The sequence below is a fragment of the Helianthus annuus genome, chromosome 1, assembly GCF_002127325.2.
Source record: "Helianthus annuus cultivar XRQ/B chromosome 1, HanXRQr2.0-SUNRISE, whole genome shotgun sequence".
Taxonomy (NCBI): domain Eukaryota; kingdom Viridiplantae; phylum Streptophyta; class Magnoliopsida; order Asterales; family Asteraceae; genus Helianthus; species Helianthus annuus.
The window spans coordinates 148,463,985-148,608,163 of record NC_035433.2 but is presented as its reverse complement, the minus strand read 5'-3'; the positions used below and the strand labels follow the sequence as shown (position 1 = coordinate 148,608,163).

The 144,179-nt window shown below is 34.9% G+C and overlaps 9 protein-coding genes, 6 long non-coding RNA genes and 1 pseudogene across 18 annotated transcripts in view; 8 read left to right on the top strand and 8 right to left on the bottom strand.

The window, feature by feature from the left end:
• The window catches only part of LOC110934160 (SPX domain-containing protein 2), a 1,440-nt gene extending 1,189 nt beyond the window's left edge, over positions 1-251 (top strand). Inside the window, exon 3 of the mRNA XM_022177349.2 lies at positions 1-251. This exon is cut by the window's left edge and continues 348 nt beyond it. Within this exon, the coding sequence (XP_022033041.1) occupies positions 1-26 (26 nt within the window). The 3' untranslated portion in view covers positions 27-251.
• Positions 252-13,816: 13,565 nt separating this feature from the next.
• Positions 13,817-15,053, bottom strand: LOC110934167 (uncharacterized mitochondrial protein AtMg00810-like). Its single transcript, XM_035989792.1, has 3 exons — positions 14,486-15,053; positions 13,986-14,438; positions 13,817-13,869 (listed from the first exon to the last, which is right to left on the bottom strand). The coding sequence occupies exons 1-3, from the start codon at positions 15,051-15,053 to the stop codon at positions 13,817-13,819; spliced, it is 1,074 nt and encodes a 357-aa protein (XP_035845685.1).
• Positions 15,054-15,108: 55 nt separating this feature from the next.
• LOC110934173 (SPX domain-containing protein 2) lies at positions 15,109-16,180 on the top strand. The gene is made up of 4 exons (XM_022177362.1): positions 15,109-15,120; positions 15,194-15,244; positions 15,309-15,441; positions 15,798-16,180. Exons 1-4 carry the CDS (start codon positions 15,109-15,111, stop codon positions 16,178-16,180), a joined length of 579 nt encoding a protein of 192 aa, XP_022033054.1.
• Positions 16,181-24,721: 8,541 nt separating this feature from the next.
• On the top strand, positions 24,722-28,011 carry LOC110884436 (annotated as a pseudogene).
• Positions 28,012-34,280: 6,269 nt separating this feature from the next.
• On the bottom strand, positions 34,281-35,037 carry LOC110941068. Its single transcript, XR_002593774.2, has 3 exons — positions 34,908-35,037; positions 34,610-34,643; positions 34,281-34,503 (listed from the first exon to the last, which is right to left on the bottom strand). It is a non-coding gene; the product is annotated as an uncharacterized LOC110941068 (long non-coding RNA).
• A 16,399-nt stretch (positions 35,038-51,436) lies between these two features.
• LOC110941069 lies at positions 51,437-53,383 on the top strand. Its single transcript, XR_002593795.2, has 3 exons — positions 51,437-51,631; positions 52,924-52,968; positions 53,048-53,383. It is a non-coding gene; the product is annotated as an uncharacterized LOC110941069 (long non-coding RNA).
• Positions 53,384-56,055: 2,672 nt separating this feature from the next.
• LOC110884445 (ethylene-responsive transcription factor WIN1) lies at positions 56,056-57,182 on the bottom strand. The gene is made up of 2 exons (XM_022132158.2): positions 56,994-57,182; positions 56,056-56,653 (listed from the first exon to the last, which is right to left on the bottom strand). Exons 1-2 carry the CDS (start codon positions 57,095-57,097, stop codon positions 56,158-56,160), a joined length of 600 nt encoding a protein of 199 aa, XP_021987850.1. The 5' UTR covers positions 57,098-57,182; the 3' UTR covers positions 56,056-56,157.
• A 26,588-nt stretch (positions 57,183-83,770) lies between these two features.
• On the bottom strand, positions 83,771-88,124 carry LOC110884453. Its single transcript, XR_002561185.2, has 3 exons — positions 86,430-88,124; positions 85,368-85,451; positions 83,771-83,813 (listed from the first exon to the last, which is right to left on the bottom strand). It is a non-coding gene; the product is annotated as an uncharacterized LOC110884453 (long non-coding RNA).
• Positions 88,125-89,416: 1,292 nt separating this feature from the next.
• LOC110941076 lies at positions 89,417-92,213 on the bottom strand. Its single transcript, XR_002593809.2, has 3 exons — positions 92,076-92,213; positions 91,014-91,097; positions 89,417-89,459 (listed from the first exon to the last, which is right to left on the bottom strand). It is a non-coding gene; the product is annotated as an uncharacterized LOC110941076 (long non-coding RNA).
• A 1,284-nt stretch (positions 92,214-93,497) lies between these two features.
• On the top strand, positions 93,498-98,443 carry LOC110884461. 4 transcript variants are annotated; one of them, XM_022132187.2, is made up of 6 exons: positions 93,498-93,650; positions 93,797-93,932; positions 94,708-94,952; positions 95,840-95,927; positions 96,664-96,730; positions 98,225-98,443. In XM_022132187.2, the coding sequence occupies exons 2-6, from the start codon at positions 93,877-93,879 to the stop codon at positions 98,276-98,278; spliced, it is 510 nt and encodes a 169-aa protein (XP_021987879.1). In that variant the 5' UTR covers positions 93,498-93,650; positions 93,797-93,876; the 3' UTR covers positions 98,279-98,443. The 4 variants fall into 4 exon arrangements, with proteins under 4 accessions (XP_021987879.1, XP_021987887.1, XP_021987871.1 ...); XM_022132195.2 differs by having other exon boundaries at positions 94,703-94,952; XM_022132179.1 differs by having other exon boundaries at positions 93,641-93,932.
• On the bottom strand, positions 94,828-98,278 carry LOC118481146. The gene is made up of 2 exons (XR_004864570.1): positions 98,040-98,278; positions 94,828-96,811 (listed from the first exon to the last, which is right to left on the bottom strand). It is a non-coding gene; the product is annotated as an uncharacterized LOC118481146 (long non-coding RNA).
• A 9,313-nt stretch (positions 98,444-107,756) lies between the features above and the next one.
• LOC110884479 (EIN3-binding F-box protein 1) lies at positions 107,757-111,418 on the top strand. Its single transcript, XM_022132197.2, has 2 exons — positions 107,757-108,106; positions 108,965-111,418. The coding sequence occupies exons 1-2, from the start codon at positions 108,091-108,093 to the stop codon at positions 110,824-110,826; spliced, it is 1,878 nt and encodes a 625-aa protein (XP_021987889.1). The 5' UTR covers positions 107,757-108,090; the 3' UTR covers positions 110,827-111,418.
• A 12,587-nt stretch (positions 111,419-124,005) lies between these two features.
• On the bottom strand, positions 124,006-125,369 carry LOC118481144. The gene is made up of 2 exons (XM_035976315.1): positions 124,979-125,369; positions 124,006-124,725 (listed from the first exon to the last, which is right to left on the bottom strand). Exons 1-2 carry the CDS (start codon positions 125,321-125,323, stop codon positions 124,579-124,581), a joined length of 492 nt encoding a protein of 163 aa, XP_035832208.1. The 5' UTR covers positions 125,324-125,369; the 3' UTR covers positions 124,006-124,578.
• Positions 125,370-125,545: 176 nt separating this feature from the next.
• LOC110941082 lies at positions 125,546-126,281 on the bottom strand. The gene is made up of 2 exons (XM_022182699.2): positions 125,811-126,281; positions 125,546-125,697 (listed from the first exon to the last, which is right to left on the bottom strand). Exons 1-2 carry the CDS (start codon positions 126,100-126,102, stop codon positions 125,546-125,548), a joined length of 444 nt encoding a protein of 147 aa, XP_022038391.2. The 5' UTR covers positions 126,103-126,281.
• Positions 126,282-129,000: 2,719 nt separating this feature from the next.
• LOC110934189 lies at positions 129,001-130,154 on the top strand. Its single transcript, XM_035989791.1, has 2 exons — positions 129,001-129,522; positions 130,128-130,154. The coding sequence occupies exons 1-2, from the start codon at positions 129,001-129,003 to the stop codon at positions 130,152-130,154; spliced, it is 549 nt and encodes a 182-aa protein (XP_035845684.1).
• A 6,128-nt stretch (positions 130,155-136,282) lies between these two features.
• LOC110884489 lies at positions 136,283-138,887 on the top strand. Its single transcript, XR_002561219.2, has 4 exons — positions 136,283-136,703; positions 136,768-136,982; positions 137,544-137,671; positions 138,438-138,887. It is a non-coding gene; the product is annotated as an uncharacterized LOC110884489 (long non-coding RNA).
• Positions 138,888-144,179: the final 5,292 nt, after the last annotated feature.

Genomic DNA, 144,179 nt, shown 5'->3' with positions numbered 1-144,179 from the left:
AATGTGTAAAGATGGAGGAATTGTGAAAAGAAGTTCCTGTTTTAGAAGAAGTTGCTAAGTAAACCTGTAATTAACTCAAAATCTATGCGTAGTAACCTTTTATTATTCACTAGGTTATAGACCAAGTAACACACGGATTGGGTACCAAAAATGATACTTATAATAATGAAAAATTACAATTTATATGTATTTAATGCATAATAAACAATATTTAAAAAATGATTGAATATATACGTACTTTCTAACGTCTATGGATTGATAATATTGCCTTTTAAGTTAGTTTTATTACTACTTATAAGTTAAAGAGTTATTTATTCAGTTTTACATGCAAATTGGTTAGTTGAAATTATGAATGTGTTTCTTTCTAAGAAATTATTAATTTTTATCACAACCTTTTACGAATGTGTAAGGAATTTTACACCTAACACAAAAGTATGTTAAAAATGCCATTTAATTAAGTTCACATAGAATCATTCTCTTACACTTGTTATTAAACACGTAACAAAAAAAAAAATCCCTCTATACCCACATCCAGTGTCGTCACAAAAAGAACAAGGTGATCAAAGCCGTGGACATGGAAGGGGCCGTGGATCTAGAGACAAGAGTAGCTTTAGGTACTTTGAATGTGACAAATTTGGTTGCTTTGGATATGAGTGTACCAAGTGGAAAGATAAAAGAGAACGAGCAGAAGGAAGGTAGTCTCATCTCGCACATGAAGAAGGTCCACCATTGTTTGAAGAAGCATGGACGAGTTTCAAGATTTAGTAGAAGTATTGGAAAATGTTTTAAAAACCGGTTTTTAAATCAAACTGGATTAGGCTGAAAAATGGTTTAACCGGTTGAACCAGGTTGTACCGAGCGGTTCAACCGGGTTGACTAGTTAACTCTATAATTTCTTAAATTACAACATCAATTCAAAAGTTAATTCAAAAATGAATGATTACATATTAAAAGATGATCCAAAAGTAAATTTATAATAAAAAAAATCCAAAAGATAATCGAAAATCATTTAATTTTCCAACAAGCTCTTTTAAATGAAAGTGTACGCTATATTTAAGTCATTTGAGTGTTGAATACATCAAGTTCACGATCGCATAAAAGATGAAATTCACTATTATCGCCATCCTCATCAACTAGAGGGTAACTATTTTCGTTTTATACAATACTAAATAAGAACTTTTAGTTACGAATAATCATAATATATAAAAATTACATAAAATAAGTAACATATATAATAAAGATAAATAACAACCCAAACTAAAATAACTCTCGGCCGGTGACTGGTATTACGTTTCAAACCGGTATACCGGATTTTACCGCCGGTACAAACCTTATGCCGTTTCACTTATTTACCGGGATGTTTCGTGTCGGATTTACATCTGGAAATGGTAATACCGGTATAACCGGCCGGTATTTAAAACATTGGTATTGGAAGTTAATCTTGACATAGCTCATTATTGAAAGAAAATAACAGTGTAAGGCCTCCTAATCCAAGATCTCACTCAGCTAAAGCAACCAACAGGTGTGCGGAATCCACCTGATGATCAATCACTGTAGATGAAACACAAGAATGCAAGGATTTGAGAGAGAAATCAAGAATACACTGAGTATTCTTGATGAAGATGAATGACGTCACTCACACAAAGCAGCCGCCAGACAAAACACAATGATTAGGGCACAGAAATTCACACAGAAATCGTTACCTTGTCTATTCCATATTAAAGTATATATACAAGGTGAAACCCGGACTTTCAAGACTAACTAGAAAGCCCGGACAAAACAAATAGCACAAAGCTCAGAGCTTTTGCCACAAAACTCAAACAAAAGCAACATCTATACAAAAACTCTGACTAAGTAAAAACCTTCCAAAACTTGGACAAATTGTCCCTAGGAACTTCTTGGGACTAACTTTGAGCACTTGTACAATAAAGACCCTAAATATTGGAAGACTTGCACTTATCACCAAAAGTGCATTAACAAACTCCCCCTTGATCAGTGCATGGTCTTCATTGAACTTGAGATCTTCAAACCCTCTTTGAAAAGCTGCTTCCTGCCCAGACCTTGTTCTTCACACAGAACTGGACCACCTTGATGAACTGGTCCGCAAGAACACGATCTTCTGCATTGTATTTTAGGGGCAGGCGTCGAAGCTTCTTCAAGTGTGCTTCCCTCAAGTTTGCGAGCCAAATCGGATCCAGTATCTTAGCAATCTCAACTGTCACTTTCTTTTCAGAAATCACTGCTTCCCCAGTCTTGAGATGCACGATCCAGACGCACACAGCTTCTCTAAATCTTCCATCTTGAGATAAACGATCCAGATGCACACAGCTTCTCCAAATCTTCCATCTTGAGATAAACGATCCAGACCTGAAACACTTAACCCCGGATTAAGAAACTTGACCCTGGAGACATCGGCCCAAACCTGGATCCCAAACATAAATTCCAATACCCCAGAATAAACAATTGAAATATTAAACAACCAACATTTAATAACTTATTTAAACAATTTTCACAACCCTAGAGTATTCTTAATAAGATAACTCGCACATAGAAACAAGAAAGCAAAATCTTTTTGTGATTTTTCAATTTGAACTAAATTAAGGATTAAACCTGAGAACATATTTACACTAATTTTCTTTTTGTGAAATCGGAGCAAAGGAATCATATCGGTTTTACTGTCAGTATCCAACACGAAACCATAGCATTTAGCTTTAATCTTTTAGTATGATGTTGACAGTTCAAGACGTTCAACGGTATTGTGGTCCACTTAAGTTTTAGCACGCTTTCGAACACTGTTTTCGAGATATGAAATTAAGTATATTAATAGCTGACAGTAACCATGTTTACCCACCTCAGAATATACTCCCGTATCAAGGTATGCGCGAGAGATCATCTTACTGGTGAGTATACCATTTATCATCTGTTTTTGACGTATAAGCTAATGTGAGATACTCACTTATTTGGGATTGAAAACAAGTCCTTTGTGATAGAATCACTTATTGAGGAGGAACTTGAATTTCAGATGCAAAGGGCACAGGAGCAAGTCCATTGTGATAGAATCACTTATTGAGGAGGAACTTGACTCCCGCAAAATTTGTGGGACATGTGATTGTTTATCACTTATTTGGGTCGAATGCATCAAGAATTAAGGATATTTACACGTATGTATGGTATCATGGAAGATCTAGACTTGCGTCCCCGTTATTTTCGGTAAAAGAAACAACCATGATACCCAGATGATAAACAGCATAAAGACCACGTATCTCAGAACCTCGGCAATCTATCAAACGAAATTACGGTACCAAGACCATATATCCGAGAGATGTGCCACACAAGTTACGCAGTTCATTATGTTTATATACCAAAAACAGGTTCTTATTTACGCGTAAAACCTACCGAAGCAACGTATGATGAAGCTGTCACAATTAACGGTTAATTTTATGCATATAACCATAGTCCTGCATTAGACACGACTAACCGATGTGCTATCATTTCCCTTATATCTCAACATGACTTCATTTTAGATTTTTCAAATGTTTTTGTATTTTTCCTGAAATTTATCCTACAACTAAGTAAAATATTTTTGGATTTTTCAATTTTTCGAAAGCGGTAAGAACTATACAGAAAAGATTAAATAAAGTTTCTATGCGAGTTTAGAAAGCATTTTACTCTGGGTTGATCATGCCAATCATTCGGACCAGATTTTCAAATCTAGCCCGATCGAATGTTTTCGTAAACAGGTCGGCAAGATTATCCAAGGTGTCTACCCTAACCACTTCTATTAAACCCTTCTCAGCACAGTCGCGAATAAAATGATGCCTAACATCTATGTGCTTAGTGCGTGAGTGATTTACTGGATTGTTTGTTATGGAAATGGCAGAGTTATTATCGACAAGGATAGGAGTTCGAGTAAAATTCAAACCGTAGTCCCTCATTTGCTGCTGAATCCACAAGACCTGAGCACAACAGCTTGATGCAGCAATGTACTCGGCCTCGCACGTGGATAGAGAAACGGCAACTTGCTTTTTGCATTGCCAAGAGACAAGACGATTCCCAAGAAGTTGTGCGCCGCCAGAGGTTGACTTTCTGTTCAGCCGGCACCCTCCGAAATCTGCGTCAGCATACGCCATCAAATCCAGACCACCTTCAGCTGGATACCACAATCCAAGCTTAGGCGTCCCTTTCAGATATCTGAAAATACGCTTGACAGCTTTCAAGTGCGACTCCTTCGGAGTTGATTGGTACCTAGCACACAAACAAATAGAGAACATAATATCTGGTCGTGAAGCAGTAAGATACATCAATGAACCTATCATTGCTCGATATAGAGTTGGATCCACTTCAGGATCTTTCTCATCATCGGGTGAAAGCTTGAGATTTGTCGGTAGAGGCGTGTCATAGGGTAAGCTATCTTCCAATCCAAATCTTTTGAGAATCTCGTGGACATACTTTGTCTGATGCACGTACGTCCCGGTTTTTTCTTGACTCACTTGAAGACCCAAAAAGAATGATAACTCGCCCATCGCACTCATTTCAAACTTTGACTTCATCACCGCTTCAAACTTTGACTTCATCACCGCTTCAAACTCACGACACAATTCTTCATTTGAAGAACCAAAGATTATGTCATCAACGTAAATTTGCACGATCAGAAAATCTCCCCCTTTCTTCAAAATGAACAGTGTGGAGTCAATCGCACCACGCGAGAACCCATGCTCCAAAAGATGCTTTGACAACGTCTCGTACCAAGCTCGAGGAGCCTGATGGAGACATAGAGAGCCTTGTCCAACAAATAGACTTTGTTGTCTAACCCTGGAGCTTCGAAACCCGGTGGTTGGGACACATACACAGTTTCATGCAATTTCCCGTAAAGGAAGGCGCTTTTCACATCCAACTGATAGACTTTGATACGCATGTGTGCAGCAAAGGCTAGAAACAAACGAATAGCTTCCAGTCTTGCCACCGGTGCATAAACTTCGGTATAATCAATCCCTTCCTCCTGATTGAAGCCTTGAATAACCAACCGTGCTTTGTTTCTGATAACGACACCCTTATCGTCTTTCTTGCACTTGAAAACCCATTTCGTGTTGATTGCATGTTGGCCCTTCGAAGATCGACCAAATTCCACACTTTTAACTTGTCGAACTGAGCTAACTCTTCTTGCATCGCCTCACACCAAGAATTATCCTTCAGAGCCATTTGATAGTTCTTCGGCTCTATCTGAGAGATAAAACATTCATGCAGGCTAAGATTGTAGATTTCTTCTTTCTTGATAGCAGAGAACAGACATTGCATCTCTGAAATACTCCTTCGCGTTTGCACTCCAGCGTTTGGATTCCCAATAATATTATCAACAGGATGATGAATATTTGTTCTAGGAACTGGGATTGCCGGAGCTTGAAGATTGTTTCCCAAATTCGACTGAATCTCCCCCTCAGCATTTGCATTACTACTAGAAGCTTCACCATTACCAGAAGACGCAACAACATTTGGATATGCTGAAAAGTCAACGTATAGATCACCACTTGTAGTTTGAGCAGCTGCTTTGGGGATCTGCTCAGCAACAACATCATTTACGATCGAAGAATCAGCGACTGGAACATTCGAAGACACATTAGTAGGAATACTTGCTCTCCAGCTCGCATCCACTTCATCTTTGTTCACAAGATGTGTGTATACAACCTCCGAATCTTCTTCTGAAACATCAGGAAGATCAAATGAATCAAATAATTTATCATAATCATAACCGCTTTTGGGACCGAATTCGGACGGTGGAGGATCGAAACTCAAAGGAGTTATGTCAAACACGATCTCCACTGTTCGCTTCTTGATGTTATAAACGCGTTTGTTTGGAGTTCCATTGGCATAACCCAAAAAGAACCCAATTTCACCAACTTCCCCCATTTTCGGAGTATCCTTAGTGCGTTTGATAACACACTTAATCCCAAAAGGCTGAAAACCAGATAGGTTCGGTTTCCTGTTTTCAAGCAATTCATAACACGTTTTATCTTCTCTTTTGACAGTAAGCACATGATTTAACACATAACATGCAGTGTTTAGCGCCTCGGCCCAGAAGAAAATTGGCAATTTTGATTCAGAAAGCATAGTGCTGGCCGCCTCAATCAGGGTACGATTCTTCCGTTCTGCAACTCCGTTCTGTTGAGGAACATATGGAGCGCTGAACTGATGAATTATTCCCATTTCCCGACATAACTCATCCATATACTGATTTTTAAACTCAGTGCCGTTGTCACTTCGGATTTTCTTAATAGGAAGTGAATAATTTTTCTCAAGTTGTTTGAATAAGTCTCTTAAAATACCAGTGGTTTGATCCTTTGTTTTTAAGAAAAATACCCATGAGTAACGTGAGAAATCGTCAGTGACAACTAAGCAATAAGACATCCCACCAATGCTAGCAACATGGATCGGGCCGAAAAGATCCATGTGAAGCAATTCAAGTGGTTTTTGGATCGAGTTAGCTGTTTTTGGTTTATGAGGCTTTCGTTTGATTTTTCCTTTTTCACATGATTCACATTTGTTGTGCATATTGAAACTACGTAAAGGAACCCCCAACACCAAGTTGTTTTTCACTAAGTGGTTCATTTTTCGCAGATGCACGTGGCCCATTCTCCTATGCCAGAGATACGATTGATCTTCAGTCGCCTTTGAAAGTAGACAGGTCGCTGGAGCAGACGAGTTAACCAACGGGCGCATGTCCATGACATATGTGTTGTTCACCCTTGGAGCTCTCATAACGATCCAATCTTCAGGAACAGCAAATCCCGGACGCAACACGAAGCAAGCTTTATCAGTGAACAACATCGTGTACTTGTTATCACAGATTTGAGAAACCGACATCAAGTTATGCTTCAGTTCTTCAACGTAGTTCACTTTATGCAGCGTAATCTTTCCATTTGACACAGAGCCTTCACCGGTGATGTAACCACCCTTTTCACCGGCAAAGTTCACATAACCACCACGAATTTGTTTAAAATTGTTCAATAATTCTTTATTTCCTGTCATGTGTCTGGAACAGCCACTATCGATATACCAAATATAGATAGCCCTCTTCAGCTGCTCCTACACTCCCCAACAAAAATTTAGTTAGAGTGTGGGACCCAAGCCATGATGGTCTTGGGTCGTCCTGATTCGTCAACATAAGAAAACTCTTTGAAATAACCATCATCGCCTCTGTGTCCACCATTTCCAGTTCGGAAATTGTTGGAATGAGTCCCCGTAAATCGTGGATTATACGGAGTTGACGATCTGTTGGTATAACCAGAGTTTCCATACCCTCGGCTTCCATAGTTTTGGTAACTGTAATTTTGATTCCTGGGTGACTCAAAATTCCTACCAAATCTAGGAGCATCTTCGTGTCTTGAGAATGATCGTGGATGATTATCCGAATGCGGTCTTTGATTTGGAAATCGGGGGGGTGACGCATTTCGATCATTCACGTATCTGTTCTGTGCATGAGGTCTAGCATAGTTGTTGTTCGAACCTCCAGAACGTTTGTCATTCTCAACTCCTTGAAAGGTGACATGATTTTGTCGTCTGTGAGGGGTTTTCTCACGAGTATCATGTCTTTGAGGTACATTTTCTGATCTGTCCCCACGGTTAATAACAACGGGTTTCTCCTCTTGATCCTGATTTTGTTGTGATTTAACATTTGGTTTAACATCAGGTTTTACTTCTTGTTTAATCACTTTGTTTTTCTCAACCTTTTGATTTTTACCATTTTTCTTTTCAACATTAACTGATTCATTTTGTGGCTTGTTAACAAAAGGTTTCTTTTGATCAGGATCAACAAGTGATTTACCCCTGTCATCTGGACAGTCTGCTGCTAAGTGTCCTTTCCCACGACACTTGTAGCATTTGCGAATTTTCGCAGCGTTCTTCGGACGTTCCTCATGATCGGTCGAAGATGATGAGGCGTTGGTGGAATTTTTCAAAATTTGGTTCACAAACTGAGAGTTGGAACCTGTTTCGATTTTTACTTCTTCTTTGACAAAATCCTCCCCTTTAACAAACTCAGTTTTAGGGACATTTTTCAAAGTCTTTTTAGTTTTCCCACGTGACTTAGGTTTTGACTTCTCATTTTGAACTTGATTGAAAATTTCTAAAATCTTGTTGCTTATCAAATTTTCAATGTTTTCAAGGTTCACCTCATTTATCTTTGAAATTCCACTCTTCTTCGACTGATCTGAGTCAGTGACTTCATCTGGCTCAGATTCTGACTCACTTTGTGGTTCAACTGTCAGAGGGGTTGTTGGCACAAAGTTTGCCAATTCAGGATCGATGCTTGGCATTGATGTATAATTATGGTTTACCGGTGGAGGCACCTTGTTATAACCAATGCCAAACATTCCTTCCTCAGATTCTTTGAGACGTTGGCTGTTAATACAGAAGTTCATCACTTCGGATGAATCCCTGAACTTTTCAATCTTTCGTTGCAAATCTAAAATCAGATTATCTTTTTCCAAAATGATTTTATTCTTTTCCAAAACACAATTTTGATTCATTTCAAGTTCAGATTTTAATTCCTGATTTCTAAGATTACCCACAGCCACAAGTCTCTCAAATTCAGAGATATCATTTTTCAGTGCTTTTATCTTAATTCGGTGTTCTTTATCCGAATTAGACAAAACAGCAATGAGTTCTCTGGATTTTTCTAAATCTGCAATTAAGTTTGTGTTATGAAGTGCATATCTATCAATCTTAGTCACAAACTCAACACATCTAGCACATCGCTTATCTACAGAAGATGATTTTACCTCAATTCCAGCCATGAATGCACAAGCCTCGTTTTCTACGGAGTTTTCTTCCAACCTTTTAGCTTCTGCATCCGCAAATTGCTGCATTTCAGCTGTGGAGATGTTGAATTCAAAGCGTTCACCCTTTTTTCCATCTTCTGTCTTGCTAGGCTTCTCAACAGTCTCTTCGATCGAAAGACTTTCATTCTCTGCAACATTCCCCGAATCCAATTCTTCCCCAATAACCTCAGCTACAACTGCAAGTTCCTCAATGCTAGTCTCTTCGACAACCTCTTCACACACTTCTTCGTTCACAATTTCAGCTATAAATGCTTGTGACACAATAGCTCCCGAAATGTCTTCCAAGGCACAACCCCAATCATAAGGCTCAGTCACACTCTGTAGAGGTTGAGCCACCATAGCGTTGTTTATCGAAGGTGTAAGATTTTCAGACCCACTTGAACGAGCACTTGAGTTAGAGGTACCAGCTGATGAATTGTTGTGAGGTCTTGAATTATTTCCTCGGGAATTGTTGTCAGATCTTTCCATTTTCGGCTTTCGACAATCACGTGCGAAATGCCCGTAGATACCACAGTTGTAACATTTTACTTTGGACATGTCGACTCCCATTCGAGTCTTTGTCTGACCTCCTATGAACTTCCTACCCGTCTTCAACAGAAACTTCTTCGCTCTTCGGACTAACAGTGCCATATTGAGTTGTAGATCAAGTTCTTCCATTTCATCTTGATCTATCTGATCAAAGTCCTCATCGAGACTTGACGGTTCAACAAGCTTTCCAAGACAGAAGTTCTCGTAGGCAGTCATGAAGGATGCCAACAGACTCATGTTTTCTTCAATCATCTTTAAACAGCTTGCATCTATCTTAGGAATGTTCAGGCTTGTTCCTTGAGATTTCTGAGCTCCACTAGAAGAGTACATCCCTTGATTTGAATTGTTTGTTCCACCTGAACTGTCATTGTTGCTTATGAAGGCGTGTTCACTTGCAGGACCTTCATTTTCCGAATACAAAGCAACACCGACTCCACCATTACTACCCTTATCCGTTGGTTTCGAAGCCTTATACAACTGAGGATCTTGGATCTTCTCAAAATCAGATGCTTGATCTTCCATATTCCAAGCGTAACCCCTCAGTTTCTGAACAGCTTCTTCCAATGAAAGCTCTTCGTAGAGAACACCCTCTCTGATCAAAGCGGTGTACATATTCCATTCTCTCGAAAGACAATTTAGAAACTTCTCAACCTTCTCGAATTCAGTGTAGATACCCTCTTGACTTCTATCAAGTTCGCTCAGCAGATGATAAAATCGATTCACTGTGTCATCAAATGATTCATTCTTCAAAGCCTTGAACACGACGAATTGAGTCTTCAAACGTTCGAGACGTCGTTTCTTGCACATTTCGTTTCCTTCATATCGCTGGATCATACTATCCCACAATTCCTTTGAGCTATTTCTCTTACGGAACGTATGAAGTATAGATTGTGTCATTGCCATCGTTATCATTGACATAGCTTTCTCTTCACAGTCATAAAACTTCTTCTGGTTGTCAGTGAGTGCCAAATACGTATCAATCGTCAATGTACGTACTGGAGTAGCTCCACATCCTTTGACAATACACAACCAGATTTTGATGTCTTTTGCTCGCACATACCTTTCGAAACGCTCTTTCCACTCAGGAAAATCAAGTTCGTTGATCAACAAAGGAGGTTTGTCGTTACTTCCTACCTCAGCATTGTGCTTGAGGTTTTGCACCATTGTAGTCAGATTGTTGTTTGCCATTTCAGAAAACAACAGAGAACTTCCAAGCAAAAACTGTGTCACAGAAGACTTTTTCCAAGTTCAAAGTGAAATGTCTGAGCTTTAATCAGAGTGTGAAACCCGGATCACAGAACCTGAAATAAAACACAAACAAAGCTCGGACTACACTGTTAGAACTTTAAACTCAGACACCCTAACAGATGGAAAAATTCGGACAGATTCTAAACTAAAAAGAAAGGTCGGACTCTATGAATTTAAAAGAGAAAAAAAAAAAGTCGGACTATATAAAATATTAAGGAAACTCGGACAAATGAAACTAGATACAACTCGGACTAAACTAACTATAAAAAATTCGGACACTACTAGGCACTTAATAAACAAACTCGGACTCAATGATATAAACAAAAAAACCTCGGACTCAAGGACACACAACAAAATTCGGACACTAAGATACTTAATAAACTCGGACTAATAGGACTATCATTTTAATAAAAAAACTCGGACTAAGACTCTTTTTAAAAAAAAATCGGACTTAATATCTGAATTAAAACTAAAACTCGGACTCCAGAAGTAAGCTAACAGAAATATGGACTCTCTATATATTCTAAAAGTAAAGATCGGACAAATGAAACTATATATAAAAAAAACTCGGAGACTCTATACTAAACTAAAGGTCGGACTACTAAGACTAAAGAACTCGGACTACTTAGATATAAAACTTCGGACCATATATTAAAAGAAAAACAGATTAAAATCGGACTCAAGGACTCACTCACTTGTAAAAAAACTCGGACACTATAATAATTTTTTTAAAAGTCGGACTTAAATAAATTAAATAAAACTCGGACTTAAGACCCTTTAATAAACTCGAACTTTAAATATCTAAAGAAAATCGGACAATTCTCTATAATATATAAAATTCGGAATATCTAAGGAAATTCGGACAATTCTCTATAATATATAAACTTCAGACTAAACTCACACTTGAAAATTCGGAACCTATAACTAATGAACTTCTACGGACTACTACTAAAGAACTCGGACTCTAATAAACTATAAAAGCTATAAAAAGTCGGACACTAAATACTAACAAAACTCGGACTAAGATCTATTAAAGAAGTTCGGACTATATCTAAAGGAAACCTAATTTAAAAATTCGGACACTATAGAAACTAAAATTCGGACTACCTGAGTTTAAATAGAACTCGGACAAACTACCTTTAATGGAAAAGATCGGACTAAGCTAAATCAAAAACTCAGACTGAATAACTCTAATAGGAAAATTCGGACTATGACAAAGCTCAGACTGAATGATTTGAAACTCAGACAAGTCTCAAAACTCAGAAAGAACTAATCTTCGGACTATCTCCCCAATGTGACTACACACTGGTTCAACAATACTCCGAAGACACAAACACAAAGTGTAAACCACGGACCAAGCTTTCCAAAGATCAAACTAAGAATCTTTTTCACCTTCAAACCTCTGATGAACAAGAAACAAAAACCCCTGTAAAACCCAGATGAAGAAAACACTAAAAACTCACTAAACTACTCAAAATCCATCATCAAATCACTAGAAATGAATGAAGAATCATGAATAAAACACAAAAACTCACTAAAATCTCACTAAACCCAATCAAAATATGAACTTTTCTCACCAAAACCTTCAAACTAAGAAACACCTACAGTAGTATGAGCACACTGCTCTGATACCACTTGTAAGGCCTCCTAATCCAAGATCTCACTCAGCTAAAGCAACCAACAGGTGTGCGGAATCCACCTGATGATCAACCACTGTAGATGAAACACAAGAATGCAAGGATTTGAGAGAGAAATCAAGAATACACTGAGTATTCTTGATGAAGATGAATGACGTCACTCACACAAAGCAGCCGCCAGACAAAACACAATGATTAGGGCACAGAAATTCACACAGAAATCGTTACCTTGTCTATTCCATATTAAAGTATATATACAAGGTGAAACCCGGACTTTCAAGACTAACTAGAAAGCCCGGACAAAACAAATAGCACAAAGCTCAGAGCTTTTGCCACAAAACTCAGACAAAAGCAACATCTATACAAAAACTCTGACTAAGTAAAAACCTTCCAAAACTTGGACAAATTGTCCCTAGGAACTTCTTGGGACTAACTTTGAGCACTTGTACAATAAAGACCCTAAATATTGGAAGACTTGCACTTATCACCAAAAGTGCATTAACAAACAGCTAAAGGGGAGTTTCATAAAAGTTATTTTAGTATTTAATTCAATTGTTTTGTAGGGTATTTTGAATGATAGGAAGTTGAGTAAAATAAGGAAACGTGGTTTCCAACCTAGAATAGGTTTTCTTGTTTTACAGGGGTCTTATTGTGTCAAATAGGATGTCTAAAAAACATATTATGGTGTGCATGTAATTTCCGGTTTGAATGTTATTAAAAGGGTCGATTACGTTTGATCAAATTTATTTTCTTCATCTTATTTTCTTGGTTAATTCTTGGGTTGTATCCCTGGGTTGGGGCCAAAAAACGCAGCCACACTAATTAACATGCAACACTTGTTGTCTTACTAGTGACAGTTTCTTCTCTTTAGATTCTACTTCAAAGGTATGAAGACTATCAAAAATAAATCTAATACTAAACTAGGAAACAATAGTTAGACAATTCGTAAATCAACAATGACTTACCTTTTATAAATGATCAAAACTTAAATCCAATTGTGGAATTCGATTTAACCTTCACGTGTATGTTATTGATTTTGATTGTATGGCTAACATATGGAAAGAGTACTTTGTTTAAACTTTGTTGGATGCAAAATTATATTAGAACTTCATAAAGAATACATGTATTGATTACAAATATTGGTTTAGGGGGTTCAAATTTATGTTTCTTATGTATCAAACTAATCAAATTAATGTTCTTTATGTATCAAACTAATCAATAGGCCCATGAAGTCAAGTTTTTTAATAGTAACACACACGATGCGGTACAAATGATTCAGTAAGAACTTTATGATACTTTAACCAGTGAACAAACGATGCGGTACAAATGATTCAGTAAGAACAGTCTATTGACTGTACAAGACACAAAATATCATCAACAAGATGATTAAGCACAAGAGGCTGTAGATCTCTCGAAATACGTGAGAGATTAGAGAGAGAAGAACAGGAAACTGATGTGTGTTGTAGCTTGTAAGGAATGATAGAGACTGTTGTTCTTATTCCACGCATATGCTGAAGGCTTATATAAGCCCAGTCTGCAAATCCCTTTTCCACTCCAGCCCAATGCCAGCTAATATCCAGCCCAAACTGAAGCAACGGTCAACTTTAGAGGCAGCCTCAAATCTCGCATAAATGGAAACAAGAACAAGAATAAGAATCAATAATAATGGAAATAAATAAAGTATTAAAACTGAAAATCGTTAATATCTTTAACACCCCCCCCCCCTCAGTTTTAATACCAAAAGGATTAGATAAACCTAAAGACTTACACATTTTGTTATGATCGGCTGGAAGTAATCCTTTCGTGAAAATATCAGCCAATTGATCACCAGAGCTAACACCAACAGTTTTAATTAACCCAGAAGCTATCTTTTCTCTAAGAAAGAAAAGATCAATCTCAAAGTGTTTGGTTTTGTCATGGAACACAGAATCTGCCGCGATAGATAAAGCAGCACTGCTATCGCATTTTAACATAACAGGTAAATCAATTTTAACTTGTAATTCTTGCAACACATTGATCAACCACATAATCTCACAAAGTGCAGCACACATAGATCTGTATTCTGCTTCAGCAGATGATCTAGATACCACACTCTGTTTTTTACTTTTCCAAGAAATTAAAGAATTTCCCAGAAAGATGCCAAAACCAGTGACAGATTTTCTACTATCGACACACTTTGCCCAATCTGAATCTGCAAATGCAGATAATTCGATTTTTTACTCTTTTTAAACATAAGACCAGCACCAGGAGCATTCTTCAAATACCTTAGTAATTTAAAAGCAATTTGAGAATGAGCGGCAGTGGGCTTATGCATGTGTTGAGAAAGATAATGAACAGTGTATGCTATATCAGGTCTTGTATGAGATAGATAAATTAACTTTCCAACAAGTTTCTGATATTTGCATATATCGACAAAATTTGAAGCTTCCTTTTTGCACAAGTTTGAAACAGAATAGTTTGGCTCAATAGGACAACTCACAGGCTTACAGCCACTCATGCCAAATTCATTTAGAAGATCCATACAATACTTCCTTTGAGACAAAGCAATACCTTCATCAGTTCTTATAACTTCTATTCCCAAAAAGAACTTTAACTGACCCAAGTCTTTGATTAAAAATTCTGATTTTAAAAATGTTTTGACATTATTGATTTCTTTTTCATTGTTCCCTGTCACAATTATATCATCTACATAAACAAGGAGAACAATAAACACACCATCATTATTTTTTATAAACATGGAATACTCACATTTAGATTGAACAAAACCAATATTTAGCAAAACATTAACAAGCCTCTCATTCCACATCCGAGGGGCTTGTTTCAAACCGTACAAAGACTTGTTAAGTTTGCAAACTTTATTAATGTTATCACCTGTTTTCAAACCATCAAGTAAATCCATAAATACTTCTTCTTTCAAATTTCCATATAAAAAGCATTATTGTTAAGTTCAACAACTTTGTTCTTGATAAACAAGAGTGGTATATTATCAGAATTGAGGTAATTTTTTTTATTAGATTGTATGGAGTAGATACAAATGTCTCATTTTTCTTTTGTATTGAAGGTTCTAGAAGGTAAGTTGGTTGCAGCCAAAGATTCAAACCGGGAGATAGAGTTAATGAAAGTTGGTAGAGATCTGGTAGATCTACATGAGGAGATAGTTCTCTTGTTAAATTACAGTGCTCTTAATTACACAGGTACTAATCTCTATACTTTTTCAACAAATAGTCAAGCGTCTAACAGTTTTGGGGACCAGATTAATCTAACGCGTGTGTCAGTCAGTTGGGTAAGATTTTGAAGTGGATCAAACGGGTCAAATGGACTCGCAATCATTCAAAGTGTATTCACAATGAAATAAAAAAATGACAATAGTTGTTGACGGGTCAACCCAAACACTTGACATGTATGAAAAAGTTACCTGTTTCGACCCCTAAATATGACTTGTTACCACTAATCAATACCATCACGGCATCACTTACGTGGTATGATGTCGAAAAACATGTCCACACTTCTAGTATAAACTTTGTTAACACGAGTCGTTCCATATTTGAAGGATTGGTGAAGATATTAAAGAAACACGACAAACTAAGTGGTAAACTAAGTGGTGCACTCGTTCGCTTGCCTTTCATCCAAAAAGTTCTAAACGAGTCGTTTTACAAAACCGACGTGCTAAACAATCTTGTGAAGAAATGTGAGACGATGCTTGGACAACTTTTCTCGATGAATGAACAACAATCATCCTCATTTGAATCAACAAGAAGAATAGAAGATGATGAACCCAAAGAGAAGTCTTTCATTGAAGTTCCTAAAGAACTAATCGACATCAAGAACATGGAGAACACGTACATGAAACTCACGCTTTCGGCATTAGAAATATTGAAGGAGATTCGAAGCGGGAGTTCGGTTCAACAATGTGTAAAGATGGAGGAAGTGTGAAAAGAAGTTCCTGTTTTAGAAGAAGTTGCTAAGTAAACCTGTAATTAACTCAAAATTTATGTGTAGTAACCTTTTATTATTCACTAGGTTATAGACCAAGTAACGCACGGATTGGGTACCAAAAATGATACTTATAATAAATAATTACATAGTAATGAAAATTTACAATTTATATGTATTTAATGCATAATAAACAATATTTAAAAAATGATTGAATATATACGTACTTTCTAACGTCTATGTAAAATGGTATGGTAATCATACAAAAACAAGAACAACAAAGAAATAGCGACAAAACGGCGACAAAAACTTTTATTATTTACCCAAACCAGAAAACACCCACCAGAAACCCTAGATCTCACCAATAGTGAGATCTGTAACAATACAAGAAAGAATATGATCAACTGATGTAAATCAGTTGATCTATACAAAAAAATACAACTAGATCTCACACGAGATCAAATCACAAAACCACAGATCACAAACGATCTGAAACAAACTCAAACCCTAATCGCCTGATGAGAGCTTGATGAGAGAGAAAGTGAAGATGCTTCCGGAAACTTAACAACTCAACTGTTTGCCTCTCTTATATATCAATCCAAAAAGAAACTTTCACAATTAACCTTCAAGTTCTAAACCTTTAACACTTTAACTCCAAATTTACACCTTTAGCCCCTAAACATTATATCCGGCACACAACTTACCCAAAAGAAGTTTAAACAGCCCAAACAACTTTATCAACAGAATAATGTAGCAACATGAATTACCATATTGCCATAACTTAATTTAACATGCCCCCATAATTCATGTTGCAAACATGTTACAAAGACCCAATTTTTCACAAAGAGTTTGATGTTGCTTAGCATTCAAACCCTTTGTAAAAATGTCTGCCACCTACAAATCTGTACTAACCTTTTCAGGTTCTATAACACCTGCAGCTATCTTTTCTCTCAAAAAGTGCAAATCTAATTCAAAATGCTTAGTTCTTTCATGAAACACAGGGTTTTGAGAGATTGAAATAGCTGAATTACTATCACAGTACAGTTTAACAGGTAAATGACAAGTAACTTTCAGTTCAGTCAAAACATTACCAATCCACATTATTTCACAGGTAGCTGAGCACATTGCTCTATACTCAGCTTCCGCAGTAGACCTAGATACAACACTTTGTTTCTTGCTTTTCCAAGAAACAAGTGTTCCTCCCAAAAATATACCATATCCAGTAACAGACCTTCTGGTCTTAAGGCATTTACCCCAGTCAGGATCCACAAACCCAGATATTTTCAAGTCACTAGACTTACTAAAACTAATTCCTTTTCCAGGAGATAGCTTTAAATATCTTAGCAATCTTAAGGCAATATCAAGATGAGATTGACAAGGACTATGCATATATTGACTCAAGAACTGAACAGCGTAACTAACATCAGGTCTGGTCAAAGACAAGTATAACAGTTTACCTACCAACCTTTGAAAACCATTCACATTTTCTAAGACATGTATATCTTTTCCACACTTACTAATGACCAAAAAACTTTGCTCAATTGGTGTTGTAACAGGCTTACAACCCAATAATCCAAACTCATGCAACAATTCAAGGCAATACTTTCTTTGAGACAAACATATACAACCATCAGAATATAACACTTCAATTCCTAAAAAATATCTAAGTAACCCAAGATCTTTTATTTGAAAATTCTCTCTTAAATTTCTTTTAACATTTTCAATCTCAATTTTATTATTCCCTGTAACCACTATATCATCAACATATACAAGTAATATAATAAACACATCTTGCTTAGACAACACAAACAAGGAATAGTCATAAATACTTTGCACAAAACCCATAGAAGTTAACACAGTAGTTAACTTTTCATTCCATTGCCTTGGAGCTTGCTTAAGGCCATATAAAGATTTTACCAACTTACACACCTTATTATCATTTGAACTAAAACCTTGAGGTTGTGTCATATAAACATCCTCATACAATGTTCCATACAAAAAAGCATTGTTAATGTCCATTTGATAAAGAGGCCAATTGTTATTAACAGCAAGCTTCAACACAATTCTAATAGTGGTCATTTTGACAACTGGTGAAAAAGTCTCACCAAAGTCAATCCCTTCTCTTTGATTAAAGTTTTTGGCCACTAATCTGGCCTTATACCTTTCAACTTCACCATTAGCTTTGTACTTAATCTTATACACCCATTTACACCCTATAGGTTTTCTGCCTTTAGGGAGGTCAACCAAAACCCAAGTATTATTTCTATACAAAGCCTCCATCTCACTATTCATAGCTTCTACCCATTTATTATCCCTAGCAGCTTCACTATAACAAGTTGGTTCTAAAGTTTTATTTAAAGAAGCAACAAAACATTTATTCTCATAAGACAAATTTGCATAGTTAACAACTTTTTCTATACCATATTTAACTTTACCGTCAACAACAAAATCAACAAATCTTTTAGGCATAGAAGTATTCCTGGAAGACTTCCTAACATCTATATTGCCCTCAGATTGGTTAGCATCAACATTTGATCTCATGGTGTCCTCTGCTCTCTCATTTGAACTCTATCTACTACTGCTCTTCTGTTCAGTGTGTTGAGCCATCTCAACTCTTGAATTAGGGGCTGATGTATAGGGAGACAATGGTTGCTGATCATCACCATGAGGATCTTGAGCACCATTAGTACCCTTTTCATCATTGGGCATGTTAGAAACTTCAAGTATACCAACATCAAAGAAATTTGCATGATGCAGTTGTTTATCAACTATAGACTCTTGATTATCAAAGGTTTTAATTATAAAAGGATAAACACTTTCATAGAACTTCACATCTCTTGAGAAAAAAACCTTTTAACTGTCCAAACTCCACAACTTATACCCCTTTTTAAAACTAGAATAACCAAGAAATACACATTTTTCAGCATTATATGAAAACTTGTCAGAATCATGCAAAATTGTACTAAAATATAAGCACCCAAAGTTTCTAAGGTGTGACAATGAGGGTTTAAATTCAAACATCATCTCAAAAGGACTCTTACCATTTAACACATAAGAAGGCAACCTGTTAATAAGATAAACAGTAGTCAACACACAATCTGACCAAAACCTTAAAGGTAGGCCACCCTGAAACATCAAGGCTCTAGCAGTATTCAATAAATGCCTATGTTTCCTTTCTACCACACCATTTTGATGTGGTGTATAGGAACATGAGGTTTGATGAAAAATTCCCTTAGTTTTACAGAAGTTATCCATTTGATTATTAACAAACTCTCTTCCATTATCACTTCTGATTACCTTAATTTTCCTTTTAAATTGAGTCAACACAAGTTCATAAAATATTTTAAATTTTCAAAAACTTCACTTTTGCTATACAAGAAATAACACCATACAGCTCTAGTAAAATCATCAACAATAGTTAAGAAATATTTATAACCATCATAGCTTGTCACCTTATAAGGACCCCATACATCTAAGTATATGAGATCCCCAACTGATTTTGACTTGTGTTCACTCAATGGAAAAGGTACCCTAACTTGCTTGGCCCTATGACAAACATCACAAGGACCATGTTCACTTGGCTGAATTTTAAGTCTTTCTTTTAATACTGCTAAAACCTGGTCTGAAGGGTGACCTAACCTACTATGCCAAGTAAAAGGCTTCACAGAACTATTAAAACAAGCATTAACCAAATTACCAGAATTGCCTACAAAATACAGACCACAATCTTGACTACCACTCATCAGGATTCTCTTTGAACTGGAATCCTGAAACAAACAACTTGTTTCATTAAACACAACATTCACATTATTATCTTTAGACAACCTATACATAGACAACAAGTTAACACTATACCCTGGAACATAGAAAACATCTTTTAAAATTATTTCATTAGTTAACTTTAAGTCACCTATCTTTAAAACTTTAACACTTGTTCCATTAGGATGACCAACAGTGATATTAAACTCAGAAACATCAACAACATTCATCAAGTTCTTATCAGTTCTAACCATATGTTGACTAGCTCCAGAGTCAACAATCCAACCATTCATACTAAAACTGACAGAACTAGAACAACTAACAAAATTAGACACATTGAAATCCTCACCTCCTACATTCTGATTCTGAGAATCTGATCCATTTTTCCCCCACTAAACTCAACAATTTAGCAATATGCTCAGAAGTAAAAGGTAAACCAGAATTTCCAACAGAAGAAGATGCACCATTTACAGAATTAGTTTTATTACTATTAGCTAAGTTTACTTTACTAGATTGATTTGTGCTCTTACCCCTTCTTCTGAACCCAGGAGGGTACCCAATAATTTCAAAACATCTATCAACAGTATGCCCTAGCATGTTACAGTGAGTACACTTCAAAGTAGAATTAGGACCTCTATTATTTTTCCTTCTTTGACACCTGATTTGTCTTAGAAACAAAAGACACACTCTGAGTTTTTGACCCACTACTAGACAATCTGTGTGATTCTTCTCTAGAAATTATAGAGAAGGCCACTTTTACAGTAGGTAATGGTTCCCTTGTCAATCGATTTGTTCTTACTGACTGATAAACATCATCCAGTCCCATTGAAAACTGCATCAATTTTATTAATGTTGAAAAATCGTTATAATCTTTTGCAGCTTGACAAGAACATGTTGGCTGATGAAGCATAGCATCAAACTGCTTCCACATTGTTGTAAGCTTATTATAATATTCAGCAACTGAAGTACCATTTTGAGAAACACAATTGATTTTCTTATACAAATCATAAACAATTGAACCATCCACTCTGTAAAAAGACTCTTTGAGGTCTGTCCAAACCTCTGAAGCTAACTTAGAAAAAACCTGACCTAAGAAAAGCTCCTCAGACACAGAATTTAACAACCAAGTAAGAACCACAGAATTGCATCTGTCCCACTGACTAGCCAACACAGAATCACTCTCAGAACGAACACATTTACCATCAATAAAACCATGTTTATTTTTGGCTTCTAATGCCAATTTCATAGCACTAGACCATACAGAATAATTTTCTGTACCTTTCAATTTCACACTAACAATAGTCAAAGCACTAGAGTCACTCGGATGCAAATACAACGGATCACCTATATCAAGCTTGCTAATTAATGTCTGAGAAGAACCACTAGTATCACCCATTTTTAAACAACAGATAAAACAGATCACACAACTAAGCAAGAACAGATCACTATACAGTTATCAAAAGATAACAAATAAGAAACAAGTAAAAATAACACACACGAACACCAGCGAAACTGAGTCAGTGTCAAGACTCCAGGTTCATCACTCACAGGTGCCTGGACATGTCTTAACTCAGGAGCCACAAACAACAACAAGAAGCAATAATAAGAAGAGAACACAACACACTAAAGAACAGATAACACAGAAACAAGAAAATAACAATCAACAGTGTCGGTCCTCTCTACCCCGACTTCAACTAATCAACAACAATAGTAAAAACTAAAAAAAACATAATGAAACGATCTTACAGATTTTGCGATCCAAGCAAGTATGACCTTGTAACCTTCTAGGGTTACAGATCATACAGAGATAACAAATACCAAGGTAAACACTGGTCAGTTTGCTTTGAAATCTTCTAGGATTTCAAAGACCAACACAGCCTTCGATCAACAAGATCAAGAAGATCTAAGCCTTTAACCAAGCAACTTGCAAAACCAGGAATACCAGAAACGACTAGATCTGAATGGCACACTTCCCAAGATCTTCTCTCTCCTTTGAATACCAGAGAAAAAATCTATAAGAAACCCTAACACACAACGGAACAACAGAAATCAGTAGACGAGAGCTAGATCTAGCTCTGATACCATGTAAAATGGTATGGTAATCATACACAAACAAGAACAACAAAGAAATAGCGACAAAACGGCGACAAAAACTTTTATTATTTACCCAAACCATAAAACACCCACCAGAAACCCTAGATCTCACCAATAGTGAGATCTGTAACAACACAAGAAAGAATATGATCAACTGATGTAAATCAATTGATCTATACAAAACAATACAACTAGATCTCACACGAGATCAAATCACAAAACCACAGATCACAAACGATCTGAAACAAACTCAAACCCTAATCGCCTGATGAGAGCTTGATGAGAGAGAAAGTGAAGATGCTTCCGGAAACTTAACAACTCAACTGTTTGCCTCTCTTATATATCAATCCAAAAAGAAACTTTCACAATTAACCTTCAAGTTCTAAACCTTTAACACTTTAACTCCAAATGTTACACCTTTAGCCCCTGAACATTATATCCTACACACAACTTACCCAAAAGAAGTTTAAACAACCCAAACAACTTTATCAACAGAATAATGTAGCAACATGAATTACCATATGACCATAACTTAATTTAACAGTCTATAGATTGATAAAATTGCCTTTTAATTTAGTTTCATTAACTTATAAGTTAAAGAGTTATTTATTCAGTTTTACATGAAAATTGGTTAGTTGAAATTATGAATGTGTTTCTTTCTAAGAAATTATTAGTTTTTATCACAACCTTTTACGAATGTGTAACGAATTTTATAACTAACACAAAAGTATGTTAAAAATGCCATTTAATTAAGTTCACGTAGAATCATTCTCTTACACTTATTATTAAACACATAACAAAAAAAAATCCCTCTATACCCACATCCAGTGTCGTCACAAAAAAGAACAAGGTGATCAAAGCCGTGGACATAGAACAACTTTTGGTAGAGAAGAAAAATGTCATGGAAGGGGTCGTGGATCTAGAGACAAGAGTAGCTTTAGGTACTTTGAATGTGGCGAATTTGGTCGCTTTGGATATGAGTGTACCAAGTGGAAAGATAAAGAGAACGAACAGAAGGAAGATAGTCTCATCTCGCACATGAAGAAGGTCCACCATTGTTTTAAGAAGCATGGACGAGTTTCAAGATTTAGTAGAAGTATTGGAAGTGAATCTTGAAACAGCTCATTACTGAAAGAAAATAAAAGCTAAAGTGGAGTTTCCTAAAAGTTATTTTAGGATTTCATTCAAATGCTTTGTAGGTATTTTGAATGATAGGAAGTTGAGTAAAATATGGAAACGTGGTTTCCAACCTAGAATAGGTTTTCTTGTTTTACAAGGGTCTTATTGTCTTACTAGTGACAGTTTCTTGTTGTTGTCTTACTAGTGACAGTTTATTCTCTTTAGATTCTACTTCAAAGGTATGAAGACTATCAAAAATAAATCTAATACTAAACTAGGAAACAATAGTTAGACAATTCGTAAATCAACAATGAATTACCTTTTATAAATCATCAAAACTTAACTCCAATTGTGGAATTCGATTAAACCTTCACGTGTTTGTTATTGATAGTTATAGTTGCTAGCTTCCACAATGACAACCTTGATTTTGATTGTATGGATAACATATGGAAGAGTACTTTGTTTAAACTTTGTTGGATGCAAAATTATATTAGAACTTCATAAAAAATACATGTATTGATTACAAATATTGGTTTAGGGGGTTCAAATTTATGTTTCTTATGTATCAAACTAATCAAATTAATGTTCTTTATGTATCAAACTAATCAATAGGCCCATGAAGTCAAGTTTTTTAATAGTAACACACACTTTAGGGTCACACACTATTGAAGTGTATTATTATTAGGGTTTTTTAGTCTTTCACCCCTATACCCAAGTCGGGAAAATCATTTGTATGTCAATATCGATGAAGGCCTCCACCAAAGTTTCTACTAGCTTCTCTAACGCTCAAGCATAGTTCATCATCTTTCGAGTCCCAACAGGGAAACAAACATGCTCGCACTTGAACTCTTCTCAAAAGATCCAAGGTCAGTCAGCAGTGTACCCCGCAAGGGGATTCCACCAATCCACTTCCTTGATAAAAATGATTATTTCATAACAAAATATAAAACCAATAAATAAACCAGCTAATGTAGGGCTAGGTCATTTGGTAGAGGCATATATCTTTTAGAGAGGAGGTCTAGGTTCAAACCTGGACAACAAAGAATAATTTAGTTTTATTGGTGTAATATAGTAGAAAATACCAATTGGTTGTGGTCCATTAACAAAGACAAAGCATTTAAAAACTTGATTTTGAAAAGGCGAGATCTTAGATTCAAATGCCATAGAGGACCGTGGAAGCAAGTAGGGGTGTCAATTGTGTTGGGTTGATGGGTTGACGAGTTGACGGGTTGGTGAGTTGAAATGTTTAGCGCGAAACCGACCCATATTGTTATTCAGATCAAAGATTTCAACCCTAACCCGACTCATATTCTAGGGCATGTTTGGGTAAGCTTTTTGAAACAACTTATTGACTTATTGGCTTTTTGAAAAGTCATAAGCTCTAAAATGATGTTTGGCAAAGAGGGTGTATGTGAGGGGGAAAAGCCAATAAGTCAACAAGTCACAAAATCCTGACTTTTTCAAAAAGCCAATAAGTCAATAAGTTGTTTCAATAAGCTTACCGAAACATGCCCATATTCAGAAAATAGATAAATAAATAAACCAAACATATAAAGTAATAAATCCACTAATTCAGTGTTGAATTCAAAAGTAAAAAAGTGTACACTTTTTTTTTATTCTCTCTGCTCCCAAATCCTTGTTCGTTGACGAAGAAGAACACATTCTTGTGTGAGGTCAAGCAAAGCAAAAGCACGCACCTTCGCAAGTCTTTCTCAAGTACGATCATTTATTTTTCTTCTTCTTCTTCACAGCTCCCTGGGTTAATTTGTACAAACCAGCTAACGGTTAGTCATCAATCTTGAAATCAGGGTACGTTTGTATGTTATTAATTGCTTGCTTTCTTATTTTTATTTCATTCATAACTCAATTTCGTGCATAAAACTTCGAATCTCAATTTTACAGGAAAAAGAAGAGGGATTTTTTTTAGAAAATTAATATTTTTTTAATTTGAAATTTTGACTTTTTATTATCATTTTATTGATAATTTATTATTCCCAATTTCCCATATAGTAGTAGTATTAGACCGTGCGTAGTGGGGCATTATAGGGCAAAAAAACCGCCCCCTTTCCCATTACATAGGGCATTAAAGGGCATTATTTTTGAAAAAAAAATGGTGGGGCATTATATATAAAACGCCTAACAAACATGGTTTGTGGAATGGTTGACTGGGTTTGACCCACCAATGAGAAAATAGTTTGCTTTTTTTTTTGTTTAATGATTGGAAGGGGCATTATCAATTATCAGACATTATTCCCACTACGTCACTTTTGCAATAACGCCCCACGCTGACTGGACTGTCACGTGTCGAATAATGCCCCATGATGGGGGCATTATTTTGTTTAACCACTACACATGGTCTTAGTGTCGTTGCATTTGATCATTATGATTTCCCTTTCTTGTTCACCTAATGTTTGTGGGTTTGGTGGCAGGTTCGGTATAGTTGATTGATCACACAAAAAAGGCAGTGCTTGTTTAACCAAAGATGGGATCAGAAAGCAATGATAAATCAATGATGGTCACACAAGTTAGTATAGGTGGGTCTGGCAACGAAGTCAACGCAACCACGCTTGTTGACTATCTTAAACAAACATCAGGACAAGTATGGAGATGCAGGTTAAAAAGGTCTTCAACTCCACCCAACTCATATCCCCAATTCAATGTCGACGTTGACCAAATTCAAAACGTCAACGTTTATAAAACCGTCAAACCACATGCATTTGTGCATTTTGTACATCCTGATTCCGTAAACATGGTTTTAGAAGCTGCAGGCAAACATGAGCTTCTACTCAACAACAATATCTTAAAAGCTACCCTTGGCCCCGAAAATCCTTCGAAAATGAACCAAATTAGAAGCGCGAAAACGGGTTTTAAGTAAAACACTATTCAAAGTTGAAAATGAACCCGAATTTGGATCCCCGATTCCCGACCCATTCTTCTCAATCCACTACAAACAAGACATACCGTTTCGAATCATGTTCTTGGTCAACTCGGTTCTACACAGATGCATCATCAACCAGCATCAGTTCACCGAAAAAGTCTTTGACTTACTAAGAAATCAACCCGAGGAGGTCAACATAGCTGCTTTAAAGCACATCTGTTCTTACAGAAACCCTTTGTATGATGTGTTTACTCGATTGAAAAACGCTCAAGAGTGGGTTTTAAACAATCCAAAGCTTATCGAGAAACATTTATCCAAAAACGATGTGATCGAAGTCAGGAGATTAATAATCACTCCAACAAAAGCTTACTGTTTACCACCAGAAGTCGAACTATCAAACCGTGTTCTTCGCCATTATCGAGAAGTATCCGATCGGTTTCTACGTGTCACGTTCATGGACGAAGGAATGGGAACTTTTTACAATAATGTCCTTAGGCAAAATTTCAACCGAATTAGCACTTGAAGTTGCCGAAAGGTTGCAGTTAAAAGATAACCAACCGTCTGCATATCAGATCAGGTATGCGGGCTGTAAGGGTGTTGTTGCGTGTTGGCCCGATAAAAACGATGAAAACTTTAAGCTTTCTTTAAGGCCAAGTATGAAAAAGTTCGAATCTGATCATACGGTTCTCGAAATATGTTCTTGGACACGGTTTCATCCAGGTTTTTTGAACCGTCAGATTATAACGTTACTCTCAGCTTTAAACGTGAAAGACGAAATCTTTTGGGACATGCAGATGAAAATGGTGAAAAAGTTGGATTTAATGCTTGAAAATACCGATGTAGCGTTCGATGTAGTTACAGCTTCATGTGCCGAAAGTGGGAACACAGCTTCAATCATGTTGGGTTCGGGTTTTGACCCGAGAACCGAACCGCACCTGCGCGGTATGTTAAACAGTATACGCGTCGCCCAACTTGAAGATCTACAGGAAAAGGCTAGAATTTTTGTGAATGATGGGAGGTTTCTAATGGGGTGTTTTGATGAACTGGGTGTTCTTGAAGAGGGTCAGTGTTTTATTCAAGTATCCAACCCATCTGTTGAGAATCGTTTGGTAAAAGACGGGTCGAAATTTATGGAAACAAAGAGGAATTTGAGTGTGATCAAGGGTAATGTGGTCATTGCAAAGAACCCGTGTCTTCATCCGGGTGATGTTCGGGTTTTGAAAGCTGTAAATCAACCTCGTCTTGAACATTTAGTTGATTGTTTGATATTTCCTCAAAAGGGAAACCGACCCCACACTGATGAAGCTTCCGGAAGCGATCTTGACGGCGATTTAAATTGTCATATGACCGACAGTTAAACGGGCTGCTTGGGCAATATAAATTGGCCCGTGAAGAAGAAATTGTCACGGGTCATATTTGGTCAATGCGTGAGCACAGTAGCAAGAAGCAAGGTGAACTGAAAGAAAGAATTAAACATGCTTATAGTGCTTTAAGGAAGGAGTTCCGGAAAGTGTTTGACCATCTCGGTGCTGAGTTTGACCAGGTTTCCGAAGAGGATAGAAATGCAGTATATGAGAAAAAAGCGTCTGCATGGTATCGGGTTACGTATCATCCGATTTGGGTCAAGAAATCTTGGAATTGCAAGAACCAGACCGGGAGGGCGAAATGGTAAACTTGAGCTTTGCATGGATTGCTGCTGATTATCTTGCTAGAATTAAGATCAAGTGTAGGGGAGCAGGACCTGGGAAATCTAGTAAGCCGGTAGATACTGTTGACCGGATTCGAGTTGGTCTTGGAGGGTTAAAAATGTAATTTGGATGGTTATCATATGGTGAAAGTTGGTATTTCTCGTGGTTAAGGTAGACTGAACCTGCCGAGTCAACTCAGCCCATTTATTGGGCTACTATTGGGTCAAATATATTGACTTGTTGACTGAATAGTGTAGTGCAAATATTACATTCAAAGATTTTCTTGATTCTCACTTGAGGGTAAAATTTAAATTAGTTCAAAGTTAGTAATTTTGACTTGTCTTAGTTGACTTGACCTTGGGTATTTTGGACATTTCTACTCTTGTATCATGGTAAGACTACGTGTTGTGGGTTCATGTTCCCAGCAACATCACTTTTTCGTATTAAACACCCAAACGCCATAGTTAAAGGGGTGTTAAATGGGGATTGTTACCCCCTTAACGCCAATGAGGGAGAAAGAGATGGGGCCATATGGTGTTGCATGAATCATCATTTTTTTATGTCTTTTTTTTTCCTTTTTCTTTTGGTTTCATTTAATTATTAGTTAATGCAAAACGTGATAGTTAAAGGATGAATTTCAAAAGTTTCTATATGAAAGTGATTTGACGTAGCGTTATGTGTTTTTTTAGTTAATCCATAAACATATAGTTTAAGCAAGATGACCGAATGGGGCAGGCAACCAACCAACTACTTCCATAAATGCCAATTGCCATGTTAAGAGGGGTGTTTGATATTTCTTACTAAAATGGCTTATCTTATTTCTTTTCTAAATAAACACTTTTTAGCCAATGATCTCTAGATCAAGTGGTGAAAGACTTGCATTTCTCTTGAGATATGCAAGTTCAACTCCCACTTAGTGCAGAGTGAGGCATTGGTGGGCAATGCTAGGAGACCTAGGGAAACCTAGGTTCGATCCTTGAGCCAAACATGTTTTACCGGTAATATCACTGTCGTGTCTACGGGCGGGTGGGTTACCGGGTTTTCCCCGGAATTGGTGGTGGACTCGGATTACTCTCGGAGTACTCCGTTTGGTCCAGTGGGTGCCCCGAGAGTGCTCGGGATTGATTCTATTGGCCGTTCAAAAAAAAATAAACACTGTTTAACACTTTTGTTCATTAAAAGTAGCTTATTAACTATTAACTATTAACTATTAATTAATTAATTATTAACTAACTATATAACATTTGAAAGATGAGATAAATAGCAGATGCTTTTGATTGGTCCATTCCTATGCTTGGGATTTTGTATATATTTACAATTTTTTCCCTTTATCATAGATATTGGGATTTAATATTTTTTTTAAAAGGATAACTTCATTAAAACACATCAAAACATGGAAAACCGGGCGGTCAAAGAACAACGCTACATAAATACAATTTAAACCAATTTTCCAGTGTTAAATGCCTCAACTTCGACCTATTCTTGACCTAAAGGAAACCGATCGATCTAACTTCACTAAAAATACCCGAGAAAACTCGAGCATTCCTGGTCTTCCACAAACACCAACACGAAATGATAATAATACCTTGCAGAATTTCTTTCATATTCCCTAAAGCCCGTTGAACTCACACGAATCCAAGATGTCTCGAAAACATAAGGCAAATAGCTCGGAATCCTGCACCACCCGGACACCTTCTGCCAAAAAAACGTCGCGATGATGCAGCCGGAGAACAAATTTACTATTTTTTCCCTATGTCATAGATATCATCTTTACCCATATTATTTCTTTATCTAATTAATTTCTTATAGTTTTACATACACACAACAAAGACAAATTTAAACGACTGTGATAGAAAAAGTTAGAAGTAAAAAAAAAAATTATTTTTATTTGTTATCAAACTATTTAAAAGAAAATAAAGATTTTTTTTTATTTTACATTATCTGCATTTTTGTAAGTGAGATCTAAACAAATAAACTTTATTATGAATTAAAATTTCTACTGATATTATTGGTTAGGACAATGACTTTTTTTTTAAATGTTGAATTTCTTTAATTATATTTTTTAGGTCGTATGTAATGGGGCGCGACCATGGCCATAGCGCCGGTATGGAGCCCCCCACACCGCCCCCCCCCCCCAGCGCCATGATCAAAAAAAAAAAAGAAAAGGCGTGAAAAAAATCGCGGCGCGAGAAGGTGGGGATTTGTTCTCCATTTTCCACTTTGGTCCCTGCATTTTACAATTTGGTCCCTGCATTAAAACACTTTGGTCCCTGCATTTTACACTTTGGTCCCTGCATTTTACACTTTGGTTATGATGAGGTAGGGCTTTATGACTACGGCCTCAAGCCCCATAAAGCCCCGGGGTGACGTGGCATGCCACATGGCGCATAACGCCCCTTTGGGGGCTTTATGACTACACATGCCCTTAGGACTTCAACCCGAAGTACTTTTAGATGCACCAACCAAATAATAACACTTTTTATTAGTATTATTACTTTTATAAGAACTATTATTGTCATTAATTCAATAAAGAATTATAGTTATTATACAATAAATACCAAATTTTAACAAAACAATCATTTAAAATATGGTATAGTTTCACATTAAATATATTTTTTTGATAAACAAGAATTTCAAATTACTTTTTGTTGGTAATTAATTTAACTTTTATAAAAAATTACGATAAAAAATAAAAATATATAAAACGTGCCAACATTCTTTTGTCATATACGAAAAAGGTGACTGTCACACCCCCACCGAAGACGGAAACACGAAGAGTGACCATGAAAGGGTTTCAAACGTACAATAAGCAAACATCTAATTTGATTAAGCAGATAGATTTAAGGTTACAACCAAAGTAATATATGTCCCAAATTTAAAACACCATGTTTAAAGACATACGTCCAAAAGAAATATTGTTTGGAGTAAATTGCCAAAATCGTTCCTGAGGTTTGAGCATGTTTATCATTTTCATCCAAAACAACTTTTTTGTACAATATAGTCCTTCACTTTTGGGATTTTTTGCAATTTTCATCCAAACATCTAATTTGCTTTATTTTTTCTATCAAACATTTGGATAAAAATGGCGAAAAATTACAAATCTCAGGGACGATTTTGGCAACAAAAAAAAAAAAGTCAGACGTTTGGATGAAAATGACAAAAAAATCTCAAAAGTGAAGGACTATGGTAGAAAAATGTTGTTTTGGATGAAAATGGCAAACATGCCCAAATCTCAGGGATGATTTTGGCAATTTACTTTATTGTTTGTAATGATCAAGGATTTGCCAAATATATCTCATATAGGATGAGAAATACTAGTCAAAACCCGCAAAAAGGTATCATTTATGATGCATGCTTAGACTCCCAAAACCTGTGAACCAGAGTTCATTTTCCTAAAAAAACATGCTTAAAACGTCAACATAATGTTGGTGAGTTCACAAGTTTAAATGAAACAAATGAAACCGAAATCAGTTGATAAAAAGTAGTATGCATAGTCTAATGAAAATCATGATAGTCAAATCACCGTCTTGCAAAATCATGATGTATGTGCCGACATAAGCCCGTAACCAAACCATAACGATGTTGCCTCGCCACATGGCCACTCAAGGCGATGCTGAACAAGTTGGACACAAGTGCACTCCCACAGGGTCATGACCGACCAAGACGGGACTCGTTAGACCCTATAGATCTATTCGACTGTTCCGCAGTCATATCACAACTAATGGTTACTAAAATGAAATACCACCAGAAGATACTTCCCGAGCTCAAAATCAACCAAATTATGCGCACATAATAGGCCGAAATAGATACTATCCCCAACTATCTTACCCCGTAACCAAACATGAATTTTCCCAGATTTAAATAGAAATTAAATAAAGTAAAATGGGCTGTAAAACTCACCCAAAGCGTTGCAAGCAAATGCTAGAAAACCAGGGTGTCTAAAAAATAAATCACCAACCTACATGTGTCCTAAATTTAATAAGAACTAGGTTTAAACATGTGTCTACCGTACAAGTCGTTCACCAAACTTGTTTAGATAAACCAAGATGTTAACCTTTTGTTAATAAGCGTTAAACGTTACGACACGTTGGTGGGTGATTATCCAAATACTTGCACCCATATATCATCACAAATATATGTATGTATGTATGTATGTATGTATGTATGTATGTATGTATGTATGTATGTATGTATGTATGTATGTACGTACGTACGTACGTACGTACGTACGTACGTACGTACGTACGTACGTACGTACGTACGTACGTATGTATGTATGTATGTATGTATGTATGTATGTATGTATGTATGTATGTATGTATGTATGTATGTATGTATGTATGTATGTATGTATGTATGTATGTATGTATGTATGTATGTATGTATGTATGTATGTATGTATGTATGTATGTATGTATGTATGTATGTATGTATGTATGTATGTATGTATGTATGTATGTATGTATGTATGTATGTATGTATGTATGTATGTATGTATGTATGTATGTATGTATGTATGTATGTATGTATGTATGTATGTATGTATGTATGTATGTATGTATGTATGTATGTATGTATGTATGTATGTATGTATGTATGTATGTATGTATGTATGTATGTATGTATGTATGTATGTATGTATGTATGTATGTATGTATGTATGTATGTATGTATGTATGTATGTATGTATGTATGTATGTATGTATGTATGTATGTATGTATGTATGTATGTATGTATGTATGTATGTATGTATGTATGTATGTATGGGAGTAGGATCAGATACAAGCCACATTTTGCATACAAACTGTAAGAACCATTTAAAAAGTGTCACGTGGCATCCAACCAATTATAGAGAAATGATAAAATAATATCCTAAATAATATCAATTATATTGAATTCCTTATAAATATGCTAACAAGCAATTAATTCTTTATTTGGATCTTTCTTTTGTTTTCAATGTGCTGATTAAAAAAAGTGATGATATCATTCAATTATGTGCTAAAATCAATTATCTTGACTAATTTTCATGTGCTAATATAATTCAAAAGTGCTACTTTGTGTATGTACTAGCCTAAGACCCCGCGAGTTTCGCGGGTGGCTTAACACACAAATATATAACTTAAAATTCTTGAAATAATCTTTTGAAAGAAATAAACGTTCAAGTAAGGAAATCCATCTCTACCCGTGGGTACATAATGTATCAAACGAAGTTAGATACAACCCGTATTCACTTACCTTCAAACAAAAACAACTGTATATCGTGTTTTTCACCAACCACTCCACCACTACCTCATTAAATAGACGAAGGTAAAAAAAGTACGAACAAACCATGATCTCATGCAATGAACAAATTACAATAATAATATTAGCAATAATAATGATAACGATTTAAGATGGGAGTATTTAAATTCATTTTAAAAGTTTAAGGTTTCAACATCTGAATCAAATGGAGTGATGATAACAGATTAAAAAACAAACCTTAGAAGTAAGCTTGATAGCATGGAGAGAATGCTAATGCATACAGAGCTCACAGTAATAGCAGGGGACCACGAATCATACAATATATCCGCCGCACCAGTAGCCAAACACCCCCATAAATCAAGAAATATACTAATATATCTGACTTCAATCTTGATTGCAGCTTCATTTGACCATCTTCTAGCTTTAAACATCAAAGATACCCATGAGAAAATGAATAAATGACAAAAAAACCGACTTCTTCTCAAAGCGATGTGAAGTTTAGACAATTTCAGACTAATTCCCTTCACTATTTCATCGTTTTCATTATATTAATGGATAATATAACCCAAGTATTCAACTTTTTTTCATTAAGGAACACACATATATTGAAACTACTTAATAGTTAATAGGGAACCAAGTATTTATCTGGTTCCGTTTATACCAACTTCAGCAAAAAAAACATGTGTATTTTCGAGTTCGGTACCGAGCTCATGCCCAACCCAAATTGTTCCATTTTTACGGTACCGACCACTTTCGGTACCGATACTAAATTGAACCAACACCAGCCCCATCAACTGTTGTAATCGCAATAATGCTTTAATATTTAGTGGCAACTAAAATTAAAAAAAAATAACAAATCAACTGTTGTAATCTTGATTGCAGCTTCATTTGACCATCTTCTAGCTTTAAACATCAAAGATACCCATGAGAATATGAATAAATGACAAAAAATTGACTTCTTCTTAAAGCGATGTGAAGTTTAGACAATTTCAGACTATTTCCCTTCACTATTTCATCGTTTTCATTATTTTAATGGATAATATAACCCAAGTATTCAACTTTTTTTCATTAAGGAACACACATATATTGAAACTACTTAATAGTTAATAGGCCAACCAAGTATTTATCTAGTTTCGTTTATACCAACTTTAGCCAAAAACATGTGTATTTTCGAGTTCGGTACCGAGCTCATGCCCAACCCAAATTGATCCATTTTTATGGTACCGACCACTTTCGGTACCGATACTAAATTGAACCAACACCAGCCCCATCAACTGTTGTAATCGCAATAATGTTTTAATACCAGGAATCAGGAATCTGATGCAAGAAAGCAGTTGATATTACACTGCAAGAAGGTTGGATCCTTTTTCCACCAAAGACACAATCACCGCCACATTATCCAGCTTGCCACCAGCATATCCAGTGTATCCAGCAGCCTGTGCAGCGTCTGAGAACGGACTTCTTTCAAATAAAGACTTCCCTACCTCTTGTGCATCCATGTCTTCGATATTTGGCCAAAATTCGCAACCACCGAACAAAGACACTAAATATCATACATTCATTAGCTTGACACAAAAATTATAAAATATAGTTTGAATGCATATAATGGAATTTAAGATAGATATCTCTCTTAAAAATGCAAAAAATACCTTTAACTAAGCTGTTCATTCACTAATCACTACCCTGCACATATATGAACATCATATGCATATTAGTATATTACAAAATTTGGCTGGTTCTAAAATATTAATCGATTTGACTCATCACCAACGCATATTAATCCATTAATTAAGAATAAAAATGATTTAGTGATCAAATAAACGACCCAGTAATAAGACTGATTGGTCACTACGTCTTGAAAGTGTTAAAAGTATCATGTATGTTAAATATTATACTTATACTAATACACTCATACTAAACAAAATAAAATTAAATCTAACAACAAACCTTCTGGAGTTAATTGCAGCCAACGTTATCGCGATGCTTCGACCAAAATCCACTCAACGATACAGATCTATAAAACATTGTCGTATCGCCGTCACTGAACCTACAATCCGACGCTGGTTCCGGCATCCCTACCTCTTGTGTATCCATGTCTTCGATATTTGGCCAAAATTCGCAACCACCGAACAAAGACACTAAATATCATACATTCATTAGCATGACGCAATAATTATAAAATATAGTTTGAATGCATATAATGGAATTTAAGATAGATATCTCTCTTAAAAATGCAAAAAATACCTTTAACTAAGCTGTTCATTCACTAATCACTATCCTGCACATATATGAACATCATATACATATTAGTATATTACAAAATTTGGCTGGTTCTAAAATATTAATCGATTTGACTCATCACCAACGCATATTAATCCATTAATTAAGAATAAAAATGATTTAGTGATCAAATAAACGACCCAGTAATAAGACTGATTGATCACTACGTATTGAAAGTGTTAAAAGTATCATGTATGTTAAATATTATACTTATACTAATACACTCATACTAAACAAAAAAAATTAAATCTAACAACAAACCTTCTAGAGTTAATTGCAGCCAACGTCATCGCGATGCTTCGACCAAAATCCACTCAACGATACAGATCTATAAAACATTGTCATATCGCCGTCACTGAACCTACAATCCGACGCTGGTTCCGACATCGCTTTCCAATCAACCTCTCGTATTCACCGATTTCGTCGTCAAATACTCCATAACCGATAACAGTTTCCAATTAAAATCAAAAGTTCTTCACATAATCTGTAGAAAAAAATAATATACGGAACCTACCAAGAACAAAAACTCATCCCACGAAAGAAAACACGAAAAGAAGCGTAGCCTACCACTCAATTCACAACCCACTGGAACCTTTATCTCACAACTCAGCGTCCCAGCATTATATATATTTAATGTTAGGGTTACTAATCTTTACAATAGTCAAGAAATTATAAAGTTAGGGTTACTAATCTTTAGAATAAACCCCAAATTTGGGAAGATTGTACAACAAAAACTCAAACATAGATGAAATCTAAGAAAAACATAAACAAATCTCAGTGTAACATATACAAATACATGATTAATTAAACAATATAATGGATTCAAGAAGATAAATTACCTTACCGAGATGAAGAAGAAGTCAATCAAACAAAGGCGGCAGGGGAATGTCGGAGAGATTAGTCGCCAAAGTGGAATCGCGAAATAGATTTGGGGTTTCTGATTTGAAAATCAAAATCAAATGATATAATGAGAACATTTATCAACAGATTAGAATGATAAAATCACTATCTTTAATCGGAACTATTGTTAATCTAACCTTGATTCGAATTGATGGATTGAAGATCTTTGAATATCCGTGGCGACAGAGAGGGAAGGAGGAGAATGAGAGAAACCCTAGAATATGAGGGAAAGAATAAGTGAAATAGCGTCTATTCATTTGCCGCTCAAAGAGAGAATTGGAAAAACGCGTGAGGGATGGATTGTTTTGGCGGTCATTATAGGAAAAGAGGTATTAATCAAATGCCAAGTGTCAACTAATGGGTTAAGCTAATGACAAGTGGCTAAAGATTATTTTGCTTTATTAGAAGTAGTAGATTTTTTTGGTATGTGCTAATTTAACTTTTTTTAAGTGCTAGGATCTGTTCTTACGGTTTGTATGATAAATATGGTTTGTACCGGAACCAACCCCTGTATGTATGTATGTATGTATGTATGTATGTATGTATGTATGTATGTATGTATGTATGTATGTATGTATGTATGTATGTATGTATGTATGTATGTATGTATGTATGTATGTATGTATGTATGTATGTATGTATGTATGTATGTATGTATGTATGTATGTATGTATGTATGTATGTATGTATGTATGTATGTATGTATGTATGTATGTATGTATGTATGTATGTGTGTGTGTGTGTGTGAATGTACGTACGTACGTACGTATGTATGTATGTATGTATGTATGGTATTCACCCACGAGAAAAAATCATGTCGAAATAGCCGGTACCGATGTCCTTGTCGATCCGGTTCGTCATGGTACCGGTACGGTACCAACACACGTTATAGCTTATAATACTAAAAGATTGCCCTACTTTGAATGCAAGTCCATTTCTAATAAAGTTTATATCAAAATTACAAAAAAAAAAAATAAATAAATAAACACATGAGATCAAGCTTTATAAACGAGTTAACGAACTACTATTTTGGATTAGAAAATAGTAGAAACTCTTTATGATATACTATATATCGACTTTGCCCTACATGCGTATATTATTTTCTGTTAAATGTTAAATACAACTGTATCACAACGAAAATCTTAGCCCTGGATCATATCTTACCAATGCATCAGATCCCATTCTATACTAGCACAAAGCTAAAACATATTTTGATAACAAAAGTCATATAACTATGAATTTTGGTCATTAAATGAGCTTTATCTCAGTGATGACCACATAATTTATTATCTTTTTAAGGAGGTGACCACATAATTAAAATCCATAGTCTGGAGCATGCATATGGAGTTTTTTCATTAAAGGGGACACTTTGTGTCCATGCCTCATGTGTCATTGCCTATACCCTTCCTAAACATTTAGTTCATATAAAAAGACCTTCTGTCATGTTTACTAATAATGATATTGTCTCAATCAAGAGTCTTTTGAGGATTTAATTGCCTTATATGTTAATTAGATCTCAATATAAGATCATGGGTAATGAGCATTATAGGGATGTGAATGAGCTTGATAACGCCCTCAACATTGCACCCCTGGGCGTTACAGGGGCATGAAGATGGAGGAACGTCTCTGATATAGTGTCAAATGAGAACAAAATTGGAAAGTAATGATGAGCATTAAGGGGCATTAATGATTACTGATGGTTTAAACTACCTAAAAAAGTTCATAATCTACCTAAAAAAGTTCATAATCTTATGTGTCGGTTCCATTATGTTTTCTCTGACTTCCGCATAAATTATACTACCTCCGTCCCACTAAAAGTATCCTACTTTGAATTTTCAAAGTCTTTGTTTATAAACTTTGACCTTAACTAATTTTGTTTGTGTTAGATAATACTTGATGAAAGTTATATGATTTGAGTGTGTTTTACAAGTGTTTTTATCGGGTTAGAGTGGTGTTACACATCAAGACTTTTCTATAAATCAATCACAATCATACTAAACAAGTAGGAAACCACTGTGAGAGGGCATGAAACAGACCTTAGTAGGTATGTGACGATCATTTTCACTTTAATTAATGCACTCTCCCGTTTAAAAAATCTGAGGCTGATAACATGTTAAACTTTATTGTTGATCAGTGACTACTTAGAATTATATTAAAGAATCATAATGAGCCACTATTTAAATGTTATTTGATTAAGATCAGTCCCAAACTAAAGTGATTAGTTGGTGCTTGAAAGTGTGTTTACGTCATGATCTATATGTATACAGTTTTCATTTTTTTTCTAGACATCTTTCATAACCTAGTGACTGCTTAACTATAACTAACATCCATTATTTGTATCCTTTCGTAGTTTCATATGCATTACTCGACATTATCATTATCATTATCAGTCATTTTTTCCATGGATAATCTTGAACAAGACAAAGTCTAACTAAGTACCTTAATGCCCATGGCTTTATAGCCTAGTGGCATCTTGGTGGTGGGATAAGGCTTTGGGACCAATAGGTCCTGGGTTCGATTCCCACAAGGGGGGTTTTCCCATGTTTATTGGGTTTCCTCCTAAATTGGTGTGGCATTATGCCTAGTGGAGATGGATATGATCGGGTGGTTCTTCTGGTGGCACGATGATACTCCAGTGGTCCGTCAGTGATCCAAATTTGCCGTTCAAAAAAAAAAAAAACTAAGTACCTTAATGTAGATCAATATAATAATGACTTATATTGGCATCATCACGTTCTAGCGAATCTTCATTAAGACAGTCTACGTATCATATTCGTATTAATCTATATCAATTTTCAATTTTTAGAAATCTATTTCTCAATAAGCTTGAAATCCTAAGGGATCCAATGAATCATCGTCATCAAGCAAAACCTCATTCATTATCACGACATGTTAAGACCAATACATTCAATATATTTCAAGTCGATTAGCTAGCATGAAAATGATGCTAAGGTGCATTATTAGATGGTCGGATCTAAATTATATAAATTCAAATATTCAACAAAATTAAAGTGACTGTCTCTATATATTATTCTTTAAAGAAATAATTGATTGGTGCATTAATCATAATGAATTAGAAATTTGTCACATCTAATAATCAAATCATTTATTCCTTTATTGTCTTTTAACACATAAGTGTTAATTTATATATATATATATATATATATATATATATATATATATATATATATATATATATATAGGGAGCCGCTAGAATGAGAACCACCTCGAGTTGTAAGAACCGCGAGAACTACACCCCACGGAGCGCCGTTCGCCGCGATTTTTTTTTTACAAGTAGATGTGTGCATTATAACCACGGCCGTAAAAAATCACGGCGAACGGCGCTCCGTGGGGTGTACTTTTTTACACCTCAAGTTTGGTGAAAAAAAAAGAAAAAAGAAAAAAAATTAAAAAACACCAAACTTGAGGTGTAAAAAAGTACACCCCACGGAGCGCCGTTCGCCGTGATTTTTTACGGCCGTGTTTATAATGCACACATCTACTTGTAAAAAAAAATCGCGGCGAACGGCGCTCCGTGGGGTGTAGTTCTCGCGGTTCTTACAACTCGGGGTGGTTCTCATTCTAGCAGCCCCCTATATATATATATATATAGGACAATGCTAGATAGAAAACCCTAAAAATTTGAGAAAACCCTAGAAAACCCAACCTCCCGACCTTTTTTTTTTTTTTTTTTGAAAAAAATAACACATGTAATATACATGTTTTTAAGAGTTTTGAGCCAAAAAAATCAAAAAAGCGCCGAGTGGATGTTTTTAAAAAAAATAAACAAGTTTCAGCAACTTTCGTCACTAACATGTGTTAGACAAAAAAGTGCTGAAACTTGTTTATTTTTTTTAAAAAAAAAACACTCGGCGCTTTTTTGATTTTTTTGGCTCAAAACTCTTAAAAACATTTATATTACATGTGTTATTTTTTTCAAAAAAAAAAAAAAGTCAGGAGGTTGGGTTTTCTAGGGTTTTCTCAAAATTTTAGGGTTTTCTACCTAGCCCTACCCTATATATATATATATATATATATATATATATATATATATATATATAGGGTTAGGTTAACATACAAAAAGGCTTATTCTACTTCATGTACGCGACGCGCGTAACCGTAGGATCAGGGCAAAAATCACGCATTGATAACATTATTACGCATGGGATCATATTTTGGAAGATAATCACGCATGGGGACATTATTACGCACGTTCAGTTGATCAAAATTTGGTGATAATCACGCATGGATCATAATTACACACGTTCTATTTTGGTCGCGTACGTTAATGTAGGTTAAGCTGTTTTGTACATTATACTTTCTATATATATATATATATATATAAACACACACACACACACAAGATGGGTGCATGTGTGATGTTGTAGGAATCTAGACACTGGTAATCACATAACATGTTAAATGTTTTAAAAATTTCAAAATACTATAAAAATATCATTCTCAGTAAAAGAGAATAAAGTGTTTGTTTTTATGATATCTATATATATATATATACTCACCTAAAAATGAGCATCTTGAATTCTTTAATTTAACCATAAAATTTTAAGTATTCTTTGTAATTTTTTATATGAATTTTCTTAATATTATTTTTCTATTTTTTAATAATATATTATTCATCATTTAGTTTGATTTTTTAATAAGTTGTCTACATTAACTTTTCTTTTTCAAAAATCTAACTTCTCTTTAATTTTTTTTTTATTTCAAAACAACATATTTTTTGTATCGTAAACTATACGAGTGCCGGTAACAATATTAAAAAAAACATTAAAATAACATATTTTTTTTTGTAAACTATATGAGCATCGATACGTGACGAACTTAATCGATGTCGACCGAACAACATCGGTACCGATATGGGTAGTATCAGAACCCGTATTCATTTTTATGGTTTTCGATTGATGTAAAAAATATGTCGATATCCTTTTGGGCATATCATGCATTTTTTTTAGTTTTCTCTTTCACTTACTATAGCAAATGTCGGTGTTAGAACGAACTGATACCAACCGATTTCCAGCCATGTAACACAGGCAAAACCGCTAGTTTATATAGTTTTCTTTTATTTTAAAAAACTTACATGCGTGTTACGCGATTTCCTTTGTCATCTCTGTCACAATCTGCAAACACCCTCTAGTTTTTGTGTGTGTGTGTGTGTGTGTGTGTGTGTATAAGAGGATGAGAAAGTTTTCTCATGGTTCTTAAGAAAAAACTTCATTATACATGTAACACCCCCAAAATTCCACCTGCGGAAACCCCGCGAGGCGTGTTACGCATCAGAGTTCGAGCCACCAATCACATTGAACCAATGATAGATATTAAATACATCATGACATTAACTACTAATATAAAATGTCAACATGTTATCAATTCTCAAAAGTTGTGTAGCGGAAGCATGTATTAATTCGTTTAGTAATAATTTCATGATAACATTCAAAACCAATGTAACGTTTATAAGTCACCCAAGAGTCTCGATCCATGACCACTCCAGCACTCCCAGATAGCAAGTCCATGTTCCAAACGTTAACAACCTACAAGCATGCAAACAAGTGTGTCAGACTACGCTGGTGAGTTCAAAGTGTTGCTTACGTGTTGTGTTACCAGTTATATGTTAATGCAGTCCAATGTTGTATTACGATGTTGCTCAAGTTAGTTACCCTAGGGACTACGCCCTTACGTAACCGAGGAGTGTGCCTCTTAGCAACCCACTATGTTGTCCAGTTAGTTACCCTAGGGGAACCGCCCTTACGTAACCGAGGAGTGTGCCTCTAAACAACCATAGTGAAACCCAGATAATTAGTACCTAATAGCGCTATCAACTAATCACCCCATTGCCCTCCAGGCAATAACCAAAACCGATTAAGTTATTTACCCAATGTTTCCCTTCCAAATGTTTACCAGTTGTCCCAAACCACCGGGACGCATGCTTGAGAAAAGTGCAGTGAACTCACCTGGGATTGCTCGGTAGGACTTATTACTTGTTTAACATAAGTGTTCAACCAAAACCCTATGATAGTTACACCCAACAATTAGTTTGTATACATGTACAACACGTATCATTCCACATTAATTCATCAGATAATGCATATAAATACAAGTATTGATATTCATCACCCCATACACCAGTCTTAACAATTAAACATGTTGTGCGACAATTCATTAGTCATGTATGGCCTAGAAAGCATAAAACCCAACAATGGTGTGGTCCGTTTACACATGTGCGGTTCAACTGACTCGGGACCCGACCGAAAATGTACGACTCATCAGGCCTCACAGCCCATGCTTCTAAGAGAATGTGTGTGACCCACTACTGCTATACGATCCAATCCGCATAGGCAGCCCAATAATTCGAGTGGCAGCCCACCGAAGGGCAACCCACTTGACTTTGACCCAACCACCATGATAGTCTTCGGCCCAATCTCTTATGATAACCTTCAGCCCAATCTTTTATAATATGCTTGACTGATTAGAAGGTAAACATGAAAGGGTGCACTCACAGTTTAGGATTAATACAAGAACTTGTATGACTCTAGTGTGTATTTGACCCCTTTACCCCCTACTCATTCATATTATTACCGTTCATAACATCCTTTAATCTCAGTCATACTAGTCAATCTTGGCAACATACTAATAATCATGCATAAATACCATAACAGCACATTGCACATGCTACCAACATATTCCATCAAGAATAATATTAGCACTAACTTTCATGGCATTTATCAAACTCACATATACAAATCCCTAGATCATTAATACACATCATAGTTCGAGGGTTTCAATAATTTCATCCTGAGTTAATAATTGAATCAGCATGTGGCGCATATCATCAATTTCATGAATATCAAAATATCACGTGCTATAACCTTAGTCCATCGTTTCCTCATTATGCGTGTTCAAATATGCATGACAACCATTATCATTAATAATCACACATTCCTATCCACTAGTTATCAGATACATTCATGCGATCAACATCATTCAAACGTTACTCATGAATACACATATGATCAGTAATACCGATAGCATATCATAACATGTGCAAAGTATAACCCACATACCTATCAATAATAAATTCACGTATGATGCCTTGAAAGTATAGGATACGTTGAGGGGGGGGGGTCTTGAGGTCTGCTGCCGTCGCACTCTTGGTTGGGGAAATAGGGTTTGTTCTAGTTTGTGTTCACAGTATACACGTAGCTATATGGACAAGGAACTGGGCCGGTGATGTTTGCTAATCAAACAGTGAATTGGGCTGGGTATGATCGCTAACAATAACAGTGGTTTGGGCCGAGACTATATAATAATGCGAAACAGTATTTGGGCAGTGATTTGGGCCGAGTCTAAAGGTTTACTCATTGGTGTTACATGTCACGTTTGGGCCCAGTTCAATCAATTATGTGATACATGATGTTCTAAGATAATTTTTAATACCAACAAAGTTGTATTTACAATGATCTATTTTATTTTCGATATAAGGTTGCTAAGATTAATGTATATCGGACACGCGGAATGGCAAAGAACCATACGGACAGTAACAAACGGCCAACCACCCACACACATATAATACAATTAAGTCTCATATAGCCAATCAAGTATAATTCAAGCACATCAAGCACGTTTACTAGAATCACACAATGAGCACGCGTAACAATACTCGTTTAACGGTCGTGGAACGAGGTAAGACTAACCGTAAAAGTTCGGGTTGTCACATCATCCCCAACTTGAAAGAAATTTCGTCCCGAAATTTGACAAGTAAGAACTGAGGAGTGAAGTGAGGAAATTAGGATTATTGCGGATTTTGCTCGGGTGTCACATCCTCCCCATGTTACAGAAATTTCGTCCTCGAAATTTAGGCTATATTATACTCTAGGCTCCAATTATGAGTTTGTCGATAATTCACTAAACACGTAGTTAAATACGGTTTCACGAAAGTTCACTAAATAATATATAAGTCATATAGCATATAAAGTCAGATAACATATAAATTCACATAAGTTATATTTCTTTATTTGTTCAGGAATAGTGTTCTAATTGTTCATCAACGTTCAAGTACAATCCATGTGTAATTCCGCAATTCCCCGAATTACCGTTATGTGAGTGTTATGCATGAATGAGTGTTTGAGGTAATAGAGTTTGTGTTAATCGTGTTAAACTAAAAATGTCTTGCTCTTAAGTAGAAACACAAGTTGAGTTAATAGGAGCTTGATAATGAAGAATGTTGTGACAAGTTATGCTAAGCTCAAGAGATGCTCACAAAAGTTGAAATACGAGTGTGTCATACATCTGTATGGCATTGCCTGATGCATTTAACATGTGCGACCGGGGGGGGGGTTGTTGCACTAAATATAACTTGGGTGAGCTATACGCCTTCGAATTTGGGGACTTGCAAAAAGGCAGTATTTAGTTATCATGGATGTTGTATATTAAGTAACCAACACTTCACGAAGCAAGTGTATCTAATGTATATCTAGAGCTTACCAGAATTGAGGCGAATGTCGTACATCATAAACGAAGGGTCGACGAAGTAAACCGAACCGGAAATGTGTTAAGGTAGTTTGTTACAAGCTAAAATGCTCAACCTTAAAATCACGTGTGTTGGGTGCACCACCAAGATTTACTCGAAGCAAAGTATGCGAATGTGATAAAGTGAGTGTAAAAGATATATGTTTATATATGGTATCGCTACCGGCGATCAGAACTGGTGTAGTCACCCCTATCGAAGATCAAAGGTGATGCCATCGTATGTAAGAATTCGGGAAAGAAAATATAATTTCTTGGAACGGGTGATTCAAGCAATTCAATCAATCGATTGAATGAAAACTCAAGTTAGACATTAATCCCTATTTCATACTGGTATCATCTTGACTCGTTCGTTCAGAGGGAAAAGAGATTTTCAGTTGATATTGATCGTGATATTTTGGTCGCAGTTGGTTGTAGTAGATGACCAGCCTTTGGTCAAAGAGAGATAAGCATGGAACAAAGAGGTCGATGAAGCTATACATAAGCATGGTGCTTTCACACGGAAAAGGGTGTTGACTTCGACATACCTCATGGAAGTAGAAATTTTATTTTATGCTCCTACACTTAATGAACTTAAGTATGGCCTGTTGCTTCTCGATTAATGTTCGCAGAGAGAGATTTAGACAAACGAGAATTAGCGTACCACAGGGTTAGACAAGGACTATGATATCCATTTTACCACAACCAGATAAAACGCGAAACACATACCAAGACGTGACTATCATCAATCTGTTCCACATAATTGTTTTAGAATCACTAGTAGAATAATAAATCCGATGATGATGGTGTAGTTGGTTGCACACACAAGCGGTATAATTAGAAATAAGGTGACACTACCGGTCATTGGAAGCGTTACATTGAGGGTGTTGACACAATAAGAATTATGTTGAAGAGTAACGGTTGGTCGAATTCATAGTGATCCGGTTTATTCGGAGCGTTTTCCACAGTCATCAAGCCTGCCGTATACGAATAAGAATGGTTTACTAAAATCTATGTACGAAATTGAGTGTGTAATTAGTCGAACATGTATGAAGCCAACCTTGAAGGGTTGAACTAAGGCGTGTGTATTAGGAACATCAAGTACGTCACCAAAAGGTTTCATTACAAGGACACGAAAATATTTTCGAAATGATATGGTCATAAAATAATACACAACCATCCTCAGAGTACAAGAAGTGATCACTACGTATCAAAAGAAGAGTTTATCAGGTTATTTTTAAACTAGAGCACAATGTTATAGGAGTTTATGCGTAGACAATCGAGAATGTAGTGTGACCATGATAATGGAATGATAGGTTTATCGATACTAAACTGTCACCTTAAACGGTAAGCGTCGGCCAAGGCAAGGGCTAGGGGATAGACTAGCTTAGAGAGGAAAACTGTTAAACTGTAACACCCCCAAAATTCCACCTGCGGAAACCCCGCGAGGCGTGTTACGCATCAGAGTTCGAGCCACCAATCACATTGAACCAATGATAGATATTAAATACATCATGACATTAACTACTAATATAAAATGTCAACATGTTATCAATTCTCAAAAGTTGTGTAGCGGAAGCATGTATTAATTCGTTTAGTAATAATTTCATGATAAAATTCAAAACCAATGTAACGTTTATAAGTCACCCAAGAGTCTCGATCCATGACCACTCCAGCACTCCCAGATAGCAAGTCCATGTTCCAAACGTTAACAACCTACAAGCATGCAAACAAGTGTGTCAGACTACGCTGGTGAGTTCAAAGTGTTGCTTACGTGTTGTGTTACCAGTTATATGTTAATGCAGTCCAATGTTGTATTACGATGTTGCTCAAGTTAGTTACCCTAGGGACTACGCCCTTACGTAACCGAGGAGTGTGCCTCTTAGCAACCCACTATGTTGTCCAGTTAGTTACCCTAGGGGAACCGCCCTTACGTAACCGAGGAGTGTGCCTCTAAACAACCATAGTGAAACCCAGATAATTAGTACCTAATAGCGCTATCAACTAATCACCCCATTGCCCTCCAGGCAATAACCAAAACCGATTAAGTTATTTACCCAATGTTTCCCTTCCAAATGTTTACCAGTTGTCCCAAACCACCGGGACGCATGCTTGAGAAAAGTGCAGTGAACTCACCTGGGATTGCTCGGTAGGACTTATTACTTGTTTAACATAAGTGTTCAACCAAAACCCTATGATAGTTACACCCAACAATTAGTTTGTATACATGTACAACACGTATCATTCCACATTAATTCATCAGATAATGCATATAAATACAAGTATTGATATTCATCACCCCATACACCAGTCTTAACAATTAAACATGTTGTGCGACAATTCATTAGTCATGTATGGCCTAGAAAGCATAAAACCCAACAATGGTGTGGTCCGTTTACACATGTGCGGTTCAACTGACTCGGGACCCGACCGAAAATGTACGACTCATCAGGCCTCACAGCCCATGCTTCTAAGCGAATGTGTGTGACCCACTACTGCTATACGATCCAATCCGCATAGGCAGCCCAATAATTCGAGTGGCAGCCCACCGAAGGGCAACCCACTTGACTTTGACCCAACCACCATGATAGTCTTCGGCCCAATCTCTTATGATAACCTTCAGCCCAATCTTTTATAATATGCTTGACTGATTAGAAGGTAAACATGAAAGGGTGCACTCACAGTTTAGGATTAATACAAGAACTTGTATGACTCTAGTGTGTATTTGACCCCTTTACCCCCTACTCATTCATATTATTACCGTTCATAACATCCTTTAATCTCAGTCATACTAGTCAATCTTGGCAACATACTAATAATCATGCATAAATACCATAACAGCACATTGCACATGCTACCAACATATTCCATCAAGAATAATATTAGCACTAACTTTCATGGCATTTATCAAACTCACATATACAAATCCCTAGATCATTAATACACATCATAGTTCGAGGGTTTCAATAATTTCATCCTGAGTTAATAATTGAATCAGCATGTGGCGCATATCATCAATTTCATGAATATCAAAATATCACGTGCTATAACCTTAGTCCATCGTTTCCTCATTATGCGTGTTCAAATATGCATGACAACCATTATCATTAATAATCACACATTCCTATCCACTAGTTATCAGATACATTCATGCGATCAACATCATTCAAACGTTACTCATGAATACACATATGATCAGTAATACCGATAGCATATCATAACATGTGCAAAGTATAACCCACATACCTATCAATAATAAATTCACGTATGATGCCTTGAAAGTATAGGATACGTTGAGGGGGGGGGTCTTGAGGTCTGCTGCCGTCGCACTCTTGGTTGGGGAAATAGGGTTTGTTCTAGTTTGTGTTCACAGTATACACGTAGCTATATGGACAAGGAACTGGGCCGGTGATGTTTGCTAATCAAACAGTGAATTGGGCTGGGTATGATCGCTAACAATAACAGTGGTTTGGGCCGAGACTATATAATAATGCGAAACAGTATTTGGGCAGTGATTTGGGCCGAGTCTAAAGGTTTACTCATTGGTGTTACATGTCACGTTTGGGCCCAGTTCAATCAATTATGTGATACATGATGTTCTAAGATAATTTTTAATACCAACAAAGTTGTATTTACAATGATCTATTTTATTTTCGATATAAGGTTGCTAAGATTAATGTATATCGGACACGCGGAATGGCAAAGAACCATACGGACAGTAACAAACGGCCAACCACCCACACACATATAATACAATTAAGTCTCATATAGCCAATCAAGTATAATTCAAGCACATCAAGCACGTTTACTAGAATCACACAATGAGCACGCGTAACAATACTCGTTTAACGGTCGTGGAACGAGGTAAGACTAACCGTAAAAGTTCGGGTTGTCACAATACATATATGTAAAACACCCTGAATGCAGGTTTAAAATACCATACAAAGAACATATTCTGGAATGCAGGTGTAAAACACCATACGAAGAACAACTACTGGATGACATAAGAAGAACATACGAAGAACACATACTGGAATGCAGGTGTAAAACACCATGAATGCAGGTTTAAAACACCATACGAAGAAGATCTACAGGAATTGCAGGTGTAAAACACCACACATAATGTACAATGCAATCATTCCAGATGTTAAAACACCATGACTGTATTACGATACAAGTCGTGGTGTTTTTAGAATCCGAATGGTGTTTTACACTTTCAAAATAATCAAAATCATTCTAGATGTTAAAACACTATGGTTGTATTTGATTCACGTTGTGGTGTTTTTTGGAATTCATACGGTGTTTTACACGTGCGGATTAACAAAAATGTTGATACGAATTTTATGGATTAAACAATACTTGATACCAGATTTCGAATAATAGAAAGATACCAAATATATGGTTTCCTAAAATCTCTCAAAACATTTATGCAAAGATTTTGTTAATTAAAATGATTATTATTGAAGTTACTCTATTACACTTAATCTCTAATCTATACTATATTATAATGCATGAGGGAGTGGTATTTTAAAATACCCAAAAAAATAAGAACTCCTTCCCTCTTTATTTATAAAAACACCCCTAAAATGAGGGTAACTTTGTCTTTTAAACACTTAGAGTTAATTACTGTTTTCATCCCTGTGGTTTGTCAAAAATCACTATTTTAGTCCATTAGTTTAAAAATTGTGATTTCAGTCCCTGTGGTTTCACTTTCGTAACCATTTCAGTTCATGTCGTAACCATTTCAGTCCCTGTACTTAACATAATAATGGATTGAAATGGTTACGAAAGTGAAACCACGGGGACTGAAATGGTTACAAAAGTGAAACCATATGGACTGAAATCGCAATTTTTTAAACTAATGGACTGAAATAGTGATTTTTGACAAACCATAGGGACAAAAATAGTAATTAACTCAAACACTTATTATATTTTAGTCCCTCATATTATAACACTTAAATCCCTTTATTTTAACAAAATTATGGATAATTAGTTACATTTTTCCCTTTTCACAACAAACTTATAACTCTTTTACATATTTTTGTCATATCTTATAAACTATAATATTTTAAAAAAAATCCAAAGGTATCGTGATGACCTACTCATTTTTGTCTACGTTTCGATAGTTGTCTTGGTCAGTATTGTTGTGCGAATTAAAATGTACAAGTAGATGATGCATTAGTGTACAAGTTATTAAAACAGTGTGTCCTATCACATTTCAAATGCTCAAGACTCTCTACATTGTTGTCATTATTATCAATTTAATAATATTCCAACCCCTTTTCGCTCAGATTTCATTTGATTAAGATTGTTCACCAATTTGTTCTGGCAACTAAATAAAATTTAAAACCTTGCACATACGGGTTTGATGTGAGCTTTGTTCATATTCTGTACGTTTGTGTATTTGGTTGGGTGCACACACTTGCATGGGTTAGCAAGTAGTAAAGTGACATCAAACAAGCTCACTTTTTTTTATATCTAATTGGTTTCATTAAAATAATGTTTTTTAGTTTTCTCCATCTAATAATGTTTTATACCTAATGAACTGGTATGCGACCATAAGGAAAACGAGAAACCTTTAATAGGCTAAAACACACTTGTTTGAATTAGATTATGTCCCCTAAATAATAGAATAACCTTTTTATCGATTTTAGCAGGTTATTTGTATTGCGCTTTTTTTAGTCGAAGATCCATGTGTGTATGCAAAAGATATTGTTACATGTCAATAATATTTTATTTTAAAGGATAAGCAGGTTGAACATTATTAAGCACCAAAAAATAATATCATTTTACTTATACATATTTAATTGCAACCATAAGTGTTGTGCGGATTAAAATGTACAACGATACCTTGTTCGGGTTTGTCCAATTTATCATGTCCTTTTCGGGTTTGTCCAGTTTACACTATTCATTAAAAATGTAGACCTTTATAGGTGTGCTTCTATATTAACTCCTAACATCCTATTTGAATTTTATATGTATACTTATATATATATATAAACTCTTAACATCCTGTTTTTTATAAAAAAAATGAAATTTACAATTGAAGGTAAAGGTCTTAAACATATTTTTGTTGTAATAAAAAATGAAATTTCTACAGTTTTAAAGTTAATTGAATGAGTAATATGTGTATATTTAAAAAAGTTATGAACTTTATAACATTAAACAGTAGTAATAATAGTAGTAAAGAAAAAAGATTAAAAACTTAGCAATTTAACAAAAAATAAACATACTTTACAACTATAACAACTTATATTTTAATTTTTTTATCTTTTAGTGTTATTTTTTATTTAAAAAAACAAAACTTTATAGGTGTAAAACAAACAATTTTTTATTTATTTTGCAATACAAAAAAACATTCTATTTTTAAAAAATAAAATAATGTTTTTTATATAAAAATAAACTTGTAAAATGTAACAAAAAAATAAGGGTAAATTACTTTTCGAGTCCCTGTGTTTTATGTGTTTTAAATAGTTGAGTCCAAAAGCAAAAAGTTTAACGACCTGAGTCCCTATAAGCATTTTCTTTAACCATTTGAGTCCAAATTTCTAACCCATTTAGAATTTTGTTGTTAAATTTTGTTAAATGACCAATTTTTCCCTATAAACACAGGGACTCAAAAAGAAAAAGAATATATAATAAAACGCTTTGCTAAATTATCAATATTTATTTAGTTGAATGTCAAAAACTCAAATATTGTTACTTATTAATCTTGACTTGATTTCAAATATATAATAAATTTAGAATTAGAATATTTATGTTCTATACAATCCCAATTGTCAATAGCCCATATAGGTTAAATTAGGGTTTTAATCGCAGACGAATAGATGAGGGCACAAGGCGAATCACAGACAACCCAAACCCTCTTATCTTTCTTTTTTCACACCTAGGGTTCACATCGCAGGCAAGCTTCTCCAGTTCCGCCCTTCTCCTTCGCGAACCATCCAGACGACTCCCCATAAGATTCTTTTGAGGTAAACTTTTTATATTTTTTTGTGCTTTGTTGTGAATATGTATCATGGAAGTTTTGTTGGCCCTGGTTAGTAATTCATTGTGTACCTTTGCTAAAGTATCAAAATGGTGTTAGTTGTGTACCTGCTCTGTTCTTTAGTTTTCTACGCAGTTATAAATTGCAAGTAAGATTGAGATTTCTCTATATGTGTTGTATCTTTCTATTGAAAGTTGTGACTATTGTCTAACTATTGTTTTGGTTATGGAACCTGTATATGTGAAATTAAGGTTACAATGACTTACAGTGACAAAGGAAACTCTGCCTACCTGTAGACACCAAACTTAAAAACCCATTTTAATTACTCAACTATTTGATGAAGATGATAGTGAGGTTGTTATGGAAATTGGAATTTGAGTTGAATATGATTGAAAAGATGTTTGGGTTTGTTGATCCATTTGGTGAAGATAATGATATGATTTTTAAATGATGATGATGATGATGATGATGATGATGATAATAATAATAATAATAATAATAATAATAATAATAATAATAATAATAATAATAATAATAATAATAATAATAATAAAATATTCTTTTTTCTTTTTGAGTCCCTGTGTTTTATAGGGATAAATTGGTCATTTAACAAAAATTAACAACAAAATTCTAACTGGGTTAGAAATTTGGACTCAAATGGTTAAAGAAAATACTTATGGAGACTCAGGTCGTTAAACTTTTTGCTTTTAGACTCAACTAGTTAAAACCCATAAAATACAGGGACTCAAAAAGTAATTTACCCAAAAAATAATCATGAAATTTTCAATCTTGACAAGATACTTACTAGATTGTGTTGCAATTTTAAGTGATAATAAGTTCAAATTATATACTATTAGTCTCTTATAGATAAGTAAGGGATAATAAGTTCAAACTTTACTCTTATAGTTCAGAATAGTTAATTGCAACAAAGCTTTTTTACTTGACTAGATACTAGATTGTGTTGCATTTTTTTAGTGATTTTAAGTTTAAAAATACTCTTATAGATAATATTAGTTAGTTGAAAAAAGCACTAGGTCATTCAATTTGTTGTTTTATAGGTTCTATATATAGTATAGTTATTCATTAGTTTTTTTAAATTCAAAAAATTTCTTGTTCTTTGGAATTATTGGTTTACAGGTATTTCAATTTTCTGTTGTCTATAACTTTAATTTATTCTTCTATGCTCACACTTATAAATCTAGTTACATGATGTTATTATTTTACACACTTTGGTCTATTTTACTCACTTATTTATTTTTCTCTTACAAATTGATTAAGAATTTGTTATGGATAAGACATAGAGCAAAATGGAAGTTGTGTCAGGTATCTACCTTTCTATCCTATATTATATCTAACGATAACATGATAAATTATGTAACTAAAATACTTAACATTTTTTTAGTTCCCCAAACTGTTCCAGCTACTACTACTGATGTATCAGTTAAAGAGGAGAATAGAGAAGAAACTCGTCCTCCAAAGGATGTAACAATCAAACAGGAAGAGACACAAGAAATTCCGGAGGACACTGATCTTGATGATGACAAATGGTGGTGTGACAATATAGATGACATCCTTCAAATGTTTAACCCGTATGATTACTAAATTGATCTCATGATAATGCAAAGTACTTGACACTTGAGCTTTTAGTTTTCAACTTTTATGTTTAAGAATTATATTTCTTTATTCCTGTGCTACTTTATATAACTTTTATTTATGTTTAAGACTTACTACCTTCGTCCCATTAAAAGTGTCCTACTTTGAATTTTCAAAGTCTTTATTTATAAACTTTGACCTTAAATAATTTTGTTTGTGCTAGATAATACTTGATGAAAGTTATATGATTTGAGTGTGTTTTACAAGTGTTTTTGTCGGGTTAATTTTCATCAAGTTTTATATAACACAAAAAATATATAATTAAAGTCAAAGTTTATAAATAAAGACTTTGAAAATTCAAAATATGACACTTTTGTCGGGTTAATTTTCTTATTCTTATGTTACTTTATTGCATCAATGGTTTCTTGAAGTACTTGATAATTCAAATTTTAAATTTAATAATTACCAGACATGTTTAACACTTTTGACATATATCTACCACAATAATGCTACCATAAATATTATCCGAATAAGAAAACTGCCTGAAATGAGTGCCGCAATGCAAATTGTCGCCCCCGCTGCATCGTGCGGGCACCATACTAGTTTTAATTAAAGACGCATGTACTCACCATATTATTTCTTACACTTCTCACACACTTGCTACTTTTTATAGGATCCTTAATCATGAGATGGATGATATTTAATTTAGTATAAATTAGGAATAAAGTATAATATTTCATAGCTAAATTAAATTAAAACATTATCCTTCTTACTTAAGACCGCGGGGTGTGGGGCGTGGGTTGGGGCGGCGGAATGCCCAAAATGCTGGCTAGACCACATCGGGGTAGCGTTGGCTATGGCGTTGCCCCGCTGGCGTAGGGATTGAGCCTGGCGTGGGGCGGGAACACGCGTCAAAACTTAAACGCGTATCAACACAAATGGCGTGAGCTCAAACCGAGGTTGGATCTGTTTAAAGTTTGCTTCGACCGTGTCCCGGCGGGCAACTTGACCTACGACGATCGAGTGGAGATCGCGAAGATCGAGTACAGGGACTACGGGAATACGGAGTTTAAGTGGTTCCCCACTTTAATACTTACTGTACTTTGTAATTTTTTAATTTTTTTAGGATTTAATAAGTTGATTTTTTTTTATTTTTTAGGATTTAACAAGTAGGTTTTTCTTATTTTTTACGATTTATTAAGTAGGTTTTTTTATATTTTAGGATTGTCTTTTATGAAACTTTTTTTAAAATTACTATAAGTAGTGTTTTTAATATAATTGTCTAAACATTTAAAAAAAGGCGAATTGGAAATAAATAATCTCACCTAACTCAGTTTGGCCGATAAATCCCAAGGCAGTTATTGGTCGATAATAATCCGAACTGGTCAATTTCTTTTGTAAAATAGTCCGCCGTTAAATAGCTTAACGGAGTTAGTTTTTTTTTTTCCGAATTACAAACCGATGTTTTAGGGCTTTTGATCAAAACGAGGATACGGGTTGATTGATGTACAACTTACCTCGAAATGGCTTATTTTTGTTAATTAGAAGTTTAAACACCCGAATTGAAGCACCGTTTTCGTGGGCTGTGGCAGTATTTCGAGGTAAGTTTTACATCAATCAACCCGTATCTTCGTTCTGATCAAAAGCCCTAAAACATCAGTTTGTAATTCGGGAAAAAAAGCTTAACTCCATTAAGCTATTTTAATGGCGGACTATTTTACAAAAAAAAAATGACGAGTTCGGATTATTATCGGCCAATAACTTACTTGGAATTATTATCGGCCAAATTGAGTTAGATGGAATTATTTATTTCCAATTTGCCTTAAAAAAACACATGGCACCCCACGCCGCTCCTACACCCCACTTTTTTGGGTGTGGACTGGTGAAGCTCACATCTACCACGTATCGAGTAATACCTCCAACCAAGCCCCTCCACACCATGTTGGTGTCCAGTCTCTTTAACTTGCTAAAGATTGCATTATAACTACCTTCTAAGTATACTTTTCTTGTAAAGATTTTATCTATTTCGATGATAAGGATGTTGAATTGAACTTTTATAAAGTACATAATTATTAGCTTACCCATTCTACACATATATCAAGGTAATTTAACATGAAATCCCTCAAATTTCCACTTGTGTGGTCAAAATCATATCAAATAATTTGGTAATAATCAAAGTAGCCTTTTGTACTTTATGATAAAAGCTTATAGGCTTATTTTGTGAAACAACAACATGCTTTATAAACAGACTTTCATCTTTTTACATGATACATTGTTTCTTCTTTTCTACTTACATCTTATTTATACTCAGTGTTGTAAAAGTCGGATTACTCGGCCGAGTACTCGGCAAGTACTCGGTCCTCGGACCCCCTCCGAGGCGACTTCCTCCTAGGCGGTCTCAATTAGTCGGCCTCGGGATTACTCGGGAGTACTCGGTGCCTAGTCGGCCTAGTCGGCGCCTAGTCGGATGTAGTCGGCCTAGTCGGTCTAGGCGGTCAACGTGGTTTGCTGACTTTTAATCGGTCAAACTCGGTCAAAATCGGCCTACTCGGCCTTGTACTCGGACTACTCGGCCTTGTACTCAGACTAGTCGGACTTGTATTCAGAATATTTGAACTTTAAAGATGTTTCATTTTAAATTATACTCAGTTGACATGAATTATGCTTATTTTAACACATAAATAATATATAACAATTAATTTTCTTTATATTTACCATGTCCGCGTACTCCCCGAGTACTCTCCGAGTACTCCGATTACTCCCAACTCCCCAGTCGGCCGACTAGAGACCGCCTAGCGACTTTTACAACACTGTTTATACTTAAAATAAACATATTATTCATCTTAACAACAAGAGAAAGAAAAGGAAATTTCTTTGAAAAATCCCTAATAATCATAATCATAATATACAAACCGGTCGCTAACCATTGACTATACAAAGTGAAGGTGGAGTTGAATTCCAGTTAAGCAACTCTTCAATCATTTGCATTACTGCTTTATTTTCTTCATCTATTTCTGGATCACCGGAGCCACCATCCTCCACCACCGTACTTGTTTCCTCCACCGCTCCCTCCTTCCTCTTGCCACCAAGCTCCACTTTCATCACCCAACCCGACCCGGACCCTTTTCCAGGACGTTTCTGCCACACTCCAAAGTGAGAGTTATCACTGTCAAGACGTAAACATGTGAGTGAAGGTGATGGATCTTTGCAGCATTTACGCAGTTTAGCGGCTAAAGTGGCCGCTGGAATCTCTGTCTGTGGTGGTGGAGAGTGGTTGTTGTTGCCGGAAAAGTTCTTGTTGGTGGCCGGAAAGTTTGTTTTTGCACTTTGGCCGTTCATTAAGATGGCTGCTTGATCATATGCTCTAGCTGCTGCCTCTGCTGTCTCAAATGTTCCAAGCCAAATTCTTCTCTTTCTGTTGTAAAACTTGGATAATTAAAATTTGTACATTTGTTTTTTTATTAATAATCTCAATACTTTTTCACAAATGGTGCACATTACCTCTTAAAGATTGTACATTTAAAATATTTATGAGCTTCTAAGAGTACAAAAAGTTATATGTGAATAGCACTGTTTTGTTATCATTTAAAGTTCTTGAAATTAGTAAAAACTATATTAACATAAATGGATAATTCATGTTGATACTAACTTATTAGTTAATGGAAGAATAAAGGATTATATGTATACAAGAACATATAAGAAAAGTATGAAATGAGAATTAATCAAAGAAACAAGGAAATGAAAGTGGAACTTACAAGAGTGGGTGTCTAATCTCAGATACCCAGGAACCCCATTGCCTTTGCCTGACACCTCTGAACTTCTTTGATTGTACCATGATTAATATGTGAAGTTGCTTCATTGTCACAAGGAATTTATAGAAGAAGATATATAAAGTACGAGATCACAGTAGAAGAAGAGAGAGATCATTAAATGTGAAGTACTGTGTATATGGGTATATACATATAAAGCAAATATCGTCTAAAAATGTAAGATACAGTGAGATGGAAACGTGCAAATGAGTAGGTTTAGTGTCTTATAAGTATCTGAGTTCATTTATGTACACTGGCCTATATCAATACATACACATATAATAATATCATGTAAAATGAAATAATCACAATGAATTGTTAATGTGTAATCAAATCCAGTCTAGATCTGGGCATACATCCGCATAGTATAAATGCGCAGGACGCATATACGTACCGTATAAAATGATAACACCGTATATGTAGATGGTAGAATCGTACCATTATCTATACCACCTTACGAATGAACTCTTTGGGATAAAAATGTATTTTTATCACGATTATAAGATACTTAAAGGAGTTGAGCATTTTAAAATGAGGGTTAAATTAGCCTTTTGTCCTTCTATTTAACCTATATATTAGAGTTTATAAAGCAGGAGCTCTAAAATACATTTTGTGTCACGTCACTTGTCTAAAGAAAACATTGCTCAAGAAAACTCTTATAAATAGAGAAGACGTACTAACTCAACAAAGTTCCTTAACGGCTTTGTTTAGCTTTGTCGATAAGCCCTTTCACCTTTTTGGTTTTAATCTTTTCTAGGTTAATAGGCATAATATTAATTATAATTAGTAGGCCGGTTCAAAACTAAACCAAACCGAAAATTTTGGTTTTGGTTACGGTTGAAACTGAATCGAGTTAAATCAAACCAGCTGAGTTGACTCAGATTTTATTTGAGTTAAGCTCAAACTTCATAAATAGCTTGATTTTAAGCATTCGAATTGTGCTCTCATGAAACGCCATCACACGTAATAACTTAAAAAAAAACGACGCAGCGGAAAAAGAGCCTTAAAAATTTCTTTCTCTATTAGACACATTTCTTACATGAAGGCTCAAATACGGAATGTCAAACATTAACTAAAAGAAGTATACAACATTCACTTTCAATTAACACTTTAAGGCGTGCAAGCAGATTCTTGACGCTGTGTTTTAACAGCAAGCAGATTCTTAACGATGTGTTTTAACAGCAAGCAGATTCTTGACGCTGTGTTTTACATGCCTCTCTACAATCATCAATTAAAACAGAAAAAACACAGCCAAGTTACAAGCAGATTAAGACCGAAAACGTATATGCACTTCAAGAACTTTAATCACAACACAAGATATGAATACCTAGTGAAGAAAAGGGGTATCAACAAGCCTTGGAACCGAAATCTGAATGCTTTTGGGGTCCTGTTTTGCGTCGCCAACAGCAAGGGGGAGTAGAGATCGCAGGTTTTATTATGTTTAGGGTTGGATTGGAGAGAGAAAGAGAGAAAATCAAATCAATAATGGAGAGAGAGAGGGAAAATCCCATGAAAGTAGGGATTGCAGTTATCTAATTGATTTAAAAAAACGGTCATTTGACAAAATTGCCCCTATTCATTTAAAACAATCAATTAATTAAACTCAAATATTACAAGATTGCCATTGATTTAATCTCAATCCTTAAACACACCAATCGGATGGACCAGATCGCTTCCTAGACTTTCTAGGAAAAACACACTTTCCGTGCGAACCCTACTCTATATATGGTGAGAGTTGGCTACAAAGTCATATTTTTCTAGAAAGTGTAGGAAGTGATATGATTATGGCATGTGTCATCTAGAGAATTTTAATAAAAGGGTACAATGGTAATTCACTAAACAAGTTATTTTTGAAAAAGATAAATCTAAAACAACAAAATGAGACTTTTAAGGAAACCCTATATCTTATTTATGGAATTGTATCAGTTACGCAGAATCTAACATGCATCATTCTCTTATCCTTCAGATGATTTTTTTTTTTTTTTTTTTGCATATTGCGGATCAAAAATGTCGATGTCTAATGCAATGATTGATTGTGATCATGGTAAATGCATCCTGATTTAGTTGTTCAACATGCCAGTATTTGATTAAGTTGTTTTTTTTTTTTTTTTTTTGCATGTGCATGTATTCTTGACATTGTGTTTTGTTTGTTTTATGGTTTCTTCACACGTAACACACCAGCTTATCGTTCTTGAACAATTTCTTGACGTTGTGTTTTACCAGTTATAGGTTTACTCATTATGTGTTATAGCAGTTTATGTTTTATGAAGGACGCATTTTTGTGTTTATTGACGTTGTGTTTTACAAGTTATTGGTTTCTTCACAATGAGTTTTATCAGTATGTTTTTATTGACTGTTTCTTCACAGTGTGTTTTTCTTCCCAATGTGTTTTATCAATGTGTTTTTCTTCACAGATTCGCTGCAGTGTGTTTTATTAGTGTGTTTTTCTTCATACTTTCTTCGCAGTGTGTTTTTCTTCACATGTTTCTGGTCCCATTAGATTTTTTTAGCAGTTTCTTCACAATGTGTTTTATCACTAATATAAAACACAATACTTGATAAAAAAACAAAATTGAACTTCGATTCTCGTCCCTAAATAAAAACAAATCAAACTCCAATTTAGTAAATTTCAGATTTTAAACACAATCAACTCTTTTATATTCAACTTCATTTATGGAGATTTTGTTTAATGCGGTGAGAGAATGTGGAGAGAGTTCTACAAGAAAGAATGAATGATGGTTGTTTCTTTTTCTAAAACATGCTCAATTACCAAAATGCCCTCAATCAATTAAATCAATCATTAAATAAAATGCATATATTATAAAAATGCCACTCATCTAATCTCAACCATTAAAACCACTCATCCAATAGCCCAAAACACTTCCTACACTTTGTAGGAAAAACACACTTTGTAGAGGAACCCCACCCTATATGTGTGTGTATATATATATATATATATATATATATATATATAGAAAAAGTGTATTGTACAAAATGGCTTAACGTACACTACGTACGCGATTTGAAATCGCATGTTATAAAATAGCATGGATGAAATCGCATGTGATAGTTTTGATGAAATCGCATGTGATAATTTTGATGAAATTGCATGTTGGTTTTTTGTAGCAATTTCGCATGTGATAATTTTGATGAAATCACATGTTGGTTTTTGTAACAATTTCGCATGTGGTAATTTTGATGAAATCGCATGTTAAAAACCAACATGCGAAATTGTTACAAAAAACCAACATGCGATTTCAATGTGGGATGAAGATCTGACGGCTGAGATGATCACGTACGTAATGTAGGATAAGGGCTCTTGTACGTTAACCTAACTATATATATATATATATATATATATATATATATATATATATATGGTCAGGATTTAGGGAAACCGCTGAAAAGTGTGAGAACAGTGAGAACGCTTATGGATCGTCCGATCAAAACAATCTATGGGCTAGATTGGCGCGGTGGCATTTCCGTAAATAACATCAATTTTATTACGTGGACGTGCTTCATTAAGGGTAAAAAGATTTTTTACTACTCAAATTCAAAAAGCCAAACTAAAATGAGAACACGCCATTCAAAACGAATAAAACGCCATTAATACAAAACGCCAAAGCTTAATAATAAAACGCGTTGCTGACTTACAGGTAGAAGAAACAAACAGTAACTGAAAGTCAATTATTAACATTTATTAGAAGAAATTCTCTTCTAAATTACGCGCCAAAAACATCATTATATAAACGACGTTAACATTGCTTCCATAATCACTTCCATCCATCATTCTGAACACATCTTTTACCAAAACGCCTAGTTTAACAAAAATGGCAACCATTGTTTCATGGAGATACACCCTGAGAATCAGAAGAATCGTCATACGTTTTGACAACAGAAGAAGGGTGTTTGTTAAGACAATCAAAGCAATTTTGAAAATGGAAGAAGAGGTACAGAGGGGTATCATATCGCTTGGAATCCCTCTTAATCTTATGAGAAGATTAACCAGGAAATTTGGACCAAGCAAAGCAAATGCAAAAATGGACCCAGTCATCACATCATGGCGTTTTGATGAAGAAACAGATATGGTGACCGTTATATGTGACAACGAAGCGCAGGAAGACTACATGTTTGAAGACATCATGACCAATTCATGGAAGAGTTACACAACGCCGCATGTTTGAACACAGACATGGATATAAAAATAACATTGATGCAGGACATGTTCAAATGGAGGCTTCAAAATCTTCAATAACAAGAAGCCAATGAAAGTGAAAGTGATGACTTGGATGAGAGACTAGAATAAGACTCCGAAGAAGAAGACGAAGGAAGTGATGAATACTTCTCAGACAAAGTCCCTTCTGACGAGGAGTTTTAATTTTTTTTGTTTTCTTTTGTGTAATTTTTTTTCAAATAATAAAATACTATATTTCTCTCATTAGTTACAAAACGCCAAAAAATACCAGAAAAGCCATTGAATACAAAACACCAAATAATAAAAACTATTTTTCCTGTATAAATTTTTCTCTGTTAGTGTATTTTATCATCTTGGTCTACAAAACACCATTAAATATAAAAACGCCAAACTTGGAAGATGGGACGTCTTACACCCTTAACAGATAAAGCTGAACAAAACTGTAAATAAAGACACTAACTGAAAGGACGGTTACTTTATCACTAGCATTTATTATAATAAAATACCGCCTAAACTACGCGCGAAAAACATCCTGTAAAGAGAAACGTCTCTGCACAATCTATTGATCATACCTAAAAACAATGCCATGTTTCCTAGAAACCACTCACTTTAAAACACCAACAAATAGTTAAAAAAACCACAGATGGAAAACCTCGTTTCTTAGATATTCAGTATTGTTCTGCATGAAGTTTCACTGAATGAATTCTTACCTGGGATGGGTATCTCTATAAGTTTTTGCTGAATGAGATGGACAATATTCAAGAAAAAGAGACTGATAACAGTGATATGTCATTTTGTGTGCTTTGTTCTTGATGGATATATCGATGGCATGCAGGGATCGATACAAATGTAAATGCTATTTTGGACTCCATGATCATAATAGCATCCACACTGGCATTGATCTTCAACCACATGTCACCAAACAACAATAGATCACACCAAAATACAGGATGCCACTAATCAGCTTCGTCTAAAGATGGGCGTTATGTAGGAAAATCGGCATCTTTCTAAGGTATTCAAAGGTTCAAGGCACAAAAAATTCAAGAAGAAGAGGCTGATGACAGTGAAGATTTGGATGAGAAATTAGATTAGCATTTTTAATTTCTTTTTTTCATTTTCTATATATATATTTTTTGTTTTTAGGGGATCATTTTCCATTGTTTCTATCTAATTCTCCACTAATAAAATACATCATACCTGTAAAAATGCTTATAAAATGCCAAAAACTACAAACACCAAACGCCTAATAGTATAAAAACTGTGAGAATAGATACTGGCAAAGCACGTTGTTGCTATATAAAACGCAAAAAATGCCAAAACTAATAATGAAATTACTTTAACAAATTATTATTAAAAACTCCAATAATTGACTAAACGCCATTAAAACAATGTATAAAACAACGTGCCATCTTTATCTAAACGAGATTAAAAACAAAACGCCAAATCCTGAAAAGATGGGAAGTGTTACAGCCTTAACAAATGAAGCTGAACAAAACAGTAACTGAAACGACGGAAAACTTTATTACTAACATTTATTATATTAAAAGTCACGCCATCGTAATTGAATTTATTTATCTTTTCAAAACGCCATAATTACTTGTCACATTATAGGCATGCATCCTACATAGCACGACAATTGATACACAAAATACACATCAAAAATATTACTGACGTTTTTTACCGCTAAAAACATATACCTACATGGCGCCAAAAAAAGGCTCATTATATAAGTGCAACAACTAAACAAAGCTTGACACTACACACATTCACTTAACACGCCACACATTGTCTAAACTCCATACAATTTAAAAAAATGTCTCAGGTTATTGCATGGAGGTTTGAGAGGTCAGAGAGACGTTTCGTCTTAAAGTTCTTTGACAGGAGAAGGGTGAAAGTCAAGACAATCAAGGCCATACTTAGTATGGATAAAGCCATTCAGAGGGATATTCTAGTCCTTGGGATTCCAGTGGACTACGATTATGAAAGGACTCGAACGGTAATAAGAAGATTAAATAGAAAATTTCCAGCAGATGATGATTATGATGATGATGTTGACGATACTGATCTATCAAAAATTACCAGTTGGAGTTTGGATGAACAATCAAGAATGGTGAACGTGAGCTATCAACACGGGGTGGATTAGTCATTGACAATGGACGAAGTGCTAAACACAGTCAGACTACATCTTCTTGAACAGCTATGTGATTTAGCACATTCGAACAATGCAAGATCCAGCGTTGTGAAGACATTTAAGTATAGGATGCAACAAAGAAGAGACGAGATTATGGCGTTATACGCCGATAAACAAGATGATGATGAGTCTAATGAGAGTGATGAACAAAGTGATGGTTACATCTCTGATATAATACCATCCACAGAAGACTATTAGTTTTTGTTTGATTTCGTCTTAGTTGTACTCTTTTAAATTACTAATGAATTTAACAACGCCATGAATGCCAAGATATTTACCTTTATGACATATATGAACTGTTGAAATCTACAAAAACGCCTAATGAATTTGGAAACACCATAGACGAAAAGAAGTTATAATTACTAATTGATGTTAATAAATTTGTGGACGCCATAAACGCCAAAAAATTTACTATGCAATCCAAAAAAACAATAAAATGCCAGGTAGTTATTGAATCTAATTAAACGCCAAAAAATCTTACAGGCCAAAAAAATGAAGCGGTGTTGTGAGACGCATTGAAAAAAAAGAATATAAAAGGACAAAAAAGCTCATCCGTCCTTCGTTGTATCACGTGCCACGTGTTGGGGCGTTTATTTATTTATATATTTTGAATGTGGAAGTATTAAAAGGCATATTAAACTTAAAATGGATTAATTAAGGACACGAATGGATGTAGGTAGGGGTCGGATGAACACATGGCATATATAGATTGGATGTTTTGAAGGTTGATAGATACATTTACTTATATCGTGATGTATTATATTTAATTTTATTCGATACATTCTCTTCATGGCATTGAAGAAGTTAAAATCAAAGAAATGTAAAACAAAAAAATAAGATGGACAATTCGATCGTTTTTATCGATACAATTTGACCTCAAAATTAGTTTGTCCATGGCTAAACAATATTAAATTAAATAAAGTAAACAGAAACTAAATGTTTCATTTAATATTTTAAGGAGATTTTAGAAGATTTTACCCGGGACCGGTCCAAGCTCTAGTTAGATGAGGCTAGGGCTTTAGGTCCCTAAATCTTTAGGGCTTCGATTTTCATAAAAAGGTTATATGTGTAACATTGGGCTGGGTGTATGAGGTTGTGCAGATCAAGGTGGGAGAGGAACAATCAAACATTAAGGTTATGTGGCCAAAAGAGTAGAACGGCTCATTTATCATTGTTTACAATTACAAGAAATAATCATCGGGCAAGAGACGAAGGTTGTGTAGCGGCAACTATGAAGTTCCAATTTAGATGCCTCTTACTCTAAATTGATGATGAAATAGAAGGCTTCGATTTGATTCAGTATTAAGGTACATTAATCATTGATTCATTGTAACTCATGACAAATGTGATTGAAATCTGTGATATAAGCCCTGATTCTTTAATTGTATGATTGAGGTTTGTAATATACTTTTCTACTTGTTATATTCGTTAATTGCATGATTGAGGTTTGTAATATACTTTTCTACTTGTTATATAGTATGTTAAAAGACCTTAATTAAAATTTATTTGCTAGTTGAAATTACTTTGCTGATTAAATTTCATATGCTGATTGAAACATTTTTACGCCCTAATTGAAACTTCTACACTACACCCAGTTCTTCGTGTTGTGAGACTGCAAGTCTACAACAGGTTTTTGTTTTTTTTTTTTTTAATCCAGAGAAAGGCCTCAAATTTGTAACAAGCTTTGGGCCACCAAAATGGTTGAGTCGGCCCTGATTTCGCCAATGATATACATACTTAAGGGACATATTGATTGTTAGGGGTTAATTTTTAAAACTGTGGATCACATATCCTTAGATTGGCCTGGATCACTGATCCTTAACAGATGGTGCCGGAAGTCTGAGGATCACGGATCCTTATTTATTGTACATGTTAACTAACAATTGTATCCTTGTTTTGAACTTGTATTCGCAAGTGTATAACGACTTGAACCCGGTCAATGCTGGAATTTCGGGGAATATGCTTCCTAATTCGCGCGAGCTGAAGAACATGTAGCCGTTATAGGGTTAAACGTGGGAGCTTCCTTCATTTTCGCTTAGTTAGTTAACTAGCTAATTTAGAATGTATACGAGAGATATTGAGCTTGATTAGACACAAGACACTTGCACATTTTGCTACTCTCGAAACTGCTCTCAAACACTAACACTAGAACTCAGTTGTAACTAGGGATGAGCATTTGGTATCAAATCCCAATCCCGATCCCGATCCCAAAAATACCGTACCAATTTTTTTTGGTACCGAAAACGGTATCCACTGTTTGGCATTTTCGGTATCGGTATTTTCGGGATCGGTATCGGTTCGGTATGGTACCGGTAAAATACCGAATTTTACCTTCAAATACCGCTACCGTACCGATACCATACCGATACCGTACCATACCGACATATTTCGGTATCGGTACCCAATTTTGGCGAAATTCGGGATCGGGACGGTATCGAGACGGGATCGGGATTTTCTCATCCCTAGTTGTAACAAGCTCAATATCATCCGAAGTTGTAATCTTTATTGTTCAATATAGTTGATAGTGATAGTTTTCACTATCCGAGATTTTTATGCCGCCGATCTACTGGTGGTCAAGGGCTTTTCCTCGTACAAATCTCTGTGTTCATCATTTCATTCATCACGCAGTCATATTTTTCATTGTTCATCATTCTCTGCATTCCATCCATATTTGACCATACGTTTGTTTATCATTCAAGCACACTATCTCACAAAATCAGATTTAGTTATATTATCCTTTGTTTGATTTTTGACAAAAAAAACATTAATGATAAGGTGTCTCCTCTTCATCCAAATATGAAAGGTTCAAGATGCAAGTATGAAAGGTTCAAGATGCAAATATGAATGATTAATAAAAGTAGTTTAGAATTAGAAGTCATTTAAAATAAAATCTATCTAATAAAAGTAGTTTAGAATTAGAAGTCATTTAGAATAAAATCTATCTAATGAAATATCCAACTAAACTCCAACTTTTTTATAATAACCTTATGTTAGAGCTGTATATGTACACAAAATAATTGCAGTAATGACCTATGGTTGTCCTTTCTTTGGTAGGTCTCCCCGTCCCCCTATTCTAAAAAATATAAAAATAATTGAAAGCTAAAAAAGGGGAAATGTACGTGTTTGTGAAAGACAATATTGCAATAAAAGTCCACCTACATAAAGTGTAATATTCAAGTATTTATTTGGCCTTCATAACCACCATGAGTAAATGAGCTAGACCATGTTGGAGCTCATCAAGACTTGTGTCCCCTTATTCTTCATTAATATTGTAATCAAACTATGGCCATGTAGTAAAGTTCTTAAAAGACATTGAACGTTGTGGTGCCAATTTTCCTAATTACACACATCTATATTTATCTATGTAGGAGAGATTTTTAAGAAAAATATTAATATAAAAAGAAACAAAAGTAATCTACACTCTACAATAATGAGATTAAGGGTTAATGGTGATAATTATTTTAAACTATTTTAACTTTGGTTTAAATATTAGAACAACATTATGGAGATTTTGGTGTTATTAGGACTTTATTATCAAGTAAAAGATATGCTCTAATTTAGTAATGATTTCTTGTAACATTACACCTCTAACAATGTAACTTCCTTCTAACACTTCTCTCCTTACACGATACCAAATAATTTATTGTGTCAAGTTTATTGAATATATTTTAGTGTACATTTTATTACATAAGGTTTGTTGCTTTTATTTAGGATTTAATTGTTTTTTTCATAGCTTTTAAATCATACTAGGTTTGTTAACGGTCGTGCGTTGCTGCGAAACGGAGCAAATGATAATGTAAAATAAACATTATATATAAATGAAGCATGTTGTTTAGAAAGCCAAACCGTTAGAGTTGGTTTAGTTTATCATCGTATCGTTTTAAGATACCAAATAAATACTCTATTTTGAATATGACTTTGTTTTTAACAAAACTAATACCGTAATGTCCAGAGAATAAGTAAACACAACTACGTATTTATGTTAATAGAAAAAAGATTAATGAATGTAAGTTACTAAAGAAATATCAAATTAATTAATAAAGGAAATATGACTTAAAAAATAATGATTAATTATAAAAAATAAAATATATTAAAACTTAAAAGTAAATATAATAAAACTATTATAATATTAAAATAATAAAGGGTTAATGGATTTAAACACCCCCAACTATCGTCATTTGGCCGATGGCACTCTCAACTTTTACTTTGGCTCAGACCACTCCCAACTTAACACATTGATTGTCATGGCACCCCCTCGTTAAATAATCACTAACCAGGTTAGTAAATTTAGCCTACGTGTCAATTTTATCTGATGTGTCATGTATGATGTGTCATTTAAATCTGATGTGGCCAATTATTTTTTTAAAGAAATCTATATAATAATTACATGTGCACAAACAAGTACACACAGCCAATCTCCCCTCTCACTTTCCCCAAAATCTCAATCTCCAGTTCTCCACCACCATGGACTCGCCGGAAAACCCCAACGGCAAGTCTCCCCGGTCACTCCAAGGCCCCCGTCCGGCACCCCTCCGAGTCCACAAAGACTCCCACAAGATCCGCAAACCACCCACCACAACACCAACACCACCACCAACAACCACCACCCCACCCCACCACCACCCCACCCCACCACCACCACCACCAACAACAACAACAACTCCAGCCACCGGTCATCATCTACACCGTCTCCCCAAAGGTAATCCACACAAACCCAAATGAATTCATGACTCTAGTCCAACGTTTGACCGGCCCATCAGCTCCATCTCCGGTGGGCTCGTCGTGGTAATTATTCTGATAACGTTCAGATTGATCAAAGAAATGACACCCTGAGTGTTAAGTTGGACAAAAATCTGATAAATCACCTCATAATTTGTTGACGTGGCACTCAATCTGTACTGTCTCTCTGTCATTGCGCCGCCGCCGTGTGCGGCGGCTCCCTTTCCTCCGATCTGCAACGTGAAGGTGGAGGTGAAGGGTGGTTCGGGGTCCGTGGGTGTCGGAGGTTTCGTCTCCGGTAACCGAGAAGATGATGTTGGTTGTGGCTGGGATGGTTGTGGTGGTGGTGAGAAAGGGGGAAGGAGATGATGTTGGCGGTGGTGAAATGACAGAGAGACGGTGGTGAAATGTTGGGGAAAGACCTGATTAGCAGAGGGGGGAGGTAACGGTGGTGCCATCGCAGAGGGGGGGGAGGTGGTGGTGGCTGGGTTGGTTGTGGCGGTGGTGAGAAAGGGGGAGGGAGATGATGTTGGTGGTGGTGAAATGTTGGGGAAAGAACTGATTAGCAGAATTAGAGGTGAAGAGGTAGAACGGAAGACAAAGATGATGGGTCAGCATGTCACCATTTTTTGTGTCACTTTACATAGATTAATGTCACATTTTTCTTTTTATATATTACCTGTTATTGCCTTCACCTAGACAACACATGCCACGTTGGACAGATTGATGACACCTCATAAAAAACAGGCCATGTCACCATGCCACGTTGGACAAAATGGCTACGTCAGCAAAAAGAACTAACCCAGTTAGTGTTTATTTAACGACGGGGTGACACAGCAACCCAATTGTTAAGTTGAGAGTGGTGGGAGCCAAAGTCAAAGTTGAGAGTGTCAGCGGCCAAATGACAATAGTTGGGGGTGTTTAAATCCATTAACCCAATAATAAAATATGAAAAAACTATATATTATTATAAATTTAAAATCACTATGCATGGCCTTTCGTCAACTTATATATATATATATAATGGAATAGACAAAAGGGTGAAATGAATCGTTACCATTCCATGTCTTGTTTGATTACTATGTGAGAATGAAATAAACCATTACAATGTGTTGAGTGGCGACAGTGGCGGTAGCAAGTAGTAGTGGTGGTGGTGGGTGGCGATGGTGATGGTCGGTGGCTATGATGAAGCATGTAAAAGGGAATGAAAAGAAAAAAAGCAGGGCAGCGGATTGAATGAATTTGGTGTGTTTAGAAAGAATGAGAATCTTTGTTAGGTTGATTTTATTTCATTAACCAACAAACTGTCACACCCTCAAATTCCACCTGCAGAGTTTACCGGGAGACGCGTGACAAACCAGGATCATTGCCATTAGTTACGTTAAACGACCACTAAATGATCTTTTGAAAAACCATGTTGCTTAATAAATGAGAAAATATTGTTTTAAAGTTCAACGTATATGTGAAAGTGTAAACTAAATAAATGTTTAACCGTTATATGCACAAAACAACGCGCCCAAAAGACCATGCAATAAAGTACTAAAAGTACTAAAAATAGTTAAATGTTTGATAACAATGTGACTCCCTGAGATGCCTAAAATCAGGTGCATACCAATTAACATGCGAAAGCTTGCTAAAAAAGTGTCAACACAAGGTTGGTGAGTTTACAAGTTTCAGTTGTAATAAATGTTTTCCAGAAAATGTGGAGTTCAATTATATAATTAGGTAGCTTGTCTGTTTACAAGTTACCAAACATTTTGAACCGAAGCTGACTGATATGTGTTCAATGCCTTCAACCACGTCTATCATAAACAATGGTGCAAATGTTAAGTCAGTATTACTCTCTTTCGATTGACTAGGGGCATGTAGTAACCGGAAGGGTGAATACCGTTAACCTAAATTTCAGCAAGAGTATTCTACCTATTAGGCCAAAGCATGCTTCCCAAACTCAAAAGAACTTTCGATCACTTTGGTTTAGTCAAAGTTCTGTTTCAGAACAATCCAAGATATAATTAAACCACTGCTATACTAATACCTACTTTATGCATAACATGATTCAACCTTCCCCTTTTTCGAAATTCAAAATATACTTTTCTCAATGGTTTTATACTTATTTTATTTATCCCCTTTCGTATATTTTTTACCATACTATCCATGTGTGAAATCTCAAAACGTCATCTGTAAGGAAGACACTACTCTTTTCCCAAAATGGGAGTATTATCATCAAGATAGGAGTGATTCCCTTACCTTGACGGTCAACTCCGATTCTCTCTCTTTTACACAAAAATATATAGAGAGATTTTCACCAACAAGTAGGGAGTGATTTCCTTACCTCGGTGATCATACCAATTCTCCTTCCCCGAAGAAATCTTATCCTTGAGTTAGGAGTGATGTCCACGTCTCAATAGAGAGATTTAAATCGCAACTCGACCAACTTCACGATAACCACTCGATTAAGTCTTTTACGTAAACCTTTTATCATTATGTCAAATTATCTACTTATGCATGAATCTTAAATCGCATTGTTTTATCAAACGTATCTTAACCCTACAATCCATTTACGTAAATTACATGTGTGGTAATCCCATTCATGCCTTAAAAATTTTCTTACCTGATTTCCTAAAGTCTTATAATGTGCTACCTATCAGCCTAGTCGGTTTAATGAATTCCTTGTCCACGAAAGTTTTTTTTTTTTTTTTTTTTTGATCTAATTACTAAAACATACTCACATTATACTTAATACTAAAGACATTTTATTCCCAATAGGGAACCAAAGAAAAATTCCTTTCACATATGTATAATTCTTAAAGATGTCACTTCGTTAACCTCACCTAGTTTCTAAAACGTAATCAACCCATAGTCAACCTAACCAATGAACACAACCCTATCCATACACCCTCGAGACTTTGATTCACAACAATAGACCCCAAACTTAGAACTAGCTCCCCTACCAGTAATTCTATCAACGCCCTAGAACGAGAATGAAACATCCAAGACCCTTACAAACCTCGAATATACCCACAACCCACGAACTCCGGTAAGAACCGCACCTAGGCAACCTTCCAACGCCCATGATCGATAACCCACTCGTACACCATGCCATGTGCACCAAGTATCGAACCCATGGATATTTAGTCAGAACCCGACACCACACCATCAGACTACCATCCAATCAACCTATCGCAACCATACCCCCGGTCAACCCAATTCCCTAAACATACTCTAGACATAGTAACCCAAAACATACCGCCGATGCCAACGAAACTTGACTATCTGTAAGTACATTTTGCTAAAAATACTTTTCAAAACCAAGTTTTCCACGAGAATTCCAAGCACAACTTTTTCTCATTTTGATGTAAAGTACTTTCAATAAAGTAAGATCACTACTTAAAACTTTTCTCAAAACCGCTAATACGAAATTCTAAATCTAAACAAGTGGGCATGAAGAATTCATAAGATCAGACAACTTACGACGTATACACATGCAAATCATTATACACGTTTCAACCTATGCAATCAATATTTCATTACCATTTTACACATACCATTATTCACATTTTGAGTTACACTCTCAAAACTATATGCTAAACTTATATGTACCTTATCTCACTTATACTTCAACTTATACATGCTAATCTTATATGTATTTTTCATCAATCATACTCAAATTCATAGATTCTCACTACGTGGTAGTCATACGTGAAATCTATACATGGGCACAACCCGAGTGGTTTGCCTATGTTAAAACACGCGCATACTTAAATACAATCATATATATATATATATATATATACTAAATTCTTCATACGTTATCGCACGCACATCCTCACTGGTAATGCTAAAATTCACCCTTGACCCACACACTGCTAGTACAGACTATGCGGATCATGCAATGACGAATATAATCACGAGTGCACACGGGATTATAATGGTAGGCGCATGAAAACCCTAGTAGGTTCTACGGTGTGTCGTAACATGGAACGTAACATGACACCGAATAGCGAAACAAACGTAACATGGTGGATACGCCAATGGTACTTCCTATATATAAATGCTCCTACCATGTTAACCAAACTTTCGTAAGACGTGCCATGTGAAATTCGGTGTTATTCGGACCTTAGTAAAGACAATCATTTAACAACAAACTATGGTACCTCATAATCCTTTCCTCGATTGTACCTAAACTCACTTTGAAACACTTGATACTCAGTTCGTCTATAACGAAATCTCATTCCCAAAATCGCTAGCCGCAACGTCTACACTATCACAAACATCCCTTAACGCTTTACGATCACATTTTATCCAGTACTTTTGCTATTCTTACCCCCCCCCCCACGTATAACTTTTAACTCGCTCATTCATCCCTAGGCCAGAGTCATCCCAAAACCATTCACTCAACGATCCGTTTAAATCTTATCTGTGGTAACTCGATTTAAAACGCCCCATCCATTTTAGCAAATATCCTCACAAACTCGATTCAGCCAAAGACATTTTAGAAATTGTATTTCATCCTTTATTACACTCAAACACCAACTAGTCGGCCCATTTATCGTCAAAACGTTTTGAAAACCATGAATATTTACCATCCTATGTTCTCACAAATAAACATTTTTCTACAACTCGTGATTTTACTAATATGCCTTAGAACCAATAGGACTTTTCTTACCAACTACAGCATGGGCCGCCACATTACATCAAATTACGTCCCATTTATACTAAAACTTTTTCACTCCTTAGGTCTCATTTATTAAAACACTTCGTTTACCGAGTTGCGCACTTAACATTGTCTATATACACATAGGACTGTTCATGAGCCGAGCCGAGCCAGGGTAAGCTCGGGCTCGGCTCGATTATAAACCGAGCTGGCTTGGCTCGAATTTGAAACCGAGCTGAAAATTTAAGCTCGGGCTCGGCTTGGTTTTAAACCGAGCTGGCTCGGCTCGGCTTGGTTTGGCTCGATTTTATAAAGAAAAATATAATATATAACTCTCAAAATTCAGTGGCCTAAAATATTATTCAATAATTCAAAAAAAACATATTCAAAAAAAGTTTATCCTAATACATTACAAGTTAAAATCATGTTTAACAACGAAAAGTAAGTTTTACAATTTTAATGAAATACAATATTAGTTCATTAGTAAGGTAATTAAGATTCAAATATGCCATGGATATCAAATTACAAGCCTAAATATATATAAATAATAACAAGTTTTTTTTGTAATATATTATAATGTATATAAAAATAAATATATTATGAAGAAAATAATCCGAACTAAGCCGAGCTGAGCTACCAAGCGAGCCAAACCGAGCCAACTCGGCTCGTTACGAGCCGAGCCGAGCTGGCTCACTTTCTAACCGAGCCGAGCTCTCGGCTCACTTTCAAACCGAGCCATATCGAGCGAGCTTTTTTCGAGCTAAATCCGAGCGAGCTCCGAGCTGCGAGCTTTTTGGACAACCCTATATACACACATACACGTTTTACTAATTTTTACACATACCCATAGTTGAGGTCTCAAATCACCTTAGTCAAACAAATTAGTTTTACAAACCTGTCTTTTATCACTCAAAATTAATTCGCGTATGCCCAATCAACCATAAACTACCAATTTAGCCAAAACTTTGGAACCATGTATCTTAACGTGCTTATACATAAACGCCGCATAGACTTTAAACTTCAAAATTCTCAATCTTAGCCATACATCTTAACCGATTACCACCCGCATCGAACCACCAAATTACCATCATACTTCAAGTCTTCCTCTTGAATAAATTTCGGGACGAAATTCCTAAAGTAGGGGAGGCTGTAACGCTTCGCATTTTCATACTTTCCCTATTTAGAAAACACATTTGTATTTCTATTTTTAGAAACTCGTAGTCGTATTATACTCGTATTCGTTTCCAACTTTGAAACCTGGGACTTTGATCGTAATAAAATTCCATGCTTTTTACATATGTATTATACATACAATCAATCGTTAATTATGTGTTTACTTACAATCTAATACTTGTTATACATTCTAAACGCTATTCACGCATTCACGATACACGAATTATACTTACATACGCTTTCCATACTTGAAAACATGTTAATTTACAAAGTTTTAGAATAAAATGAGGTGTGGTGCTACGCGACGCCTAACCCCATTTGGCTTGGCGGGGTGCCAAGCCCTTTATTCTGCAGAAAATGGTTTCAGCTCCAAGGATTGGCCATTTCTTCCACCTCTCTTCTTCCTCATTTTCACCTTCTTTAACACTAAACCCTACTTCACCATTATAATACCAAGCCTCCATCACCTCATTTTCACTTTTCCAACTCTCCTACACTCTCAAATCAGTTACAAATCCAAGTTCAAGGCAGAATTATCTAATGCCAAAAGTGAGCATTTACTATTCTTTATCTTTTCTTCACCTTTTCTTCCACTAGAAAGCTTGAAACACCTCTCGGAGTTTTTCCATAAGTTTACAATGGTAAACTATGGTGGAACATCACCATTTTGAGGTCCAAACTTTCTGTTTTGGAAGAATCTTTATGTAAATCTTTATAAACTTACGTTTACTCATTCAAACTTACACCCATCTTGCTTCTAACCAAACCTATGGTTATGGGGCTTGATTAGGGTTGATTATCATGAGTTTAGAGGTGCAAACACCTTCTAAACTTTTTGTTTTGACAAGGTTTAAGATGCCCTACAAGTGATGAAAACATCCAAGCTCACCATCTTCTATATGGTGATACTTGTGTTTTGGTAAAGGTGTGAACCATGGAAGCCTTGGCTTTCCAAACTTGTTCCACCACCTCACTTGATGTTTTACCATATTATTCCAAGTAGTTTCCTAGACCCAAAATAACACAACCCCGCCGCATCTCCAACATTTGCATGATGGGTATGAAATACCCAGGTTGATCTTACTTGGCTACTTGATGAACTAGTTAGTTAGGCTTTATCTTATTGTTATTCATGACCAACCGGGTTATCAACAAATTTGATAACCTCGTGCTTTGGTGAATCCATACAAGAGGTTTAATGGATGTTTATCATCCTACCTTCATGCTTAACTTACATGTTAATACATGATGGACATAACTATATAAATTATACTATACAATATATATATATATATATATATATACATACATATATAGTCGAATCCATAATACTAACCGATTTATGGTTAAATGTTATGAACTTAGGCTATGTTATCTTTGTTCTTTATTCCTCGTTTGTGATTCTAATGGGCATGTTAGGACCCGTGAAAACAAATGAAAACTTAGTGTCCAAATGAGTGTTTAGACAAGATATATTTTCGTGTACATATATACTTTTATACTTACTTGGCTACTTGATGAACTAGTTAGTTAGTCTTTATCTTATAGTTATTCATGACCAACCGGGTTATCAACATAGTCTATAACCTCGTACTTTGGTGAACCATATAAGAGGTTTAATGGATGTTTATCATCCTTCCTCCATGCTTGACTTACATGATAATACATGATGGACATAACTATATAATATACACATACATACATAGTCGAATCCATAATACTAACCGGTTTATGGTTAAATGTTATGAACTTAGGCTATGTTATTTTTGTTCTTCATTCCTCGTTTGTGATTCTAATGGGCACGTTAGGACCCGTGAAAACACATGAAAACTTAGTGTCCAAATGAGTGTTTAGACAAGATATATTTTCGTGTACATATATACTTTTATACTTAATTCCAAATCAGAACTATCGTCCATAAACTCCGAATACCCGTACACCTTCGTTTCTCCATTCTCATCAACTCGTGTCAAATTGGAAAGCTTTGCAAAACCGTGAGTATACATGACCCATTTTTCCGTTTTATCATTTTGGGATGCAATATATACATTATACAAAAACTCACACAAATAGTTATACGCAGATACTTTATTCATACAATCGAATCCAACAAACATGCTTTATACGTTTATGCTTAGGAATACATGCATGCTAGAAACTTTACTTGCATAATACTTTGTCATTAACTTCGTACAAGCCTCTCTAACATGTATAACGCTATAGGAGTAATGCACCGCCCATATTCTTAAGGTCATGTTAAGTTAAACAAAACGGTCTTGTCGTTGCTACAACAAGATTACGCTAGCGGGAATCTTTGGGTTGACAAGTATGTGATGCATGCTAGATTATGTTATGTTATGCCTTAGTATACATTATTGCCATGTGGATTTCGTTGAACTCTTTTATACTTATGCTAGTACACACAAACTTGTATACTCACCAATACTTTATGTGTTAACATGTTATTTTACTATATATTGAAGGATAATGATCGTGGAACATTGAAAAGAATCTAGTAAGAAGGACTAGAAACGCACCAAACTTTAATTTATGATTATTAGATTAGCCACACGTTACTTGTTGTACTTTTGTTTCCAAATCATGTACTTGAACCATTAGCAATGAAATGAAAAAAAAAATCACTTTCTAATAGTTGTCACATTTAGTCGTTATGAAGTCTCTTGCAATCTATTTCGTCCCGCCTGATGTTTCCGCCATCGGTTGGGGTGTGACAAATAAAGTTTCTCTTTTAAAATTCAAATCAACACTGACACACAATATTCAAAATCGGAAACATGGCAAAATCACATAAATCATCACAATTCATTCAAATGAATATAAAGAATTCAATACATCATTTACTTCATCTCAACCTAGGTGGCTTAAAAAAATTAAAGTCGCTCATACCGTGCAAAAACATAGCAAAAACAGTACTCCATATTGTGCAAACACGTTTTCAATGATTAAGAACAAAACAGTGATTATAAAACCAACCCGTGTAACTTCCAACTTAGCAAATGTGGAATGATGAATTGCCTATAAAAAGAGCATCTATACTTTACAATGTTATAAGCACGTTTTTTCCTTATGTGTTTAGTATTAAACCATATGACTATATCACTATTGGTTGGTTAATTTTAGTTATTTAATTCTTTTTAAACTATTTAGGCGGTAGTTTGTTTGAAATTTTTGTTTAACTGATTTATGTTGAGTTCTTGAACCATTCAATGATAATTTGCTAATAAAAAATTTGGTGAAAACTAGTATATGTTTTGTAATTGAAAAAAAAAATTGATTTTGTATGTTAAAGCTACACTAAAGAGTAATGTACTAATGTAAGAAGTGCAATATACCTGCAAATATGAAGTAAGGGTGTTTCCTTAATTTGAAATGGGAACAATATTAGACATAAAAACCCTAAACATGCTTAATTATCCTTGGAATTTGAATAATTTAAAGTTGTGTTCCTCAAGGTTGTAATTTCAGCACATCCTTCATATAGTACTGTACACTTAAATGAAATAACCCTATAGTTATACTTATACCCTAATTAATTTCGTGCAACATAATTACAACGAAAACAAATCTTCAGCTTAATTCATCACTCAACTGTTTAAACCAATTTATTTGTCTCTAGATCATACTCACAAATCCTCCCCATTTTATTCTATTAATCGCATCTTCTGCTTTAACCAAACTTTTCACTTGTTCTTACTTCATCTTGATCCTAATCCGAAAAGTAAAAGGGACCCTAACTAGAGCCCTAAATGGGTTGCCTGAATTTGAACTTGTTCCTAATTACAAACCCTTATAAGAAACCATATTTTTCTTTTCTAAAATGTGTTATCTTGAGTTTGAGTAGAACACTAATGAACTAAAGTTATAATTGGAATGGGGGTTAGGTGTGAGTGGTGTTCTTGAAAGAGGCTGACTACAATGGAGAAAAAAGTTATCAAAATAGGGAACCGATCAAACCATATTAAATAACTGTCAATAACCAAAACTAAAATAACCAAAATCAGTTAGTTTTCAAAATACCTTAACCGAATATTTCGGTTTCGGTTGGGTCTCAAACCAAAAATGGTCCATGCAAGCCCTGTTTGTAAGTGTTGTACACTAGTCTAAGTACCCGTGTGTTACACGGGTGGTCTCACAATAAAATATATTATTTAATGGTGTTGACCCAAACCTTTTAACTAAAGAAACATTCAAGTGCTAACGTAAATATTTTATTACACTGAACTGAAATAAATGAATATAAAAAACTCACAAATCGTTAAATACTTCTTTATACACACATTTAAAAAACTCACAAATCGTTAAATACTTCTTTATACACACATTTGTTGATCAACAAACTCATATAAAATTCAGTTGATCAATCAATAAAAATTTAAAAAAGGTGAAAACTTGAACCTTGAACAGGATATGATCAAGCAGTTCCTGAACATAGGGTAAAAGCCAATCAAACTCCCCAGCTAGCTGGTGCGCACCCTATCGACCTGTTCAGCTAGCCGGTGCGTAATATTGAACCACATTCCTTGTAAAAAAGTGGATGACTACCTGCTTCAATTGGTGATATAAACATAAATAAAAAAATTAAAAAACTCAGTAAGTAATACATAACATTTGCTTTACTTTTGAAAACACAAACATGGGAAAATAAAACTTTCAATCAACAAACTCATATAAAATTCAGTTGATCAATCAATAAAAATTTAAAAAAGGTGAAAACTTGAACCTTGAACAGGATATGATCAAGCAGTTCCTGAACATAGGGTAAAAGCCAATCAAACTCCCCAGCTAGCTGGTGCGCACCCTATCGACCTGTTCAGCTAGCCGGTGCGTAATATTGAACCACATTCCTTGTAAAAAAGTGGATGACTACCTGCTTCAATTGGTGATATATACATAAATAAAAAAATTAAAAAACTCAGTAAGTAATACATAACATTTGCTTTACTTTTGAAAACACAAACAGAATAAAAATGGTAATTTTACCTTTGCTCGTTGTTGTGCCATTGTTGCATATGCTACTGGACACGATGTTGCAGTTGCTAGACATGATAAACGGCTTGGATGGTTTCACAATTTGAAAATAAGGTGTGAACGCCTCTATTCATACATAAATTATGTAAACTTTATAGTGGAGGTGGCAATGGGTCAACACAGGTAATCATTAGTGTGAGCTGAAATGGGTTGGGTAGTCGGACCACAAACACATCATTTATCATTTTTGGTTATACAAAATCTTTATTATTACAATGTATTCTAAACATTAACGAGGACTCGTTTTAGGTTTTGGTGTATTTACATACACTTCCGCTGAGTTTCAAACCGTTTGATCAAGCTTGACTCATCTAGCCAGTTAGATTTGTTCAACCCATTCTCTTTAGTTAAATCATTTAAAACATAATATGTTTGACCCGTTTAAAATACAAAAAAAAAATAACCTACTAATATATAGAAGGTAAGGATGGGCATTTGGTACTTGAGACCAGTACTGTACCGAATTATTTTCGGTACTGATTCGTACCCACTTTTTGGCATTTTTGGTACCGGTACTTTTGGTCAGTACTGCAATATCTACTATAATAACAAATCCACATTAAAAATCACAAATCCTTGATACATCAGATTATTTTTTGTTCATAGGCAAAAAAATAAAAATAAAAAATACGGATATAAAACACACATCACCTTCAAATAGCTGTTGTTATATTCTTCAAAACTGTAGCACCGTAAACAAAACATCCTATTTCTTTGTTGTTTGCTTGAAAAACACAACTTTTTAACAGCGAATAAAACTGCAATATGAAGTAATAAGAGAAAACTGGAATATAATTACCGCAATAACGTCTGAAAGTGAAGGTTGTTTCTTCTTCGTGTGGAGAAGATGCGACTGCCATTAACTTAGTATACTGGTAAATAAACTTTGGTCATATAAAAATATTAGAATTCAAGAGATTTTGTAACTTACAACATTCATATTAGCAGCCCATATAGCAAATTAATGTTCCCAATTCCTTAATGTAGAAAGCGGTGCTACTAAATGAGGGGAGACATTCTCTTTAGATAACGATGCCAAAAAAGCAATACTTTGTATCGTTTCCCTGAATGTTATAAAGCATACTATAAAGGTAAAGGTTACTTTTTCATAAATATATAAAAACAATTTTTTAAAAAATATAAGGAAATCTTACCAAGATCCATTTCGTCTGCAAGTATCACATGTGTTTGTTTAGACTTTAGACCATGAGAAACGCAAGAAATTCAATTCTTCAAGCTGGTACGGAAGTAGCTCACCTATAGTTACACGTAATCAAGTTATGAGAACATCTTCTAGCTTATACATATAGCTATTAAAATTGAGAGGCTTATACATATACCCAAAAAGCTTACATGCGGCAAATAGTTTTCAGCACTTAAATACATATTTAGAAGAGAGATGAGGAAGAACAATAACTTAGGCCCTTCGAGACTACAGCCAAGAAGAAGAAAAGCTAAAACATAAACCCTAACCTTTTTATCAACTTTTTACACCATATCAAAATTATTATATTTGATATTACATTATTTAATCATCATAATTGAAACAATACACATCTCCAACAACATCATTAACTGTCCAAGAAAGTAGTAGTTAGTTGATGGCTGGCTATTCGCTTAATTTATCACAGCACTTTGAAACTCAAAAGTAAAGACATATGCTAGCTAAGAACAACAAACACTCATGAAAACGTAAATGGTTGATATTTAAATAACGTTAATTCATTAGGAGAAGCATGATAGTCATAGCTTGTAGCAATAAACGGGCCACCAGTAGTACGCCCGAAGTTGGTTCCTTCATGAAACTATTACAAAAATTAAATTAACAAATAAAGTTAAATCCATTATTATCAAGTGAGTGGGAACTAAAAATAATACATAAAAAAGGTACAAAAAAGGATATTTTTGGCTATCTTACTCTTGCCTGTCTCACTTATTTGGAGTGCCCGGATCTCCCGTTAGCCTACAAATGAACAAAACTATCGGTGTTATATTAACTAAATGTAAAAATTAAGACATAAGAAAAGGTACTTATGAATACTCTGAACCACCACCAGACTCACCCAATTCTGGAAAATCCTAACCCTATAAATCAAACGCCACAACCACCTTGTCGACAGAAAAAACTGAGCACCTAACAAATCGGAAAGAACAATCAAATATATAACAAATTAACAATCGGAATAACAAATAAAATTAACCTGATTTACACTTTGAATCCAAACTTGCTATCATAGTACCAAATAACATAAACCACATAAGATCAGGCGAAATAAAATCCCCAAAATTAAGGTAATCCACATATAAATATGTAATCAAAATCTAATACAACAAACCTAGTAAAATATTAGCAATCAAATCGAAAATATGAAATACCTCAAAAAGATTTGAAACAGGGAACATTATCGTCTCTCGAATCCTTTGGATGCTTCAAGTGCCGCCAGTTCCGATGACTCCTTCAAGAATCAATACAAAAACCTTAGAAACCGATGGTCACATTGTCTCACAATCAAGGGTTCCCAGGAAAAACCAATATTAAAAAAGACATGAAACAAAAATTAACATTAGAAACTTTCATGAATCAAGTTACAAATTGAAAAAACAAACTTACCAGGTTACTTTTGACGTAGAGAGATGAGATCTAGGTTCTTTTAATTGAAAAAAAAGAGAACTAATTGGAGGCAAAGGATGAAAAGAAACGCTTGTGTTAATTCTATATTTAGGGTTCTTGGTATTGCAAATTAGATCCGGTTATCGGACTGACTGGATCACAACAATCGGAGAACCAGGATACAACTGATTTCAGATGAGATATACAAAACAAAAGAAATTATTAGTTATAAAATCTAAAATATCAAGAACGATAGTTGATCCATTGACAAAATCTAACCTTTATCACGAAGATAAGAGTCGGATTCATAGAGGAATGAATGAGAGGCAGAGAGCGATTCATTGATAACGCAGAAACCCTAACAATTCCAAAGCGTGTGAGAGACGGAACATAATCAAGAGTTAGAGATGAAACTGAAATTAGGGTTTCTCAATGAAATTCATTTGAAAAAGGAAACCATTTTATAATTTTGGCAAGATTGAGGGCGGATTGTTTGAGAAGCTATGTGAAGGTAGCGTCTATTCATTTGCCGCTCAAAGAAAGAATTCGAGAAACAATTAGATGCCACGTGGCATCTGGTAGCCTAATTACATGCCAAGTGGTATAAGTTTGTTTTGTTTTATTATAATGTATAGATGTGTATGACAATAGAGGTCTTGCAGGCTGTCCCACATCGAAATCTTGAGGAAACATTTTTGTGGTCATGACTTATAAAAAGAACAACAACGAAGGTAAAGTAATATGTAAAAAAGAAACCTAATATGTGAGTTTTTCCTAAAACTTTTAACCCAACTTCAAGTTTTTGTCAAAGTTAAAGTTTTTAATCTTAAGTCAGCTTTTCGGTTATTAACCGAAATTAATTGTTACCGATGGATTAACCAACCATTCATAATCGGCCAATTGTTTTGGTTATGGTTATAATTTTTTGGTTAACCAAAAATTTGGTTACGGTTATGGGCTAAAACAACCCGAACCAAATCGTGCTCGCCCCTAATTTCAACAATAAATATACGATTTGCATATCTCTTCCAAATAGTTTTATCAAACGGAACTCAAAAACTATGTATACAACATAACACAACTATTACAACATTCAACCTTGAAACATAAAACATTTGATACTAATAACTATTAAAACAATTAAGGATACAACAATCACAACAAAAATTTATCTACACTGGTTTACTAGTTAGGGTGGTCAAACTGGATTTTAAAATTGGAACACCAGTATACATTTTGACTTGACCTAATATAAACTGAAATAATTGAAACCAATTGGTTTTGGAATAACCTTAACCAAAAATTTTGGTTTTGGTTATTGTTATATATCAACACCAAAGCGAATCATCTGATGCACACCCCTAAAATCACCAACTAAGTGTTGTGTTCTCCGTCGTATCGCGCATACACCTCACTAATTAATAATAATTAAACAACAATGGCGAGTGTGATGAGTTTATGTGCCAACATATGTATTTATAACTCTTAAGAAGTACGAGAATACCTTTTGACAGTGACATGTCATTCTTCTAGACAATGCACTTCACCAATTATAAGTTGCTTCTGTAGCAACTGTCATGAGTGGAAAACTTGGAAAGTTGCATAGTGGGAATTTATATTCATTTATGGTTAGTCATTCGTAGACGGTAACTTATCATCCATGACAATTTACCCTTTGATCTTTATTATTGGTAAGTCATCGCGAGTGGTAACTTACACCATCAACAACAACTTGCATTAGCTTTATCTTCGTTCTTCTTTAGTGACTGCATCAGTAGTAACTTGTTATCAGTACCTGTGGCGGACCTAGGAATTATTTCCTAGGGGTGCGGTTTATTGTCAAAGATTTTAGGCCCCTAGCTGTATAAAAATATCGGTTCATAGCGGGTTGGGTCGGATCATGTAAGACAAAAGATGTAAGACCCTAATACGTATTTGACTAAAAGTCGCAGCGGAAGTTCAAGCCATAAACTTTCTTTCATTATAAACACCTTAACTTATTTAAAAATTAACTTTAACATAACTCTTTCACATAAATCCATCAATCGACTTATTTACTAAGTAAAAACATAGCTTATGTTTACTACATTATATACATCAACGTTCCCGTACAATCTCACTAGTGACTCGATCCTCGATCTCTGTTCCTTGATGATCCTCATGACTCGTACTACCTGCGCTCACCACATTAAATTCATAACATTAGTACGCATTATAAACATACAAGATTTATTCACGTTTACTTCTTGTTCCGTTAATTCTTTACATCCCAGCTTTCCATCTGATCGTACATTCCGTGGTGAGACTTTCTCATTGTACCTGCGTTACACTTCGTTCACAAGGCACACTATTATTATCGTCAATACTCAATTTCATTGAATACATGCGTATATACTTTCATACATACTTACATATGTGCATCCGTTCACACATAACTACTTACAAACCTACGTACCTACATTCATACGTACGTTCCTACATACGTGCATACCTACATACATACATACATGCATACATTCATTCATACATACCACTTATATTCACACATACATACATACATACCTTCATACGTATCTACTTAAGGAAATTCTTAACTTAGAATCCCACCTTTAGGTACCATATTACTACATATTCTTTAGGATCCCACCTTTGGGTACCATATTACTACATATTCTTTAGGATCCCACCTTTGGGTACCATATTACTACATATTCTTTAGGATCCCACCTTTGGGTACCATATTACTACATATTCTTTAGGATCCCACCTTTGGGTACCATATTACTACATATTCTTTAGGATCCCACCTTTGGGTACCATATTACTACATATTCTTTAGGATCCCACCTTTGGGTGCCATATTACTACATATTCTTTAGGATCCCACCTTTGGGTACCATATTACTACATATTCTTTAGGATCCCACCTTTGGGTACCATATTACTACATATTCTTTAGGATCCCACTTTTGGGTACCATATTACTACATATTCTTTAGGATCCCACCTTTGGGTACCATATTACTACATATTCTTTAGGATCCCACCTTTGGGTACCATATTACTACATATTCTTTAGGATCCCTCCTTTGGGTACCATATTACTACATATTCTTTAGGATCCCACCTTTGGGTACCATATTACTACATATTCTTTAGGATCCCACCTTTGGGTACCATATTACTACATATTCTTTAGGATCCCACATTTAGGCCCCCTACCCGTCGGCGACGCCCTCTAGTTTTTGCAGTTTTCTGCAGGTTCGTTTCGTCGTCCGTACGCACTAAAACGCACGTAACTTTTGAACCGTTTACCCGTTTGACCTCCTGTTTCTTCCTACATGCTTGTAAATTCACATTCTATCATATGAACTTAAAATCTTACCTCCGGATTACGGAAATCCTTAACTTACATACATTCGACTTAACTATTTTCTAACTATTTGACCCGTTAAGGGTATTCGCGCATTAATTGGTCTATGACTGACCAAACCATCATCCCCACTTCCATACTTGTCCAAAACATTACTCTAATCGAATAACTTGCTTCTAAACCACTTTTAAGTTCGTTTACCCCAAAATACCCATCATGAGCATTTTGGTCAACCTTAAACCCATCATTTACGACGAAAGACTTTAACACATATTTGACCTCAAACATCATATTTAATTCATTACAACACTTTATTACTTACTTGTACTACGAAGTGATTACGGAAATCACTTACCTTGTGCATCCGGGTTCGTATCCGATTCCTTGCCTCCTCTTGACCCGTTAGCCTTTCATGCTTGAGTCCGTCTTGACATGACTCCTATACTTTCATGTCACCAAATTACATTTTCATTAGCATACATCATTGTACAGGTTAATGATCATATCAACCGCATATTTCACATTTGACTTCCTTTAGTCACAACTAACAAGCATGAGACATATAATCAATTTCATATCCTTTCAAACTAACGTAATTCATCATGTCATCTCAAATAATGCGTATTAACATATCACGTACCATACGACTTCCTATGAACCTACCTGAACGACAACAATTCAAGTCATGCTTCTTATGTGTAGACGCATAATTGACTTCCAGAAGTCAACGGTTTAACATATAACTTACGACATAACCTCATATTGTATGACATCTACACTACATGATCACTTACTTGTATACATATACACATATACATACATAATCCATTCCACCCACGCTAGCATTCTCATATTTTCACAACTAACGCTTTAACCCATACTAAGCTAACCCAACATCATTTCAACATAATATCCACACGAACAATATCCAAACACACTTCTCATGTTAGTTTACTATCAAATACATCATTTTCACATCCCACATATATTCATCTTTTACTTACATACAATTTCCTCTATTAAGCTCACCTAGGCATTTCATCAAACACTTGGTGTGCGTACCACTATCTTAGTACAATGTACAACCCATTCATGCATGATCCTCCATGTTGTATTCTTCATTCATCAAATTCAACTAAACATCCATTTAATTCATGTCCTAATCAACTTATCTAAAATAATTCATCACATACAACATACTAAATCACAATTTACACAATTATTGGACATGGTGATTCACTCCCTTCATCATCCCAAATGGGTTTTACTTCTAAACATGAAATTAATCAAAATCATACACAACACATGTTCCATATGATGAATTCTAACACATATTCATGCTCAATCTCATACAATTTCGTGGATTGATCATAACCAACTTCATAGCAAGATTATTAAATCACAAATTACGACTTACCACATGCTTGCTAGGGATAGATTGTCAAGAAAACGAGTTCATGCATCGGATTTGAGCCTAATCTCCTTGTCAATTTGTAGCTTGCTTGTGAACTAGGGTTTACACCCATTTTCTCCTCCTCCTGATCGATCTCACGCACACACCTAGTGTGTCTGAGATTTTTTTTTTGTTTTAATTAAACTCAGATTCAAGTTTGGCAATCTTAGTCCCTCATGTTCTCTCTTATTCATAATTGGCACAACACTCATCCTTTAATTGCTTCTACCATACTTTTAACTAGGTTAAATAACCTAGTTATTTATTTCTTGATGTGCCATATTATAACATTTAACGAATATAAAAATTCGGGTTTTTGGGGTGTTACAAGTCTACCCCCCTTAAATGAGGTTTCGTCCCCGAAACCTTTCTCATTTTCCATCGAATACTAGTTACCTTCCTCACTTTCGTTTGATACTAATCACCTTGTCTTTCAGTTCATCGACACGACCACCAGCCCATCTCATTGACAATCTTATATCTTCAAGAACCCGCCCCAGAGCTCTTATTAGTGTCGCTTTCACTAAAAATGCTAGCTTCTAACATACTTCTTAACTAAAGGTTCATTCATCATTATAATATTCGTATATCATGTGCCATATATTTTGTTTGCTTGAAACAATTCTAACATCCTAATAATAACATTCCTTCCTGTTTATTTCAAATTTCATATCATCTTGTTGACTATGCGATCTAAATTCATCATTTACACATACCTCTTCTATGCTTAATTTGATAGGTACATCATAATAATAGGTAAACTATCCATTCTTTACTCATATATTATTCACATTACCGACTTCTTTCTAACAAGTCTATACTTTTCATACCATACTTTCACCTACCATCCTCATTTCATTGACCCGATTATAAAAGACTTAATGTCTCCATCTCATCTTTTAAGATTTACATTCTATTCATATACATCATATAGCATTCAGTCCTTGTTTTGTTATCTCAACAAAACTACTACTTCATAGTTACACCTACATGCTTAACTCCATAGTTAGCTCATTCTACTCTTCTATAGTCAGCTAAAATAAAATAAAAAAAATCAAACTTCCCATATTATACCATACCCATTCCATCATTCATTTCGTAGGTCGTACCCAATTAACCAATTCATACTTATCTAACATAAGTTAAACTTTTTACTGACCTCATCTCATATCATCCATCGACGATCTGCAACCCAGATCGATCCGCATTCTTCACGAGTACTAGTCATACCAGGCTAGATTTCATTCATCCGCGTAATGCGCTTTCGCCCGTGCACATCCTTCCACCAATTCGTTTGGTTTCATCACATCAAGAGTTCCTAACATTATAATCTACAATTTTTGCGGTTAGCACATTTCATTCAAGCATTCATTATACTAGGTGATTACTCACCTATATTTCCTTTTTCAACGTCCTACGTACAAACTTTAACACATTCCGCATTTCATTCCTTACATGCAATTCTTTTATTCTGGTTCCTCATTTCATCAACCTTTGCAGTTTGACCCTTTCCAGGTCAGGCTGTCATTTCTTACTTACCATAGATGTATTGAGGTACTCTTCGTACTTCTTTCCATTCATGCTTACTTGCATAGACATTCATTACATCATTTCGGTATTCTTAACAAAACTTACCTGTTCGTATTTAAATCATTGTCCGGGTCGTAGCCCGTCATTCATTATGACTCCTAAGAGTCCATTACTAACATATTTAACACATAACTTGTTCGAACTTCTTTCTTTCGCTTTAAAATTTAGGTTTGCATGCCCATTACGATCATTCTTTTGTTTATTACTTTACATTTACCCGTATGACTCGTTTGACACAACCATGGTCAAACTGTCGACACATTGTGATGTGGATTAATTTCATCCCTTTTTATATTTTAAATCCGTCCCGCGAACTCAAACGTCACATTCATGCCTTTCATTGCTTTCATGTTTTGAATCCGTCTAGCGGTTCCACACATACTATTCATACATTTTCTTCCTTTCGTGCTTTGAATCCTTTTCGCGGATTCAAACATCTCATTTACATTACCCATTCACATCTTTCATTCATTACATGTGCTGAATCCGTCTCACAGATTCAAACATATCATTTTCTGCATTTCATTCCTACATAGTACTCTCAATTTCCCGAGAGCCTTACTACCCACTTCACCCGCACGCCCACCTGCTACCCAATTCTACAGATATACCTGCGATAATTACCACGGTCTCACGAACGTCATATGCTTCTTGCGTACTGGCCAGGTGCGCAATTCACATACTAATTCCGTGCCTTCAGGTAATCATCGCCTTATGTCCGCATTAGTGGGTCTCAGTTCGTGCTACATTTTTACAATTTTACCAAGACAATATCGTTGTCTTCCGTTTAGTACTTACCCTCCCAAGGAGACTTCTTCCTTTTTCTTTTAACAACGGTACCCATACATGTCAACATTGTGTACCTGGGGTCCGTCTGTCCATTCGCATCCTTGCCTGCCTTAGCATCCACCTTAGACTGCATTCACGGATCATCCTCTCCAAACTTTTAAGCTTACCTTGCACATAGCAAACCGTTAGCTTCTTCATATGAATACATACATACACGTTTTCATTCCATTTCTACCTTTGGATCTTGATCGAGTCATGGATTGTACAGGTTCCTTATCACAAGAGCACATAGGTTTGAGTTCAAGTACCTACCTTCTCGTACTTGATTCCCTCAAACCAGGGCTCTGATACCAACTTGTAAGACCCTAATACGTATTTGACTAAAAGTCGCAGCGGAAGTTCAAGCCATAAACTTTCTTTCATTATAAACACCTTAACTTATTTAAAAATTAACTTTAACATAACTCTTTCACATAAATCCATCAATCGACTTATTTACTAAGTAAAAACATAGCTTATGTTTACTACATTATATACATCAACGTTCCCGTACAATCTCACTAGTGACTCGATCCTCGATCTCTGTTCCTTGATGATCCTCATGACTCGTACTACCTGCGCTCACCACATTAAATTCATAACATTAGTACGCATTATAAACATACAAGATTTATTCACGTTTACTTCTTGTTCCGTTAATTCTTTACATCCCAGCTTTCCATCTGATCGTACATTCCGTGGTGAGACTTTCTCATTGTACCTGCGTTACACTTCGTTCACAAGGCACACTATTATTATCGTCAATACTCAATTTCATTGAATACATGCGTATATACTTTCATACATACTTACATATGTGCATCCGTTCACACATAACTACTTACAAACCTACGTACCTACATTCATACGTACGTTCCTACATACGTGCATACCTACATACATACATACATGCATACATTCATTCATACATACCACTTATATTCACACATACATACATACATACCTTCATACGTATCTACTTAAGGAAATTCTTAACTTAGAATCCCACCTTTAGGTACCATATTACTACATATTCTTTAGGATCCCACCTTTGGGTACCATATTACTACATATTCTTTAGGATCCCACCTTTGGGTACCATATTACTACATATTCTTTAGGATCCCACCTTTGGGTACCATATTACTACATATTCTTTAGGATCCCACCTTTGGGTACCATATTACTACATATTCTTTAGGATCCCACCTTTGGGTACCATATTACTACATATTCTTTAGGATCCCACCTTTGGGTACCATATTACTACATATTCTTTAGGATCCCACCTTTGGGTACCATATTACTACATATTCTTTAGGATCCCACCTTTGGGTACCATATTACTACATATTCTTTAGGATCCCACTTTTGGGTACCATATTACTACATATTCTTTAGGATCCCACCTTTGGGTACCATATTACTACATATTCTTTAGGATCCCACCTTTGGGTACCATATTACTACATATTCTTTAGGATCCCTCCTTTGGGTACCATATTACTACATATTCTTTAGGATCCCACCTTTGGGTACCATATTACTACATATTCTTTAGGATCCCACCTTTGGGTACCATATTACTACATATTCTTTAGGATCCCACATTTAGGCCCCCTACCCGTCGGCGACGCCCTCTAGTTTTTGCAGTTTTCTGCAGGTTCGTTTCGTCGTCCGTACGCACTAAAACGCACGTAACTTTTGAACCGTTTACCCGTTTGACCTCCTGTTTCTTCCTACATGCTTGTAAATTCACATTCTATCATATGAACTTAAAATCTTACCTCCGGATTACGGAAATCCTTAACTTACATACATTCGACTTAACTATTTTCTAACTATTTGACCCGTTAAGGGTATTCGCGCATTAATTGGTCTATGACTGACCAAACCATCATCCCCACTTCCATACTTGTCCAAAACATTACTCTAATCGAATAACTTGCTTCTAAACCACTTTTAAGTTCGTTTACCCCAAAATACCCATCATGAGCATTTTGGTCAACCTTAAACCCATCATTTACGACGAAAGACTTTAACACATATTTGACCTCAAACATCATATTTAATTCATTACAACACTTTATTACTTACTTGTACTACGAAGTGATTACGGAAATCACTTACCTTGTGCATCCGGGTTCGTATCCGATTCCTTGCCTCCTCTTGACCCGTTAGCCTTTCATGCTTGAGTCCGTCTTGACATGACTCCTATACTTTCATGTCACCAAATTACATTTTCATTAGCATACATCATTGTACAGGTTAATGATCATATCAACCGCATATTTCACATTTGACTTCCTTTAGTCACAACTAACAAGCATGAGACATATAATCAATTTCATATCCTTTCAAACTAACGTAATTCATCATGTCATCTCAAATAATGCGTATTAACATATCACGTACCATACGACTTCCTATGAACCTACCTGAACGACAACAATTCAAGTCATGCTTCTTATGTGTAGACGCATAATTGACTTCCAGAAGTCAACGGTTTAACATATAACTTACGACATAACCTCATATTGTATGACATCTACACTACATGATCACTTACTTGTATACATATACACATATACATACATAATCCATTCCACCCACGCTAGCATTCTCATATTTTCACAACTAACGCTTTAACCCATACTAAGCTAACCCAACATCATTTCAACATAATATCCACACGAACAATATCCAAACACACTTCTCATGTTAGTTTACTATCAAATACATCATTTTCACATCCCACATATATTCATCTTTTACTTACATACAATTTCCTCTATTAAGCTCACCTAGGCATTTCATCAAACACTTGGTGTGCGTACCACTATCTTAGTACAATGTACAACCCATTCATGCATGATCCTCCATGTTGTATTCTTCATTCATCAAATTCAACTAAACATCCATTTAATTCATGTCCTAATCAACTTATCTAAAATAATTCATCACATACAACATACTAAATCACAATTTACACAATTATTGGACATGGTGATTCACTCCCTTCATCATCCCAAATGGGTTTTACTTCTAAACATGAAATTAATCAAAATCATACACAACACATGTTCCATATGATGAATTCTAACACATATTCATGCTCAATCTCATACAATTTCGTGGATTGATCATAACCAACTTCATAGCAAGATTATTAAATCACAAATTACGACTTACCACATGCTTGCTAGGGATAGATTGTCAAGAAAACGAGTTCATGCATCGGATTTGAGCCTAATCTCCTTGTCAATTTGTAGCTTGCTTGTGAACTAGGGTTTACACCCATTTTCTCCTCCTCCTGATCGATCTCACGCACACACCTAGTGTGTCTGAGATTTTTTTTTGTTTTAATTAAACTCAGATTCAAGTTTGGCAATCTTAGTCCCTCATGTTCTCTCTTATTCATAATTGGCACAACACTCATCCTTTAATTGCTTCTACCATACTTTTAACTAGGTTAAATAACCTAGTTATTTATTTCTTGATGTGCCATATTATAACATTTAACGAATATAAAAATTCGGGTTTTTGGGGTGTTACAAAAGAACATCAAACTAAAATTTATAAATCATCAAAAACACGTCAAATGTCATTACAAATTACAAACGTATTTGAAATTGTGGCCTGCAGGTTTTTTTTTTTGAAATATATCCAAAATATCATTTAAAGATAGTAAACAAGCCATAAGTTTATTACATTCTTTCTAATTGTTCCTAACACATATAATTTGCTCCATAAGTTCATAAAACAACACAAACACTTAAACAAAATAAACAATCATGTTCAACCATAGCCCATAACTTTCAGTTATATTTTTAAACATTCAAGCCCTAATATTAAATATTGATTACTTGTAACTAATCACTTACACAAACAAAGCTATAAATAAAACAACAAAATCATTTAACTACAAGTCTAGAACAACAAAAAATAAAAAATATATATAAAAAAGATTAAACCCTTACACACCTATATTTTCTCATAATCATCACATAAAACAAAATAAATAAATAAACCATACTAGTTCTATATTGGAATTATGATGTAATATGGGTCGGTCCAACCGGAATTTTGGTTTTTCCGGTAAAAAAAAGCCACCAGGTCGTGAGCAGTGGCGTCAAGTCGCTGGAAGTTTTTTTGGGGGCGGGATTTATAAATGGAATTGGTGGATGGTTTGGGTTATTTTATTTAGTTCAAATTTCTTTAGGTTGGGTTTGGGCTTGTGTTAATAAAAATTGATTGCAGATTGGGCTTTGATTGGATTAAATAATTAAGTGAATAAGTGGTTAATAATTATTTTTTTTTTCTAAGTGGGGCGGTTGAAAATTTTCAAGGGATGCGCGTGAAAAATTCCAAGGGGTGTGGTCGGGTTTTCCGACGAAAAATAACACTAAAAAATATTTTTTCATGCGGTGCGCCCCACCACCCTTAGCTTAGGGTGGGTACGCCCCTGATCAGTACCAAGTTGTTTTGTCAATACCAAGTCTTTATCAAAGTAACTTTTCATTAGTAGCAAACTATAAACATTTATAAGAATATGGTAGATCCTCTAAAACTAAGTTTAATCCCTTGTAACACTAGCATGGTCTAATGTAAACTTATAAGTGCACCTCTACTATCAACTTACAACTCACAAGGACAAAATGGTTTTTCTAATAAGTTTTGAGGGACAATTTATGTACATTTTGTAAGAAAACCAGATAGTTTTGCTTTTGCAGCAGCCGGCAGCTAAGATAACCATCGGAACCAGAGGTCTCTAATATCTCTCCTGATTCGATTCGATTCGATTTCGATACTAATTTCACCAACTGATCATCCAAATCTCCACAACCCATCATTAATTATTCAATCAAACCTTCAATTTCATATCTTGATTTGTGTGTACCCTGATTTTGCAGGTCATATTCTTCACATCTCACCCGATTCATTCTCCAAAGATCGATTCGTCCATACGATGATCTGGGTTTGTGATCTTTAGATGCAAAGTTTCAGATCAATCAGCTATTTCATCTTTCAACTTATTGCACTCATGGGGTCAGTCTTTTTTTCCGATTTTATTACAAAAGTATCGATCTTGAAGTCAGTTTTATGATTTAATTGACATGGGGACAAGCTGCATATGTGTATGTATGTAGGCATGTATGTGTGTGCAGTTTTAGGGTTTTTATGTTATAGAATTGGGGACTGTTTAATGTTTGGTTAAGTTGTTGGTCCCATATATGATATATTCTTTACCTTGTTGGTGAACTTGTCTACCAAACAGCTTTAATTATGTAGTCGCCTTTAAGTTTAGCTTTCGATTATGTTTTGGAATCTGATGGTTTGCTTCTTGTGTAAGCAAGAGTAATTATTGAACAAACAAAATGTGGTTTTGGGGTGATTTGGTTTTCTTTCATGCTTTGCTTGTCGCGGTAAAGAATTCGTATTTGTAGTTGTTTGGTTTGGAATCGGGCGTTATGCAACTATGCAAGAAAGCGTGTATATGAAGTGCACTTCGTTTTTTCGGTTGCATACGTTTTTAGGGAAGAGTTTTTATCGTATGGTTTTTGAAAATTTTTGTGCTTTTATGCGTTGGGTGATGCAAAGCTTGAAGGATAAAGTGTGGTCTCTTTTCCATGTAAGTTTTTCATGCTTGCTTGAACCGTCGATTCTATCATTATATAAAGCTATTTCTTGTAAGTCGTAAGTAGTTTGAGTTTGAGATTGCTTGATTCAAAATAATTATTATAGGTATATACGAAATTGAAAGTTAAGTTGTAGTTTACGCTAATCATTTCTATGGTTGTAAACCTTCTTTGCTACAGAACAGAGGTTGTCTTGGATGTCCTAAGGTTCCGTTTATGACAAATGATAAAAAGCCGACTGATATCGTTAAAAAAGACTCAACCACAAATAAAGGTAGCGTGGTACAAGATTTTTGGAGTAGCAGTACATATGAGATGGATAACAGTGCCGGTCAGTCGCAGTTAAGTGCCTCGTCAGTTAGCATGTCAAACCCTAACCTTGATGCCCACAGTAGTTCCGGAAGCAATCCTCCTGAATTTGTAAATCGCGGTACGTTTTATTTTATTCACCAATATGAGTTTCAAAATAACTAGAGTAATATGTTTATATCTAAAGTTTTATAAAAGATGGTCTTTTCTTAATTACTTTTAAAAAGTTCTATTTTTTAATGTAACTAGTAGTAGCCCCACCCTTTGGGCGCGCGTTGCGGGGGGGGGGGGGGGGGTTAAAACCGTGCCAGGTAGCATCAATGCCACACCGTCGTTAGCGACCACCAACATCGGAAAAGCTCGTAAAACAAAAGAAATAAAAAAACCGAAGAAAATAAAACCGAACGAAAAGGAGATGTAAAAAACGTTGAACCATGCACGGTTGTTGCGGTGTGTTAATATGCAAAAATTAGACTGAAACGTAAAACATAACGCAGCCATTAAATGGGAAAAATAGAGGTAAAAATGTTGAACTACATACGCACGTTGCGACGTGTTAACTCGAAAAATTTAGACCGAGAAGTAAAAACGAAAAAATTGTAAATGATGAAAAGTAAAACCGTGCCAGGTAGCATCAATGCCACACCGTCGTCAGCGACCACCAACATCGGAAAAGCTCGTAAAACAAAAGAAATAAAAAAAACGAAGAAAATAAAACCGAACGAAAAGGAGATGTAAAAAACGTTGAACCATGCATGGTTGTTGCGGCGTGTTAATATGCAAAAATTAGACCGAAACGTAAAACATAACGCAGCCACTAAATGGGAAAAATAGAGGTAAAAACGTTGAACCATGCATGGTTGTTGCGGCGTGTTAATATGCAAAAATTAGACCGAAACGTAAAACATAACGCAGCCACTAAATGGGAAAAATAGAGGTAAAAACGTTGAACCACATATGCACGTTGCGACGTGTTTGATGGATTCTGAATTCTGTTGTTGTTTGCAGGTCTTCTTCTTTGGAATCAAACAAGACAACAATGGATTGGAGATAAGGGATCCGGTCACAAAAAGAAAACTCGAGAACCTGCTATAAGGTGAGAATTTAATAATATAATTCACTAATAATTGTAGAACTAAGAAGAAAAAAGTTCATGATTGTATAAATATATAACATGTAGGTTGACAGAAAGGTGTACATGTAGAAGCAAATTTAATTTTCGTATTACACAAAAAGTTTTTATAATTCAATCATAAAACCTATATGCACAGACGCAAGGCGCAGGCGAGGCGCATCGGCCTCGCCCGGAGCCTAGGCGCAAGGCGCAAAAAAAAGCGTGGGCTTTTTTAAGAAAAGCACACATAGAGAAAAAAATATAAAAAATATTTTATGCTTTGAAAATAAATAAGATTCCATATATAAAATTAAAAAAACTATTATATATGCAAAAATGAGTTTCTGAGCTGGAATTTGGTTGAACTCGTGCGTGCCTGCACGAATGCAGCTCCAAAAACCCGGGCCCGCGTGAGGCAGTTTTTGCACGCACTCGGTTTCGTTTTTTTTTGTGTTTTCTGCTTATGCGCTGCGCCTCAGTACCCGTTTTTGTGCCTAGTCGCGCGCCTTTTTGCGCCTCAGCACCGTTTTTTCAAAAAAAAAACCCATTTTTGCGTCTAGGCTACCACCAGGCGCTATAGTTGCGCCTCGCTGCGCCCGAGCGCCTAGAGGCGCGCTTTTTGCGCTTTTGACAACATATACTGTATATTAAGTTCTGGATTATATATTTGATAACATTATCTGATCACTTTTATGTTTATTTATTATTTATTGTGTAGCTGGAATGCAACATATGATAATTTGCTTGGGAGTAACAAGCCTTTTCCAAAGCCAGTCCCTCTACCGGTAAGTCTTCCTGTGCAAATAGGAGCTGCGTATTTTGCTTTTGAAAAGCGTAATGAGTTCTTTCTCATGCTAACTGCTTCACTAGAAAAATAAAAAAAAAATTAGAAGGGTAAATGGTTCCTACGTTTTTTTCTGGGTAGTTAAAGCGTCAAAAAAGTGCATGCTCGCGAACAGAAAAGCGCAATGATAATAACAAAAATACATAATAGGCATAGAATACTATTAATTTAGTACTATTTTACAAATATAATAAATGGCCTAGTATAATTTTCTTTTAAAACAAAGTCTAAAAGATAATGGGAAGCAAGATGGCTATAAAAGGGAGTCGAGTCAAAACAAAGAAGCGTAAGCTGATTCAGGCTGGCTAGGCCCATTTCAGGCCTGTTTTTGGCTGGTTCAGACCCGTTTTTGTTCAGTTCAGTTCAGTCCATTTTCATTTTGCCGGCTGGCAGTGGCGGAGCTTGACCAAAAGTTTCGAGGGGGCGTAAAGTGATGGGACCAAATTTTTTTTTCCTATCGTTATGTTTCGAGTCGGGTCGAGTCGGCTATTCGATTGAGGTCGGGTCAAATAATAATAGTTCCAAATAAAACTAAAAAAATCATTCATTCAAAGGACCTGTTCTTGCACATAGAAAAACTAAATATTGTATAACAAACAAAAGACCTATATATATATAATGATACGAGATAAATGGAGCCTGGACGAAGAACTACAACTCAGCCCGACGACCTTTAAGATTTTTAATTCATCAATTATGTCTTCCGAATCAAACTTATCAACAATTTCTTTTTCTATGTAAATCATCAAGCTATTTGTGAGATATTAAGTTTATTGTGTGGTGGGTAATCTAGGGTTAAACAGATAAAATAAGAGTTAAAATATATTTACCAAACTACCCATCATTTAGGAAAAATAATTTTGGGGGGGGGGGGGGGGGGGCGATCCTATATAATTTTAAAATTTTCGGACGAAAAATCGGACCATATACATTTCTAACCGAAACATTGGGGTGGGCGGGTGCACCCCCGAGCACCCATTATACTTCGCCCCCGCCGGCTGGACAGACTGAAATGTTGAGAAGAAGAGGAAACCCAAAGAAAAGAAAATAATTGAGAGGTTTAGGAGATCATTTCATAACATTCATGAGGATAAATGGCTATTTATATAATAAAGAAACCAACCCACTTTTTTACTGACCTGACTTAAAGTACCTGACCCACTAACTCACTACTAATGACTCAAAGAAAGTACACTATTAACTGCTAAACAATTAAGAATACTTCATTAAGAAAAGAAGGAAATGGTTACATGGGCTAAAAGTATACTGTGCCTGGACCAAGGTCCTGGCCGCAATAGCGCCTTATTAAACTGCTCGCTTTGGTTTGTTGGCTCCTAGGTGTACGCTTCATGTACCTTTGACGACGCTCGACTGGCCTCTTGATTTGCATATTTGTGTGTGTTTTTGATGGAGGGTTGTGTGTTATTTGTTGCAGGAAATGGTGAATTTTCTTGTGGATGTGTGGGAAGAAGAGGGATTGTATGATTGAGTGGCTGCTAGACAAAAAAAACAAACATTATTATTGATGGATGTTTTTTTCTGCAACATGATTATTATTGAGTTGATAGCAATGTTGGTTCAATCAACCTTCACCCCTTTTGGGCTACATTATAACGCTTGAAAATTTCTTAAATTCAGCTTGCTTTGAAAATAATGAGTCCATGATTGTGTGATTTTTCGCGATATTATGCACTTTAAGTATAAACCCAAAACCATCCCCCCTTCCTAGTGAACAAATCGTTACAGTTAGTCCGGGAGTTTCCTTGTAGACGTCCACACACACGAGTCAAAGCAAGTTCTTTGTAACCCGGCCACCTCTCAATAATCTTTTCGACGGGCTTGGCATTTAGTTGTTTGTCTTGATGTACCGGGTTGTGTTTGTTGAACTAAGACGGGTGTCGGTAGTGTTTCAGAGTATTGTTTCTTGTGAGAAGTGTGGGGAAAAATGGTTTAAATATTGTATTATTTATAGGCACATTGGATTTAAATAATCCCAACTCACTGTTATTGGCCAATAATAATTTTAACTCATTTAATCACCAATAATAATCCGAACTATTCACTTTTGTTTGTAAAATACTCCCAGTTAAAAAAAAACACTAACTAGGTTAAAAATTGCTGATGTGGCTTGCTACGTCACCTGCCACATAAGCTGCCACGTCATCAAAATATGCCATGCAGACTGCCATATCAGCTGCCACATCATCAAAATATGCCACGTAGACTGCCACATCAGCTGCCACGTCATCAAAATATGCCACGTGGCAAGCCACGTCAGCAATTTTTTAACCTAGTTAGTGTTTTTTTAACTGGGAGTATTTTACAAACAAAAGTGAATAGTTCGGATTATTATTGGTGATTAAATGAGTTGGGATTATTATTGGCCAATAACAGTGAGTTGGGATTATTTAAATCCAATTTGCCTTATTTATATAGACTTTAAATTTATTATTATTTTTTAATTCAAACGGCTAGCTTTCAACGGTCAATTTCCGCCCTCCACGCTCGTGATTCCTGAAAGCACTCATGTTACCCCTCTTTCGCGACCTTCACTCCCCAGTTGCCACGGTGTGTCACGCCCCACCAGTAACACACGTGTATGTTTGTCACCTGACTTGAACGTTAACCCACTACATATAGTCTTATAAATTACTTTTGTAAAAGTTTAAAACCATTTAATTCCTTTTCATGAATTCCCTTTGTATTAATAGATGTTAAATGAGAATTTATTGAATATAATATACTAGCCGCCCTCTTTTTAATACTCAATATTCGATCTTTTCTCAATTTGCAATCGTTTTTCACATGCAGAATCTATGGCAGACGCAGATCTATGTGTAGGAGAGGGGTTGGAATTGCCACAACTCAACAAACCCAATATTCTCAATAACAGTTTAAAAAAAAAAGACCTATCAACATTTTAAAATGCTTAGATCTAATTGCTAGAAAATGCTTAAAATGTTATTCAAAAAGGGTAACGATGTAGCTTATTGCTCGCTTACCTTCGATGTAATTTTTATATAGAGAGTTGATGGAAATCTCACACATGTTCTATCAATAAATACGTAGTAGAGTCAGTCAGGTTCAAACAATAAACTCTTAAGTTTTTTAACAATAAAAATAGCAACAAGGTTGAAGGTTCACTCGAAAAATAGATTCTTAATTACATCCAACTAAAATGTTTGTTAGTGCGCTTACATTACATATTATTAGTCGTTTCATAACTTTAATCTTGTGAGTTTGAATTTGTTGCTACTTGCTACGATTTAATATAACTTATTTCTTCCGAATCATTCTAATCCTAACTCATTTTTGTCCTAAAGTGAGAAGATATTTTGTATCCGGCGAGTGTGCAACATGCATGTTATTAAAAGTAGCATTTATTATTATTATTTAATGTTGATTAATCCATATAAAAGCAAAAGTGTACGCGTATAAAAGAACAAAAGTACGGATCTTCAAAAATCAAAAGAGATTAGCTTCCATTTTAATAACATTTATTATTATTACAGTATTTAGTGTTGATTGATTGATTGATTATTATTATTATTATTATTATTATTATTATTATTATTATTATTATTATCTAATCTAATCTAATCTAATCTAATCTAATCTAATCTAACTACTATAATAAAAGAAACCAACTTTTGGACATGTGTTATATTTATCTAAATAAATAAGAAACCAACTTTTGGACACGTATCATTCATTGAAGGTATCCTCAAATTTATATTTATCTAAATAAATAAATAATAAATTAATGTTAAATCTTATCATACTTTAATAAAATATTATCCTCAAATCTAAATTGTTAATTTAATATATTTTTAAAACAAATACCTCTCTTATCTACTTATCTTATATTAAATATATAAATAATAAATTAATATTAAATATTATCCTAATTTATTAAAAACATAACTTTTTTTATTATTTGGTATACAAAATTTTCTTTATTCAACTCGAGTAAAACGCGAGATTTTTAAGGATATAATTTTTTTTTTATTATTTGGTAGATTTTTCAACCCGACTATACACGGGTTTTTTTAAAGATACGACGTTTTTAGTATTTAATATACAAAATTACATTTATTTAGGATATAACTTTTTTATTATTTGGTAGATTTTTCAACCCGACTATACACGAGTTTTTTAAAGATACGACGTTTTTAGTATTTAATATACAAAAATACATTTATTTAATCTGTGTAATACACATGGTTTTTAAAGATATAACTCTTTTTTATATCTATTCAACACGTGTAATATACGGGGTTTTTAAGGATGTAATTTTTTATTATTTGGTAGATTTATTCAACCCGATTATACACGGGTTTTTTTTTAAAATACGACGTTTTTAGTATTTAGTATACAAAATTACATTAATTTAATCTGTGTAATACACATGGTTTTTAAATATATAACTTTTTTATTATTTGATATATAAAATTACATTTATTTTACCCGTACAATATAGAAGGTTCATAAAGATATAAGTTTTATTATTTAAAGTTAATGTGTACGCGTGTAAATAACAAGACCACGGATCTTCAAAAAGAGTTAAATGCCCTTTTAGTCCATGTGGTTTGGGTTATTTTGCCAGTTTAGTCCAAAGGTTTTATTTTTCACCTGTGGGTCCAAAAAGGTTTCGCCATTGCCATTAGTCCACTGGTTTAACATCATCCATTTTTTCTGTTAACGAGAAGGTCATTCGGGTCATTTTTTATGGCCGAATTGCCCTTCTAGTTAACAAAATTACATATAAAATGACCGAATTGGCCTTCTCGTTGACAGAAAAAATAGATGAAGTTAACCTAGTGGAATAAAATGGTAACGGTGAAACCTTTTTGGACCAACAGGTGAAAAATAAAACCTTTAGACTAAACTGACAAAATAAACCAAACCATAGAGACTAAAATGACATTTAACTCCTTCAAAAATCAAAAGAAGTTTAGCTTCCATGCCTCTATGGTCAAGCTCAGAAGTCAACTCCAACAAATTTTGGTTCTGAATAGTGATGAAAATGTTAGGTTATGAAATGTAATTCTAGTTTTAAATCATATCAGAAAACAATGTTTCATACCCGTCGGATATATGGGTACACTCGTTAATAGTCTTAGGACAGGCGGGGTGGGAAGAGAATACCTCCGTGATGGATTTCTTCACGCGTGGAACATTAATTCACACCACCCCCACTGTTTTATATCACTCGAGCATTTTATAACTCGTGGAATATATCACGCCGTTAAGAATGGAATATGTGAGGGAATGTGAGGGTTTTTGTTGGGTGTTGTGAGTGATGGACATTTCCACTAAAAAAAGGTTGTGTGTGATAGAATAATGGTTGATGATATGGCGGAACTTGATTGAATGTTGTGAGTAAAGAGTGATCACCACCCCCTCCCCCCTTATATCATTGAAAGTTTACATGTTGTAATGTCCATCAACCATCATTTATGAACTGTCTTAAACTCACCCTAAAACCAAATTAAAGATAAATACACTTTTAGACTTTTAGTTATGTTATAATTTAACAATCAACATACTATTCATCATATCGTTAGGTTATATGATGTATTTTTACTACAACTTTTAATTTTGTAAGGGTTGCACTAAAATTAAACAGATTGATTCATCAGCCAGATATGTAATATCATATTAGTTATATAACCATCGTATCTCTTTTAAAATATGTGTTGGGTCCGTTAAAAGTCCATTTTTTCTCCAATATTGAACATTTCACCAATATTAAACAATAAGCAAATCAGTAACAATCTGATAGGCTTTGAGTTGGAGAAAAGGAGACAATAATTCATATGGTCAAATGTGTTTCCTAACAAAAACAAAATGGCGTTGTCTTTACAAATAAGTTGACCGCTTCTCTATTTATGTAAACTTATTTGTTTGAATTGTTATTAATTGAAAAACTTCAATCTGACTTTATTTTTTATTATATAAAAGTTTGTTCAATAAAATTCCATCTAATCTATAATAAACTTTAAACTAAACATTATATATGTGTTCGTGATTCATTTGTTGAGTAGTTGTTGTCGAGTAGCACTTGTATTTTTTTCATTTTGACTTGATTCTTTGAAACAATTGTACACAGAGTATGATCGAGCCATGACATTGACCAAAGACCGTACTTTTGTTTTAGTCATGTTGGTTACAGGAGTCAGTCATATTGGGTTGAGGAATAAAGGATTTTGGGTTGGTAGGTAAATAGGTGAACTAAAACAATTTAAGTAATGCTTGGTGGCTTCTTAACAATTTAAGTAGGGCCGGCAATTTTACACGAATACACGAATACACGACACGAACCTACACGAAGTTAACAGGTATCGTGTATGGCCTTAACAGGTATCGTGTACCAAACAGGTAGACACGATATTACCTGTTAATATTCGTGTATAAACAGGTTAAATACCTGTTTACCTGTTAATACCCGTTAGTACACGATAAGAAATTAAATTAAATAAAATTCATCAGCTATGTGCGTGTGGGTTCCTTAATCCCTTTCTATTTTCATTCCTCATTCAATTAAAAAAAAAATAAAACCCTAAACTCACTCTGTAACTCTCAGATAGCATGTCGTGTTCGTGTTTTTGTTCGTGTTAACAGGTATTAACAGGTAATTTTCGTGTATAACAGTCGAATAGTCATGTTAACATGTATTAACAGGTACTTTTCGTGTATATCGTGTCGTGTTCGTGTTCGTGTTTGAAAAAAAGGACACGATAAGTTATCGTGTCGTGTTCGTGTATCGGATTTCGTGTATCGTGTCTTATCATGTCGTGTCTTATCGTGTACGGGTATACACGATATGCCAGCCCTAAATTTAAGCATCCAATAAGTCATGTTCAAATGAACATAACAATACCATACTTAAATAAAAGAAAATGCTTGTTTTTAAGGTGTAATTTAAAAAAATATAAAGTACGAAAAACTTGTGGTCACTTAACAATTATGAGGGAAGTTAGTTTTAAAATCAACAATAAGTTTTAAATAAGTAATTAAATTTAATGATTGTGGAAATATGTAATAAGTCTTCTTTAGGAAGGGGGAATACGTAATTAAAGAGTTAAATGTCATTTTAGTCCCTGTGGTTTGGATCATTTTGCCAGTTTAGTTCAAGGTTTTATTTTTCGCCTGTGGGTCCAAAAAGGTTTCGACATTGCCATTTTAGTCCACTGGGTTAACTTCATCCATTTTTCTGTTAACGAGAAGGGCAATTAGGTCATTCTATTAAATTTTAGCTATTAATTTGACAGTAAGGGTATTTTTGTCATTTCACACGCACCTAACACCAAAAACTAACCCAGTTACGCGTCAGGGACTATCCAGGAACGAAGTTGAAAAAGTTGGGGAATATAGGTGTAATTTTAGAAAGTTAAGGACTAAAGGTGAAATGGGCAAACCACAGGGACTATACGGGCACTTTTCTCTTTTTATTTATAAACTAAATATGAACTACCTAAAAAAGCCCTTAAACAGGTTAACATACTAACTCATTTATTTAATAGGCGTTAATCTAAATGAGTTGTGTTCGGGTTTATCAGTTTAATAAACAGACTGTGTTAGCCAACCCAAAATCTTTTAATTTTTATGTCATATCATGAATTGTTGACCCTGCAGGTTGAGTTTGCTTTGTACGGTTTATGCATGGTACAACTTTAGCTTCAACTGTAGTTTTTCGTTGTAGGCTTCTAATTGATTTATTTATTTTGATCTTTAGACGGTTGATGCAGGGTTAGGCTGTAGCATCAATCGTAGAGTTGTATTTCACACTTATGTGATTAGTTTTACCAAAACATTGTAGAATGATCCATGCATCGAATGTTAGACTTATGTGCACTCGTTATAGTAGTATTCGACTTATATGATCCAACTTTTATCAATACCACAATGAATGGGTACGCCAATGATTCTCATCACCGACTACCACCACTGCGACCACTATTGTGACAACCCGAACTTTCAAGGTCTTTCCTCGACACGATACTTGTTTCACACAGGTGTTTTCATAATTGGTTTGCATTGTAATTGTGTATGTTTGAAATATGATTGATTTACTGTGTTAATGTTTGGTTAGTGTTAGTGTTGGAAACCTATGTAATGTCAGTTATAAACTCAATCCCACAAACCTCACTCGGTAAACATTAAACTCTAAACTTTCGCCATCATCTGTACCAGACGAAACTTTGGTGTTTCGTCACTAGCATCACCAAGAAACACTGGACTTTCGTCCAGTGGGGTCTTTCGCCGGTTTGGGCTTTCGGCCCAAGTGAGGCCCGTGAGGGAAGAACTGTGAATCCGCATAATTGTACTCATCGTGATAATTAGCGAAACCCTACTTTGCTCTCCTCCCTCTCGGTGGCTGTTCTAACATCTGTGAAGTCTTTGCGCATCAATCTAACCAATCTATTCAATCCCGCGGTTAGTAATCGTCATTGTTAATAATAGGATATTGCTTCGTGATGTTTGTGGACCACTGTGAATGTAGGATTTTTGTTAGAAATCATACCCTTAGGTGGTTATAGTTGGAGTCTTGATATGTTACTGTTAAATCAATAAGATTGGAATATGCATGATAGGATTCAGTGACTTGTATTCATTTTATGTTCACCACATGGTCCGATAGTTATATCGGTAGAGTTCATGTTATGTTACCTGTGATGAACGGATATTGGATGATCAAGATTTTAAGATGATTAGCATGATAATTAGGGTTGTTTATGAATAGCGAATATAAACATTAAGAAAACTGTGGTATGCTACGGTTACAGAATTATGTTGAACATGAATGATAACTGATGAAATCATAACCTTTGATCCATTTTAGGGTTGATTGAGCGTGTTCACGGGAATTTCGGTGAGTAGTTAAAGCTATATTTGAAACTATCAGCATCTCGACGAAACACTTACTGTTTCGTCACTCACAATCTTGGCGAAACTCTTCATGTTTCGTCACTCACATCTTCGGCGAAACTCCTGATATTTCGTCGACTAACATGGATGACGAAATACTTGATATTTCGTCGTTAGCACACAACAGATTATAGCTAGAAAATGAATGACTTCTTGTTAATGAAACCATGTTGCATACTGTTAATGATGATCAATTATAATCAAGGAGACATGATGTGGTTTTTCGTATAACACTTAACTGTTAAGCATTGTTATAGAACATGCATGTGAATTATGGGTTTGACTGAGTTTGTATAACTATTATGCGTTATTCGATGATCGCTGATTGAATACACCCTATGACTTTTATTTATACGTGAACCTTGCGAATGTGAAACTGATCATGCATACATGTATACTGTAGGCTTTGACTGATTTAGTGTGAGTGCGAGTAACTAGTCATACCGAGTAAATCAAGGTGAGTTCACTTCTCTCAAAACAAGCATGCGTCCGGTGGGGAAAATCAAACTGACAAAACTTGTAAACGGATTTTCGTAAACCCATATCCTTGTAGGGGATGTGAGGCGGATTTCACATACGCATATCCATGCAGGGGATATGAAACGGTTTTCAGTAACGTTAAGGTTGGATAATACACTCACTCTCTATCACTTAAGTCCTATCATTACTACCGGTTTAGTTGCTTGCAGGGCAACGGGGTTATTAGTTGATAGCGCTATTAGATTTGGCACCCTCACGACGTACCTGGATAGGACGAGCGTGAACTAATAACTTTAAATCATGACCAATGTTTGATAGAGCATTGGGGAAGGGCAAAAAGGGCCGTCTGCGGTATCGAGTTATTATCAACTTAACAAATCACAAAACACTATTTGGTACTGAACGGTTAGAGCAAACTATGAACTCACCAGCCTGTCTGATACGTTTTTTCTGCACGCTTGCAGGGCATTAGGTACACGGTTATGGAACTAGCTGTCTGGGAAGCTCGAGTGATCATGGGTCGTGGCATTTGGAAAGCTTCTCAATCTTGCATTGTTAAGCACTTTATTTAAATCAACTATTATGCTTCCGCTGAACTTGTTGATTTTCCTTAATGGTGTTCGAATGATACTTTTACATTTAATGAAAGGTTTTATTTTATCCTATATGTATATGGTTCAATGTGATTGGTGGCTAGATCCTGATACGTCACACGCCTCGCGGGGGTTTCCGCTTGTGGTATTTTTGGGGGTGTGACAACTATATCCACTATTATCAAAGGCTATACAACTTTTCTTGCTGATAACTTGTGAAACCACACAAAACCAAATCATAAATTTTAAAAACACAAAAAAACTGACCCAACTTATTCGAAGTAATACATATAAACTTATAGAAACACAAAAACTAATAAACATCACTGAAACAAGGATTTTAGTTAAAAAACCATAATCATCTATGATTAGTATAGGAATCTTATAATCATACAAAAAACAAACATGAAAAGACACCATTACCATTTGGAAACAAGCACAAGCACACGCACTCAAATCCACCATGTCAACTTCTCGTTGTGTGTAAAACTGAATGTGTGGTATAGCGACGTTCTAACGATTATGCAAGCGGAGAATAAAGTTATAAGGTGATTAGATCCGTGTGCTTGTGATTGTTGGGCGTGCACGTTTAACTATTCATAGAGAATACACACACTTTATATTAAAGACTAAACAGGTATTCCAAAAGATTTGACCTGTCCTTGATACATACAATTAATGAAAACAAGTTTTATACGTTTCAATTAACAAAATGATAATCTTAACAAAAACACTTTATAAAAACAAATCATATCACAATTTCACATAAACATCATGATAAAACTAATTTACCTTAATGTTTGAAAAAACACATTTTCAAAACTTTTGACCAAGCACAATTACTTGAAATTATTGCTTCTTGCATGACAAATGCAATGAAAACCACATCAAATTATAAATTTATATCAAGTAGCAAATATAAAGTTATTTTTGATATATATATTTAGAACAAGTTGGTTGGGGGTGGGGTACATGATAAGGAAATGAATGGAGTAGGAAGAAACATTGAACCAAAAAAAGCATTTTGGTATGGATTCATTGAACCCATTTCTCTCTCTTTCATCGTTTGTATAAATTTATTCACTCAATCAAACACAACCCACCTTACATACATTTATTTCCCCCTTTTTTTGCCCTAATTTCACATCTGGGTTTCCTCTTCCTCACATGATTCCTTCAAGATTTTGATGCTTATTCATCTCTCACTCATCTTCTTCGTCTTCTTGCTCCTGGATCTCCTCTTTTTTTCTCTCCATCGAGGGTTTTTTCGGCTTTCAAGTTTCCTTCAATCGTACTCATGCAGAAACTCATCGGTAAGTATCTTTAATTCTTGATTTGTTGGTAAAGTTTCAATTTTTATTCGTTTTTTTGACTTATTATATATGGGTCTTTGAGATTAGTAGTTTATCTGACCCTTTTATGATAGATCTTGCCTTTAGAGATGATTGATCCTGCATATGCTATAATTGAAATCATATGATTATATGATAAATTGACCTGTTAAGAGTAGAAAAGGAGGGGCTTTATAGTTTTTATCTTATTGATATGATCATATATGAAGGACTTAATTTGTTGTTGTTGTTGTTTTTTTTTTTTTTTTTTTTAATTTATCTGTTATTGAGTTGTATAGAAAACTATGATCACAAAAACATGATTGATTACTTGTAAATATTCAGAACTTTATTTTTTTTTTTAATTTTTAGGGTTTTAAGAGAAGATAATTTATCTTTGGAAACCTAGTTTAAGATTTATTGTTCTTTATAATCTGATCAATTAAGTCTTGATCTGCATAATCAGTCTCTTTTAAGTTTTAAAAAAAAAATAAGGGTAAATTATTTTTTGAGTCCCTGTTTTTTAATGGTTTTAACTAGTTGAGTCCAAAAGCAAAATGTTTAACGACCTGAGTCCCTATAAGCATTTTCATTAACCATTTTAGTCCTTATGAGTCCAAATTTTAACCTTTTGAGTCCAATTTTTTGGACTCAAATCGTTATAAAATGAACAAATTTGGACTCGTTATAAAATAAATGGCTAGGGACTCAGGGCGTTAAACTTTTTGATTTTGGACTCAAGTGGTTAAAACCACTAAAACACAGGGACTCAAAAAGTAATTTACTCAAAAAATAAAAAATAGAAATCTGATTTGATGTTTTTTTGTGTTGGTTCTTCAGGGGAAGATGTTCTTTACCATGGTATGCCAAAATACCAAACTCTTGAAGAATCTGATATCTTCTTGTCTCTTGGTCAACACGTCGACGTATACTTTCCAACTCGCAAGAGATCACGAGTCACCGCACCATTCGTGTTTTCCGAACCAATCTTCAAAAAACAAAAAACCACCATTGATGTCCTACCTGATGAATGTTTGTTCGAGATATTAAGACGTGTTTCTGGCGGTCAAGAAAAAAGTTCTTGCGCATCTGTTTCCAAACGTTGGCTCATGCTTCTAAGCACCATTCACCGAAACGAGCAAAAAGAAGCGCAAGAGTATGACAGAAGTGGCGGATCTATCACACGGTGCTTAAAAGGGAAAAAAGCAACCGACGTTAGACTTGCAGCCATCGGTGTTGGTTCAAACAATCGTGGTGGGTTAGGTGAACTGGCGATTTTAGGAAATAATTCTAGTAAAGTAACTGATTTCGGGCTCATGACCATTGCTCGTGGTTGTCCTTCTCTCACATCGCTTACTTTGTGGAATTTGTCTTCTATTAAAGACGATGGTGTTACCGAAATCGCTAACGAGTGTCGTTTGTTGGAAAAAGTCGAGCTTTCTCATTGCCCCGGAATTTCCGACAAATCTTTAATCGCGATCGCAAACAACTGCCCTAATCTAACATCCCTTTCAATAGAATCCTGCGCAAACATCGGGAACGAAGGCCTTCAAGCAATCGGTAAAAGCTGTCCTCGTTTAAAATCAATTTCGATAAAGAACTGCCCTTTAGTTGGAGATCAAGGGGTTGTTAGTTTGGTAACTTCAGCATCATCTTCTTTGATGAAATTAAGACTCCAAGGTTTGACCGTCAGTGATATGTCTCTAGCTGTTATCGGACACTACGGTTTGGCATTAACCGATCTAGAATTAAACGGACTTAACACTGTAACCGGAAAGGGATTCTGGGTTATGGGCAGCGGTCAAGGGTTACAGAAATTGAAGTCGATCGTAATCGCGAACTGTAACGGTGTCACTGATCTCGGACTTGAAGCATTGGGCAGAGGCTGCCCAAATCTAAAGCAAGTTTCCGTTCAGAAATCTGCCTTTTTGTCAGATAACGGTGTTGTCGCGTTTGCTAAAGTTACACAGTCGGTTGAAACCGTAAATCTTGAAGAATGCCACGCTGTTACGCAGCTTGGAATCTTTGGGTTACTCGTAAACTGTAGTACTTTGAAGGCTCTTTCGTTGACAAAATGTTTAGGGATTAAAGATTTGCCTATGGTAATTCCGTCAGGTTTATCTCCTTGCAATTCTTTAACATCTTTATCTGTTCGCAACTGCTCGGGTTTCGGAAACTTTAGTTTGGGTTTAATGGGTCAGCTTTGCCACAATCTCGAAGACATTGTGTTGACCGGGCTTCACGGGATTACTGACTCAGGGTTGACTTCACTTATCAAGAACTGTGAATCTGGTCTAACCAAGGTCAATCTTAGCGGCTGTGTGAATTTAACCGACAAGATTGTTTCAGAAATCTCCATGGTTCATGGTGCGACCCTCGAAGTGTTACATCTCGACGGTTGCAGGTCAATCACCGATGCAAGTGTGGTCACCGTTGCTCGAAACTGCTTTTCGCTCCGAGAACTTGACGTTTCTAAATCCGCCATCACCGATTTCTCAGTTGCAGCATTGGCTTGTTCAGAACAGGTAAACTTACAAGTGTTATCAATCTCGGGATGCCAGGTGTCAAACAAGAGTTTACCGTTCTTGAAAAAGTTGGGCGAAACACTAATCGGTTTAAACATGACACAATGCCGCGGGGTCACCAGTTCTGCAGTCGGTCTTTTGGGAGAACAAATCTGGAAGTGTGACATCCTTGTTTAAGCGACGGTACTACGTTAGTAGTTTGTTTAATACGTTAGATTGGTATTTCCGCAGGTTTTTACAGGTCCGTGTGACGGGTTTATTCATAAAATCCGGGTCGAAGCTCTTCTTTTTCCAAGGGAATTGGCTGGCACATCTTTTTTTACAGTTAATTAAACTGTTGCAAGAATTTTGGTCTTTCAAACAAGGCCTTTTATTCTTGTCAGCCGTATTTTCTTGAGAATTCTGATGCTTGGTTTCGGTTTTTGAAGACAACCTTTCGCAACGGGTCCTAGTGGTGTCTATTATGATGTTTGTTTTGAGTGTCTTATGATGTTTGTTTGTTGGTCTAGTTTTGGTTTTCATAAGGTTACAAATGGTGATGGGTTCAAGTAGTGGTGGGCTTGGTTGTTTTTTTGGGATTTGGGCATGGTTAGATGGTTATTATGTCTGTCTACTGCAGCCATGACAACCTTTGTGAGGTTGTTTTTTTAATTTTACCAAATCCTGTTTTTTCTAGGCTTATCACTTGTTTGTAAACTATTGATGTTTGTAACCAGTTGTGATGGGAACTTGTAATAATATCTACTTGTGTTTTGTGTTTAATGTTTAATGTTGTGTGATGTTCTATTTTTAGTTTGGTTTGTTTGTGCATAAATTGTTAGTTTTGTTGGTTGTTATCTCCATCTTTTACCCCTCAAAACTAGGGCTGGCATATCGTGTATACTTGTACATGATAATACACAAACACGATAATACACGATACACGAAATCCCATACACGAACACGACACGATAAGGTTTCGTGCAATGTTTTAAAATCCGGTTTTTTAATCATACCGGATTAGGTACAAAAATGGTTTAACCGGTTGAACCGGGTTTTATCGGGCGGTTCAACCGGATTGACTAGTTAACTGTATAATTCCATAAAGTACAACATCAACTCAAAAAATAAACCAAAATTGGATGTAGATGTAAATCTGGAACGAATGATAGAGTGATGGAAGTCTGGAACAAGTCACGAATGATGAATTAATGAAGTAAGTTTTGAATATTGATTGGAGATAAAATATTAAAAGTCGTTAGGTTAAAGTTGAGAGTAAACATGAAGATGGACCGCTAAAAAGTAAAATCCTAACAAAAAAACAGACCTAAGCTGGTACCCGTATAACGGTTTAAATCGGTATACTGGATTTTACCAGCGGTACAAAGTTGATGCCGTTTCTCCTACTTACCGGGGTGTTTCGGACCAGATTTAAATCCGAAAACGGCAATACCGGTATAACCGGCCGGTATTTACCGGTTTTTAAAACATTGGTTTCGTGTCCAGTTTTTCATACGCAACACGAAATATTTTTTAACAGGTATACACGATAATTACCTGTTAATAACTGTTTACGAATGTTTCAATAATTACATATCTAGGAACTTGTTTAGTGAATCAAAAGTTGCCAAAAGTTGACAATAGGCTTAATTAATGCCAAACAGGTAAACATGTATTTTACCTAAATTGTTAACATGTACTAGGGAGAAAACCCGTGCGATGCACGGCATGCATAATAGCTATTGTTTGTTCGTGGTAAGACGTCTGACACGGCTGGTGCATAACATGTAAGACAATACGCCTACAAAGGGGCGTGCTTAAACTTTATTAAACCATGGACCATAAGTTGTCTCCTTGACTTGCCGGCCAAAAAGAAGTGAAAAAAGATGTCTTCCAAGAAAAAAAAATGAAACAGAAAAAGGAAAAACGCATAAACTCTCGCACGCCTTCCTATCTTATTGGATAACACATAGACCAAACGTTTGCTAACGCATGCCACCGTCATCCCCAATCTCATCACCAACCAATTGACTGTAGTGAAATAACGAAAATAAAACTATTAAAAATGGTATACTATGTTGTAAAAAGTTGTAAAAAAACTACCTTTATGTCAGTGAGAATATAGTCGGTGCTCATGTACCTGCCGTTAACATTTGTCACGTCCCATTTGCTACAAACCATTATCATGATAGGTCCGGTGCTCCCTTCACGGAGTTCACTAAGGAACATATGACTGCTTGTACTACCGTCGGACGTTTGCAAACTAAGGGGGCTGGCCATGGCAATAGAGGAGGAAAGGGAACTATGAACCTCAAACATAACAAAACCGGCAATCTTATAGCATAACCAAAGACCGTTCAACTGCCTACAAATTAATCATATCCTAATGAATGATATTAAATGACAGGGATATTCAAAGAGGCACAATAAAACAATGCAATTTAATTAATTTTAAAGCGACTTTTGGTATCCTAGGTTGTAGTTAGAGTTTCTTGAATTGGTTTTTATATAATGCTAGACTTTATAAAAGAGAACAATTTATTAAGAAATACCTACCACTTGTACACTATTAATTATGAATGTGATGGTTCATTTATATGGCTTTGGATACCACATGATTTATAAAAAGTTTAATTCTTTTAATTTGATTTAAATACATATTTTAGAGTTGTGTGGCTAACCAAAATATAGTAACATTAATGAACCTTAAAAAACCATTACCTATTTTTCCTCGTAACTAACAATTTAAAAAAGAACAAATTAATCAAATTTGCATGTGATATTGTGATTGAAATTTTCTTTTTAATTAAGAAGACTTCTCAGACTAAGCTATGATCGAAGCAACAAATATATCCGCAAAAAATAAATGAAGGTTAAAAAAGTTAATTTGTTTGAAAAGGGTAAAACCGTCATAAACTAAAAGTTCATTTAAAAGGGCTATATATGATATTTTAAGTTTATACTGGGTATATATCACATTCACGTCATAAAATAAAAAATTCATCAAAATTTTAGAAAAATGAGGAAATAGAATAAATACCGAGATAGTCCCTGAGCTCAAGGTAACCAATATCCAATAAAGGAAACAGACGCGTTGCCCCTGAAATAAAAAAATAATAATCAAGTTAAAGTCTAATAAACATAAATAAAATCAACACATCCTAAAAAAATATAAGACCACCGAGATGTTTAATTGTAAGCATTTAACATGCCGAACGACATGATGGCAAACGAAATCAGAGTACCAACAACTCCAAATGAAGTAATGGTCGTAAAATTGCGGAAAAATTACTTATTTTTCACTTGAAACCTGTTGAAAAAATATAAATGTAATTATAAAATATTAAAAAATATTAAAAATCTATGAAGAGTGAAGAACTAACGCATATACGTGCTTCCAAACTGTATGATCTGTGCAGACTGTATATGAAATAACACCAATACTCCATATATCTGCTTCCAAACTGTATGCTCTATGCAGAACTTCTGGTGCGACATAATATGTACTTCCAACTATATCATTAAGCCTTTCTTCAGCAATATTAAAATAATAATAATAATAAAAGCCCTAGGATGAACATCTAATAACCAACAAACCTGAGCAGCAATAGTATGTGACCGAGTTAGAAATAGGTTGCTGATGCAAGCAGTATTGAATCCAGGCTCAGATAGCCTATAGCAGCTCTAAGTCCAGCACATCCTGCCCCAACCACCACTGCATCATACGTATGATCAATAACAATATATCTAAAATCAAGGGACTTAATAGAAAGGAATTTTAGAAGTGTTAGGATGTCACATGTAATTTGGTTGGAAGTTCTAGTTGTGATAAGCAAGAGATATGAGCTCTTGAACCTGGAGGATTAACCAGTCATCAGATATCAGCGCATTAGCTCGATGGCGCCTTGCTGATGATAGGTCCAAGTGAGCAGGATTTTGTCCAACTGCATCTGGTACACGACTCGAGCACTTGGTTTTAGAAAAGATACATAGCTTAAACCAATCCTAATACATTGTAATTATTTAGTTTTGCATAAGGTAGAGAACAAAACTACAGATACGTGTAAAGAAGCTAAAAACAAAGCATAAACGTGTTCTGTAACATAGGCATAAAGATTAATGGTTTTTAGGTTAGATTTGTGCAAATGAAAACAATCTATTCGTTTCGTTCCAAGTTTCCTAATCGCGATAGAAATTGTAGTTAAATTCAGTTTCCGAAGAACATAGTGAATGTATTGTGCAATTAATCTCTTCTGGTAGTTGTTTTGCTAGGGATTCATACATGAACACACATTTTAGGTGTAAAAAGTTATTCGTATTTTCGATTTTGGTTGTTGATGAAGTAGTTTCGTATCCAGTTATGTGAAATGCGGTTTTAATTTAACATCGCAATGATTAATTGTTTCGTTTCATGCCCTAGCTTTGCTTCAATTGAGAATTTGCAGATTAAACATTTAACATTCAAAAGTAAAATTCTTTATTATATAGAGAGAGATCGATATTGAAGATTGAAGGTCGATTGAGAACATTGGACATCAATAACCTATATTGAAGATTGCAAAACTTATCTTGGTAAGGATTTGTTGCCCCATCGATTGCCATAATAGAGAAGAAAGAAGACCGATTCGTGCTTCCATGGAGGGCCTGTTCAATTTCACGGACGAAAGGGAAGAACATTTTAGGGTGTGAGAAACAGGAAGAGGGAATTAGAAACGGGCCAAATTTTGTTTATTTCTGGTCCCTTGTTAATAGGCAATTACAACTTGAAAGACACAAATGTATTTAAGAGGCTCATAATGAAGGTTGTAATAGTTACCTGGTTTTGTGGCGGAACAGTGGTGGTAAGTGGTTACTAACCAAGTTGCGTCGAATGGTGATTCACGGCGGTGGCTGTTCTGGTTCATAGCGGTAGTTGGTTGGTGACAACGGCGAAGGTGTGACGCGGTGGGATTGCTTCAGCATCGTATATAAGTGTTATACGTGTGAAACTTGCAATACTGTCTTGAACGGTAAAATAGTATCCGAGCAACAAATGTTCATCGGTTTAAGAATGTTAATGGTCTAAACCAATTAATGCTCAACGATTCCAATTACAATCCAAGAAAGGACTATATCAGTTTTAGAATGTTAATCATGTGATCCAATTTATGCTCAACTGTTCGTATTATTTTCTTTAATGTTTTATAGTTTATTAAATAATCATTTAATCCAATTTATGCTTAATCATTCCAATTTATGAACAACGGTTTCAATTATTTTCTTTAGTGTATTTATGTTGTTTATAATATATTAATGTATTATAGATATTATGGTTATTACAATACATTTATTAGAGGATGGTGCCAAAAAGGCGATTTTACCCCTAAACTAACCTCATTTAGTATTGTAATGTAAGCATAAAAACTTGTATTTACTACAAATGTATTTAAGAGGCTCATAATAAAGGTTGTAAAATAGTTGATATAACTAAATTTTTAAATATACTAGGGAGAAAGCCCGTGCGATGCACGGCATGCATAATAGCTATTGTTTGTTCGTGGTAAGACGTCTGACACGGCCGGTGCAACTAAACATTTTTAGAAACAAACCTTTCTCTCGGGAAGACAACGGGGTTTTCGCACCCATCACACCACATATCGTTGTCTTCACGCCCCACACCTTTCATGCAATTCCCACCGCCACATGTCAGCCTGAACCACTCTTGGCTATTGCGTATGCGTTTGACTTCAACATGACAGGTGAATTCAGCACACTGCATATATTACCAGCATAACTATAAACTTTAACCATTTGATTCAAAAATGATAACCAATATTGTGCTTATCCAAAATGACATATCCTAAGTGTATATTACATTCTAATGCAAACCTGATTTGACCTTAACCAAAATGACCAACGTTTACATATTCTTGGTTCGCCACGAATTACGTACACACTTTATCTACCCAATATTTAAATTACATTTTGTGTTTTCAATAAATATTTATAAACGTGAATTCGGTATTAAAAAAAACAGTACTTTTTTTTGGTATTAAAAAATATTTATAACTGTTAAAAAATATTTATAAATATCTATAAATGTGAATTCCGTATTAAAAAATAGATTTCAGTATTAAAAAAACATTATTTTTTTTCAACCGCAATATAGTCCTCCTATGTGATGTGGATACAACCAACAACCGTGTGGGGTCAGCTTGGTCGTCACAAACTATACGAATTTGGATTTGGTTATTGCCTGTCAAACTTGTAAACTGACTGTTAGGTTTTAACATACGAATGTAAGTCCAAATAGATGTTTGATTTAATGTATTAAAAAATAAGCTTGTGCCTTCATATAACAATCAACTCATACATGCATATGAAAATTGTATGATCATATGTAATAACAATCAACCTGTCAGGAAGTCATTTCTTGATTTATAATAATACCATAAAAGGATGAATATATATATATATATATTGAACATATGGTTCTTTTTGAGTCTTAACTAATCAAAAACATCCATATTTATTTAGTGGCAATCTTGCTGTCTAACCCAAAATGTATGATAGAAAATCTAGCACCAAGATCCCACTAAACGCGTTTTTGGTTATTGGGTTACCTTTGTAAATAATTGTTCAAGTATCCTTTTAACACAATTAAATTAATTAACTTAAGATAAAAATAAAAAATATATAAACTCATTTGGGTAATCATATTATAATTATCCATAATTAAATATTTAGCATATATAGTTAAGTTAAAATTAAATTTAAAAGTATATATTTCTTTAACATAATAATTTTATAAAAGAGACGGTCGAGATAACAAATTACGGAGGCTGGAATCGTGTCATGCGTCCTCCCTAATATTGTGTGTAGAGATAGAGATATATTGTCCTTTACTCTTCGATTTCGATAAAGATACATAATCTAAAATGAATATTCTATATATACAATCTAGTTTGTAGGGCATACCATGTGATGCTTGTTTCTTCTATCGTGGGTCAAGATGGCTTCTAGTATGGTCCATTTTTCTGAATACCCAGCAACAGAATCGTTCCTTGCCATGGCCACACGTGTAGACAGAGCGGTTATAGGTTGTTGGAGAGAAGGCGGGTATGGGCTGCAATATGGACAAAGATTTATAAAGCCATTTAGATGGTCTTTTTGAATGAACAACATTAATTAACACAAAATTAAATGATGATTGTTATGGGAAAATGATAAGTTACTTACTTTTATTAGAGTGAAACCGAGAAGTTAGGGGTTTGCATACAAAGGGACATAACAATTATAGCCACATTAATATAATAAAGTAGATTTAAAAACATCATTAAAGCTGTATTTATGAAGGTAAATATGTAGTTAGGGTCTGGAATCAATGTCCTTTAATTGATGTGTGGTTAGAATATAATTTAATGTCATGTTAAATTAGAAATCATACATACTGTAAGGAACATGTATAACAATATATCTCTAAGTAACATTAACTGTTGAGTATTTTTAAAATATGGTTAAGAATACATAGTAAATTAGGTGACATATACAATTATTATGATTGTCTCTTGTGTTATAATTATTAATAGTATTATTATTGTTATTATTGTTATTAGATATCATGGATAAGTCAAAAGGCATAATGTAAACCTATGTGCTATTTGAGTAAATGTTTATCAATGATTCATATGATAGTAAGATGGTGTAACCTAAGCGAAGCCCCTCTATCATGATACTTAAGATGCTTAGATGGTTTTGAATAATTCACAAGACGATATATATGATAATATAACCTTTATGTAGACGCATTCTCTCATGTAATTCCTTTTTACTTAAAAATTTTGCAATTAAACATTATGATGCATTTTTTAAATAAAAAATATTAGAGTATTATAAAGGTTATGTTCGTACAAAAATCAGAGGGGGTTGCTTTTAGTCATACAATAACAAAAAAATGATTTTGACCATTTTGCCCTTACTACTTTCTCATGTTGTAAGACCCAAACGTGCAAAAAACTAATAGAACTGGGACACAAAGCAACTCCACTTTTGGTCAACTCCAACTTAGCCCATTTGTAACTTATTTATTTGGATATACTCAATTTGAGATAAAATATAAATTAAAATCAACCTATGATAATCAAAAGAAAATAAATTCACCTGCAAAGTGTATATGTGGCTCCTATATCTTAGACCATGGAGTATGGTGGGGCGGGGGTTTGGGGCATGGGTTGACACGTGGACTTCGAGCCCCCCCGCTGGTGAGTGACGTGTTAGGTCGGTATGGCGGGACGTGGCTAGCCCGCGTGGGTTGGCCAGCTTTAATAAAATTTAAAAATAAACCCTAAAAAATGGTTATTTTTTAAATTTTGACAAAGATTTATAAAGCCATTTAGATGGTCTTTTGGAATGGACAACATTAATTAACACAAAATTAAATGATGATTGTTATGGGAAATGATAAGTCGCTTACTTTTATTAGAGTGAAACCGAGAAGTTAGGGGTTACATTTTAGGGTGTGAGAAACAGGAAAGGGAGAATTAGAAACGGGTCAAATTTTGTTTATTTCTGGTCCCTTGTTAATAGGCAATTACAACTTGAAAGACACAAATGTATTTAAGAGACTCATAATGAAGGTTGTAAAAAAAGTTGATATAACTAAATTTTTAAGTATAAGTATATATAGATATTGGCCATGGCTTTTTTGGTTCATGAACTTTGTACGGACTTTTATAGTGCCACCAGAACATGTGTGCCCCTGTTTTCACCCAAGAAGTTAAAAAATCCAATCTTTAAAAGTGGGTAGCCTTTAGTTTCCTAAAAAATAAATAAATAAATTTTTAAATCTTACCGGGTCTGACTTGAACATAACCCCAACGCTCTGATCCATCTTGGGTGCATGTAGCCATGGCTAATCTTCCATAAAAATGTGGAAGAACAATGCATGTTATGGTAGTAATGAATAAAATTGCAAAACTGAAATTTCTCATTTTGCAAGAAAGATGAAAAGTTTAGAGTAATATGAGAAGACAATTGAAGGTATTTATATGCATGGGAAAGGAAATTATTGATCAAGGATGGGCAATTACAACTTGAAAGACATAAATATATTTAAGAGGCTCATAATGAAGGTTGTAAAAAAGTTGATATAACTAAATTTTTAAATATATATAGATTAACAAATACTAAACATGTACACATGTATTTTACCTGTTTCGTTTACCTATTTAGACACGAAAATTAATAGGTATTTTCGTGTCTACCTGTTAAGGCCATACACGATACTTGTTAACTTCGTGTAGATTTGTGTCGTGTATTCGTGTACGTGTCTAAAATTGCCAGCCCTACTCAAAACCATGTCCAAAAAATGAAGGTTGTAGATATGTATAATAAACACAATAACCTCAATACCAAAATGCCAATCTATCTATTATACGTTCATTATGAGTGAAATGAGAAACTTAAGTTAGAAGATAGAAATGAACTGAAATAAATTCTAAGATTGAACCACATTCACAATCAGTCTAAAAAACGTATGAATGCTAATTAAAACACAAATCCGAAGGTGAAACCAAACTTTCCACGTATTCGATGGAGCATTGATCTTGGAAGCAATAAAGCATGTATGTGATGTCGAAATCAGATAACGTCTCTATCCCCTTAAGAGTAGGCAAACCGTTGATCGTCTTATGTGACTCGTCTGATGTGTCATAGATCACAAACTGGTTTGAGCTACTTTGGAGAAGAATTTGTCCATAACCCAAAATACAAGTGGGGAAAAAATAACTTGTTTCCAAAGAGAATGTGAATGAATGTGCTTTCATCCATGACCCCTCTTCTTTCATCAACCACAGATTGAATGATCTATTATTGTAACCAACCTTGGCCTTGTTAGTCACGCAAAGGCAACCGCCAATGGATCCCAAAAGAGTCGCCTGCACATGTGCGATTTCATCGGGTAGTTTTATGTTTGAAAATACCATATCCTTGACATTGAGGGCCAAGATTCCGAATCTGGATGAAAAAGTTAACCAATACAAAAAGCCATTCAGAAACGTACCCGGGACATTGTGAAAGTCAGATTTTATTGCGAGGTCTCGTCGTTTGCTCCACGAACAAGTTTTAAGATCAAAGACATCATATTTACAATAGTGGGAGCTAACTGGCTGCGGGTAAGAAACATTTTCAAGTCTAAGAATCTTTAAGTCATCTTTAGTCGCCCCATAACCAAATCCAAACACATAGGGGCGATTCTGGCGATCAGGGTAAGGGATCGACGGTGGTCCCATTACCACAAGTATCTTTGATGCACACGTTAAGGGATTATATAGGACCAACTTATAATGTAACGACTTACAATAAATAAGAGCCAAAAGCACAATGCCGTTTAATGTTCCCACCATGGAAACTCGTGTACCTTCTTCCTCGTGTTCTAAAGGAGAATGAAGTAATTGAACCGCCTCGGTGTCATCTATAACCACGAGAGGCTGGGTAAACTTTAAAAGGATCATTCGACGTGATCTCGACTTCATAAAATAAGGATCTGAAATCAGACCATTCCAATGCTTTGACACGCATCGGAACCGTAGTAAAGTCTTTCCGGGAAGTCGAGCAAGTATGTTGTGAAGAACGTCATCACATACGTTCGCCATAAATGTTTTGAGGTTTAATTAGTGGCGATGGATTGAGGAGAAGATGATCATCGGCTGTTCGGTTATAAGGAACCAAGGATATATCATATATATCACGTGGTTTTAACGCCATAGATAATGGTTTGTTTGGATTAATATATAAATACACATAAAATTAATTAATTAATTATCCGTGTATTAGACAGTTTGAATATAAATGATATAATTATATAATATTTAAGAAACTTTGTATAACTAACAATTAGGGGTGTTCATCGAATCGAATATCGAATTTTCGAATTATTCGAATCGAATTGTTCGAATAATTTTTATTTTTCCTTGAATTCGTATTCGATTCGAATTCGATTAAAATCTATCGAATTCGATTCGAATTCGTATTCGAATAAAAAACCCAATTCGTATTCGATTCGTATTCGATTAAAATTTCGAATTCGAATCGAATTCGAATAAATTCGATTTAATTTAGATTCTTTAAAACATGTAAAAAACTATCAAAATAAAACATAAATTTTAAAGCAGCCATAAAGCACGATATCACATTAAAAAGTTTCAAATAAAGTACCACAAGTCTAAAATTCAAAACGAGAAGTCGGGAATAATCACTCCACGTTACAAGTTAATATTTTTATGTTTAGAAATCTATTGATAGTTTTGTTAATTAGGTTTTACTTGTGGATCATGTAATGGGTTTGATAATGGGTAATTTTAATACTTGGAAACAATTTTGAAAATAATTTATAGTATAGCTTAATAAAAGTTATATATTTATTATATATAAAAATAATAAATAAAAATGTATAACTTTTATTCGAATTTCGAATCGAATCAAATTTGAAATTATAAATTCGTATTCGATTCGTATTCGATTTACTTGACTCGAATTGAATCGAATTCGAATTCGAATTCTTATAATCGAAACGAATTCTTGATAACCGAATCGAATTTAAACGAATTTCGAATTTTTCGAATTCGAAACGAATCCTGAACACCCCTAGCTTATATAATATTTAAGAAACTTTATATAACAAACGACCTATGTTAATTAGTAACGAAACTTTATACAAACGATTTTCTATTAATATATGACAGTTCACATAACTAAATTGAATATTTCACAAAAACCGGTCCATCTTAATTAGTAACACTGAATATACCAGAATGGTCGTATATTACAAAGTTAAATACTCAAAAACATGTAATACACAACTTTATATATTATTAATATGAATGGAATTCCGTATTACATTACAGGAGTAGAATCAAACAAAACACATTTTTCATACAAACTACCATTAAAAAGTGTCACATGTCATCCAACCAATTATAGAGATATGATAAAATAATATCCTAAATAATATCAATTATATTGAATTCCCTATAAATATGCTAAAAAACAATTAATTCTTTTTTTGGATCTTTATTTTGTTTTCAATGCGCTGATTTAAGAAAAAGTGCTAATATCATTCAAATATGTGCTAAAATCAATTATCTTGATTAATTTTAATGTGCTAATATAATTCAAAAGTGTTACTTTTATGTATGTATTGTTTTGTTATGTACTAATTTAACTTTTTTAAGTGCTAAGATCTGTTCTTACGGTTTGTAGGATAAATATGGTTTATACCGGAACCAAAATCTTAAATTACCTATAATATAAAAATAATTTTTATCATTGTGTATCTTTTAAATATATCCTTTATTTAAAATAATCTCTAAGATCTCAATTCTATTTACAAATTCATTATTTAAGTTGTTATTTTTCTCTTTATTGGTAAAAAAACCAATTTTATGGGTATAACATAAATTAGATCTGTTATTCTTATTCATAATTGTTATGCAAATTTAATTGATAAATAGTTATTGTAAAGTTACGTTAAAAGGTTTATAAATGATGAATCAAGTCTTTTCATTATGCAAATTTAATTGATAAATAGTTATTGTAAAGTTACGTTAAAAGGTTTATAAATGATGAATCAAGTCTTTTCATTATTACAAGCGACGTACGCACAAACAAGTCGACAAAAGGTATGTCTTATACATTGCTCGACGCAAACAGAAAGGGTATGGGTTTTCAATTTCTCAGACAATCTTCAAAATTTGGTCTTGAAAGTGCTCTGCGTATAATTTGATTAATCGTTGGTATGTACCACCAAATAGGTTAATCTGATAGCAATTCGTGATTTGTAGAGTAATACAAGTCAAATTTCTTCACCTATGGTTTTAAGCTGCCAAAGAAGCATACAAAGGTGGTGATCTGTAAAAGAGGACACCTTCCTTTGCATGAAAAATAGGCAAGACTGAAGAACATCACCATGGACAGTTGGTAAAATTTTGATGTAAACAAGTTTATTTTATTTGGCTGTATTTGTGCTCTCTTCTAGCTCCTTGCTAGTTGGGCTTAATGTTGGTTAATAAAAAAACAGCCTTTCTTGGCTGCTGAAAAAAGCTGAAGTAGTACTAAATCAATATATATTGCAAGGAGAAGAATTTGGATGATAGCACACAGTTCTACAACACATAACTTCAAAAAGGAAAAATAAACACAAATCTTGACATACACTTAACCAAAGTCGTGTCATTGTGGGGCTTGCCCTCTTGGTAGAGACTCTTGACTCTAAGTGAGAAGTCTTGGGTTCAATCCCAAGCAAGGTGAATTTGGTGCAAATTAGGAGTGAGTAAGCATTGCCATTCAAAACAAAGAAAAAAGAAACCCTTAATCAAAGTGGTAATAAATGACCATGAAAGAAAGAACTAACTTAACTTGAAAAGTTGTAATAAATGACCATTAAAGAAAGAACCAACTTCAAATAGAACTTGAGATTCAAAACTGATCACAACAAAAACTTTTGGAACTTTCAGTTTTTACGGTAGAGCGCATTGTTTTTGGGTCTAAAAAGATACCCGGTAAGAAGTGTCCCTCTCATCGTTCCAAAGACGATATATATGCATACACCACCGTATATAATGACCAACGGATAAGCACCAGCGTTGAGCATATACACCCACCCACTTTTACCATACAAAATGAAAAAGCTAATAATAAAAGCAACGAATGTGCACATTACAGATTCCAAAAGTGCTAGTTGACCAGCCACCCATAATAGAAATAAAATTTGCATGTCTTGGTGTTGACCGGAAAGGATGATGAATAGGAAAATGAAGATTGAAGTCGTAGCGAGGATAAACGACCCAATATCAAGTAGTACGAACTGATTGAAATGGATATTGTGCAGGAACATAGGGAATCCAGTGTTTTGATCAAACCCACCAGGAATTTGAAAAACTACTGAAAATGATATCGTGCATATAAGCGCAGCTACTACCATGGATATATTATTGATTCATTTATCGACTTCATACCTTCTGATACTAGTTTCTCGTGATTCTCTGTGAAAAGTTCTTGTGGTGATTTTCCTGCTTCATTCTTTACATCTCTATATTGAGGAGGGAGCATACCCTTTACTTCCTACATGACACATCAGTAAATGAGTTTGCAAGCTTCAGCAATTCAAAGAATATATACTATAATGTGCAGGCCTAGCTATGTATACAATGTCCATTAACCAAGTGATTGTGGGTGCAAGTCCCAACAAGGACCAAGGAGAAATCTGTGTGACTTTTCCGGTTTAAAAAAACTGAACATTGTTAACAACCTATGAAAGATGTACCTTGTACCACAGAAATTCACTAAACATTCGAAAAGGAGGAGCAACCCAGACCTTATAAGCATCTTTCTCTGGAGTCTTTCCAACCATATGTAGAATATTATTGCCTTGTTGATCTATGACAGGAGTTATCAGATCCTTCGTTGACCCAATCAGATATAATAGACTGTATATCTGGTGATGACGATGAGCAACTGCAGTGTGAAAGATAGTTTGTCCATCATCATTTGTCTTCCATATAAGATCAGGATATTCGCGAATCAGCTCAACCAAAAATTGCGTGTTGTTCGTTTTTGCAGCAATAAATAGAACTTGAGAAGGGTATGTTTCCACATTATAGACTTTGAGCACGGGGCCTCTCAGTATCTTATCAATAACATCCTTAGGATTTTCATCCATTATCCTTTTCCAAAGTAATCTTAATAATGGTGTGGCATCACTTTCCATTAAGGAAACTCCGGTCACCAACTTACCAAATGATACCAAACCTGCAAGTAACAATCAAATAAGAAACCAAGTAGATGAACAAAAAATCAATTTACACATAATTGCATCTCTTTGAAAGCTACATACGACAAAAGGAATATTGATAGAAGGTGTTGGATGTTCATTAAAGAATGCTCACGCCTCACCTGATCTGATCTGACTGATTGTATTCCGACTGTTATTAGGAAACGCCCCAGGGTTTTGAGCCAATGCCTGGAGCACATCACATACATGCTGCTTATCATGAGGAAGTTTTATATTGTCCTCCAGTATTCGTAGTGCAATATCTATAAAAGGATTCACAATCACTTATTTGAGTAGATAAAATCATGAACAAGAGACTAAATATTTGTTAACCTCAGAACACAATACAAATATTGTACAAAGAAACCTTGCATACCGAAGATGCCAGCCTGGATACATTGCAAGAAAACCGCATTCATGTTGTCGTATGTCCAACTGTTACCCATCATTCTATCAGACTGATCATAGAGAAAATGAGTCATCTTACTTTTTCCATGTAAAGCAGCCAGATAGAGTGGCATCGTATTCTTACTGCCACAAATTGTTAGCAGCGCCCGATTCTTCTCAATCATACTTTCAGCCATACCAACCTTTCCGGAGATAACTGCTATACAGAAGGCTGCATAGCCATCTTCGTTCTGCAGTTCCATGTCAACCGAACTCATCATGTTCACAAGATACTCACAAACTTGGTGCTATGGCCCGCTGCTGCAACGTGAAGTGGTGTTTCCTTTTTTTCAGTGATACTGTACCGTACCAAATATTCACGACCCTGAAGGATAACTTGTGCAGCTTTAAAGTCTCCTCCTATTGACGCTCTATAGAGTGGAACAGCGATATCATGGTACTCTCTTCTTCTTCCTCCTAAGTAATTCCAAGATTACATATAAGTTAACTTTCTATTTATACATTAGGTTGTATAGCTAAGTGCTAATCATCTTAATTTCTAAACTACTTGAATCTTTAGCATCAATGACTATTATGCACTAAGTTATTAGATAAAAGTTCACCGAAAGAAAGGCAGGCTGGCATATATGATTTCTTGTATGAATGCACTTACCATGAAGTAGATCTCCACATGGATGATTGTATGTTGACGCTTGTGGTTGTTGCACGGAAAGGGTTGTGTGGGTTGCCATCTCTACAGCCTGCTGCTTAGTTCCCTGGGCATTCATTTATACCAATGTTAAACTAAATACCGTAACATGACAGCACAAGGAGACTTGAATATACCTGATGTGATGTTGAATGTCTCCAATTCACCAAGAACCAAATCTTTCCTCCTCACTAATATATGTATCATAAATGAGGAGCTAAGATGAACTTATATAGACTCGGATCGTTAATCCAATATAAAATTACTTATATAGACGTTGATTGCTAATTTTATAAAATAATTAAATTTTAAAAATAATCATCTCTTTCCCTAGTCAAAAACCAAGAGTTAATTTCATGAAAGACAATGAGCAACTTACTAACAACCTTTTTGACTATGCTTTAGCATTATCCTTAAAGAGCATCTACAATTCTGAATGTCTCAAACACATGTTCCCTTTAATCAAATCATATTTCTATTAATTTTTTTATTAAAAATTAAAATTTGTCTTAAGAAAACGTTCTCAAAGAAAAATTAGTACCTTAATTATTTCAAAACGTATTTCTGATTTCAACTATCTCTCCAAACCAATATAACTTTTCATATATGTCATCTTTCTTTATGATCGGTAGATATGTCAGTTTAACAGTTGGTAATAAAGAAGTAGGAATTATATATAAAACGATATTTTGAGATAAGATATATTTGCAAAACCAAGAGATAGTGCAAATGGACGAAATAGAAAACAATCTTCCGCTCATAGAATAGTCTAAATATAAATACGGCGAATTGTACCCGGTCAGAGACTACTCTCTGGTTGTCTAAGCGCCCTTGAGCATTATCAAAAGGTAGACGCGGTCCACTTTCCTGATAAAAGTGACACTACCTCTCGCTGGGTACTCTGAACTATAACGCTTATAAAAGTGACACGTAACACAACCATTAGTTAATTGTTAAAGTTTAGATGTATTTTTTTAACGACAAATTAACATGCTCTTAAATACTCATATACGTGCACCTTATAACATTTCACCCTCCACCAAAGAGACAGAGTTACGTGTCTTGAGGACTAGGTTTAATTACATATGTTGATCCACGGCCTACTCGTTTGATATATAATAAAGTTGACTAACGAATTTTTAATATAGTCAAATAAGAAAAAAAAATAGTAGTATAGATCTTACAAGGCATCCAATGAATAAAAAAGAAAAAAAAAACTGCAAGTAAACTTTGTTTTATAGATGATCAATGGCTGTGGGAATTTTTAATTATTAAAAGAATCACATATTTCGATTTTAAATATGTCACTCTGTCAGCGTTTTAAATTTATTTATTGATATTTAATTTACTTGAGACATAGGAAACCGTTCTTTTATCATATTTTATCTCTTTACACCGTCACTAATAGAAGATGCTAAATACAGTAACGGATCTAGGTTTTTTTTTTCTTAATGAATCCATTTTTTTAGGTGTTCAAAATTTTATAACAAAATATTAAAATTTTTGGGCTACTCCTCGTTCAAGTCATAACTAGATTTGAACTAGATTTATAAAAAACAGGAAAAACAGTCTAACAAGAATTGAACTCATGACATGATCTCTTGTTAAAAAATAGGGTTTAACACTATAATAGCCTTCCTTTTCTTTCTATAGTGTCCACGAAATTATATTTACCGGTCCTTATAAAATTTAATATATCGGATCTACTATTTTTTTTAAAAAACATTGGGGTTCGAGAACTCCGACCCGCTCTATGTGGGTCCGTCCTGGCTAAATGCACTCATATATCCAACCAGCTGTCATATCATATTTTCACAATTATGCATAAAAACACTTATTTTCTCATCAATCATAAAAATATCCTTACCAATACTTACATTCCACATGATTACCATTTTTACATTTAATTTTCATTATTGAATTATCTTGACATATAATTTTAATTTAAACAGTAACCTTTTTTTTTAATTAGCATTGATAATTTGTGCATTGAACATTAAAAAATTGTACACTACTTAATTTAATTAACTTATTATAATAAAAATACATTTTTATTGAACAAATGATATAAACTAAATTTTTATATAGATTAATGGTTTTAAAATAATGTAAACCTCAACACACACACATATATATAGGGGTATATATATATATATATATATATATATATATATATATATATATAGGAGAAAGTCTTAGCGATAATATATTCAGCCGAATATATCGGCTGAAATATTGGGATTATTATTATTTGATTTGGTATATATTTGTATTTGTATTTGTATTGTATACCTGTTTCCTTATTTTCAGATGTATCAATCCCTATTTAAAAGGTTCTTGTTTTCAATGGAATGACACAGAAAATTTTACACCACGGAACCTTTCATGGTATCAGAGCGATTCTGATACCCATCTCTTCCGCAGCCTTTTTCTTTTCTTTCTTCTCAGATACGTCCGATTCGTCATCACGATGACTACTGAAAAAGAGAATATTGAACAACTTCCAAAGCCCCAGCCCCTACATCCCGCATACTCTGTTACAAATATACATAGTAAGATCCGAACCCTAGACGGCACAAATGTCACGTATTCTCAAAGGATACGGCTGTTTAAATTACATGCCGTCGCATACAAGGTGATGAATCACATCGATGGTACTGCTCCTCCAGCATCAACATCTGCTGATCATGAGGCCTGGAAGGAATTAGACGCACTTGTCCTTCAATGGATATTCAGCACGATTTCCGATGACCTTCTTAAACGAGTTATGGACAGCAACACAGTTACGGCTCACGCTGCGTGGTCCAAACTCGAGAAAATTTGTCTCAGCAACAAGAAGGCACGTGCTGCGTCTTTGGAAACCAAGTTTTGCAATCTGACTTTGTCGGCGTGTTCCTCCGTTGAAGACTACTGTCAGCGGCTGACTGACCTTGCAAACCAACTAGTCGATGTCGATGTCACTATCACTGAGTCCCGTCTTGTTCTTCAACTGGTAATACTCATGGTCCATCTTTTCACATTCCGTGCCACGTCCTAAGGCACTACTCATTGTGCGGGCGGTTACACAGTCCGCTCTACAGTCAATCGTCATCGATTTTGTCCCTATTGGTTCGTAAGAGTCGACTCCCATGAGTCGCTGGTTGGGGTTAAGGATTCGATTGGAGTTAAATCGCTGTTGTTCGTTGCCGGTAACTAGGGTCGTTCAAATGCTGAAGTCGGTAAGGTACTACGTTTACCCTCTTGTCCATCGTTCTTGAAAGTTGACTAAGTAATATATGGTATGTCGCGAGAGTGTTGCAAAAGTAATCGCACTTAGGGATCTAAGGCGTCAACATGCTAAGTTCCAACAAACAAAGATAAGTGAGGAAAGTATAGTCCAATCATTTGACGCTGAGCCATCTAACTCAGGGACGTTCGTACTAGCACCTAACATTCTACACAGTTCGCTAGGCGTTCAGATGTGTGATCAGGTGATACTCGATAACATCGAGATTTGTAAGGATTCAGAAAGGGGTGAAAAGATCATGTTCGAGTAGGAGACAATCACTGCTATGACTCCTATAGACTGCTGAGTTCTAACATAACATCAATTAACAGAGTGGAAACCCCTCACACACTCGTTAAGCCCCACTGGGACTCACATGCACCCCACATTATTATTATGTGTGCACCCATAATAATAAGGCAATTTGCATGCTTATCTCAGTGCCTCCTAACTCGCGCTAAAAGGTTCCCCGAATTCGAGCAATAAGACAGATGACGCCACAACATAGATCATGAAAGTTCAAGAAGAGTCGCACTCTTAAAACACGTAACATGGGTTGGTAACATAGAAGTTCATACTGCAGTGCTAAGTGTGCATTCACGTCTGATGTTATTGATGTGCGTGAAGTGTGTTATATTTTAGATGTATATTTTAAGCCCTTTTTACACTTTTAGCCAAGTTTTAAATTTATAAAACACGATATTTACTAACACTAAACACACATATGGGCAAGTGCACCATCGTGGACATAGTATAGTGTTGGTAAGATACCGAGGTCGTCCAAGGACACAAGAGCTTTTAGTACTGGTTTATCCTCAACGTCTAACCAAATAAAAATGTTAGAAAAGATTTTTAAACTAAGAAAATAAAACTAACTAAATGCTGAAAAATAAAAATAAAAATAAAAATAAAAATAAAAATAAAAACAGATAGACAAGATGAATCACTTGGATCCGACTCGTGTATTAGTATAACCTTTGATTATTTTTGCACTTTTGCACTTGTTTAAGAGATTATCTTAGTTATTGTAGTAGGCCCCTCTTTGAAGGCGACGTTACCCTCAACCCAGTAGTTTGAGTCAGCAAGGATACAAAAAGGGTCGGATTATTGAAAGATAATGAATTAAGTTATTAATGCAAATTATGGTAGGCCCCTCTTTTGGAGGTGACGTTACCCTCGACTAAGTAGTCTGAGTCAGCAGGGATACAGTCCTAAATAGTCGGGTTATAGTATTAATAGTAGTTAACTTATGAGGGGGTCAAAGAGTTTGGATACCCGCCATCCAATACCTATGGGTATTGAAGGAGATCCTACTAAATTTGACCCAGGTCCCTTGCAGGACCTCTAAACGCTGAACAAGGGCAAGACCCTTACCAAACCATTCCCTTAACCCCCGACCAGGTAGCCAACATACCTCCATATAGACCGTGGAGATATGAATGGTGAAAATCTTTTATTTTATATAGACAGTAAAATAATGCCAAGACACCACGGACAAACGATAAGGAAGAATCACCTTCAACATAAGCAACTAGTTATTAAAGGCATTAATACAAAACCAAATAAAAAGTGCAAAAGATTAAAAATAAAAAGTATTATACTAAACACTTGTCTTCACCAAGTGATATAAGAGACTTAGGCAAACATGGCCTTGATTGTCAAGAACTCTTACGATCAATCTTGGATCCCGAGATGACTCACACACTCTATGATGGACAATGGATGATGGTGGTGGATGATGGTGTTTTGATGGTGGTGGGTGGTGGATGAAGTGTGAGAGAGGTGGTGTGCCAAGGGATGAGTTGCAATGAAGCCAAGCACTCCTACTTATAGGCTGAACAGAAGCCTGGGCACGGCCCCGTGTCCGCTGCACACGGCCCCGTGCCCGTCTGAAAATCTCTCTCCTCATTAATTGTAATTCGCAATTAGAATTAATGTGCTTGCAGTATTTTCGCCACGCCCCCGTGTTCACTGGGCACGGCCCCGTGGTGGGCAATAGAAGCTTCTATAGATTTGTCTTATCTGCTGCTTCTTGGGCACGGCCTCGTGCTGGCTGAGCACGGGGCGTGTTTAGTCTTCTGCCTTCTCTGTTTTGCTTGGGAGGATGCTGTCGAGGGGTCGGGCAATCCACTTATGTTCCTTTCCTTGTATTTATGTTAGATTTAGCTGTCTTTTTGCTTCTTTTGTTAATTGAGCTCATTTAATCCTGAAAATACAAAAGGAAGACAAAAAAACTCTTTTTCCAACATTAGTACTTAAAAAGGGTTAGTTTTATGCCTTATTTGATGTAATTTATATGTTGCATTTTACACACATCAAATATCCCCACACTTGAATTTTTGCTTGTCCTCAAGCAAAACTCTCTAATATGTGGCTTACACTCCCAAACGGAATGGGTAGAAGAGAATGTTTTGGCTTGTCATAGAGTGTTGGGAATCCAAGATCCTTATTGGATTTTATTTTTATTTATTCACAATCCTATTCGTTATGATTTATTTAGAACGTTTCATAAGAGAGATTACTTATTTGGGCATAGCATGCCTTTTTTAAAATTCCATTTATATACAAGTTCACATACCTCACGGGGGAAATCACTCACACTCGGCCGAAGGTGTGTTTTTTTAGTGAATCACTCGAGAGCGGCATGGAACTTATTCCTACCATAGGCTTGCCAAGTAATCAATCCTCCTCCTTTTTAACTTTTTACCTTTGTAAATATCAAGAGGACTTTTTGGGTAAAAGCTTGGGCTAAAGGTGGGTAGTTGGGTTAGTGGTTAGTAAAGGGCGAAAAATGTAAAAGGCGTCGGTTTTCGTAAAACATTTTGTTTTAGCGACTTTTTATTCTTAATGAAGTATTTCTTCAAACAAGCTTTTTAGGAGCTTTGTTTGTTTATTTCTAACTTCACTGTAAAATTCTCTCACTCTTTTTTTTTTTTTCAGTCACACGAAAACGGAGCTTGTTACTAAAATAAAAGGGTAAAAATAAAAAGGGTTTTTGGTGGCTAAAAAGGGTTTTGGGTTAAGAAATGAAAAGGTTTAGGCTCAAAGGGGTTAACTAGGGGGAGTTTTTGGGTAGGTGAAAAGAAAAATAAAAATAATGGTTTTGAAAGAAAAAGGGTTAGTCCTAATGCCTCCATCATTTACTTACATAGGTTTAAGTTGGTAAGGACCGGGAATGAATTGTCGTGGCAAGTTCTAGAGTCGTAAGAACCAAGCGGCTATTCACATAAGAAACGAAAAATGAGCATTTAGCGTAAAGATGTATATTTGTATGCTCAATAAAGGCTCAAAACTCACTTTTGTGGGAATGGGTTTTTCAGTGTGATCAAGTATATCTAGTCGAATTTTAACTAAGCTTGTCATGCCGTTTCATAATTTTCTTATGTTGGTTCTTTTTATCACGACGCTATCGGTTGTATATTTGTAAAAATATAACCTTGTTAGTCTTAGAATTCCCAACTTAAACTTTAGACAAGTAAAAAAATGATTTTTTTTTTAAATTTGGGGTGATTAGCGGTTCCAATAGAGTTTTGTATAACGCTTGTTACTAGGACTTGCAAAATTCAAGGTTTTAGCATCCCCCCACACTTAAATTACACATTGTCCTCAATGTGTCCCAAAAATAAATTTTTAGGATGATTGAATGTGTAACATGGTGTTAAAAGCAAAAATTTATGTTACTGGCAGTCTGGACACGGCCCCGTAGGGACCGTGCACGGCCCCGTAGGGACCGTGCACGGCCCCGTGTTCAGGTGTCAGTAACGATAATTAAAGAAAAGAAACAGAAGCATGGACACGGGGGCGTGTCTGGTGAACACGGCCTGTCACGACCCTCGACCCCACCCTGGACGGAATCGGGAGCCGTGAGCAGTCCAGTGTTACCGGTGATTACTTTTGAAAAACATTGCAGCGGAAATTTCATCAGGACCGTGAGTTAGGAAAATATCAGAGTTTTATAAGCACCGGATTTTATTTAAATAGATGGGATAAATTACATGTTTTATAAAGGTAGCTTTTAATAAAACTATATTTCTTAATTTGATTTTAATTAATAAAATAAGCCACTTCTTGAAGTCCTTTAGTGCCGAATCCAATTCTTACTCCAATCTACTGTAATTACCTGAAACGCGTTTTAAAAAGGTTTTGTCAGCGGGAAATACTGAGTGAATCATTCATTTTAATAAAAGAACATTTAGTTATAAATTACAGCATAAGAGCGATTACAATGGTTCCTATCTTATTGTTATATGGCACCATGTCACCTCCTCACCTCCTGGTGACGGTGGTCATACCACTATTGGGTCCTGTCACCCAATTAGTGATGATTATCACTATTAGGGCTTATATGCCTAACCTATGTTAGGGCTTATTAGCCTAACCCTGTGAGAAAATTTAGTAATGTGCACAATACCCCACTAGCCATTGATTAAAATAGCCACGACTTAATCCCTGTAATTATAACTTTTGAAAATAGTTTGAGGTATTGTAAAACAGTTGATAAAAAGAGAATGACTCACATTATAAGCATGCAGTATTTAACAAGCTTCCTGATTCAATTTCTTCTGGGAATTAGCATCTACTTTGATTGTAAGTGAATGGGGTAAAGTTTAGTCTACTGGTAAAACTAATAATCTAATTTAAGAAATGATGCACACGAAACAAGGTAAATAACTAATACAGCAGTTACGACAATTCACGAGATTAAACCCTCACAACGATTAACAAAGTGCAATACTTAACTATTCAGCGGATTCATAACGAATGACAGAGTATAGTCCGAGTTCGGACAGCATCAAACATTCAAGTCGAAATCACGATGAATAACAAAGTATAAACTCAATTTGAGCAGCACTCAAACAATCTTTGGATAGTTACAATCGATCGGACGTTGAATCGTAATAGCGATCGAGTTATTACCCTGACTGCGGCAACAATTAGTGATCCGTGTGTGTTAATTGTGGTAAATAGAGCTTATCTCAGTGTGTATAACGACTTTGTTCGTTATTTCAGAGCCAGAAAACAAGTGCCAATGTCTGCTATTTATACACGAAATTTGGGCATGCTTACGGACCGTAAGACTATTCCCTTACGGTCCGTAAGGGACACCTAATGGTCATAGGGTTGCCACGTGTGGGACTAGACCTGCTGAGTTGATGAATTCGAAAATTTAAATTTTGACAACGAGTTTTGAAGATAATATCGAATGGGAATTGACCCCTCTGAGTTTTAGGGGCCCTAATCCTGATTCCGATTGTTATGAAAATTTTAGGATTTGTGCAAAATTACTTGGGTGTCTTAACTAGGGTTTCTTATTGGGTAAATAAAATAATAGATATGACTTTTGATTGAGAGTTGGTTATAAAATAGAGTAATATATAATAAATAATAGTTTTGGGATAAATTACAAAAAGGAAATAAAACGGTGAGAAAAGAAAATGAACCCACTTTGTAACTTTAGGGTTCAACTAGAAAATCTTTTGGTATAAATTTTGGGTATAACTTTTGGGCTATAAAAATATATATTGCACTCATGGTAAGTATAGTACCCCTAATTCAACCTTGTCCCGAAGTCCTAAGACCGAATCCCAACAACTTAGTCGGGCAGAGCCCTGACATAAGTTATGAGACTCAGATCAATCGGAAAGGGTAGCGGTGATCGGGAGTTACAATACTTAGAACGAGACATAACTTTATTATTTATTATAGGGATAAAATAAAAATAAAAAGAATATGTAGGAGAGAGAGAGTTCGAGAGAGAGATGGGATCGATTCAGGCTAAATACTACCCTCTATTTATATTAGAAAACTTTGCGTGAAGGTTAAGCCAAAATTATATGTTGTCATCCATGCCTACCATTTCAAAATTCCTCTTGGACACGTACTCTAAATTTGAAATGGAATATGTACTTTGAAATGGGACACGTAAGGTTACTTCTTATCTCTACTAACATGTAGACATTTTGTATGTAGAGATTTAATTTTTGTTATACATGTAAACTTTAGTTCAATTTAGTTAAAGGTTTTTATTATTATTTTATTCTTATAATTAATTTAACTGCTTTACTTATGTGGCGGTTATAACTTTTAAAATATACTGTTTTATAGAACAATGAATATGTCTTTGGAACAAGAATATTTTTGTCTACATTTGTGTCTAAGTTTCATTAAAAATAGAGTAGGTTAAAATATAGTGTATTTTTATAATTTAATTATTATACGTAGACTACCCGTCTAATAATATAAGTTTTTATATTTCTAATAATTAACTTACCCGTAGACTACCCGTCTAATAATATAAGTTTTTATAGACTTTTATTTTATTATAAAGGTCACCCATATATAGGTCAATAATATTTCAACCTAACTATATAAAATATTGTTTTAAAACTATTTGGGTTGAATATTTATATAATCTTAAATAAAAAGGTCGGTGACCCAACCAAATGACATACCTGCCCTTCATTTGTCTTATTTACCTATTACCACCGGCTTTGCCTCCCATTCTTCTTCCTCCTGCACAAGCCTTCCCTTCTTCTTCCTCCTGCTCAAATATAATAAACCAAACTCTTATCTTCAAATATGCTTACAATTCCATAGCTATCTCTACAAAAACATAACCCAGCTCTACAATCCACCTTCGAACAAAACTACAAAAACATAAGCAGCCTCCTCTCCTCGACCAGATCAAGAACACTCCGCAACAGAATACAACTCCATGCTCAAATAATCGAACTAGGGCTCCAAACAATCCCACTCATTTCCCACTATTTAATCAGCTTCTACTCCAAAACCAAGCTCCCGTTCGACTCACAACAAGTTTTCGAAGAAACCCATATCAAATCATCAACCACTTGGAGTTTTGTTTTGTTATCTCATCTTTCGCCCAGAACGAACTCCCGGTTCTTGCGGTACAATATTTCAATTTTTTTTTTTTGCTTTTGGTGTTCGTCCTGATGATCATATATTTCCCAGTGCTACTAAAGCACATCAGCTGCGATTCTTTCAAGTTATGATGTGGGCCGGTGTGTGGATTGTTATGCGTTGAAGATTGCTTATGATGGTGATGTGTTTGTTGCGAGTTAGGTGGTGGATATGTATGCTAAATGTGGGAGGAATGGAGATGCACGTAAGGTGTTTGATGAAATGCCTGTGAGGAATGTGGTGTCTTGCAGTGGGATGATTTATGGGTATGCTCAGTTGTTTAAACAAGCTTTGTTTGAGAGATTTGAGGTTAATGATTTTACGTTTACGAGTGTTATTAGAGTTTGCGGTAACACAACGCTTCTCGGGTTGGGAAAACAGTTACACAGATTGTGTTTAAAATTGAGCTTTGGTTTGTCTAGCTTTGTCGGGAATTCTTTGATTTCTGCTACAATAAATATTATATGAATAACAAAGCTACCAAAAACGAGTATCGCAATGCGATATGTCGCTCGCCATTTTACAAGTTTCTAACATTCCAACTTTACTCCTATACCATATATAATAAGTGTTTTTAACCTATTATTTCTTCAATAACTTTCGTTCACTAATTTATTTTTTAAAGAACTTGCATTTTTACCTATACTTTGGTAATTTACGTTTTTGTCACATATACTTTATACCGACCCCTCAACTTTTAAACTTTGCCTTTTCATGTTTCGATGCAAATTTGGTAATGCGCTTCTCTGCTTTGTTGGTAATGTCATACACACTCATTGCTTTTCCGTTTATCTTTATATTTCTTATCTTCTTTGAGTTGTCCCCAGACAAAGAGGAAGAAGAACAGTAAAAGTGGCTGAATGGAGCACGGCGTATTGCGTCCCGCAGATAGGAGTCATATCGGACGACATATATCTCTTTTGAAATTCATGAGGTTCGGTCAACGAAGCTCTCTGTAAGTTTTTCTTCGATGTTTTCGGCCATGGATATCTTTTGCTATGAGTTTTGAATGATTAACAAGGATCATTTGCTATAAATTTTTGTACAATCGATGCAAGATTGATAGCTTTGAAGTTTGAATATATGAATTTTTTAAGCCTAAAGTATCTGTATGACTTTTGATGTGAACCCTTTAAAGTTTGGCAGCCAAAGAATTGGCAAGCTATGAAATCTTTGTATTACCGTATAAAGTATTGTGGTTATTGACACTTCTCCTGTTACCTTAGGCGTTGTCCTGGTGCGCCTCGGTGTTTATTGTTGCCATGTATTTGCTGCCTTACTTCTTCATGTTTTTACAGAGAGTGATTTGCTTCCTTTTGATGGGTTTTCTTTATGTTATGTTTTTCAATATACAAAAGCGGGTCAGTCATCTGCATGCTATTGGGTGTTAAGCTTTAAAAGTAATATGTCTTCAGTTTGTAGTATGGCTTTTAGTAGGATAACACTAATAATTGTTTAGTTTTTGCTATTTGCTATGCATTTTCTACTCTTAAGAGTTTGTTATTAAGGGTAAATTAGCAATCTATTCCTCTATGTGACCTTTAAGTTATCTTGAATTATTTGTCCAAAAATTAAATATGGGTTTCAAGATGCTGGTGTAATGTTGTTTTAGTTGTTGATATGGTAAATCCTAGAACAAAAGGCCTACTGATATTTTTTTTAATACTCTACAACCATGTCAAATTTAATTTAAATTGTATTTTGGTACTTTACTTTTGAAGGGTGGTCTTTGTCTAGCAACATGCATATGAGGTATTTTGTAGTTTCAAGATATGGTCAAACATACACACTTTTCCAGATACGCGTCACTGTTATCGTCACCACCAGATATCCACGCTTTGCGTTCACCGACTCCTCCCAACCTTCGTCGGCATACATAGTCAGTGTTAGCAACGAGCGGGATTTTGGCATCAATAACAAAACTGGGATTGATTACAGGCCCGATTAACAAAGGCATGAGCTTGAATGATGAATGCGAATCGAAATATTGAATATGTTGTCGCATAAACAAATGATGCAGACAATCACTTGAAAGTTTCAACTGTTAATGTTATTAAAGGCTAAATAAATTCCAGGAAAAGATAATAATTTATGTGTAGTTATCCTTTCACTTTTTGCTGTAAGTCATATAATGAATTATTAGTGTATTAGTTAATATTATACGGCTGTAATACCAGCTGGCCTATTAGCTCAGTTGCTTAGAGCGTCGGGCTAATAACGCTAAGGTCGCAGGTTCAAGACTAAGACCTGCATGGGCCAAATGTTTTATTTTTTTAAAGGTATGATTAATTTAGGTAATTAGTTTCTGCTAGAAACATACATTATCAGATTAACAATAAGTGCCGCCTTAAATGGTACAGTGACTTTTATATCATCATTATTTTACAATTTATACAATATAATCTGTAATTTTGGCAGTAAAACTTTTTTGCATACTAAAATTCGTTTCCATTATATGATAACATTAGATAATTATGCTTCTTCAACCAATTGGCATAATAGCCATCTTAGTTTGGATGCTTCTTCAACTGATTGGCATAACATTAGAACAAGACATAGACTAATGTTAAAAGAATAAAAAAAAAGGGTAATAATGTTAAAAGAATATAAAGTATGTAAACTATAGTTTGTAATATAATGCAATCGACTCTACTTAATGAAACCTAATGAACACGTAATACGTTGATGACGATGTTTACGATGTACCCGTATCGCGCCGCAACGCGCGCGGGTGTAATTTCCTAGTTTATATTAAAAGTAAACTAGTTACTAGTGGTAAATAAATTTAACCAAACTTATATTTCTTATATAAAAATAGGAATGTTACATCTCCCCACCTTGTTTTAAATCTCGTCCTAGAGCTTTTAGATTTATGTTATATTTCAGTCAATAAAATCAGTATTAAGGTAAATGACACAGAATTAAAATATCAAATTTTGTGAATACGAGTTGTGCCATAAGTAGAATTCAATGGTTCAACTGGATTAGTTCACGAAATCGATGACAAACGAATGAGATAGAATGTTATAATTTTCAGAATGACTAGGTTTAAGCCAAAAGATATATGATTAATAGATATTTAAAATGAATGTGAAGGACTTTTAGAATTAATAAAAATTCTTTGTCAAAAGAGAGCTTACTTTGATTGCCAACTGAGGAAGACTTAGGATCGACAGGTCTAAAATGAAATAAAAGCATGAAAATGATTTGTAAAATATTGAATTATGATATGAGAAAAAGCAATGTGCTGAGATGAGTGAATTGTAAAGATACACTAAAAGACAATAGAGTTTGTGTATCATGGTTTTAGAGTTCCAAGTTGTTTTAATTATGAAACAATGTGATAGTACATTATTAGTGACTATATTTTTCATACTATGTCCTAGAGATGGAAATATAAAAAGAACAAGTTATTTTGGCATGACCAACCATTATATTATATTTGGAAAGCAAATGTAATACATATTATTTGTTATACATTTTTACTATATGTAAATGGTTACCACTTTTAAATAAATATTATTTTAGTATCTTACTATACTATGTAAAATAACTTATATTTATTATGTAATATAGATTACAAAATATTGTAATGAAGTTATTACATTTACAAAATATTTTAGTATTATGATTTTGTAAAAGAATCACTGAAATTTGTAAATAAAAAGGGTAAAAATATTTATTGTACAAAAGTATTTGTAAAATATTTTGTAAATAACACTTAATGTGTCGATTCTATGTGATTACTTATTTATATAACGTTGTGAAATGTATTTACAAATGTTGTAAATAAGTAAAACGGGGACTATTCCTTATATATTACAATGTTCTCCTAACTCAACGTAGTTGATGACTACTATATTATTCTTATATGGTTATTTTCTTGCCAGAGTGTTATGGTATATAGTTAGCACAAAACATGTGATACACAATTTTATATAATTTTATTTGTCCCTCTAATTCTTGTTATTGTTTTAGGAAAATATGTCTTCTCTTTACAGTACAAAGTAAAATATTTTTATATAAAATTAACGTTTACTAAATAAGTATGATGACTTAATTAACTAGTCATTATCATGGCGTATATTGGCTAGTGCTGCCTTGTTTAAGCATAGGTGGCCAGTCCATGCCTAACTAAGGCTAGGCTATTCAATATATGCCCCTGATAATAACTCTAGTATCTAAAAATAATACTAACACTTCTTATTATTTATTACTAATAATAAAATTATTAATAATAAATAACTTAAATATAAATTTAAATGAGAGTATATCTCAATATAATTTTTATATATATAAAATATAAATTCTTTACCCCAATGGTTTAACAAAATTCATTAACTCGATATTAAAGAGTCACTGTTTTGCGATTCATAGTGCAAAAAGCGAAATGATATTTGAGTTTTGATAAATCGAATGAAGCCCTCCAGTGGTCTTCATAAAGCAAGCGAATCAAATGCACAACAAACAGAGCATGTGTACCGTGTGGATTTACCAAGAAATGAAATAGATCAATATTCGCTATTATGAAAGAAATCCTCATGATATGATGACTATTAGAGGAAATAGAAATGCGAAAGTCAACTTATTATATGCAGAAGTCCGAATTTCAAAGAAATATAAAAACTTTATCTGGAATTTCATGTGATAACTGTTGTTTAAGTAACATTACCAGGGAATGTTTGAATAAATAAAATACGGAATTTGCAAAGGTATATGACTCTTTTTGTAGTGATAAGAATTATGACTCTGATTAGACTGTGTACCGATAATTGTGAAATCTTATTACAACGTACCTTAGCGAGATTTATGTCGGTTGTAGGATCATATGGCAAAGTGCTTATTTTTTATTAGTAGTTTTTCTTCTGACGGAATTAGCGTTGGTGTCATCGTGCCTAATTTATATTTTTCAAAGGTCTTGCCTTGGAAATCGTATGTGATATACTTTGACCTTTGTGGACGTATAATTTAAGTTTCATGTGTTTTCTTGTATATTAGCACAACTTTATATGCCTTTTACTTGCGTTAATAGTTTATGGTAACGTATTGGAAATTCTTATACTTTCGATGATATCCCAACTTTAAAGGGTTTTCATTGTACGAGTTACGATGTAAATGATTAAACAAAATAATTATTGGAAAAGAGATTTCTGATAAAGAAATCTAGACACAGATGCTTGTGCTTTATTTCAAATTATCAATCCTTATGGTTTTTGGATTTCCTTATAGATATACCTATCTATATAATCACATATTTCATATGCTGAAATAAACATACCATTTATCAGGTCAATGGATTTAACTTAACAGATTCATATTTCCAAAAAAACAAATCAGATATCTAATCATGATATTATTTAGGGAAATCTTGTCACTTGTTTGACATACTATGTACCCCGTCTTATCCGGTTTGCGCCGGAGAGGTAGTCTCACTATATCCGGACAAGCTGGAGAGTCTGCTACTCTATACCCAGTTTTGCCAGAGAAAATTTTCAATTTCCTCTAATAGTATCTTTTCTAGATTTTAAAAGTGCCTCTTTTATTAGGGTTTTTATCCAAAATTAAGGAAATTTGTATTTCCATAACATATTTTATTCTAGATCAGGTAATATCGATAAACAAGAATAAATAACAATTAAGTGCTATTACCTGCTAATCGTCATTCTTATGACATACCAATGTTTATCACATTATACTTATATAACTAATTTATCTTGAAGCTGATTTTAAGGCAAAATTCTTAAGTTCAAATCTAAATATCATCCTGAGTGCTATCGGATAATATTAAGTTCCTAATTCTCCGTTTAAACTTAGGTATTATTACAACACCTAATTGCTTAGACAAGTGGCTTAGCTTATACTAAGGCATCTTTTCTTATTTTCCCGTCTAAATGCTATCAGATGTGCTACCAGTTAATAGCAATCTCCTAACTCTTTTATTTAAGCTTAAGTATTATTATCACAACACTTATAGTCTTAAAGCAGTGGCTCTGATACCACCTTAACTGTCACGACCCTCGACCCCACCCTGGACGGAATCGGGAGCCGTGAGCAGTCCAGTGGTACCGGTGATTACTTTTGAAAAACATTGCAGCAGAAATTTCATCAGGACCGTGAGTTAGGAAAATATCAGAGTTTTATAAACACCGAATTTTATTTAAATAGATGGGATAAATTACATGTTTTATAAAGGTAGCTTTTAATAAAACTATATTTCTTAATTTGATTTTAATTAATAAAATAAGCCACTTCTTGAAGTCCTTTAGTGCCGAATCCAATTCTTACTCCAATCTACTGTAATTACCTGAAACGCGTTTTAAAAAGGTTTTGTCAGCGGGAAATACTGAGTGAATCATTCATTTTGATAAAAGAACATTTAGTTATAAATTACAGCATAAGAGCGATTACAATGGTTCCTATCTTATTGTTATATGGCACCGTGTCACCTCCTGGTGACGGTGGTCATACCACTGTTGGGTCCTGTCACCCAATTAGTGATGATTATCACTGTTAGGGCTTATATGCCTAACCTATGTTAGGGCTTATTAGCCTAACCCTGTGAGCAAAATTTAGTAATGTGTACAATACCCCACTAGCCATTGATTAAAATAGCCACGACTTAATCCCTGTAATTATAACTTTTGAAAATAGTTTGAGGTACTGTAAAACAGTTGATAAAAAGAGAATGACTCACATTATAAGCATGCAGTATTTAACAAGCTTCCTGATTCAATTTCTTCTGGAAATTAGCATCTACTTTGATTGTAAGTGAATGGGGTAAAGTTTAGTCTACTGGTAAAACTAATAATCTAATTTAAGAAATGATGCACACGAAACTAGGTAAATAACTAATACAGCAGTTACGAAAATTCACGAGATTAAACCCTCACAACGATTAACAAAGTGCAATACTTAACTATTCAGCGGATTCATAACGAATGACAGAGTATAGTCCGAGTTCGGACAGCACTCAAACATTCAAGTCGAAATCACGATGAATAACAAAGTATAAACTCAATTTGAGCAGCACTCAAACAATCGTTGGATAGTTACAATCGATCGGACGTTGAATGGTAATAGCGATCGAGTTATTACCTTGACTGCGGCAGCAATTAGTGATCCGTGTGTGTTAATTGTGGTAAATAGAGCTTATCTCAGTGTGTATAACGACTTTGTTCGTTATTTCAGAGCCAGAAAACAAGTGCCAATGTCTGCTATTTATACACGAAATTTGGGCATGATTACGGACCGTAAGACTATTCCCTTACGGTCCGTAAGGGACACCTAATGGTCATAGGGTTGCCACGTGTGGGACTAGACCTGCTGAGTTGATGAATTCGAAAATTTAAATTTTGACAACGAGTTTTGAAGATAATATCGAATGGGAATTGCCCCCTCTGAGTTTTAGGGGCCCTAATCCTGATTCCGATTGTTATGAAAATTTTAGGATTTGTGCAGAATTA

Bases quoted from the DNA above. Each gene is read 5' to 3' on its own strand.
- LOC110934167 (XM_035989792.1), bottom strand. From the start codon at position 15,053: ATGTGGAATGAGAGGCTTGTTAATGTTTTGCTAAATATTGGTTTTGTT. The intron at 14,439-14,485 runs GTCTTATGTTTA...CTGCATTTGCAG, and splicing joins GAAGAATGCTCCTGGTGCTG to ATTCAGATTGGGCAAAGTGT. The intron at 13,870-13,985 runs GTATTAAAACTG...CATTTATGCGAG, and splicing joins AGGTTTATCTAATCCTTTTG to ATTTGAGGCTGCCTCTAAAG.
- LOC110934173 (XM_022177362.1), top strand. The intron at 15,245-15,308 runs GTAATTTTTTTT...TTTGTATTGAAG, and splicing joins GGTATATTATCAGAATTGAG to GTTCTAGAAGGTAAGTTGGT. The intron at 15,442-15,797 runs GTACTAATCTCT...CCATATTTGAAG, and splicing joins CAGTGCTCTTAATTACACAG to GATTGGTGAAGATATTAAAG.
- LOC110941082 (XM_022182699.2), bottom strand. From the start codon at position 126,102: ATGATGAGTTCGGTTGACATGGAACTGCAGAACGAAGATGGCTATGCA. The intron at 125,698-125,810 runs GTATGCAAGGTT...ATCCTTTTATAG, and splicing joins TATCCAGGCTGGCATCTTCG to ATATTGCACTACGAATACTG.
- LOC110884461 (XM_022132172.2), top strand. From the start codon at position 94,363: ATGCAAGAAAGCGTGTATATGAAGTGCACTTCGTTTTTTCGGTTGCAT. The intron at 94,516-94,702 runs GTAAGTTTTTCA...TCTTTGCTACAG, and splicing joins AAGTGTGGTCTCTTTTCCAT to AACAGAGGTTGTCTTGGATG. The intron at 95,928-96,663 runs GTGAGAATTTAA...TTTATTGTGTAG, and splicing joins ACTCGAGAACCTGCTATAAG to CTGGAATGCAACATATGATA.
- LOC118481144 (XM_035976315.1), bottom strand. From the start codon at position 125,323: ATGGATGAAAATCCTAAGGATGTTATTGATAAGATACTGAGAGGCCCC. The intron at 124,726-124,978 runs GTCTGGGTTGCT...TGTGTCATGTAG, and splicing joins CAGAGAAAGATGCTTATAAG to GAAGTAAAGGGTATGCTCCC.
- LOC110884445 (XM_022132158.2), bottom strand. From the start codon at position 57,097: ATGAAGCAACTTCACATATTAATCATGGTACAATCAAAGAAGTTCAGA. The intron at 56,654-56,993 runs GTAAGTTCCACT...GTTTTACAACAG, and splicing joins GAGATTAGACACCCACTCTT to AAAGAGAAGAATTTGGCTTG.
- LOC110934189 (XM_035989791.1), top strand. From the start codon at position 129,001: ATGACTACTGAAAAAGAGAATATTGAACAACTTCCAAAGCCCCAGCCC. The intron at 129,523-130,127 runs GTAATACTCATG...ATCAATTAACAG, and splicing joins CCCGTCTTGTTCTTCAACTG to AGTGGAAACCCCTCACACAC.